This window comes from Rutilus rutilus, assembly GCF_951802725.1.
Source record: "Rutilus rutilus genome assembly, chromosome: 22".
Taxonomy (NCBI): Eukaryota; Metazoa; Chordata; class Actinopteri; order Cypriniformes; family Leuciscidae; genus Rutilus; species Rutilus rutilus.
This window is the reverse complement of record NC_140227.1, coordinates 28557280-28701458: the sequence shown is the minus strand read 5'-3', so window position 1 is coordinate 28701458 and position 144179 is coordinate 28557280. Positions and strand designations below refer to the sequence as shown.

General features: G+C 36.5%; 1 protein-coding gene and 1 long non-coding RNA gene across 3 annotated transcripts in view; both read right to left on the bottom strand.

The window, feature by feature from the left end:
• Positions 1–26504: 26504 nt before the first annotated feature.
• On the bottom strand, positions 26505–108899 carry epha8 (eph receptor A8). 2 transcript variants are annotated; one of them, XM_084395406.1, is made up of 17 exons: positions 108656–108899; positions 82980–83044; positions 59749–60412; positions 41587–41742; positions 40392–40856; positions 38669–38793; positions 37723–37885; positions 36579–36675; positions 35020–35087; positions 34710–34835; positions 33175–33360; positions 32038–32099; positions 31695–31904; positions 30592–30741; positions 29295–29485; positions 28619–28774; positions 26505–27207 (listed from the first exon to the last, which is right to left on the bottom strand). In XM_084395406.1, the coding sequence occupies exons 1-17, from the start codon at positions 108741–108743 to the stop codon at positions 27093–27095; spliced, it is 3087 nt and encodes a 1028-aa protein (XP_084251532.1). In that variant the 5' UTR covers positions 108744–108899; the 3' UTR covers positions 26505–27092. The 2 variants fall into 2 exon arrangements, with proteins under 2 accessions (XP_084251532.1, XP_084251531.1); XM_084395405.1 differs by having other exon boundaries at positions 36558–36675; positions 108656–108867.
• A 34243-nt stretch (positions 108900–143142) lies between these two features.
• LOC311281595 overlaps positions 143143–144179 on the bottom strand; it is a 13121-nt gene continuing 12084 nt past the window's right edge. Inside the window, exon 3 of the long non-coding RNA XR_014625826.1 lies at positions 143143–144179. This exon is cut by the window's right edge and continues 33 nt beyond it. This is a non-coding gene — a long non-coding RNA (uncharacterized lncRNA).

Sequence of the window (144179 nt, the reverse complement as noted above, 5' to 3'; positions counted from 1 at the left end):
ACTTTAACCCAAGTAAATATTGAAGTCTAAATCTATAGTTCAGAATGTCACCGTTTGCATTGTGTCATTACTTTGTCATTACTAAGCACGGTTCCACTCAAAATTTTCGATACTGTAATAGATATTATTTAACAGTATTTCTAGGCCAATATCATGTAAATAATTGTATGCAGATGTATTAACAGTATTCTAATAAGAATTTAATGATAATTGCCATGCAGTGATGGAAATTACAATAAAAAAACTAAATAATAAATGAGAATTTAGGATGAAAAAATTTGCATAATGTAATTAAATGTCACAATGCAAATAAAGGGGTGGGTGGGTCACCCCACCCCAATATAATTTCTTATATTTTTCCTTAAAATTTTGAGGTGAAATATGACTCAGTCAAGTTTTCACAAGATTAACCTATATTTAGAAGAAAAAAAACAAGTGCAAGTTTGTGGCCAGTTCGGCCGTGTGAAACATCTGCCACATTCAGTGCAGTAAAGATGTGACTTTTGGTTAAAATGACTTTCCAATCATTTCTAACAACTGTCAAATAGTCAAATCTTGTCCACAATAGCAAGTGCAATACAAGCAGGGGAAGAAAAACAGAAAAAAAAACGTAATTATACATTGCTCGGAGATGAAAATAAACATTCGCAATTAACATGCAGCGCAGACATCACCCAAATGGGAGAAAGACAATGCGCCACGCGATCCTAGTTAGGCATCTGTGAGTGTGAAAAAGCCCAGCAGCTCGGGCCCAGAACGGCTCCCGGCAGCTGGAGCCAAACCCCACAGCTGACAGCTGGTTTGGGCTGAGGCACATCGACGTGACCCGGCTGACGTACAGACACAGAGACGCTCAGACAATATGGCATTCACACACACCGATCACAGCAGAGAGCGCCGTGCAACCGCCGCGTTTGGGCTGAAAATGCGACTTTTTTGTTAGAGGCGCACAAGGATATTACATTCACCTTTCAATATGAACAATGGTTATTGTTTGATTGTAGAGTTTTCATTGTATCGTATTGTATTGGACCCGTCACAGTGAGCTGCAGACATATCCATATCCCAGCAGTCCCTTCAGACCCGAAACACAGTCTGTCTGAACACTTCAGAAACGAGTTTGCTGTTGTCTGCAGTGACTGACGCATCAAAACAACTGCAAGTACACTACACTACACACTTATTAGTACCTAGTTTTTCTAGATTAATGTTTTGTTGGTAAGCCCCTGTTGGTATATCCTGGAGCTACACCATCTGGACTCGGCATCTTTGTCCATTGTTGTCTATTCAACAGTTAGTCTCAGTTATTTAGAGTGATATTTTATTGATCACTGATTTTTGTTTGAAGGAGAGACTGTTCTAACACTAGGCATGTTTCCATTACAGATTTGCGCAAAACTTTTGCGATTGGGAGGTGTATTTTCTAAATTTAATGAACAATAAAGGGTTAAGAAATTAATTAATCCACAAGGAAAGAAATAATCAGACCTAAATCAGTCAACACCACTGAATATCACATAATTCATAGTGATATGCTGTGGGATGGCTGTAGTTTTGTTCTTTTGCCCTCAATTATCTGGTTATTTTATAACACCACAGGTGGTTTGAATATATTATATCATAATTCATCTTATAAAACATTGCTTTAACAAACAACCTGCTGTGTCTAGAAATGACGAGGTCTTCATAGCAGATGGTTGCTCTGCGAGGTACTTACACTGAAAAAGGACAATTCTGTTCCATACTGAGTATGGAAATATAAATCTTGACCAAAGAAATGTGAAGTTCAGAAAACGTGTGAATGTTTATTCAGTTTAGTTGCTGAGGAAGTGGCTTAGTGGTTAAAGATCTGTTAAAGCTGTGATGTCACTGACCTGGGAAACTTGAAGAGTTCGTCCTCAACAGTGAATATTCCAGGTTCAGTCGTTCCTCCTTTTCTTTAAAAAAGCAAAAATCATTAATTACACAAATTCTTATGTTAAAACATGTTATGTTTCTAATACAAAGCCTGAGAAAGTGACAAAAGCAAATTTGACATTTTTATCTCCTCTGAATGCTGTAATCAATCTCTCTATATGTTTCCCTCTTTTGGAAAGTTGTGGAAACGCCATTGCGTATTTTTTCTTTTGCTATTGGAGCAAACAGGAATACAATAAGTAGGGGGCAAACACTGAAGGTGCGTCGGCACCTATTGCATCCGTTGGCGTTCTTATTTAGCCTGGAAATCCAGACCTAAATCTGAAAGATTAATGGTCTGGCGTTGACTAATGTAAATCGGCCAGCTCGAGGGTTCTTGAACGATTTTCAAGCATGCATTTGAAAATCTCACTGCACGCAATTGGATAACACTACGACCAATCACAACAAGCCCCATACGCTTAGCTACCAGCGGAGCTAACTGGTAGATTAGACTCTTGCCGTATCCGGTTGGCAAAACAGCAAAAACGTCCTTCTTGCAAAGGAACGATTCGAGCGCCGTCTTCTGTTCCTCTTTTAGATAAAAAGCCAAGTCTAACTCGTTCATTGTAGCGGCCAAAGCCGTTTCAAACAACTGGTGTTCATCCATAGCCACCTTGCAATGTTTACTAATGACTTTGACGTCACAGCGCTGTCGTCATCTGTTTAGCTCGCCTCTGGCCCGCCTATATCAGATAACCCGATGTGATTGGTGCAGCTCAGATACAAGGGCATATTTAATGAGCATCATTACTAGACACCAGAGTAAACTCGCTGAGCAATTTCAACTTGTGCTCTCGCGAGAACTCTGGATTACCAGGGTAGTTCTTATTATTCTTCTTCCATTTCTTCTTCTTCTTCCACTCTGGAAGTCTATGGCAGCCCTTAGAACCGCTTGTGGGAAACTTATGAAATTTGGCACACTGATAGAGGACAGTCTGAACTTTAATCACAACAAATTTGGACTCTCTAATTTAATTCTTTCATCTGATTCCTTGGCTCATGACACCCCATTACTAGATTATACATTTAAATAAATGGTAATACTTTATTTTACAGTGTCATTGTTACATATGTTACATGTACTTACCATAGTAATAACAGTAAATGATGCATAATTACATGCAACTAACCCTCAACCAAATCCTAACCCTACCCTAGCCCTATAGTAAGTACATGTAGTTAATTATTATTACTCAGTACTTAAATATATAATTACACTGTAACAATGACACCTTAAAATAAAGTGTAACCAAATAAAAAAATAATAATATTTTTTTTTTTATTGTGATTATCATTGCAATTTAATAGATTTAAACTACGTGAGACAGTGTTAAACTATTAAAAAAAGTATGTTTTGTTAATTGAAATAAAGCTGAAAAAATATAAATATTAGATGATTTTCTTTTTTAAATGTTGTCTTGGCAACTAACTGAAAAAAAGTTAATTAAGTCAAGTAAATTACTGAAATAACTAAACCTGAAATAAAAATTTAAAATTTAAATTAAAGCACATAAAATCACAGTGAAAATTGAAAATATAAAAATAAATGCTAAAAATGACAAAATTACAAAAAATTAAAGTGAGACTGCACTCTTCTCCATTTCCCTTTCCTTCTTTCATTGCCTAATCAGACTGCCGTCCTCTGGCCTGAAGGAGGTCTGGTTTGGCCACGGCCAGTGGAGGCTGCGATGGAAACTGTGATTATCTCAGTGGGACGCCCTCTTAGAGCGAGTCAGACCAGACCTCAGTGCCCCGTCTCGCTCTGTTTAGAGGGCAGCTGAAGTCAATCTCTATTAGAGGACTTGGAAATTACGGATGAAGGAAGACGCGCCTCAAATGTACCCGCGTTCGCTGGGGTTGATGTGTCCCCGCTGCCGACTCTCCTTTCAACTTTCGCGTTTGTTTCTGAGCATCGCAACTTCTTGAGTCTGTTTGAGTGATGATGAGTGGCAGGTCGTGATGAACGGAGGAGAATAAACACTGGTTGAGATGCGGGGCGGTTCTTTCGATGTGTTTGGAGGTGAGAGAAAGTGGTTTGGATAAGTTTAGCGTTGGCAGGCTGCCTTCTGGGCAGAGCTGTGATCAAAGACTAGACCTCGGGTCAGGAGGAAAAACAAAGCTTGGAGCGCTGGAGTCGAAAAAGCAGTTTGGAGAATAGACAGACTGAGATGTTAAAAGGACGGGTTCACACGGAGGCCACGGGCATCACGTGCGGTTTGGCATCGTTGGCATCTGTGAACTAAAATAACATACAAACATAAATAACAGCAAACTCAAACTTGAATGCCTGGCTTTATATAAAGATAATATACAGGTAAAGCTCTAAAATAATTTCAACCAAAATAAATACACGGACATGAAATATTGTTTTATTTGTTTGCCGCTATGTTGCTTGTCAACAATAAATTGCTTGATACAAAAAAAAAAGTCTATTGTGGTTATTTTTAATGTAACTATAAAATGAACATAGATGTATTTTATCGTAATGCTGTTGCTGGTGTTTTATAAAATAACTAAAATAACTTCAATGTATTGTGTCGTTTTACAACAGCTCCGAACATAGCTCAACTAGATTTTAGATACATCTTTATTAGAAGTCTATTTATACGAGTGTACGCTTGAGTGTGTTTTATGTGTGTGTGTGTGTGTGTGTGTGTGTCAAAGTATTGAAGAGAGCAGACACAAGCAGAGAGTCCTGACCCTCACTCCATTAGAGGCGGCTCTGCACTTTGTTAATGGAAGAATGAATGTTTGGACGATTAAACTTTATTGGCCACTTCAGATGTTACAGTGACAGAACTGTGTTAGTTGCTACAAGGTGGGAAAGGTCAGCAATTTTCTGAGGCAGTCAACCCACACTAATCTGTTTTTGAGAAGTCAATTCCAGAGACACGAGCTTCACTGCGCATAAGGAATATTATAAACATCAATGAGAATCTTTGAGTCGGTAACCTTAATTTCAGAGGTTAGACTGTTTTTGCAAGCCATAATATATCCTGACAGTGACTGTTTCTCCAAAACTTTTAACGATGCCATTTTACATCTATAATATTTTTTTTTTCTGAAACGCACTTTTAATGTTAGTCAAGGCTGTACTATGACCATTTTTACACATTCTCTTACCTTTAAGACTTTAAATAACCTCCTGTTGTTTTCTTGAGTAACTATTGTATACAACTGTTAAATGTAGCATTTTTAGTATATTTTCTTTACTCAACTAATATATATATATATATAGCAAATAAAATATACATATATGGTATATTTTCTTTGCTACATATGTATTATCTGGATGGATGGATGGATGGATGGATGGATCCTGGGGATAGATAGATAGATAGATAGATAGATAGATAGATAGATAGATAGATAGATAGATAGATAGATAGATAGATAGATAGATAGATAGATAGATAGATAGATAGATAGATAGATAGATAGATAGATAGATAGATAGATAGATCCTGGGAATGGATGGATGGATGGATGGATGGATGGATGGATGGATGGATGGATGGATCCTGAATGGATGGATGGATGGATGGATGGATGGATGGATGGATGGATAGATAGATCCTGGGGATAGATAGATAGATAGATAGATAGATAGATAGATAGATAGATAGATAGATAGATAGATAGATAGATAGATAGATAGATAGATAGATAGATAGATAGATAGATAGATAGATAGATAGATAGATAGATAGATAGATCGATCCTGGGAATGGATGGATGGATGATTCAGACGGACAGACAGAACCTTATATTTTTTAGGTTATAACTTTTAGGTTACAAAATAACAACAAACAAAACAAAACAAAAATGTCTCATCTATGTCAGAACTATCATTTTAATGTTTTAAAATACATTTTAAGACTTTAAAATTCTCTTTCTCTTGTAAGAAGAACCTATCATGTCATAAAGACCGAGAAAAAGTCGAGCAGGACTTTTTCTTCTCTTCGTTTCAGAAAAACAGGCCGTTCGATTCTCAGATGTCAAGGAGAGACCTTGAACCAGCTCTGTTAAAGAGTGTCAGTCCGCCTTACCCTTCTCAATATAATAGAGATTTTCACACGGCTTTTCACTTCAAACACTTGACCTCTGACTCGGACTCAAACCAAGCAGGGAGCTTGAGCTTCTTTTATTATGACATTGAGAGAACTACACAGCAAAAAACCTCTAGGGTCCAAACCATTTGCATGGCTTTGAAAATATGTTTTTATGAGCATGTTCTTTTATCGACCAACACCTAGGAAAAGCCATTTGTTGAATGCAAAGCTCTGAGACCACTATTTAAACTTTATTTATTTATTTATTTATTATTTTCAAAATCATTGAGTATGTGATTGGAAATATATGCAAGCTTAAATTAATAGCCTACATTCACAATGCATTTGAAGCTACTTGACTTATTCAGCTTAAAATTTAAATTATATATATATATATATATATATATATATATATAATCCTCTCGCATACTCACATACTCTCTTGAGTAGGTACTTATTTTGAATAAGTAATTACTTCATGACCGCTAAAAAAGTACATTCTATGTACTGTATTATGTTGGCCTCCCTTATCAACGTGAACTACCAGCGTCAGTTGCGTCGCGTCACCGCCATTCACAAATCCTCTCCCATGGCCTCATGAGACAGTAAAGTGTCTATTGTAAGCACAACTCAGAATCTCGCCGGAAATAAGTAGGACATCCGGGTACTTCTTGCCTACTCTTTTATGAGTACTGTGAATTCGGACATACTACTTTTGTCACATGCTGTTTTTCGACTACTATATAGTAGGGAAGTATGCTATTTCGGATGCAGCCATGGTATAACAAATCAACACAAACCCTTACAATGTAATATAATGTCAATATATGGATGGATGGATGGATGGATGGATTATCCGCATGAAATACATAACTAAAATCAGAAAACAATATTAGATAATTTAGGATAATCTAAAAGGAGGATGTAAATGTTTCCAACAATTATTAATCAACTAACTTTAAGTAATTTAGGGTATAAGGAACTATAAACCGAGGCAATAAAAGGACAATTATGAGACAAAATTAACACACTTGTTAATTTGCCATATTCATATCCATCAATAAATGTGACCTATTCGTTAAATGATTCTGAAGAGAGCGACGCTTCAGTTTTGATTACCTTATTCATAATGTCCTGCTTGAATGATCTCAGTCTTCATTAGGCAGGGAGACAGCAGTGTACTCAACGATAATGACGCACAGCTCAATCAGGAGTTCACTCCAGTCAGAGGAGGCGTGGAAACGTCTACAGCTGAAGGGGTTTAACAGATGATCTCAGGTGTAACAGCGTCTGCCCACCCACTGGAACACACAGCACTCTGGGAGACAGTCAGACGCCTCTCTTTACATAGCCCAGAGCGTACGGGTAAAACCAGGCACGTGTCACATGCAGTCGGACTGAACTTGAGTGCTGGGAAGTTTAGCATGTTCTTGGGACAGCTGGTTTATAGGTACGGGAAATGCTGTTTGTGGCCCTCTAGAAATAGAGAGAGAGAGAGAGAGATGTTTAATTATATTCCAGATTATAAAAAAAATAATTTTGCCAAAAAGTGTGTGTTGTCTTAGTTGGTGTTGTGAGTGTGACTAGTATTAAAAAATAAGCACCATCTTTTATGGAATATTATATTTTAGAGATCTGTCTGTATACACACACACACACACACACACACACACACACACACACACACATATATATATATATATATATATATATATATAACACAGTCAAACCAGTGTTACTACTTTAGAATTTTTTATGCACTATTTTAGTATTTATTAATATTTTGATTTCGCGTTTATTTTTATATTTTCAATTCAAAGTCATTTTGATATGTTATTTAGCTTTATTTTATTTCAGTTTAGATTTAGTATGATTTAGTTTCAGTTTTTCATCTAATACATATATATTATTTATTTCAATTACCAAAAAATTATGTTTGATAGTTTTTTTAGTTTTAGTTAATAACAACACTAAATCACAAACTTAATTCAAACAGTAAATGAAAAATATTTCGATATATACATATGTTTTTGTCCACATGCATCCAAACATAACCACATAAAATAAGTTTTAAAAAACTGTTAAGTATACACATGCATTTTTATACATTTGGATAGATAATGAAATGTACAAGATGGATGTTTTGACAGCATCTGAAACATAAACCTTTTTTGCAGTATGTACAACTTTAGATCTGTATAATTATGAATCATCAGAAAATTACTTAACTGGAATTACTGGAATCTTTCCATTCAAACCTCAGGTGCAATTTCATTCATTTACATTTAAAAAAAATGTGTGATATTATTACATTTCATAGCCTTAACAAGTACATTTTTCATACAAAATACCTATGAGTACCAATGAGATCACACTGGGATTTCAAACTGCAATCCTCAAGAGAAACAGCTATCAAGAACTCTGTTAATTATTAAGAAGTGAGAGTAAATGTTATCACAGGTTAGCATGTGACACCATTACTACAAACAAAATCATTTTAAACATGGCTAAAAATACTTATTGATTAAAAAACAGGTTTAGTGTCCCTGCAGCATGTCTTAGTGTTTCGTTCTTGTTTATTTCATTTCTTTTTTCTTATTTAGAAATACCAGCCATCTGGCCGCTAGCATTCCTGGCAGAAAGTAATTCTGGCAAATATTCTGTCATTTATTGCTATCATGACATGCAATAAAATATTCTCTCATTAATTAATAACATATTTATGGGCTGAAGAGGAACAAGTGAAAATGTGTATCTTTCACTCAAGTGAAAGAGTGCAGCAGAAGGGAGAGAAAAAGAGACAGAGACAATCTAATTACGGTAAATCCGCCTCAGATATACTCCAAATCATTGTTACTGTGCTAATAAGCTGTCGGATGTGTCAACACAGCTGTTATTAGCTGGACTTTTCAAAATAATGGGTTTCTTAGCGGAACTTTTCTAAAAGAAATATAATTTCTGTAATGTAAAAATAATCTGTTTGCAAATAAGTTTCCCCCGTCTGCTATTGGTCAGGCAAACAGAGAGTCCCGCCCCCAAACTCCTGTCATTGGTTGAGCTGTACTGAAATGCTCAAACGGAGTCTGTTGCTGCGTCTGAATCCGCATACTGTATAGTAGTTACTACATTTGATTTGAAACTTACTTAAAGGGATAGTTCGGCCAAAAATGATATTTAACCCATGATTTACTCACCCTCAAGCCGTTCGAGATGTATATGTCAATCTTTTTTCAGACGAACACATTTTCAGTTATTTTAGAAAATGTCTTAGATCTTTCAGTGGTTATAATGTGAAGCTATGGGGTCCACCTCCTTCAAGTCCCAAAATGTGCATGCATCCTTCACAAAAGTAATCCATCCGGCTCCAGGGGGATAAACGAAGGTTATCGACGCGCGTTCACGGAGATGGATGCTGGCGTAGGACGTAGGACGTAGCGTAGGAAGCGTTGTGACGTAGAACGAACGTGACAGCGCAGCCAGAGAGCAGAGCAAAACAAAACTCTACGTTCGTTCTACGTCACGACGCTTCCTACGCTACGTCCTACGTCATACGCCAGCATCCATCTCCGTGAACGCGCGTCGACCGCTACCGGAAGCCAGTTATTTTCGTTTATAAAGTTTTAAATATGTATATTTTTACGACAAAACCGCACGGATTACCCTCAGAAGGCCTTCGTTTATCCCCCTGGAGCCGGATGGATTACTTTTGTGAAGGATGCATGCACATTTTGGGACTTGAAGGAGGTGGACCCCATCTCGAACGGCTTGAGGGTGAGTAAATCATGGGTTAAATATCATTTTTGGCCGAACTATCCCTTTAACAACTGTTAAAAAAGGAGAAAGTAATTTAATAAAGGTGAAACCCTCAAATATCTGTGATATTCTTGTCTAGAGTCCCTCTTTCAATGAAAATTGTATCATACGATAGCTATATTTTATCATTCCCCTTCATTTCAATGAGATTCTAATTCAGTTAATATGTTAAATTCTAGTGCATTGTAATATTCTTCCATTTTAAATCATTCTGCGTGCTCTTTTTGTGTCGTTTTTGTATAGTTTGAAATTCTGGAACAGTAAAGTCCTTGGTGTGATGATTGCACACAGCCAAGGTTGCTGTGATCTCCTTAAATGTAAGCTGTCAAACACTTCCAGTCCACGCTCACCGCTGCTGTGGTGGTTTCTGTGCAGTGAAGGTCGACTGAAGTCTCAGACAGACCCTTCACGAATAAAACACTGGGGAAAATCCACACTAAACGTTTAAAGCACATTAGTCTGGACTAGGGGTGTCCATGGTTAACCGATTAACCGATTAACCGTTAAAAATTGCGTAACCGAGTGAAACATTTTGCTCGGTTAAGTGGCGTCAATGGCGTGCACTGAATTTAGTTGTAATACATTTTTGCACCACCAGAGACCGCTAGACCAGTTTTCTAATATGAAGCGGGCAAAGAAAGCGCGCGTCCGAGAGTGAAGGCTGTGCGAGAGTGAAGGCTGTGCGCGAGCGAGCCAGAAACAAACATAGTATCCGCGCCACTGATGGCAGCACAATAATATCTGTCTGCAGAGCCGCAGAGCCAAAGCTTTACCTCAGCAGTTTTACCTCGAGCATGCGCAATTTCATCACAACAGTTTTACCCGCAGAGTCCGTTTACCGTTACATTAACCCATACAATTTGTATTATGCATTTCCTAAACATGTACTTGCTAATCAAACACTTTATCTGAACAAACTATTAATCTATAAAACACAATCGGTCTTCCGACCTTTTACTATTGTGTTGATATGCGCGAGGGAGAGAGAGCAATACAGCGCGCTCGTGTTGTTTGAAGGCGGTGAGAGTGCGCGCGCGCGGCCGGTGCTCTCTCACTGTTTGTTCTTATGCTCCCTGTCCACTGATCTAAATAATTAGTTGTTACGACGACTTATTTGTTCCCTCGTTTTAATAAATCGTGGACACGTTGAACAAATTCCCTCCCTCATTTTGATTTAACGAATTACAACGTGGCCAAAAACAGTTTGATAATTAATTAGTGAATGCTAAAGACCTATTTTTTGTGAATTGGTGAATATTCAGGTGAATTATTTCGTGGCCACGAATTAATAATAATTATTAAACTGTTTTTCTTACCTGTGAAGATAGCTCTTCAGTGAAGGCCGACTATTCTCGTACAGCTTTTTATTCCTTTTTTTGGTGTGTGTGTGTGTGAACTGGTGAATATTCAGGTGAATTGTTTCGTGGCCACGAATTAATAATACCTCAGCACGTTTTACAAGACCCTTCTCGATCGCAGCGGCAACGAGCACTTTGATCACTTGATTTAAAAAACAAAACATTTCAGCGCTAGATCGCCTAAAAAAAAAAAACGAACGAAATGAATGCTCTGCTAGTTAACTGGAGATGTTTTGTTTATTTGTATTGGTATTCCTGCCGCGAGATGTTTCAAAAGTGGTGGGGACAATACAATATCGACCTTAGAAAATAGTGGTGGGGATATGTCTCACCCGCAAATTACGCCTATCTCTGGGTTGCGGCGCGCACACTATGGTTAACCGAGTATTAACCGCTAAGGGCCTCGGTTAACGGTTAATGAAAAACTTGAAAACGTGCAGCCCTAGTCTGGACCAGCACTCGAAATAATGCTTATTCAATAAACTACTATATAGTATATTGAACTAACACGAAATCTTTTTTTTTTTTTTTTTTCTGTTCTGTCTACTTGCCTAACAGCCTGTATTTGTTTGCCAAAGGAAACAGAGGTCTGTTTAGTATCACTTCTGGCCTAATTTTGAACTAGATTGCTGGATACGAAAAGGTTTGCGGCATTGAATGTTTGAAACATATTCAAGAATTTCGTGCAAGATGTCTCTGTATGTTTTCTAAAAACACCACTTTTGATGCACACCAGTCCCTAAAAGTAACATAAAAACAAGCAATTAATTGTTTAATATGCCAATTAGGCAGCACTTTCATACATGAATGGATGGTCAAGCTTTTGCCTGCATTCCTATGTTAGTTAATGTGGAATCTTAAACGGTAAGTGTAATGCATGTGCTTTATTTTTTTGCACTTTTCCCAGCTGTCGACGACCCTTTCAGAACAGAGAACAGCTTGTGACCCATCAGTTGAGTATGTTTTGGGCCTATCAGTCTGTGTCTAGTGAGAGCGACAGTTCGTCTTGTCAAGCGGTACTCGAGATACAGAAAAAAACAGTAAACTCACAATTGGTTGTTTTCTCAGTGCAGGAACACCTTTCGTCCTTCCATTGACACCTTCTTCGTCGCATCTGTATAACTATTAATATGACAAAGACGTGAGAGTCGCCCCCGCAAATAAACATGCAGCGCTGCGTGATTTATATCCAGTGCCAACACTCTTTATTAGACTGTCAATGTCAACCTGTTGTCTATTTGCAGTTGTCGAGGCTGAATACACAGACAGGCCGAGAGGAGAATGAATGCGTCTGCGGCGGGTGAGAAAAGCCTCCGGTGAGGAGACCCGTGATGGACAGAGTGGTAATTGTGCGGTGGACCGGATGCGTGAGATGAGCGCTCTTTCCTCGGGACCTCGCAGTGTGTCTACGCCCTGAGCCCATGTTTACCCTGCTCTGAGCTTGCTTTGCCTGTCGATTGGAGAGGGGAAGATAGTGCGTGTCAAGTGCTCTCCTGGGCTAAACTATCATTTCAAAGTGTTTTCACACAATCCCGACTCCCAGGGGCCGCCCGCCTGCCAGCCGTACGGAGGAGCTCCAGACTTTTGCCAAGTTCAGCCAATGACGGGCAGCCAAGGCAATGGCGACCTAGCAAGGGCACTGAGGGTGGCAGGTTGTGCAGGTAACACTCCAATAAACCAAATGATTAACCAGGCAAGGCTCGAAATTGCGACCATTTTGGTCGCATATGCTCCTGAAATTTAATCTGTGCGACCTAAAAATATATTTGGGAGCATTTGTGCGAGTGCAAATAATGGTTGTGCTGCGACCTGTTTTCATTTCTCTAAAAAACGTTTGCAAATTACTTCACAGTGTGTACCTTATGTGCGCTGATACGCGATGGCCGGACCGTCATTCTATCCAACGTTATATAACTAATCCCGGGGTTTTTCCTGCATTGATTTTTTTTGGCGGCCGCCAAAGCCTTTGATCGGTGCGTGAGTGACTGCTGCGCTTGACGAGAGAAAGCCCCGGCCGCGCGCGCGCACTCTCACGTCTTCAAACAACACGAGCGCTGTCTTGCTCTCTCTCCCTTGCGCATATTAATCAAAATCATTTGACACGATAGAAAAAGGGCGGAAGACCGAAGTTCCACGTGGAGCATTCGGAGATTTTTTTTTCTCCTAAATTACTGTGGAGTGTGAATTGTGCTAAAAAATAAACTACCGGGATAATCACACAACGCTTGCCGTATGCTACACTTCCACTAATGACACTCCGATTCGCGAACTAATGACTCATTTGAACCGATTCACTTTAATGAATGGTTAAAACAACTGATCTGTCCAACACACTCACGAGACGTCTGAATCGGTGTATAACAAATCGGTACCACTTTACAATAATGTTCCACTTATTAAATTCTAGTTAACACAGTTGTACTATTAATAAACTGCACTTTGTTAATTTGTTAACCATTGTTAATGTTAATTTCAACATTTGGGCTACTAATAGCCTACATTATTGAATTTTTTTATTTTTATTTGTTAACATAGTTAATGCACTGTGAAGTAACATTAATGAACAATGAACAGCTGCATTTTTATTAACTAAGATTAACAAAGATTAATACAGCATATTAATAGCAAAAGAGTGCCAAGTGCCAAGCAAAAAATGCAGGGACAGGTGTGTGGCAAACAAATCAGGTTCAATTATTAAGGCTTTTAATCGGCAGGATACGTCAAATATAACCATTCTGTCTATGAATATAACACCGCATACACCATCGCCAAAGAAGAGCTTGCCTTCACTAAATGTCAAATGACAAATCATGTGCCAATATCATCGGGGTGAGATGATATAGAGCCAGAAGACCAAATTTCAAATCTTGGCCACAGGATGAAATAAAATTTGTTAATATATAATTTGTAGTTCTGGTGCTCCTTAATTTTTGGTGGGTGATCCTAAATTTTTGCTGGTGCTCCTAACTTTTTGAAGTTGGGAGCACCAGTGCTACCAAGTAAAAAAGTTAATTTCGAGCCCTGCCAGGCCATGTATATTTATGGCAATAGAAAGCACGTTAAATGTGTTGCTTAGATGGAATGTTGCTTTGCATGCACAAAAAATGTATTTGATTGGAAAGCATACATTTTGCAAATGTTTGCAAAATACATTTTAAAGTATATTTTGACATTTAAAGGTTTAAATGAAATATTTGAAAAATATATATTTTTCTAAAGCCATGCTGTTAACTTATATTTACTAAATTTAGCTATTTATATATTTTAAATGTAAATATTTTGCTCAAAATGTATTTTAAAGACTCTTCCCCTGGAACTAGACTCGCATACGGCTGTTACCGGAAGCTAGTGATTATAGTTTATAATTTTTTTTCCAGAAAAAGAAAATGGGAAACACCCACTTTGTACTAAATATCCAAAATGACACATTCTAGAAGTGAAATGGGTTACGAATGCTGACTTTAAATGCACAGGTAGTTTGATTAGATCCCAAAAGTTGACAATTTGTGGCCTATACATTTTAACAATTAGGCTATATACTGTATTGTGACAAATTATGTTTTGAAACAGTGGCAGATAATTATATATTTTATTTGAAAAATAATATAAGCTTAAATTCATATTCTAAAACATTTTTCTATGTGTGGCTAATGACAGCATAAACTCATTGTACCTAATGGATATGCAGGGTTAAAGTGCAAGAGGGCAAAGTTCAGTAAATTGCATTTTAAATAATTTTGTGTTACTAATTGGATCACCCCTGAATAGGGCAAATCTGAGCAAATTAATTTTGTAGTCCCAGTGTCATTTCAAGGACGTCTCCAGCAGTGACATCTGTTGTTCTCAGCAGTCGACCCCAGTCAGTGTGTCTTTCTTTATGGCACGCTAATATTTGTCATGCAAGTGTCTCGCCCTAAACACAGTTCTGCCTTCGACTTTGTAGGCTCTACAACTAACTGCTCAGTTTATGATCATATTACCATGGAAATGACTTCCGATTAAATAATATACTTGTTTATTTCCTTCCATTACTTTGTCATCAGACTTATCAATTATCATACATACGGAGTAGAAAGATTTTGCAGACCATTTTACATTGTTCATTTAACAGACACTAGTGTTGTAATTTCTTCAACCACAAAGCCACATAGTGTCATTTAGCTTAAAAAAATAACATTAAACACAACACGAAAAAGTACGTGCAACACAATTAACCAACTACATGTGAGGTATTTCCAAGTCAGAATACAGAATATGGTAAGGTTATGGTATGGGGTGTGTGACATTTCCCAAACATACTCAAAGCAGTTGAACCAATCAGAACGCATTGCGCTTTTCGGAAGGAGGGGCTTCATAGAGACAGGAACTAAACAGAGCGTTACTGACAGACTGGGAAGAGAGGTGCTGCAACAATGGAGAATATGTGAAAAATTAGGTGTTTTTGAACAGTCAAGCAACTTAAAGGGGTGGTTGATTTTGATTTCACTTTTCTAACTTTAGTTATTGTGTAATGTTGCTGTTTGAGCATAAACAACTTCTGCAAAGTTACGACGCTCAAAGTTCAAAGCAAAGGGAGATATTTGCTTATATAGAAATTGCTTTTTAAGGACTACAACAAACGGCTGATAGGGACTACACAACATTCCTCCCGGGTTAGTGACATCACTAACCCTAAAATGTACATAAACCCCGCCCCCGGAACACGATTTAAAGATTATCAAGACATAATATGCTAACTAGAAGATAACTACACATAAGCTACATAAATTCATCAACTAACCATTCAGAAATGTTGTCTACATGTTTTCACTTCTTCTCGAGTCTCTCCATCTTTCTGACTCCGGTTTGAACATAAAAGGCTAAAAGTTTTAGAAATGTTCAGTGCATGTCTGTGTGAGATAATCAAAGCTGCTAAGGATAAGAGCTCTTGAAGCTCCGCCCTCTGTGCTGGGAGCAGCAGCTCATTTGCATTTAAAGGGACAGACACAAAACAAGGCGTTTTTGCTCACCCTCAAAAAGTGACAACTTTAACATGATATATAAAAATATCTGTGGGGCATTTTGAGCTAACATTTCACATACACGCTCTGGGGACATCAGAGATTTATTTTACATCTTGTGAAAAGGGCATTATACCACCCCTTTAAAAAAAAAAAAATGAAGAAAAAAATTATAATCAGTCCCCTTTAAAACACCCAGGAAAAGTTGAGACTCTCAGAGCCCACCCAACATGGCGGCTGTTTCACTAGCTTCTCTTAAATGAAGGATTAGCACGTCTAATTGCACACCAATAGCCAAACTCTTTTTGCTGATAAGGTGCCGCATGAGTAATGCATTTCCGTCTTCCTCTGAGCGCCGTAGACACAGACAGGATTTACTCCAGCCTCGAATCTGTCTCTCCTCTTGTGTGAACAGGCTCAGAGGGAACGTTCTGCCCTCTCTATCTACATAAGCAATCAAATCAAAAGGTGCATTCACGTAGCCTCTTCAATTTAGCCGTACTGCGCAGACGGGCACTGCACAAATTGTTTCTTCTTTTCTCTCTGGTTGACTTTCTCATCATTTTAACTCTCAGCTTGGCTTGAGGGATGCATCATGCAACTGACAAACAACATCTTTAGTTTGTCGGTAGAAAGTTGACATTTGAGTTAGTGATGAATTCATCCTAATTCACAATCAAACCAGGGTTGCCAGGTCAATGCTTAAATATACCACTACTACAATATTTTGTACAGGGTCACAACATTACAAAATTGGCAAATTTTTAAAATGTAACGTTCATAAACATAAAATTAAATGTGTCATGATTAAAATTTTATTTTTTATTTAAAAGACTGAAAATTGCATTAAAATATTTACAAACTAGCCTAAATACAATACATTTCAGTTGACGCAAGATATGCACGGTATATTGATTTAGCATCAATATCGTGATGTACGGATGTCTAGTATGGGATCGTAGTCTATCCGTACACAGAACAGGCACCAGGGTTTAAAACGCACGTGATTCACAGATTAATTGCAAAGTTTAACCATCATAGAGTGAAAGTTTATCATTGAATAGTATTTTAGTTCCTGTCAGTTTACACATTCAAGCATTTTTAAACCATTTGAGCTCGAGAAATGCGAAAGAGAACTCAATTCTGAAGTTGCATGCTTTTTTTTTTTTTTTACGGAGAAAAAAAAAAATGAAACACACTTTTCTAAAAACACACTTTTTTCATGTGTATGGGTTAGAAATTTTATTTTAAAAATAATATAAATTTTACTTATTTTTTAAAACAACCTCAAATGAATTGCTAATTAATGTTCTAATTTACAGTAGATGAATACAAATTATTTTTAATTAAATATATAGGCTATATAAATGTAGCTTTTTTTCTGTTTCTAAAATAGAACAAGAATGCTGTTCACGTGGTCTGTATAACATTAATATCTGTCTATATGAGCTAATGAGTTAATGAGCATCTAACGCTTTTTGGTCTTTTAAAATATACAAAATAGTTTACAGCAATAATAATACAATGGATAAATGCTCTTCATCATCATATGGTCCATTAGCACTCAAGGAAAAAAGACAGATTGTGCTCCATCTAAAGAAATAGAAAGTTGTCATGGATCGAAGTATTGCGCATCTGATTTCATGCCCGTTTGCATGTGCAGCTCGTTTCGTGACTCTGAGTCTTGCGGTGTGGAGCCTGAGTGAAAAGCTCTCTCATGAATGAAACATCGCGGCTAATGAAACGAACCGCTCCACTTCCACTGGCTCACACGCTCATGCACACGGATACAAACACGCTTCACGTGCAACACAACATGCACGGGCAGACCATTTATATTTGATGCTGAAAATAGTGACAGTTTCTCCATTGTCAGAGGGGTGGAGGGCATAGCTTAGAAAAAGAGAGGTCGGATGGCATCAAGATGGTGATGGAGTGACTGCACTCGGTGGTTTCCGTGCAGAAACGGCACGTCTGAATGTGCGTGCAGCTCTGGCTGGCGGCCCATGAGGCCTTGCTGCCGTGTCTCAGCCTGCGTGACTCAGGGTGAGTGAAGTTTGAAAGAAAAACAGTCCACACATGAAGAACAAACTCCAACTGGAATATTTTTTGACACAAAGACTGAAAGTAATCAAACCTCCATCTGTGTCTCTCGAATTAGAGATCTGCTACCCAACCTGAGCCAAACAAGGCCTACAAACTGGTGGGTGTGAGATGAAAAATTTTCATGTATTTTGCACAGTATTTTGTATTAAAAATATGTGCAAATGTATTTTGTACATTTTGTATTTTGCACAGATAAACACTCATAAGAAATTGTAAAAAACAAATCCATTTAATTATATTTATTTAAAATCTCAGGACAAAAGAGGCTCAGTTGCTAAAAAAGAAAAGAAAAATGGTTTGATTCTAATATAGGCTATAGGACTATAGTGTTCTAATATATGCAGTATGGACTATAATTAAACAGACACTTCAGTACATGCTGCCTAATTAATTTTGCGTCGACTATCTAGAGGACGTTTTCAGGTTTTGAAGGTGAAAAACTTTTAAGGTTAAGTTATTGCACAGCGCGTTGCTAGTTTTACTGAAGAACACGTTCACGTAAAGACAGAAGTGGTTCGCTTTCATCCATAGTGCTGAACTTTTATTTCCCTTCAAAAAGAAGATGCTATCCGACACAAAGCGCTGCTGCTCAAACACCCACGAGGAAACACACGGGACAGTAAGACCGGCGGTGAGAGGTTCAGTCAGCGAACACGGGTGCCCAGAGGACTGACCCGAGGAGGAATCAGGCTAGGGCACCGCTGAGGCTCCAGGGGTTTGGAGATCAATGCACATAAATTCTGTGCTCCATTTCTACACGTGTTTTCCCCCCTCTCTCCCTCATTGGACTTCTTAATGAGAGCCGGATTGAAACGTGCTGATTCCCTCAAATTTATTTTTGGCATGGACATTAGAGTAATTTGCATAGAGTAATCAGACCGGTAATCAGTCTTGCTTAGTTGTTGTCCACACGAACACGCTCAGCGATACAGGTGTGAAATTTTGCCAGCAACTCTCTCTTGCCTTCTTTTCATCCATATGTGGATTTGCATCTATTCGTTTCTATTCGAGGCACTGAATTGCACTGTAATTCAGCTATGGCGGCCATTGGATCGTTTTATGTTAATTCTTATGTTAATTTTTTGTCATCAAAACCAACAGTAAGAAAAGCATCACCACTCTTAATGCTATTTAAGGATTTAAGGAGAGGTGTGGTAATTTTCTATGCAATCAAATGTACATTATGAAATCAAAATCCCAGCAAACGTTTATGGAAGGAGAGACTCAGCATTAGAACACCTTAGAAAGTGCATTGCTGCAATATTTGGATCTACTTTGCTTCTGAAAGTGTTAAAATCTAATTTCTGTTGATAGTGAAACTTTTGGGTCACATCAGTTGATCTGAATTTCATAAATGTTGGAAGAATGAGACAGACAACAGTACCGTACCCATCGCTGCGCCTGCATGCATGCTGCCGCCCCCTTGTACTGCACCAGTGGGGGAGCTGAGGCATGCTGGGAAAACAAACCACAGGGAAGATCAGTGTGTTAACTAGGACAGTTTCAAACTTTTCAAATATTCACTCTGCCTACGAAACATACAGCCTAGAAAGAGAATATCTGTAACTGAATGAATCTGTTCACTTGTTGACCTTTTGGTGTATATAGCCTACATTATGGCGGAAAATGAGTTTTTAGATTTTGTAGAGTTTAGATTTTGAGCTATCTGAAATGTAGGCTAATGGTGAATCACAAACATGTCTGAGTCATATAAAGCAAAATATGAAGTTTTAATAATTTATCTTAAGAAAGTAAGTTAGTTCAATAAACTTATTTACAGAGCTATTCGTCATGACTTTAGTCTTAGTAGCCTATGTCATAATTTTGAGAAATTATGACATACTAAGTATGTAATGACGAATAGCTTTGTTACTTTATTATGCTAAATTCATAAAACAAACATGTCCTAGCCTAGCCTTCGTTACAAATTAGAAAACCGGCCCGTTTCTGAGACGTTAACATTCAGGAGGCAGCACGATTTAGTGGTGTTTTTATACCACAATAAGTTAATAATGAATAACTTACCTTTTAGACCCCAAATCGCTACTTGTCTGTTTTGGTCCGCCAACGAAACTATTTCCCCACAAAACGACAGTTAGCCTAGCTACTGCATCGACACTCTCCCCCTTCCTGAATGAACGAGAGTTATGAACAAATCGGTTGGATGAATGATTCAAATGACTCACTCACAAAGACAGTCACCTGAATGAATAAGCATTTATTAAAGAATCGGTTGAATGAGTCAATAAAAGTAAATGACTCATAAAGACAGACACCTAAGTTACTGGTGTAACTCTGCAGAAAGAGTAGGCTGCTAATTGAAAAATCCTCACCACTCGATAGACTATATTCTAGCCTATAGGCGTACGGTATATAAAAGAAAAAAATAAATAAAAATAAATATATATATATATGCACCGATAAATCGCATCCAAAATAAAAGTTTGTGATTACATAATATATGTGAACTGTGTATAATTATTTTGTGTATATAAATACACTCATATGCATGTATATTTGAAATATTTGCATGTATATAGGCTACGGTATATACGTAATTTATATTATATATAAATATTTTACATATTTATACATTTTACATTTTTCTTAAATACTGTATATACATGCATGTGTGTGTATATAGGCTATATACAAAATAGTTATACACAGTACACACACATATATTATGTAAACAAACTTTTATTTTGGATGCGATTAATCGCGATTATTATAGGCGGCGGCCTATATACAATATAACATGTAATGTGTGTGTGTGTGTGTGTGTGTGTGTGTGTGTGTGAAGGCCTATTCTTTAGATAATGAAAAATGACCTGTTTTCGAAAGATACAGCCATACTGTCTGTGTCTCAGATATATTTTGTGCCGATGCTTAACAATACCATCTGATTCTAAGAAAGTGCCTTGGAGTCAATAAGGATCATTTAGAAGGTTGATGAGGTTTACGTGTTTTTATGGCGTCTGCTGGAATCAGTTATTGAGCCAGTTGTTGTTGAGCCAATGCTCACCCACAAGAACGATAAATAATGGATAATGACATTTTTATTTTAGTGTTCAAAACAGTCTCCTAGGGTAAAGAAAACACCGGAATCCGTTCATTACTGATAGAATTAGCCCTCCACGCTAACGGAAGCACTTCGAGCTCTATTGTGCGAATCTCTTTGCGGTAATAAGCTCCATGAAGTTGAATTGGCGGTCAGGCCTCTCTGTGACTAACAAGGTTTAATCCGGGCCAACAACACACGGAACCGCCTGATTCAGCATTCACCCCGAACCATTCGCGTTTTCTCGGCCCTTGAAATGTCTTATCTTCTGAGTTAGAGCTTAATTTCTCCTCTGTCTGGTTGATATCTCCAGGGGCGTGATAATTTGCACAGCATGGATTGTATCAGGTTCATGCAAATAAGGATCATCGGTGACAGACTTTGCTTATAACATCAAAGAGAAAGTTTGAGTGGTTAGGGTGCACGCCGAGGCCAGAGTAAAGGTTTTGCATCGAAATGATGCCAATTTACATATATGCTAATGAGGGCACTATTACATTTTATTAACAGGCTAAGTTATGAATTTCTGCTCTCAAGGTAGGGAAACCCTTATTCCACTTGGTCAGGTAATTAGGTCACACTGTAGATCTCTTTAATTCTTTATGGATGCAAGTATGAGAGTGTTATGACTCATGGTAGAGATTCATTAGGCTAATTAAGAGCCGCTTACAGTAGAAGTTCACAGAATCATACAGCATATCTTTGTAGCACATAAATGTTTAATTATTTTCTTTCCAACTTATTTTGCCCAGGGTTTAATGTATGACAAATCCAGCCTTTCCATCCTTTCCCACAAGTGGGTCATGTGGACATTATTTTTCTTTACGGATATTGTATGCACTAAATGTAAAAGTGCAAACACTATACATGCATGACAACACTGGAAACTCAAGGTTCTCATGAATGTTTAATCAAAGAGTTTGTATAATTTGCACGTATCGCAAATGTTTGGGCAACAACAAGAGGACTGCTTGTTTGCATTTTCGTCCCTTTGGAAAACTGTGGACACTCACATTGAATATATTTGTCTTAAACACAGTTGGTGACAAGAGTAATTTATGGTGCTGTTTACAGTGTTCAAATTAATATCAAATGTGCTTTGCATCCTGATTTCTGACATCAGGATTTTATTAAGAGTGAAATTCAAAAGCTAAATGTTTTATAGCCTATATTTTCAGTTAAAAAGTGTTCGGGATGATGGGTATTACAATATTAAAAATGTAAATTGATTTAAAGTAAATGTAAGGTAAGTGTGTGTGTGTGTATATATATATATATATATATATATATATATATAAGTATAAGTGCTGTCAAAATGATCAATCACAATTAATCCCATCTAACAAAAGTGTGTAAATATACAGCACATAATGTGTGTGTATGCTTGTATATACTGTATATATACTATATATATACACACACACACATATTTATATATTTTATTACTGTGTTATATATTTACAAACTTTTATGTTAGATGCGAATAATCGATTTGACAGTATATACAGTATATATATATATATATGAAGAGTTCAGATGCAAAAGCCTCTAAGCGCCATCTGAAAGTTGAGTAATTTCACTTAAATGGCAATTAATAGGTAATTTTCATTGGCATTTAAGTGAAATTACTGAACTTAAATATACGAGCTTGATCAAAATGATCATTCTAGAAGAAAATTTCAGATGGCACTTAGAGGCTTTTGCATTCAAAATTCTAATACATTTTAACTAAAATTCTTGATTTTGTCTCAACTATAGATTTTATGAATATAAATGTAATTGATTTAGTTTTTATGTCTCTACTCTCTACACTAACATTTTAATATGTGTGCAATCTTTTATATCACAGCTGTAAAAATGACTACCATCTAGTCAAAAGTCTTCTGTGCCGTAATATGATGATGATCGTGTGGGAGGGCGGCACATTGCTGCACAGCTTGTTGCGTGATGTCCTGGCGTCCTATCTGACTGTGCTCACTCAACGAGAATGAGAGAGTGATGGAGGACAAGTTTCCTACATCGCCACACACATCCACAACACTGAACTCTGTTATCTCCGACGGGCAATTCAAAGACCAGGCTGTCTTTGAATTGAACTCGTCTCATCCGAGAGTTTTGTGGGACAGACTAAATATTTGACATCCAACTGCGGAAGGAAGTCACTTTAGCTGTCTGTGGGAAGTGCAAATCAGTTCAGTGTTGACAATATGCTTCTTTATAGTCAAACAGAAGCCCCAAATGTATTTGGACACTTAAAAAATGTCTAAATCTCATGCGTTACATAAGATATCAAACATGTCACTTAACTAACTTCACTCCCTTCATCACTTTTGTTCAATGATCAGAAAGTCTCCAATTTTTTTTTTTGCAACAGATCTGTTCATTTCTATTACAAGCTCTTTTTAGTTTTTGTGGAAACAGTTTTCAATAAGGTTTCATTTGTTAACATGAACTAACCATGAAAAATACTTATATAGCGCTTTTTACAATACAGATTGTTTCAGCTTTACAGAGATAACAGGAAAATAATGTAACAAAGTTTGTTTCCAGAAGAAAATAGCGTCACAGTCCAGCTTAAGTAAGTTCAGTGATGTTTCATTTTTGTTGTAAAAAAGTTATTCATTTAGTTCATATATATATATATATATTCGCTCTGGAGAAAACCGTGATGTCATCGTCCAGCTCAGTTCAGTTCTCAATGCAAGCAGATCAGTATTATGGCTGAATATTAAATTAAATGTTACATTTAATGTCCCCAACTAAGCAAGCCAAAAGCCAATGGCAACAAAGGCGAAAAAAAGGCAACATTTATTAATGTTCATTAAAATATTTAGTAAAACATTCAAATCCAAAGTATTTTTTTGTTTAATATTTCTTTAAAATGAATAGCACAAAGTTCTTTTTATGCAATGAAATGACATTCAGACCACTGTGCATGCAAAAACTAAATAGTCTGACTGCCTTTGGAGTTCTGATGATGCTGTGTGTGTACAGGTTCTGTATATGTGACCATTCACCTGTAATGAATTCTGAATATAATCCGCTTCAAGGTGACATTTGCGCATGGATGCTTTTAACGCGTCATGCAGAGAACCATCCAAATGGGTAAGTTATATTCTTGGCAAAGGGAAACACAGACAAAACACTTGCTAATATTTTGTTTCCACATAGATGACAACTTTCATAATGTGACAATGGAAGCTGACAGTCTCTTGATATATGCAGTGTAGTCATGAATCAGTTTTAAGACATTAAATTCACAGCTTTACGTTAAAGTAATGAAGAAACCTCTCAGAGGAGAGCGCTAAAGCCCAGCGGACATTAAAAGCAATTGCTCTGCTGTCACTGAAGTGCTGTTGGCTTGTGGTTCACACCGGAGAGATGGGACAGGAGACTCAGGTATGCCTGATAATGCACGATAATGTCTGACAAATATCCGTGTGGGTGAATGTCACCAAAACTGTGAAGAAGGGTCATTCACAAACATGAACAACAGAAAAAGTACATATATTTTGCATAAATACATTTTAATTAAAGTAATGCCATGATGAATACTTACAAAAATCTATTTATTTTTTTGCAATGCAAAAATAAATGATTTTAATTGGTAGCCTATCCTATTTGTTGTTATGAATTTAAATTTAGCAAAAAAATGGTCGGATAGATAGATAGATAGATAGATAGATAGATAGATAGATAGATAGATAGATAGATAGATAGATAGATAGATAGATAGATAGATAGATAGATAGATAGATAGATAGAGACAGACATATAGATAGATATATAGATAGGTAGATAGATACAGATGAATAGATAAAGAGACAGACAGACATGATAGATAGATAGATAGATAGATAGATAGATAGATAGATAGATAGATAGATAGATAGATAGATAGATAGATAGATAGATAGATAGATAGATAGATAGATAAAGAGACAGGCAAGATAGATAAAGAGACAGATATATAGATAAATATATATAGATAGGTAGATAGATAGATACAGATGATAGATAGATGGATAAGAGAAAGAGAGACAGATATATATATATATATATATATATATATATATAAATAGAGACAGACAGAGATAGATAGATAGATAGATAGATAGATAGATAGATAGATAGACAGACAGACAGACAGATAGGGACAGACAGATGATAGACAGATAGATAGATAGATAGATAGATAGATAGATAGATAGATAGATAGATAGATAGATAGATAGATAGATAGATAGATAGATAGATAGATAGAGTGGCAGTGTTGTTTTTATTTGTACTCCAAGATGCATATGGTTATTGCTCATTTCAAAGAATCAGAAAGAGACAGAGCTGAAAAAAACTTTATTTTATTAATATTTACATATATGATTCATGGTAAAGTAACTCCACTAATCTTTGTCTTACAAACAAATGCACAATTAAGTCATTTAATATTTAAAACTGAATAATTATAATTTAATAAATAAAAGGATGAACATACAGATAAAATACCCTGTTTTCAAAAATTAAATGAGGTCCAGTGTTTTTTGTAAAGTCAACATGAAATGGCATTCAATACCCATTTTACTTCCGTGAAAAGGATGTCCAACAAGGGGATTTAATGTGTAGCGGGACCTGATAGGAACGTGAAACGTGGCTGGAGGGGAACGTCCTTTCAGCTGGTGAAAGAGGCAGCGAATATCTTGATGAAAACTACGAAACATTTTCTTCCCTTTGGAATAACATGCACAGATTAATCATTCATAATAAGACCAGGAACATCTAGTAAAGTAAACAGGGTCAGTTATGATTTCATGTTGACTTTAAATTAGTCAGTCCCACCATTAGGCCTACAAGATCCACACAATTATGTGCGATTCCCCTTTTAGCTCATTATTGAATCCGTGGTCAAATGAATGATGTAAAACAGCCCAAACTCGGAGAATACTCGATTTTCCCAGGGTGAGAATAAATATTTTAAAACTGGCCTGAACTCTGAATCCACTTGAATGAGAAAGATAGAGATTCCATTTCAGACAGATTTCAAGCGGAATGTACGTTAAAAGTATTTCTGTTTTCCGCAGACCAACATTTACACATATTCATTCCTCCCATTTCCAGAGGGATCCGGCGCTGTTCAGCTCGCAATAAATAACAGCAGGTTGAGTTTCAGAGTGTTTAATCAAACACATGACATACATAATTGCCTTTTTCCCTTTTTACGACCACAGAGACTAATTCAGCGTTTGTCCGTATTCTTGTGCGCTCCACAGCTTTCGCAGGAGCCCGAACGTTTTCCTCCCGAGGGTCTCGGTTTGTAGCTTAACTCTTACTCTCCCGTGGCGTCGCATTGTTTTCCGTCACGTCCCAGCGCTTGAGGCACTCGTAGTTTCATCCAAGCCGTTGTGGTGCTGTGGTGGGTGTGGCAAAACTATGCATATTCATTTCCACCTTTTTAATATTCATTATTAGGTCCACTTTTCACATATTCATGACTCTATTATTCATAAAATCTTTATCCATGTACAACGATACTTAAATTACGCGTCATTTAAGGCAGTCCAAACATTTACAAAAGGAAGTAAAAGAGATAATTGCAGAATGTCCCGCTGAAGAAGAAAAACTCCATCCTTATCCCAGTAGCAGTCCACGTCAGGTTTTCGCTAAGGAAGGGAGAGTCTTTTGAAGTTCATACACAAGACCCAAACACATATCAGATCAATATGTACTTGCATTCTGATGAGGTCTGTGATTATATGTGCACTGACGGCACGCTCTGGTTCAGTACTTGGGCTCTCATCACCTGGACGCTGGTCATGATCTTCTTCTGATGGCCCATTAATGTGACTCCCAACCGCTGCATGTCACTGGAGAAAGAAATGCGATTAACTGATTATGATCAATTGTTTCCCTCATAATTATGATTATTTTTTTTATTCATATAATGTATTATGAATGTAAACATCCAAAACAAGCTTTAAAACTCACATTAAAACTCATCCATTATTAATGTGATCTCAGACTTAACGCCTGCTATTGCCTACAATGCTCAACTGCTACACAAACATTTACACAGAAATCTTTCTATTGCTGTAATTGACCCTTTTCAAGATTTGTTAATCACGGCAATTGTAACCACAAACATGATTAATCAGACAACTAATTGTGCAGCTCTAATTATGGGCTTATTGTGTTTAAAGTTTCATTAAAAACATCTGAAACAAACAAATGATTTGCAACAAGCACGGTTGTAGTTGGTCGGTTTTTTTCACACATAAATCTTGAAGACATTGTGGCTGATTTCATGATCACATCTAATAAAAGCGACTCTAATAACATGATTTCCAGAAAGGTAATTGCCAATTTTTGGGACTGGGAATTTGGTCCAAAATTGATCAACAGGAAGAGCACTGACTGACCCATTGAGTAGTAAATGGAAATATGGAGAGAAATATGGACAAAATAGCCATAAATGACAACAGAACTGCTTTCAATGTATTCCGATTGAGTAGTAAATGGAAATATGGAGAGAAATATGGACAAAATAGCCATAAAAGACAACATAATTGCTTTCAAGGAATTACTAATCAGTGTTATTTTAGTATTATTTTTATACTAGTAATTTCGCTGTGCTTTCGCTATTGTGATTTTCATCTATTATTTATATTTAATAAAAAAATTAGCTTTATCTCAATTAATGAAACATGTATTTCCGTTTGCTTTATTCCTCCCATAAAGGCGTCAGAAGACTTGGAATACAGTACAAAAGTCGGAAGAAACAAAGTCATGTGGGTTTGGTAAATTTGCATTTTTGGGTGATCTAAACTTTCAAATATCTGAAGCAAATCAATTCAAAAGCAGAGGTTTGAGAATGTGTCACAAGTAAACCCATGAAATCCGCTAAAAACCTGAAATCCACGATAAAGCTGGTCTCTCCACCAAGCTGGTTCACAGTTTGTTTTTTTATCGAATCAATCAAATAGATTGATTTGCTTCAATGTCTACAAATCCACTAAAACTGGACCGATAGTACACCTGAAACACCACAAAACTGCATCTAATGGTCATTGATCATCTCACTTGAGGAGATGACGATCAATCAAAGGCTTAAAGCCATAAGGACACCTCCAATCTGTCCTCCATCAACCTCAGCGCTGAGATTCACGAAGCCAGCTGGAACCCTGCGACGGTGAGATGACGCATCTAAAAGGCTTCATTTCTGCATTAGCAATCTCAAGCACTCCATCGTGTTACGGAGCGAGAACTCAATCAACTCACTGTTGTTTCATGCTCATCACGTGTCCTAGAGTCAGATACCCTCCTGCGGCAAAGTGGTTCTTATAACGGCCCATCTTAATGGTGTCCAACCACTCGTCCACTGATCTGCAGCTGCTGAAATCAGGAATGCTTCTGTTCATCAAAGGACTGTTTAGTCTGAAATGAGAGCAGTTGGAATGAGGCGGCGCGTACGAGATGTACCTTTGAAATGCGGCGAGCAGAAAATCAATATGAGTTAAAATGATAGAGAAGGTAGGAAAGAGGGTGGCTGTAGATCTGGCTGGTTTGGGTAGATTAATACAGGGATGAAATCCCTATTTCTTCCCATCAACGCTCCCTGCGCATCTGGATATGCACCGGCAACTTGACAGGACTTGCGCTCCGAGCTGTGCAATTTATACAAGTCCAATTGTGAAAGCAGAAGCGTTCTTTTTTTGGTTCACGGCAGATCAATGTCAATATAGCACAGAGGTCTTTTATTTAACAGCGAACACATCTATTTGAGATGAGCTTATTGGAAAACGTACACTAAGCCAGCCAGTCGTATTCCCAGCCACTCGTATGAAACTTTCTCGTCAACTTTGCGAGACTTTTAATGCAGATGATATCTGACATCGACAAAGTGCATTTGTCAGGTAAATCCCCCCAAGACGATGTATCGATTGCCGGCGCTCACCTGCACAATGTGTCCATTGACTTGAGGTTCTCGGGGTTCCGGATCAGCTTGTCCAGGACCGTGACGATCTGGCAGAATCTGGGTCTTTCGTTGCGGTCTTTCTGCCAGCAGTCCAGCATTAGGGTGTGGAGGGCCCCGGGGCAGCCCATGGGGGCCGGGAGTCGGTAACCCTCCTCTACGGACTTGATCACCTGCAGAAAACCAATCAAACTCAATTCGTATATGGGACGTGGCACTGCAGGGAATATTCACTCTAGCAGAAATCATTCTGATATGCTGATTTGGTGGTCAAGAAACATTTTATTATTACGATCAATGCTGAAAACAGATGTGCCGCTTCATGTTTTTGTTGGAGGTAAAATCAGGATTTCAGAAGATAGTTTAAAAGAACTTAATCACCTGCAGTAAACCAATCAAACTGAATATGTCAGATTGATTTGTCTAATTGATCAAATGATTTGGCTGATGTTTTGTTATGTTCGGAATGAAATATTAAACTATCACTGCATGCTAAATACGGCCTACTTTTGAAAATAGTATGAGCAACATTCTTCATTGTGAAATGAGAAATAATTAACAAGCAGCTGTACGCTACACTGTTGTCACATTATCTCAATTTACACACTGTGTCATTTTTTTATATACATATTTTTAATCCAATTTTACGTACTCTTGGGAATCTGATCAAATAATGAGTCAAAAAGTAGTAAACTACAGCTGATGTTACTTCTGATGCATCACACTGGAAACATGCTTTTGATTATTATTATTATTTTATTTTACTATATTTTACTCAATTTTAGTTGAAATACCAAAAGAAAAATCTAAAATCCTACAAATCCAAGATAAATGTACTTCTGCACAGGATATGACAAAATGCTTATTAAGAAAATGAAAATTTTTGCAGTGTATGCTAGCATACTATTCCGACCACAGCCAATATGAATATGAAGTGTAGTTTACGGCGAGTCCCAATTTGAGCACTTGCACTATTTAATACTACAAAACGTCATAGAATAGCATGAGTAGTGTGTTCACACTGAAAATTACAAATAGAAAAAGTGAACTTTCCAGATGATGCACTTAATTATCCAAAATTAATTATGACACTTAATTATGCACTCAACTGTCGCAGCTTTAATTATGTGGCGGAGGGGCTGTCGGGTCCCAATGATGAATTACAAAATAAACGTATATGAAATTCATACACTACACGGTTGAGTACATAGCGCATAAGTACATAGTGTATAAGTGCATATTGTATGATGCGTCCTTTGGGACACAACTTTAGACCCACATCTCTGTTGGTCAAGTTCCAGTATGGCCGTTCTCCATATGACATCACTTCCCACATCACCACTGCATAACTCCATACGTCACTGGAGGAGGAGAACTTCCGGTAGGCAATGGCCTCCGGTGCCGTCCAACGGATCGGGATCTTTCCTCCCTAAAGTTCCATATAGACATAGATGGACAAAGATTAGGGAGAAACACCACCAAACATTCAAACGATATGAAACAAACACATCAACAGAACAGAAATTTTATTTATTTTTCTCCAAAAAAAGTGTTTTTTTTTATCAAAAGTATGGAGACGGAAAGATTTTCAGTGCTTTTGAAATAAGTCTCTTATGCTCAAAAATACAGAAAAAAACGCAATATTGTGAAATATTAATACAATTTATTTTTATATTTTTATTCTATTTTAATAGATTTTAAAATAAAATGTATTCCTGTGATGTATTCTCTAGACTTCAAGGTTCAAGTTTCTTTATTATTTGTCACATACATATACATGTGATGCAATGTAGTGAAATAGTTTTCCCGTAGTTTCTCATCCTACAATGCAAAAATACTAACAACAATAAGATAAAGAGAAAAATAAATAATAGAAAAACATGATTATAAATAAAATCAATATATGATCATATCTGTATCTGTATGTAATGTATGTATTTAGTGTCACATGATCCTTCAGAAATCATTCTAATATGCTGATTTGTTGCTATCTATCTATCTATCTATCTATCTATCTATCTATCTATCTATCTATCTATCTATCTATCTATCTATCTATCTATCATCTATCTATCTATCTATCTATCTATCTATCTATCTATCTATCTATCTATCTATCTATCTATCTATCTATCTATCTATCTATCTATCTATCATCTCCACAGAGGGCGCTATAGCAGACATTAGTGCAAATAGACTGTTTGTCCCATTTTATAAAAGTTATTGTTAAATATTTAACATCCAAGTAACAGCCAATACAAGTTAATGGCACTAACATTTGAAGCTAACTCTATTGCCCCTTAAGTACTGCGGTCTCCATCGATTCTGCAGAGTGTGTTTCTGGCTTTATAAACTGGTTTAGAGCCGGTAACGGACACTTACACTGGTGGTATAGGCTGCATCAGGGTCGTCCTCCAGCACGCGCGACAGACCGAAGTCTGAAATCTTGCACACCAGATTACTGTTGACCAGAACATTCCTGGCAGCCAAGTCCCGGTGGACGTACCCCAGATCAGCCAAGTAAGTCATGCCAGCTGCTATGCCACGCAGAATCCCCACCAGCTGAATAATGGTGAACTGACCATCATGTCTCTGTTTCGAGGGAAGAAAAACAAGGCGAGGGAGAGAAATCTGTGAAGTTTAACTTCGGTTCACGGGGAGGTTCAGCGAGGCGAAGCAAAACTACAGCGAAATAACAAGAACAAACAGGAACATGTTTACACACCCTCAGGAAAGAGTCCAAGGAGCCGTTCTCCATGTACTCTGTGATGATCATTACCGGTTTGCCTTGGCAGAGAATGCAAAAACAAAGAGAAAAACAGGGGAAAGAACGAGAAAAAGATGTCAAGAGATTGGAGAGATGATGCAATGTTTGGGTAAAGAAAAACAGAACAAGTTTTCTTCACTTTTAACTTACATTATTAACTTACACCGATATACATTCATCTGATCATTATTGCAAAACATACTGTGATCATTACCCCAATGTGAAGGCAGTGGGCCTTATTTATATAAGGGCTTATATAAATATATATAAAGGGCCTTATTTGATATATTTATTTATATCAACCTCAAGGGCCTTATTTAGCAATAATAGTAAGTCACATCTTACTGCATATTACAAGATTACTCAATAAATAAATACACACTGACAATTTGAGTTTGTGAGAAAAAAAATATTATAACAAATACATGTATTACTTAAAAATGTATACAAAAATTATAATGCGTTTATAAAATAATATAATACGTTTATAAATTAAAATGATAATTAACAATTTAATTTAGATTTGTATCTATCTATCTAGATAGATAGATTAGTAAAAATATTTCAAAAACATAAAAAAACATTTTTATATTTATATATATTTTACACAAAATGTAATTAATATAATATAATATATATATGTAGGTGTGTGTTTGATTTGAATATAATAAAATTTAAATTTATTTAGCAAAAAATAAAATAAAATAAAATTAAAATAACATAACATATATATATATATATATATATATATTATTTTAATATTTTCTTTTCTTTTTTGCTAAATAAATTTAAATTGTATTATATTCAAATCAAACACACACATATATATATATATATATATATATAATTAAATAATAATAATAACAAAAAAATATATATATCTATAATTTAAATATAAGAATTTTTTAAATAATTTAGTAAAACATAATAATATAACAATTTGTATATAATTAATAAATGATATAGTGTATATGGGATATAGGGGAAACATTTTGCTACATAAATGCTTTGGAATGATTTTGAACACAAAACAACGCATTTCAAAAATGTTGCATTCACAAGTGTGTGACACTGATGGACATTTAAAGCTCTTACTGCGGGTAACAACCCCCTCCAGGTGGATGACGTTCGGGTGATCGAACTGTGCCATGATGCTGGCCTCGCCGAGGAAATCCCTCCTCTGTTTCTCAGTGTAGCCGGCTTTAAGAGTCTTCAGAGCCACTGGGATATCACGTTTCCCGGGCAGCTTCATCCGCCCATAACACACTTCCCCAAACTCTCCTGATGTGTGCCAGAAAAAAAGGATTATACAGTGGACAGTGTCCACTCATGTAGGATCTGGATTCAAGTAAGACTTTCAACCTTCACAATGATATTCACATGACATCTGAATGTTTTGCCATTTATACCAAAACGATGTGTACATGTACAGTTGTGCTCATTAGATGTTTAGATAACATAGATTTTTTTTTTAGTAAGATAAAAATAGCAAACATTTTTATTTTATTTTTAGGACTGCCCTGATGAAGCGGCATAACATACTACATCATTATCCTGTTCAAAAGATGTCAAACCCTCACACACAGATTTGTTTGCTGGTTCTTTGGTATCCAGCCTCAGTCACACGCCTAAAAGTGTCTGCATTTCAATGTTTTCGACCATCAATATACTGCATTATATTCATGTCGAGTAACACCGGGAAATATGAAGTCAGTCACTCAAAAGATGCACATGTACACAATTAAAGTGGCAGTTTATTGCAATTAAAATCAGCGTTTAACTATGATTTATGCTATGAATTTATGGCATTTTTATCAAAGTATTGTGCATACATGAGGCAAAGTTTAATCGCAATATTGCCTGAATCTCATTATAACTGCATTATCAGGAAGGATGCATGTAAACATAGTCGATGACCGCTCGCAACCCTTTGTGACAGCTGTCTTTTAGCAAATGAAGAGTCAAATTTGGACCTCAACATCATATAGGCACTGTGATGAAAAGCTTAAAGCAACACCAAAGCACTTTCCCTCTTCGGTCCCCCTACAGGTTGGAAGCGGAATTGTCCATTATCGCTGTCGCACGCTCGCTCGCTATTTATCCAGCACCGGCTTTGGAAATAACGATGTCCACTGACAAGGTAGAGTATGATGCATGATTTTATGAAAGTATGATGTATTGCGACATCAGAAACGAAAAAAAACAAAATAATGACATTGTAACGCAAGTCAAATTTGTAGTTTCTTATGTCTCATTCGAACTACAGATCCGCTATCCGATCTGGCAAACTTGCACAGTGCGGTTATAGCCGATAAAGGGCCGCAAAGCGAATGCAGAAGTGCCACTGAAACGATTTTGGAAACATTATTTTAAGGTGCAAAAGAATCTTTGGTGTTGCTTTAACCAAGAACAGGAACAGGAACACACCATATCAAGCCAAATTAAGTGAACATGATAGATTCGGACATGATCGATATTAAACTATATATTTTTTTTCATCTTGATTTGTAAGATATCATCTTTTTTGATTATTTTCTTCATTTCATATCAATGTTTTTCCAGTTTTTCTCATGTAGTCTCCCGAATCGATGCCCAGGTGTATTTCACACAATCGCAGAGGACAGCTATACCTGAACCGATGATTTTCTCTATTTTGATCCTGGACGCTTCAATTTCTCTGGCAAACTCATGGACAGCTTGGCAGGGGTCCTCATATGTGTGGGGATCAATATAAAATCTGGCTTCTGGAAATGATACTAGAATAAACAGAATTAGCATTTGGTCACATATTGCAGCATGAAAGCAATTTTCAGTCACAGCCACAATCTCTGAAGGGCCCAGGCAGCAGCTACAGCAAGATATTGGACCAAAAAAGCAATAGTTTCCTGCCTAAAATTCATTAAAAGAGAAATCATCAGGGGAAAAGAGTGCGTCTCATACCATGGCCATTTTGGTAGTGCATTTTCTCCTCGTCTGAGTCTTGGAAAGCTTTGCTGTATCCACAACGACTGTAACGCAATCCAGAAGGAGAAACAGAAATAGGTTTATTTTCTTTTTAAAAGGGTCTTGTGATGTACATCCCACATGTTAATAATATTCAAACATAAAACTTAAAGACTGTAAAACTTAATTAACTTTTTTGCATCACATAGGAATAACAAACGTCCTTTGACTTAATCCGCCGCATTATATTTATCAAACAAACTGAAAAAGTGTCCGTTCATTAAAGCGATAATACATTTTCATCAAATTCATTATTCATCCCTAACATGTGGAAATCGTTGGCATCAAAACGCAATAGAGAGCAGTGTTTTTCACATTCATTTTCTCCATAGGGATTTCCGAAATTCTTCAATACAGAGTTCAAGTCATGATCCAAATCAACCAGCTCTGAGATTAATTAAATATACATTTAATACAGAGACAAAAAATATACATTTGACCTTTATAGCAAAATATTCAAACATAATATGCAAACACTACATAATTCACAAAGCTTCATAGGAGTTTTATGATTTTTGCAGCACTTTTGTACCTTATTGCATTATTAAATCAATTTCTGTATGGAGAAAATGAATGAGATTTCTATTTCTGTTGCGCTATATATGACTTAAGAATATTCGCAGTGTTATTTAGTCTAAAATCAATAAAATAACATTTCTATTGTACAGGCCCGTATAATGATAACAATAAAGATATTGTTCTTAATGTAGAAAAATAGCAGATTCCACACCACAACTAATATTTTCGGAATCACTTTCAGAATGAATTTTTCCTGCTGATGAACAATAAAAACATTGACGTCCAATCAGAATTCTGCTTAAAGAGCTCGAGCATTTAAAGCGGCAGACGACAAAACTACAGAGCGCTTACAATAAACGGAGCGATATCATCCACTGGTGTGGACGCTAATATAGTTATCATTATAGATATCTTTATAGTTATCATTCTTAAACTATGTATTTTTAACTAAGATAACTAAGTTATCTTAAACGATGTATTTCAGGGTGTAAATGTACCTAAATATATAGAGTATAGTGCAGTGAAACTCTTTCACAGATAATTACAGCATGACTCATTAAGGTGTTTGAGTGGGATTATTTCAGGATGGGAAGCTGGCATGAATATTCTCTTGATTAATGAGAATCATATCGTTCTAAACCTGTATGACTTATGAAGATGTACAATAGCAAAATCAAAGATATTTCACGGAAAAGCTAAACATCCACCCTATTGTTGGTGCTTTCACTAGAGCAGATGTCTGATTTGTGAATGAATCATTCTTTTGAGTCTAATTTTTTCTATGAATCATTTGCACCAGTTCACAAAACCGGTCTGAATTACTCAAAAATTCTGCTCATTCAGTCTATGATTCAGTCACAGACAGACAGAAGAAAGTCATACAGGTTTGGAACGAACTAGATGAACTATCCCCTTAACATATGTTACAGAGAAAAGCAGGGAAAATGAATGCAGACAATTCAAAGTACTCCTCTTGCCGTTTTCTGCAGATGACAACGGCCAGAAATGTCACCAGTCCCGTTACCGAAGCCAAGCAGATCCAGATAATCGCCATGTTGGTATTTCGCAGCGGAGCTGGTGAAGAAACACAGAAACCAAATATCAACTCTAAGTCTAACGCATCATTAAACACTCTGAATCATCACCAGGGGACGTTCGACCAGAAATGGCATGTTTGTGTACAATCCAAACAATACGCTTCACAAGATATGAATATGAATATTTAAACTGAAGATATAAGATATACATTTGTATTTATATTTTTGGTGCCTGTGAAGAACACGATCATTCAATGACAAATCATTGGAGATATTTTGGACTTTTTTTTAGTAAATTTAGAAAATTTACCAACAAATACATTGTGAACATTTTTAAGATTAATTAAGATAATGATTTTCTCTAAAATGTTCCTAACGCAATCCAAACACAAATTATAACTTTTTATCAAAACTTACTTTTCCTAATATGTTAAGTACGTACATTAATATCTATATCTATATCTATCTATCTATCTATCTATCTATCTATCTATCTATCTATCTATCTATCTATCTATCTATCTATATATATAAAATGTATTTAATTATTTCAATGTATTTATACATATTTACAAAACAAATAAACATTATAACTATGTCCTTGCAGAAGGAAAAGATCAAATTTACCATTTCAATAGATTTTCTCTTTATTTTAGCAAACGTATGACATTACATTAAAACACACTCCTCTTAACTCAATATTCCATGTACATTCATTAAAAAAAGAAACAAAAATAATAAATGATTACTTAAATTAATTACTAACATATAAAAAATATTAAACTAAAAAATAAACTAATAGAAGAACAAATAAGCATTACATTGTTCTTTTAAAAAATAGCTTATTTTAAAAAATAGATCCCTTTCATAGCTGTGTCCCTTGTGTTTTGTCCTCACTGACAGATATTAACAAAAATATTTATAAAATTAATTAACATCAAAGTCTCCTTTCCATATTTCACCTGCTATGAGAACAACAGCCTCTGGTCCAGTCCAATTGCTTGGAAAAATAATGGCCCGTCTTTCCTCAACAAGCCGCATGATTTGACTATCGTTCATGTCAGTAGCACTATTTAACACTCACGTGCTTTCCCGGTCTGAATCTCCACAGACTGGCTGAATCGCCCACAGCCAGCCGAGGTTCTGGCCCGAATCTGGAAGATGTAGCTCGTGCCGGGCTTCAGACCTGACACTTTAGCGCTGGTGTTCTGTGACTTTATTGTAGCATAACTTGTCTGTTCGTGGTCCTGTGGAAAAATCCCAGTCAGACAATGAGACGTTACACTCAAACAAATAGACTATTTAAGGTCATTTATATAATTACAATCCATAAAGACAATAGTGGACAATTCACACCAGGACCCAACAAAATCTTGTTTTGAGACCCAGGATGGAGGATTGGACCGATTAAATTGAAGTGCTCACTAATCTGTTAGCATTCCCCGCTTCACCCCACTGCGTCCGTGAATTCTGTCCCCGCCGAAGCATTTCGCTTTGTTAAAACGTCTTTGATGCTGCCCTGTCCCCCGAGGAGACCGCCGGCACGTATATCCATCAAAAACCACTGCATGGTCTTTTGTTAAGCATCGTTCCCCAGGAGTCAACACACGGGCAGCGGATTGGCAAACAGGGATTGCACGTAAATCATATTTACATAGTGGCATTGTTGACTAGGCACTGTATACTAATTCTCTGTCACAGCTGATTTCTCTTTTGCGCCATTAGGCAGCAAAGCTCCCGGCTCATGCGACAATTAACTTCCCTCCAGTGTTTGGCAGCACTCGCTGTGTTTGCCTTCAATGTCACTTTAACTAATCTCGCTGAATCAGTCTGAGAGCGCTATTGGTTGGTAATTTCCTTTCAATTAGCCCGAGCTGCCAATAAACCGAGTGGTTAAAGTGAGATATTTGATTCCAGGCTAGTCTATAAAATGTGACCCGCCATCAAGCCATTTGACAAGATCTGCTCAGTTAATGAATAAATATCACTCCTTTAGGACTTTAGTGTATTCACTCTGATGAAGAAATTACCTTTTCATAATATTTGATGTCGTATTCTAATATAACTCCATTGGGCTGAGCTGGTTCGTGCCAGAACAGAATGACACTGTTCTGACTGGCATTTTCTTGCCTGACGGCCATCACTTGAGATGGAGCTGTGAAAACAAGGACATGATGGTCCCTTTAGTAAGACAGCAGATTCATTCTACAACAATAATTTTATAGATATGACAAGCAATACAATTTTAAGTATTAGCACTGCTGGAAAATCCAGATAGTACCAGCTTTAGATGGTTTCTAGCTGCTAATTTATATCTAAGCTGGTTTAAGATAGTTTAGTTGATTGATCAGTTGGTCAACTAGCTTATTGGACCTGGTAAGGGCTGGAAGACCACCATTACTAAGCTATTAAAAACTGCTTAGGAGATAAATCAGATAGATTAGCTAGCTGATGAAACAGGGATCAACCTGGTTACGGCTGATAGACCACATTGTCTAAACCAGGGGTGCAAAACTCCATCAACCCTGCAGAGTTTAGCTTCAACCCCAATTAAACACTCCAGTTAATCAAGTCCTTCAGGCTTATTTGAAAACTACAGGTATGTGTGTTGGAGCAGGACTGGAATTAAACTCCAGGAAACGAGTTTTGCACCCCTGGTTTAGACAATGTGGTCTACAAGCCGTAACCAGGTTGACCCATGTTTCATCAACTAGCTAGTTTAGCTAACCATCTAGCTAAGTACATGAACCCATGGTCTAAACTGTTGGAAGGAGGCCATTTACAGTCACTATAGCTATTTCAAACTATTGTAGGTGTTTGAACAGCTGGTGGGACAAAGTTCACCCTGGTTAGGGCTGGAAAACCACCTTGACTAAGCAGTTAAAAATTTAACATTTAGAGTCATTAGCTGGTTCAAACTAGACTAGCTATCTGATGAAGCAGAGCTCAACTTAATTTGGGCTGGCAGACTTGACCAAGCCTATTCAAAACTGGTCATTTATGGTCATTAGTTGGTTCAAACAAATGTAGGTGCTTGATCAGTTAAATTAGTAGCTGGTTTGGTCAAGATCAGCATGGTTAGGGCTGGTAGATCACCTTGACTAAGCCTATTCAAACTGGTCATTCCTGGTTATTAGCTAGTTCAAGCTAATTGAGATGGTTGCTTAGTTAAATTACTAGTTGGCTTGGCTGTGATCAACATGGTTAGGACTAATAGACTATATTGTCTAAACTGTCTACAACTAGTCAATTATGGTCATTAGCTGGTTCAAACTAGTTTAGGTCGTTGATCAGTTGGTGGAGCCACTTTTGCTAAGGTTGACCATGTTTGGTCAACTAGCTATAACCCCTTAGGCTAGTAAGACCTGGATTTTAAGAATTATGTGAATAATGGTAACACTTTACAATACGGTTCATTAGTTAACATTAGTTAACGACCTTAGTTAACATGAACTAAGAATGAACAATACTCAGCATTTATCAATCTTAGTTAATATTAATTTAAGCATTTACTAATACGTTATTAAAATCAAAGGTTGTATTAGTTAATGCACTGTGAACAAACATGAACTAACAATGAACATCTGTATTTTTATTAACTAACATTAACAAAGATTAACACACACTGTAACAAATGTATTGCTCATTGTTAGTTCATGTTACTAATGTTAACTAATGAACCTTATTGTAAAGTGTTACCTGAATAATGAATACAATCATTACAAACATTAATGACCCAACAGTGTCTCCTACCTGCCTGGTTTGTGGTGATATTGACCATCACAGACTGCGGCAGTTCGTTGCTCAGGTGTGTGACTCCATTTAGCGCGACAATACGGAAGGTGTAGTTAGCGTGAGCGGCGAGATTCAGCACGGTCACCCACGGTTCTGTAAGTCCCGTCTGCTGTGGGATAAAGCGCACCGTGGCCGCTCCAGTCCGGGCCACCACGACCCCATTCAAGAGCCCTCCTCCCCCAGCCGTCCCACCAACAGCTCCATTGGTGTCTGCAACACCCCCATTGACGTTCCCCACCCCATTACTTCCACCCGCACCCACCCGACAGTCCTCACACTGCGTCCCGTCTTTGTCACACCTCTGGCAAAGGACATCATAGATGACATCACTGCGGCCCCCCGCGTCCAGAGGTGAACCCCACTCCAGATTGACCGAGGTGCCGTTCACAGATGAGATGATGTTTACTGGAGCAGACGGAGGTCCTGCGGGGAGGGGGAAGTTAGACACTTCTTAATTATAGGTTAATTAGTGAGGTTCAGGGAATTGGTGGTTATCAGGCTAGCCGATCAAAAGAGAATGATTGAATTTGCACTTCAGTAACCACACGACCCTGGTTCAACAAGTAATCTTGTCTTACGATTTTTACACTCATTAAAAGTTTAGAACAAGTTACATTTTTGTTCCCAGAAAGTATTTGGACACTTAGGGCATTAATCTAAAAAAAAATTTAAAAAATAATGATGATGATAATCATCAATCTTTTAAAGAAAGATAGCACAAGCACACTTTTCAAGCAAAACATATGACAGAAATATTTCGTTTTACGATTAAATATAATAAAATAAAAAATAACAAAATTAATTAATGATATAAAATAAGATTAAAAAAAAGTATTAAGCTTGCTACTCAAGCTGATCAAATTATTTATATATTAAAAAATATTTATACAATAACAATATTTATAAATTATAAAATAAAAGGAAATGAGGAGAAAAGACATCATACATCCACTAAAAATTAATCGACTTAAAATAAAATAAAAAGTAATCGACTTGCAGCATTTGAAATTACACTTAATTTGATCATTTATATCTTATGCATTGACATTCATTGACATTTTAATGTGTTTTCAAATACTTTTCTGGGCCATTGTATCTAAAAAAAATGAATTCAAATTTCTTGGTTTGATGATATGTAAGCATGACGACTCACTTGTACAGGGAGAAGCCGGTGGATCCGTAGAGGAACGATAGAAGTTGGCATCACACGGGCAGGATAGAGCCGCTCGTGTCTCGGAGTGACTGTGGAGAGGACATTTCCCACACTGCTGATCTCCCGCCACTGGCTTGTAGAAACCCACCTCACATGCTAACAGAAAACACAAACACAGTCCACAAACTGATTCTTTGCCGCTTAGACGTACATAAATCAAAGTGAACTATTTAGTTTCTTAATACATGCTCATTGTCTTATTTTGTGCATGATTCATTAGTACATTTTCCAACAACACAATTCCCTGATTATAAAATAAAGTCTTACATGCTTTCTCATTGAATATCTTGTTTTACTCAGAGAAACAATTTTTGTAGACTTTGAATATTATTCGAAACAAGTTGTGAACAAGAAGTGCGAAACTGTCACTCTCAAGTGTAGCGGTTCAGAGTTTGCAAAAAAGAATGTTCAAGTAAGGACAACAAGTACATGGGTGAGGAATCTGAGCTTTAGGGGGGGAAAAAGAATTGAGAATTAACATAGAGCGATAGCAAGATCTTTATCTCCACCGACAGAAACCCCAGGGAGTCCAAAAAGTATTCCTTCTTGCAGTATTTATCCTTGTGTGTTTTCTCTTTTGGTTTGATCCGATTAATCCTTCCCTCCCTTGATGTTTTTTTGAAAAGCTCCCGAGTTGAAAAGCAGGTCACGATAAACATACGCTCATCGAGTACGGTGACGTCTGTGCTTTGAAGTTTTTGACAGACTACCCCTGGCAACACAATCAGAAGCGCGCATTCAACATACACACCGACAGATATCAGGTAATCATGATGAACTTTGGTGACCTTTTCTGTTTGGGCAGAAATCTCACTTTTAAGACTCTTTCTACTTAGTAAGTCTCTTTTCAAAGCTGATAAGAGTAAAAAAAAGAAGGGGAAAAAAAAGCAAGAGGGGTGAGGAGATAGAGACTCCAGTGCTCTTTATCCAGTGGTGTTTACACACACTACATTAGGGCTGCGGTGTTCTTCTGGGGGGTTTTTGCACACTGTTTGGTCTGTCAGCACCTGTCAGCGCAGCTCTCATTGCAGCCACATTTGCATTACAATGAATTTTAATGAATATCTACAGCCATTGTTTGCTGACCTTGATTTTTACTCTGAGTGTAGATAGTTAAATAAATATGGTTGAAAAGAAGATCCACCGAGGTGTTTTTCATGACCAGACTGTGCAAGGTGTTGTAATTCAACAAGGTGATTCAAGCATCGGCACAAATGAAATGTTTTTATTTACCATAGTGTAACCTCATACACTCAACTAATTTATCGTGAATGGGCATCTTTTCATGGTAACTTTTCATGGTAACAGAAATTCCACATTTCAGAAATAAAAGTTCAACATGAAATTATCATAAGATTGATAGAGATGTAGAATAGAATATAGAATAGAATAGAATAGAATAGAATAGAATAGAATAGAATAGAATAGAATAGAATAGAATAGAATAGAATAGAATAGAATAGAAAACGTGTTAATAGTTGGAGTGCATTGAAAATTTACCCCCATAAATTAAAATTTCTGGATAAAACACTAAGTAATAAAACGTTATTTTATTATTAAAAAATAAAAAATAAAATAATTTATTATCTTGATTATTTTTTAATAATAACAACAATATCTATTTTAAAATAAGTAAAAAAAATAATACAATATAATATAATACAATACAATATAATATAATATAATATAATATAATATAATATAATATAATATAATATAATATAATATAATATAATATAATATAATATAATATAATAAAATATAATATAATATAATATACATTTTTGGCCAAAATTACATAAAACATTCAAATAACTGTTTACATATTTTCTTAAGTATTTTTAAATAAAAATAAAATGTTTTTTTTTTTTATATATAAAAAAAACCTTTTGACTAAATATTTCAATGTTGTTATCCAAAATATTTTGTCTGATTATGTTTCTGAAGTTTCCAAAAGTAGTGTAAATGGCTCAAATATTTGACCTTATGACTTTAATAGTTCAACTAAAAGGAAGATCCGATCATCACATACAGTCCTCAACCTTAGTGTAAAAAAAAAAAAAAAAAAAAAAAAACCCTGTTATTATAAGAGAGTCATTCTGAGTATACTGCAATGCTCATGAAAATACACACGGAAACACTCTTCACACTCACAAACACCTTCAGAACCCTTATGGGAGCCGAACAACAGCTGCTAATGAGCAGGGAGGATTGTCTGAGTGATGTATGATTCTGTCAGTGAAATCATAGCTGGAAATGGGGCACTTCATCACAGCTCCTCCAAACACACATGCTCTCCACTGAAGGGGTTACTGATAGCTCAGGCTCCGGACACATCCCGCACGCTCACGTTAGTGTGTCATTCGCCCGCTACATGCTGTCCTGCTCTAGATTTGGACCAGCCACACATACAGTACAGCGGCGCACCATTTTGAAGGTGTATGAAGGCCTGTGCTGTTTCCCGTGAGAGTCACGAAAACACAACAGATGTTCCCATTCAGCCTCTAATATACAACGCAAGCATTTCTGATTTGTTGTTTAAACATGACATAATGGCTAAATGCCTAAATGGCCTAACAAAAGTGCACTGTTATAGTGCGTTCAAGTCATGTCGGAAAGATCGGATTTATGATTTGAACGCACATAAATAAACATGTGGGAAGCTCTGGATTTTCTTTAAAGGGTTAGTTCACCCAAAAATGGTTCCAAACCTGTATGAGTTTCTTTCTTCTGTTAAACAAGAAACATGACAAACGCAAAATATGACAGCATTGTAATATAACAATGTAACGATAAAGTAACGATAAGTGGCTTCATAAAACACACCTGATGCATATTCTTTATTCTTAATTTTCTAGAAGTAGAGTTTAAAGACTTGTTGTATTTTTGTGTACTTAATTAAGAGAAGGTACACCGCCATCTAGTCTCAGCCTATATGGCACATACAATTTGAAACACTTCAGGAGTTTCCAAGTCATCATCTGATTGGTTGAATTGTACAGGATTTCCGGGAGACGTGTGTGTCTCGTTCTTAAACGGTCTGCCTGGAAACAAAGATGTCGTGACGTCAAACCCCCTCATGGAAGAAGCAAGCCGTTGTGTTTACGACTGTGACACTGAGCGCGTATCAGGATCAACTAAACACTGGATTTTCATGTGAAGTATGTTAAGTTAAACTCTTTAAAATACATTCAAGAGTTTTACACACCGGTCTGTTATTGTAGGAACATCAACGTTACATTTTCACGCCCCTAAACATGACGTGGAACAAAACGAACTGTGATTGGTTGCTTTACATGTCAGTCAGACGGCCTCTGGGAGGTCCTTGGCCAATCAAAGCTGCTATGGAAAGCTGGCTACGCAAGACTAAACGCCATCTTGCTTCAAATAAAGTGACTTGAATGCACTTGACATCGAAAACACGACTTCCCTACTCAAAATTACAACCTTCACTTGAACACACCATTATAGGTCCAATGATTCCATTATTATGTTAGTCAAAGTTTCTTGCACCAAAAATATAGTTTCTGATCCTATTTTGACTAATTAAACCAACTGTTTCTGCTACTGTACCTTAAGACTTATCTAAAGGACCTCTGTTATGATTGGATAACTAAATACTGAATAGGCATAAACATGTAAAAATGGGCGGTCATACTGTATGTGAATGGGTTAATGACTAATGTCAATAGAGTACAACAGTGACCACCCACTTCTTCAAGTGTTTTTCTCATTCTTTTTCTCCTTGATGACTATGTCTATAAACACTGATTATAATTATAAATGTCTTTTATCTCATTCCTTCCTAAAAAAATTGCACTTTGCTAAGCTGTCAACACCCTTAACATCCATTACAGTAAGTGTTATATGTCCCTATCAGACAGATTTTATAAAATCACAAAATAAAATAAAAGTTTGTTTATAAAACTCTCATGCTCATCTGCATATTTTTGATCAAAAATACAGTAAAAACACAAAAATTGTGAAATATAGATATGCTTTTCTATTTGAATATATTTAAAAACGTAATTTATTCCTGTGATGGCAAAGCTGAATTTTCAGCATCATTACTCCAGTCTTCAGTGTCATGTGATCCTTCGGAAATCATTTTAATATGCAAAGACATTTTGATTATCATTATGATTATCAATGTTGTGCTACATAACAGCATTTATTTAAAATATAAATCTTTTGTAACATTATAAATGTCTTTACTGTCACTTTTGAGCAATTTAATGCATCCTTGCTGAATAAAACTGTTTTAATAAAACTGTAACATCTTACTGACCCCAAACTTTCAAATTCAAATATTCATTGCAAGCACATCATTTAATTTATTTAAAAAACTTCAGCACAAATCTAATTCATTGCATCTCATATCTAAGGCGAGAAATATTCCTCTGAGGCACATCAGCTCATGCTCAGCTCAAGAACTGCCTAAATTTTATCATTAAAAAATAAATTGTACTATGAAGGCGATGTTTGAAATACCTTTTTAGCTTAGTTTCCTTCTGGGTGGACTCAGGGAGGAAGCTTTGCATTGATACACACTCTCTTTTAGCTATCAAAAGGCGAAGATTTTCCACAGGTTGCACCAGTATTGTTTCTTTCAAATCATAAAGAAAAAGCTTCTGCAATTTTTTTTTCACGACAGCACTTTTAGGGGTGACATTAATCAAGGTTAGTGACATTTGGAGTCGGCCAATCCATCCCGGGGCAAAACTCCCAGCAGCAGCAGCGATACCGAGCATGACTGGCACGTCCAGATCCCGAAGCCGCACGGCCACGATAACACCTAATGCTGACTGGCCCTCAAACCACATGGGAATGAGTCTCAAGATCGAACAACCAGAGGGTACAAATAAATAAAGAAATAAATAGGGACGGATAAGGAGAGGAGAAGATGAATTGCTCGCAAGCGTTTGGGCCTTCAAGCTTCGGCTCTGACTATCAAAATGCCAATTCATGCATGAAATTCAAGCTGAACCAAGAGGACAATAACAGCGAACACAGACATGACCTTTTGATAGCCGTTAAATAGACAGGTCTTTGATTTCAAACAGCGTGGATCATATTTTGCATTACAATACAAGGATCTACCTGCATTAGACTTACTCTTCAGTCATAATAACGTCTGCGGCTTTGCTAAATGTTACTCACTGCCTCCTCTGTAGATTTAAAGGAACAGTGCACACAAAAATGAACATTTTCTCATCCATTATCCGACCACATATTAGTTTCTTTCCTCCTTCTGTGAAAAAATACAAATTAGATGTTAGGAAAAATAACAGAGTTGCTTTTTCCCCCCAAACAACAAAAGTAAATAGTGATTTACACTGTAGAAAAAGTACTTTAAAAAGCAGTCCAAATGACTTGAATCAAAAATGGCATCAGGTCGTGCCAGGTTTGATATATGATTGGTTCTCGCATGCCATGTGACCAATCATGACGTTGCAAGTTTGAAAACTACAATAGTTTCTCAATGACACTAAAACAACACTGATTACATTTCATTGTGAACAAGTACTGCTATCTGCTGCACATTAGACATTAAAATATTGACTATCAGTGAATAACGTCCTTGTGATACGTCTTTTTTGAGCTTGACAATAAAAATCACCAGCACTTTTATGGAAAACAGCAGATCGGACATCCTGCATAACATCGCCTTTTGTGTTTCACAGATTAAAAAAAGGAAATAATATGGGGTTGGGACAATATAGGGCTAAATGAGGAAAAAAACTAATCCTTTAATTGCTCCCAAGGCTAAAAGAAGATGAAGCGGATGAGTTATAAAGCCAACAAACTCAACCCCCCTATGCACAAAATAACCATATACCTCTGACACACAAGCATATCTTAATTTGTGAAAATGGCTTGCGTTGGTCTGAAGAAAGCAGCCTAATTTGAAACCGGCCATGTGTAAAAATGTCTGTTTATCCCAGAGGGAGGTTTTTAATGGATATATAAGAGGGCCGTAAGGAGTTAATTGTTTGTGGCTCGCAATCTGATATTAACCACACAGTGTGGCTATAAGAACAGGGCAGGGGAGCCAAGTATCTAGTTTACTCTCAAATACTTGCATTAATATACATATAGATATATGTGTGTGTGGGTCTGTTTGGACGTGCATCCAATTTTGCTTCTGTTTTCTATTTTGGCCCTTAATCTTATTGTCTGTAGTTGTGGTTAGACTGTGTCCTCCAAAGATCTCATCTTAAACTTTCCAAGCGCAGGAGGGTAATTGCTATCAGATCAATTTACTCAAGAAAAGTGGTGCCTGTTTCTAAGTGCTTGATAGATGGAGACCAACTTGTCTAAATTGGGGGCGACCTTGAAGAGTCATTAACAGTAGAAGGAGAAACGCGGCCGGTGACTTTATTGACTTGGAGAATCCCAGTGATTGCGCAGATAGGCTCGGCTGCCCCTTGATATGGATAAAGAAACGGATAAATGATTAAACAGAATTCAAATGATTAGTTATAACTTCCTTTAAAAAGTATTTCTGCAGCTTTAACATTCTGCTAGATGAGCTAAAAGTCTACACTGAAAGTCGAAACTGATTACTGGAGTCTATGTTTTACTAGAAAATTGTTTTTCAGTCTACTTCAGTATTTCATGCTGGTTCTTTGTGATTACTGGCGAAATTATAAAGCAACTTGTGATGGAAAATTGTTTCAAAGTAAATCCTACACCTTTTTTTTTCTCAAGAGTTCACCCAAAAATGAAGATTCTGTCATCATTTACTCACCCTCAAGTTGTTCCAAACCTCTATGAATGTCTTTAAGCTGTTGAACATTAAGGAAGATATCTTGAAGAATGTTGGTATCCAGTATTTTTGTCTTTACTATGGGAGTCAATGGGGACCAGCAACTGTTTGGTCATCAACATTCTTCAAAACATTGTCCAACAGAAGAACTTCATAGAGGTTTAGAACAACTTGAGGGTGAGTAAATGATGACAATTTTCTTTTTTTTGGGAGAACTAACCCTTTTTCAGTTTAGTTAAAGGCATGCTTTGTTGGATACTAGTTTTGACTGGACAAGCTGGGTTATCAGAGGAAAAAAAATCCATCTTATCTACATAGCTTGTGCCAGTAACCCTGCTGAAAACTAAACCAGCCTAAGGTGGTTTGCTGGATTTATCTGATTTTAGCTAGTCTAACTGATCTCCCAGTCTGGCTGGTGTTCAGCTAGTTTCAACTTGTCAACCATCCTGGGGTGCGTTTCCCAAAAGCATCGTTAGCCAACTTTGTTCGCAAGTTCCGAAAACCATAGTTCTAACAAACAATCGCAAACAGCATCGCAAAGTTGTGTGGTTGAAACGACAGCTCTCGACCTGTGGTTAGAAGCAGAGTTTCTAGTTTGCATGACATGTGGACTTAATAAATCCTTATCTTGAGCAAAATAAGCAAGCTGACATTCAGTACAACCTGTGTCTTTTATTTAGAATACACACAAATATCATTTACGTCTTTTAGTTTGTCAAGAGATTTAAAGCACCGTTTTTGAAGAGTGAGCATGTGCGAACGTGCTCTACTATGTAAGAACGAGCCTATGATTGAATCTGTAAATAAAGCAAAATAACTGAGAAAAATGAGAAATAGTGCTCAGATGTCAAGTCTGTAATTTATAGCAAAATATCTAGCGTTAATTCGATCTCAAACAGATTCATTAAATTAAGTTATTACTCCACCACGTGCGTGACGTCATAAACTAACGTGGTTGAACGACCACTTTGCGACACTACGGTTTCGGGAAACAGTCGTGACTAGCTAGTTGATTTCTTTAATGATCCATATGGCGAGTTACGCCGTTGTTCGGGAAACGCACCCCAGACTAGCTCACAAGTGCCCCAAACCCCTTTAAAACCATTAAATCAGACCAATCAGACCGGCAACAGCTTTTTTTTATATTAGTGAACAGACCCGGATTGCCACCTTAAACCAGTTAAACTAGTCCAAACTAAAAAAGTTTTTAAAAAGATAGTCACCAGCCAGTAATATTTAGTCAGGCCGTTGAAACTCTTGCTAACGAGAAGCATCTACACGTTTGACAGTCGACTCCCAGCGGGAAAGCCCTGGATCTCGGACCAGTGCTTCTGTCCAGTGGCTACATCACACACTTGCTGTTGCGTAAAGCTAATGAAGTCGTTTAATCTACCTGAACGCTCCCACAGGGGCGTCCCACTTTAATTATGTTCTTAAACGTCTCTCACATGCACTAATAGGCAGAAATGAAACATGGCACCACGTTAACAAATCCTGGCGGAGGAAGGGACCTGAGAACAGATATTAAAAACTTGGCTGGCATTAATTTTAGCCACTACGGATGTGCGTAAGCTATGTAGCAAAGCGAGTCCATGATTACATGCAGCCCCAGTCGGCACAGAGCGTAAAGACCATTTATCTCCATTTCTGGTGCAATAGGCTTACCAAACCTAGTCACTCAGTTGATTTAAACTGCTTTTATCATATCTTGCCATGATATTAGGCTACTTATCATTTATTTGTTGGACAAAGTTAAAAAGAGTAAGACCACTAATGAAAATACTCCTATTTTGCACAAAAAAAAAAAAAAAAAATCAGATTTTCTATGTTGTCATTTTTCAATCCCAGTCTATATTCAATAGCCTATATGTAAAAAATTGCCAGGGAAATGGACTTGAGGAAACCTGCTAGATATTAGACACAAAAAAAAGATAAACACTAAAAAGAAAGTAAAGCAAAAACAAAGTGCATAAATAATGATGATATATTATAGAAATTTTGAAATATTTATTTATTATTCTTCAAGGCAGTATAATGGTGTTGTACTGTTATATAGATAGATAGATAGATAGATAGATAGATAGATAGATAGATAGATAGATAGATAGATAGATAGATAGATAGATAGATAGATAGATAGATAGATAGATAGATAGATAGATAGATAGATAGATAGATAGATAGATAACCAAACAAATTAAATACCAAAAAATACCAAGAAATGTAATACAAATTTTTTTTTTTTTAAAGGAGTCATAATGTAGAAATTTCACTTTTCCACGAGAATCAATGTATGTTATGATTGCATAATGATTGTACACTGGCCGGGAAGCCGATATTTAAAAGTGAAGCGTTTGTTTACCTCAGGGTTTGTAAAATAGGCCACGTGCACGCGCACGAAAAAACGAGATTTTGATTTCTTCCCCCTCTTGACGTCAAGACGGGGGAGGATATACCAAATATGGACACCGCAAACCTATGCCGCGGGAAGCCCGCCCCTCTCCCCCTCAGATTCAGTTTAGTCGACTCGAGAAAGATGGAGAAACCGAGTGCACACCTGAGATGCTCTGTGGTTGACTGCCACAAACAACATGCAAATGTGTTTTATCTACCAAAAACGGACGAAACTATCAGGGAACAGTGGAGGAAATTCATTTTTAATGACGCTGTCCCAACAACTCTTTCAAGTGGTGTATCGTTAGGTGTGTGCGCTAAACATTTTACACCGGAATCATTTACAAATTTGGGGCAGTATCAGGCGAACTTTGCCTCGAAGCTCCGTTTGGGGAAAGGTGCCATCCCAACCATCAGGGAGTTGCCAGAAATTGAAAAGGTAAGACTGTGTTTTTATTGCTCTACTGTGGTTAACAAATAGCAGCTAACTGCTAATGCGGCTATTGTATGTAACGTTACCTTCGAGGTAAACACGGGGAATGGACTCTACGAATGCTAGCCACATCTTTCCACTTTGTTTTACACTAGCAGCTACAGTAGTGACGGTACAGGAGTCCATGCTCAGTGGCTAAAACTGTTTAAATGCAAGTATGAAAACAATATACCACTAAACATTATTAGCCAAACTCATGCAAAACATGCAGTTTGAAAATAGCTTTCAGTTAGTGGGGCTTCTGTAAGAATGTATCTGGAAATGGTGTATTTTTTCTACGACCAATCAACGCGCCCCTCATTTGCATTATTATAATGACCGTCCACGACAGCCAAAACATCGCATCAGATCTCGCGAGACAATAATGCCTTTAGAAATAAGGGTCTGAGAGGCTCTGTGTTGATTTTTTTTCCACTTTTCTTTTTTAGAAGTGCCTGAAAGACTATAATAGAGCATTGGGTATCCAAGGTAACACAACATTATGACTCCTTTAACAATAGTCAAGTACACAACAGATGTAAAACGTCTATGTTTTCACATTAAGATTCTGGTGGGTAAAAGTTCATTGTTCAATAGGTGTTCATGTTGCTATTGTGCAATAATCTGCGTACGGCAACAATCCAACAGTGCTTTTCTTTGGAAATAGTGTGCAGCCACATCAAATGAGACAAATGCCTCTCTGTTAATGAGCATTAAATGGCTGCTAATTGTTTGATTGAATTGCTGTCACCTATCTAAGCGCGTCTAATTGAAGAGTGCGGAGCGAGGCATTTACAGTGCCGCTGACAAAAAAGAGCCATCTAAATGAAGAAATGTTTTGTGCGCGCCAATTACCAGAGAAAAGTCGAGCGTGCTTTTTTTGTTCTTTAGTCTTACACAGACTTGATCTGGCTTATGAAGTTGCTGTGATGCAGCGGCTTTGTGGATTTTTATCACACAGCCCGTTTGTTGCATGAGAACAATGGCAATGCAAATAGCCTGATAAGACATTCAGTTTTCGGGTGCAAACTGGGAGGCAGCTGTGTATATTCACATCCTCCAAATGAAATTAACTTTGAGAAAGAGCATGCAAGAAAGAAAATCACAATCTAAAAATCAGATTATGTAATGCGTTTAATAATTTCCCCATATTATCAACACCGCACTGTCATTCACGTCCTTCCAGTGTTATTAAATGTGCAAACACATGCGTTAGACCCACATAATTATAATACAAAATATGGATGCCAGTTGCATAAAATAAATGAACGTAGCTTTTGTTTGTCCGCTTGTAATTACACAGCCTGTTTTTCACTATTTCTGATGCAAGTGCCAATATTGATGGTTTGGTGGGAGGGGTGGGGGTGTGTTTTGAGTGACATGGTCCAGCTCCGTCTTGCTGAGATAAAATTCATTTCTTTTCTTGGGACAAAGCCCCTTTCCCCAACACTATTCCTCCGTCCGCCTGCATGGTGGTCTGACAGATTAAACGGCATCACCACAATGGCATCGTTGCGTGCAGGGCTTTAATATTGTCCGCTGGAGCCCCCCGTTTCCTCATTTAATCCCTGTGTAATATGTTGGCCAGAAAACCCTCATGCTGTACACAATGCACGCCCAGCTAAGACACAAAAAAGGCTAATTAGTCGCCCACCCTACCACTCCGCCCCCTCTCGCAAATGCTCATTCTTTCCATTTACAGGCGCAGTATCTGCTTTTGTTATCAGGGCCACCAATGTGCTGTTGGCTGCAATTGTTTCGCTTTATTTGACATGCAATGTGGCTCAAATAAAACAGTAAATTGCTGCTAGAATGAGGGATTTTAACGATGATCCAGCAGACATACAGCACTCATTGGGAGACCGTGAAGGTATGAACGTTCCAGGTTCAGTACAAGTTAAGATCTTCTGTCAACAAAGAAAAAAAACATGTTTAACGTAATGCACTTACAAAGGAAGCACTCAATGTTTATTGACCAGAACCTACTTTTGCATTACACATGCAAGAACAGAAAGAGACTGTTGAGTTGTTATTAGATAAGATGTTCATCCATATAAAACCACAGTCCCCTAAACTTACGTGTCAAAAAATGGGTAACACTTTATTTTGACAGTCCACTTTAGACGTTCTACTGACTATAAGTAACTTTGCAACTACATGTCAACTTATTCTACTAACCCGAACACTAACAGTCTACTAATAATGAGAGTTAGCTGACGCGTAGTGGTTTTCTGGTTTTCTCAGGCTCTGTCATTTCACGTTCATCCTCAGCATAATAAAATATATAGAAATATAAAATGACTGTTCAGCACTGACATGAGTGCTCTTTCCTTATATTAGTGTTGTGACAACAAATCCTCCTGCTAATACATATGGCTTATTATACTGCATACACACAGATGGTGTCCTCAACCAAAAAAAAAAAAAACACCTATAATTCCCTACCTTCAGAAAATGCACAGACAGTCATAAGAAGATATCTTAGATATCTTAGATTTGCATCTAAACAGTTGTGCCACACAGTATGCAATGCAATATTTTAGTGCAAATACCAGCTGGATCATGTATAAAAAAATGTATAATTTATTTCTGGTAAAAAACGAAACAAAAAAAACATCAACGAATAAAAAAGACAAAACATGCATGCTATAGATTCATATTACCTGAGTTATCCACTGGAGGTCAACATGTCAATTCTCACTTTTCATATGGGGGGAATACATGGCAGCATTATTATATTATCTTTTAAGTCTATAAGTGTAATCGGTTATACTTCGAAAGTCCACTTTAGACATTTTACTTTGCAACCACATGTCTACTAACTCTCATTAATTTCCAACTACATGTCAACTAATTCTCATTAGAGTATAAGTAGACTATTAGTGTTCGGGTTAGTAGAATAAATTGCCATGTACTTGGAAAGTTACTTATAGTCAGTAGAATGTCTGTAGGGGAGCATCAAAATAAAGTGTTAGCCGATTTTAAGCAGAAAATCTACTAATACTCTAATGAGAGTTAGTTAACATGCAGTTGCAAACTTACTTATAGTCCCTAGAACGTCTAAAGTGGACCATCGAAATAAAGAGTTACCTTAAAATCTGTTTACTTTAGCAATCCTTGTTGCATTATATGCCAGCGGCCACTTTTTACATGTTTGTCCCCCAAGTTTGCACTAGATAATTTCCCCCCTACTGATATCTGACTCCAAATCTCAGGTAAAACTTGTCATTTTGACCTCCTCTATTAACTAGCATTTACTTACAGTACAGGAAAAATTCATCCATGCCAATTAATATTGTGACTTTCATCACTATTTATGTTTGTCTTTCTTTAAAAAAAAACTTTAGCTGGGGAAGTTTCAGAAGATTTAACACTGCTTCTTATTCGCTAACCACCCGCAATCCATTTTCACCATGCGATATAATAGAGCATAGTGAACAACAAAGTCGTGCAAATAAATGGCATTCTTAACTTGTGTGCAATCCCGGTTCGTCACGTCTCTCAAATCGCATCATATTTCTGTCAGGTGTCTTCAAGTCAGTGAGTAACAAACACACAGCTGGAGGACTTTAAAGTGTCTATGAGACGAGAATGAATCTGTCTGCTTAGCGAATTAAAACATCTGATTGGCTGCTTTCAGGCTTATGATCTAATGTAAGATTATTAAAACTCTACAGCTCATTCTTTCCTTTCCGTTCGATTGTACCCTGTCAGAAAATAAATATCATTATCTAAGAGTGACAGACTAAAGCATTCTGAAATCCCCTTACCGGTCGCCAGCGGGCTGCTGATGTGTCGAGGCTAACAATCACAAGCACACGCTAGATTCTTCGGAGGAGTTTATAATTATAATCTGTGAGAGCATGAAAAGTGGAAATTGATGGCTGGGATTGTGAAAAGATGGCCTCTTCAACAATGTACAGTAGCTTTTGACTGGCTTTGAAATCAGCTAATGTCAGAAAGCGTTACGAAGTCACATTCGTAAGCTTTTTACAGACGAACAAAAGACTTCAATAAACAACTCTGAACTCGGAGCCCCTCAGAATAAAGAATTCTTCGTCTTGGACAATGTACGGCGTTCTTGTAAAGCTTAGCTTTGTGCCCTCGCAATTTTTGCATCGTATTGTTAATGTTAGACAAGGCAGTGTATATCAAAAGACGTTTATGAAGGATGCCCCTTCAGCTGTGAAAAGTGGTCGTCCGTTACATTCATTCTTACTTAGAATCTGCTGAATGAATTTTCATATTGCAACATCCAAAAGACAATTTTAGTGTGAAATGTATAGCTTCGACCAACAATGAATACCCAGTTCCACACACTTTTACACTCACTCTGATTTGACCCCAGACGCAGTGCATGCTGGGTAACTAAAAGAACCACAATATATTACAATGCTTTAGGTAAGTGGCAACAGAGTCTAACTTACCTAAAGTTTTAATACAATTCTTTTGCAAACACTGATTATTCTTTCAGGACATAAAAAAAAAAAAAAATATATATATATATATATATATATATATATACAGTGCAATGCATAAGTGAATACACCCATGCTAAAGTTGACTAAAAAGAGGAATAAAAAATCATATTTTGGAAATTGAACTTAATGCCTTAATTTAAAAAATTAGGAAAAATCCAACCTTTAAGGACACCAATTTTCTTTGTGAATGAATAATGTATCGTAAATAAATAAATGTTCTTCCTTAAAATACATGGTGCATAAGTAAGTACACCCCTATGTTAAATTCCCATAGAGGCAGGCAGATTTGTATTTTTAAGTATTTTTAAGTATTTTTTTTTTAGGATACTATGCATCCTGATAAAGTTCCCTTGGCCTTTGGAATTAAAATAGCCCCACATCATCACATAGCATTCACCATACCTAGAGATTGGCATGGGGTACTTTCCATAAGATCATCTCTCAATGCAAATCAAACTAGCTATTAGGCTAACTGAAATAAAACCATGCCAATCTCTAGGTATGGTGAAGGCTATGTGATGATGTGGGGCTATTTTAATTCCAAAGGCCAAGGGAACTTTATCAGGATGCATAGTATCCTAAAAAAAAAAAAAAAAAAAATACTTAAAAATAAAAATCTGCCTGCCTCTATGGGAATTTAACATAGGGGTGTACTCACTTATGCACCATGTATTTTAAGGAAGAACATTTATTTATTTACGATACATTATTCATTCACAAAAAAAATTGGTGTCCTTAAAGGTTGGGTTTTTCCTCATTTTTTTAATTAAGGCATTACAGTAAGTTCAATTTCCAAAATATGATTTTTTATTCCTCTTTTTAGTCAACTTTAGCATGGGTGTATTCACTTATGCATTGCACTGTATATATATATATATATATATATATATATATATATATATATATATATATATATATGTGTGTGTACATAATGCAAGTTATATGTAATGTACATTTAATTTCAATGTAAGTAAAAAAAAGAAAAAGAAAAATACTTTTCTTCAGCAAGGATGCATTAAATTGATCAAAAGTGACAGTAAAGACATCTATAATGTATTTCTATTTCAAATAAATGCTGTTCTTTTGAACTTTCTATTCATCAAAGAATCCTGATTTTTTTTAATCACCATTTCAACAAAAAATGATTAAGCAGCAAATGTTTTCAACATTATTAATAAGAAATGTTTCTTGAGCAGCAATATTAGAATGATGAAGGATCATGTGACAGTGAAGACTGGAGTAATGATGCTGAAAATTCAGCTTTGATCACAGGAATAAATTACATTTTACAATATATTAAGAAGTTATTTAAAGTGGTAATCATTTTTTCACAATATTACTGTTTTTACTGTACTTTTGATCAAATAAATACAGCCTTGGTGAGTTCTTTCAAAAACAATAAAAACATCTTACCGACCCCAAACCTTTGTACGGTAATATTTCCATTACAAATTATATCATCAGCACAACATTTTGAGAAAAAATTTCAGCTCAAAGCAAGAAAATGTGAAAATCCAAAAATGTGACCAAATCACAATTTTACTGCAAAATCTGAAATATTTCTTGTTTATTTTACACCATTTCATGGTTATACATTTTTCAAAATCCTAAAACTTAGTTTCCTTCCACATTTTAAAATCCCTAATTTACAATATGACCTCAGACCTTTGGAGCGCGCTGTATTTCTGATTGTAAACCCCGGCACAGCGTCATCATGCCCTTCCAAACACAATTGTTTTGCATGGAAGGCTGTTTACAAGCGCTCATGAATAAGTTAGCCCACAGCGGCGGCTGAACATGTGGGGAAGACACTCTCCCTTGAATCTAAGTAGGTTAAATCAAGTTGCCAAATGGAGTGGATTTTGACAAGGCTCCCTGCTATCCCGATAGCATGAACTATCTCATCTCCTCTGAAATAGATATTTTCCCTACATTTTCACGCTGGCCTGGAAGGCCCACTGGAAAACCCAAAACAGAGCTGACGTGAGTGAGACGTGAAGCTAGTGCTCTGTTTTGATCGGCACTTAAAATGCTAGTAGGAGCCCATCTCTTGGATCTCGGTCAAACAAAACGGGAATCCTTTTGACATTTTCTATTGCGACGGCATGCAATCCTTCCACGTGGTCTGCGCCTACGGCTTTAAGAGTGTTTCTTTTGCTTTTGCAGTGTCCAAGCCCAGCCCAGTTTGCCATGCCGGGTTTGTCCCTGAGATGTGCGTGACTAGAGGAGGAGCGCTCACCGAGAGAATTAGCACAGCGACCCAGTTTAGACACCAAAAGCCTGACTCTGCGGCTCAGACACTTAACCTTTACTGACTGGCGGCAGCACTTTAGAGACGAGAGAGGAAAAGGAAATGGATTGCCACGAGTGCTATTAGCCACAGATCGAGCAGAAAATCACCTGACAAAGTATGAGTTTGTGATGGTTTGAGTAATACGTTCAAAACAGAACGCTGTGATTCAGGCAACACGAGGGAAATTGAATTAATAACAATTCCACAGCATTTAGTCACGTGTGTCCAGTGAACTTATACATTCCAGTGCAAAATGAGAAAATGGAAAAACTAGAGAGAAAGTTTTAACTTTTAATTTTGAACTTAAAATTTATTTTTAAATATTTGTTATAAAAGTAGTGTTTTGACGGCTGGAACATTGCTATCATGCAGCATGCTAAAACGGTCTTCAAGAAGTTGTGAAGACCTCTTTATAGAATCGCAAAATAGATTATTGAATTCTTTAATATTAAAAATATGAATATTATTAATATATAAAAAAAATGTGTCTCTGAAACCATCCTCTCCTCAGCACCACTTGTTAAAATATTTACAGCTAAAAATTATATTAATACTTTACGATAAGGTCTCATTTGTTAACATTATTAATGTATTAACTAACATGTATAACAATGAGCAATACATTTGTTACAGTATTTATTAATCTTTGTTAATGTTAGTTAATACACATACAGTTGTTCATTGTTAGCTCATTTTAGTTCACAGTGCATTAACTAATGTTTGAATAATGTATTGGTAAATGTTTAAATTAATATTAACTAAGATTAATAAATGCTGTAGAAGTATTGTTCATTGTTAGTTAATGTTAACTAAAGTAGTTGACTAATGTTAACTAATGAAACCTTATTGTAAAGTGTTACACATATTACTAATGTTAAAAACATTAAATATTAAGCGTTATAAACTATAAACTCACTAGATGATCTCAATTAACTTCCCCGAGAAGTTGTGTCTCTAAAATCATTCTGTTTTCAGCATTACTTCCAAATAACCCCAAAAAAGGGAGCAGTCTATTCAGCTATCGTGAACCATCACTAATTATTATATCAAGCATCCATATTTATTATCTATAGCATTACTGTTAGCATGAAGAAACATTCCCATTAAGTTGCATCACTAAATTCATTCTGTTTTCAGTACTGCTGCTGAATTATGATTAATATCATTATTTTTCTTGCCTAGCGGATGACAAAAGAGGCACAAAAAACACTTTTTTTCATTGCCTTAATCTGAAGATGGCACTATCTAACGACCAGAACGACATATTCTTCATCCAAAATCTTATAATGTAAAGTAGGCACTACATTTGATCACTTCGTGACTGTTAATAATAGTATGTTCTGTATAGTATGGATGTGTGTAGTATGAATGAAATTTGGATGTACTACATTGTCATGTTGTCATAGTCATGTGACCTACTTAACCACCATTCACAGCTCCACTCCTCCTGTGTCCAGTATGTACTCACTTCAGAATCCGGAAGGTCACTTTTCCCCAGCCGTTTTATGACTATTATGAATTCAAACATACTACTTGGCTCACATAGCTTCACCTACTATATAGTATGAAAGTAAGCATATTCGGATGCAGGACTAGACTGGACTCTTCGGGCTTGGAAATGCAAAAATACAGTTCTGAAAATGTGCTTGAAGATGGTGAAACAGCAACTCAAATGTAAGGTATTGTCACTCACCAATGCAGTTGTCTCTGTGCTCCCCAAACCCAGCGCTGCACACACACCGTCCAATAGGAACGAGCCACTCGCCCTCAGCGCTGCAGTACATCTTTGGCGTGTCTCTCTCCTCGGCGTGGTCCACACACTGACCTCTGACCTCCACGAGCGAGGACGAGTCGGCCCCCGTGACCACGTCCCTGAAGACGGCCAGGTTGCGAGCCATTCCCGTGCAGCGTTTGTAGTACACTCGCACGGACACCACGGCGATGCAGGCTCCTATATCCTGAAACGCCAAGTAGAAGCCGCGCTTGCTGAGCGGCCCGACGCCACGGATTTCAGTGTTCAGCTTGAGTCTCCTCACCCCCAGGTCCACGTTGGTGAAACTCTCGTCGGCGGCGATGGTGTCGATCTTGGAAAACTGACTCTCCCAGATGGTCGTGCCAACATCACGGTCGGTCTCGTAGTAGTAGAGGTTAAAGGTCTCCTTGCAGGTACCGAGAACGCCTGGCATGCTGTTGCAGTCTCGCAGAGTGAATTTCACCTCTATGTAGATCCGCCGGGCGCCGTCACGCTGGATCCAGTTGGTCCGGAGCCAGTTGTTCTGGCTCGGGCTCATCACGTTGCACACCTGGTACGTGTGGATGGGGCTGAAGTACTCGTCCATTTCATTGATTGCATCCCACTGTGCGAAGACAGAAGGGGAATCTGGGTTATTATTGAAAATGGTTACATCTGAAAGACTGATTTCGCAAATTAAAACAGTTTTACATAAAAACGAATAAATACTATTACATTTTCCTTAGTTTATTTTTAATATGGAGTCAACATGTTGAGATCACATGACCAGACGTGTCATGCAACTGACCAAATTACTACTGATAATCATAACAACAACATACTTTATATAGTGCTTTCAGGCGATGCTCAAGGCACATAAACATAAGCACATAAAAACACATTTAAGCTAATAAAATAAAGTAAAAGGCAGCGAAAAGCGAAAAAAAGTGCACCTTTAAGGATAGGAGATTACACGCTCAAAATGTGCTGTTACAAACACATCTTTAATGCGATAGAGATCTAACTTGTGGATTTACATATTTACAGTGTGAAGATTCTTATAAATCAGTCCAGTATTACTTCAACAGCATATCACTTTTCACAGCCATATGCATTAGAGCTTCTTTAAAACGTTTACATATGCATTGCAGTGCATAAGATTAATATCATGATGAATGTGGCCTGCCTTTCCTTAATAAAGTTCAGTATCCCTCGTTATTCATGGGTGGTTTTTGTGCGGTTTAAGCAGTTTCTTATGCAATGCAAATAATCAGGCATGAATAAATATTTTATTATGAGTTGCAAATGAACTTAAAGATTCATATCAAGAGCCTGAAGCAAAAAACGGAAATGCTGATCAATGAGAATGAAGACGTCCACAACCAGAGAACACCAAAACTAACGAACAGGTAAAAACTATTGCAAAATAAGAAGTTGCTACAAATTCAAGTACAGGTTTCAGTAGCGTGATAGCAGAGGGATGCAAAATATAGTGGTTATGTCAATGCTTGTAATTATACATGAGCTTGCCACGCATAAAGTAGCAGCCTCCCCAACATTAATATTAAATATTTGAAATATTGGGTTCTTCAAGACTTCTAGAAACACTGATGAAATATGTTATACAACTTTCATCACCATGAGTGTTTCAAACCTGTATGATTTTTTTTTTACTTCTGTTGAATACAAAAGAAGATATTTTAAAGAATTTTGGTATCCAAACTACAGAAGCGTATTGCATTCACTTGAGGAAAAATAATCTACTCTGTTTTTATGAATTAACGAGTTAATTATCTCAGAATTACGAGAGAATTTTTCATGAAAAGTTTTTGCTCTGTTTTTCTGAATTAACGAGTTAATTATCTCAGAATTCTGAGATAATTTTTCATGAATAAAAAGTTTTTGCTCTGTTTTTCTGAATTAATGACTTAATTATCTCAAAATTATGAGATCAATTTTTCTTGAAATAAAATGTATTTGCTCTGTTTTTTCTGAATTATTGAGTTAATTATCTCAGAATTATGAGATAATTTTTCATAAAAAATATTTGCTGTTTTTCTGAATTAATGACTTAATTATCTCATAATTCTGAGATAATTAACTCAATAATTCAGAAAAACAGAGCAAAAACTTTTATTCATTAAAAATTATCTCGTAATTCTGAGATAATTAACTCGTTAATTCAGAAAAACAGAACAAAATATTTTTTTTATGAAAAATGATCTCATAATTCTGAGATAATTAACTAAATAATTCAGAAAAACAGAGCAAATACATTTTATTTCAAGAAAAATTATCTCATAATTTTGAGATCATTAAGTCATTAATTCAGAAAACCAGAGCAAAAACTTTTTATTCATGAAAAATGATCTCGTAATTCTGAGATAATTAACTCGTTAATTCAGAAAAACAGAGTAGATTATTTTTCCTCAAGTGAATGCAATACGCTTCCGTACCAAACAGTTGACGGCAGCCATTGACTTCCATTGTATTTATTTTCCTTATATGGAAATCAATGGCTATTGTCTGGTTACCAACATTCTTTCAAATGTCTTCTTTTGTGTTCAACAGAAAAAAAGAAACTCATACAGGTTTGGAACAACATGAGGATGAGTAAATGATGACAGATTTTCATTTTTGGATTAACTATCCCTTTAACAATAGGCCCTTTTCTCTCTTTACCGCAGAAAAGGAGAGTGTATGGACAGTTCATAAAGGCCTTTTCTGATGGCGCTGTCTATGGGCAATTAGCTGTTCTCTTTCATCCTTCTCATGTAATAGTAAAGCAGGTGAATTGAAGGCTAGCTGCGGAGTGAAAGACCTCCAGCCCGACTGGTTTCCAGCCCCATGAGAAGGGTCCGCTACGTGCCTCCACACACAGCAGGTCTTTCATCTCACGAGCTCACGGCTCACGCCAGGCTTTACTGACGCCACACGCCGTGAGCGAGCAGCGGTTATTCACTGCTAATTAAAAGCGGAGGGCTGCCGGATAAACAGAGTGGACAGATGATGATGCTCGGGAGGGATCTGGAGCGGGAAAACTGTAAATAATGAATGTATTAATCTACTTTATAGTTGGTATTGGTGTAAATTGATGTCTTGGTCAGTTTTCTGATAAGTTCAAAAGGTAAGCTAAATGCTTATAGCTAGCAATTTAAATAAAAATACATCCAGTTTAATGCACATTTCCTGTAGCTCTAACGGTAAAAAATATCGTTATTTTAGCGGTAAATTACTGTAAAAATGCTACAGTGATTAACAATAAGGTCCCTTACTCTATATGGTGAAGAACTGTAATAGATCTAATGGGACTTTTCAGTAAAATACTGTAAAAATCGACAGTTTTTGGAAGTGAAAAAAAGTCATCTAATAATTTACAGTGAAAATACGTATAATAATGTATTTATACATTTATTTATTTTCAGTTGATGATTGTTTTCTTTCTTATCGTGAAGTTCTGGCGATCAGATGTGCTGGTTTTACCATACATTTCACAGATTATTTATTTATTTATTTATTATTATTATCATCATTTTCAGTGTAAAGCATGGCTCTAGCAACACCAATGTCATGGATTTGATTCCCAGGAAATGCATAAATGGATCAAATGTATACCTGGAATGCAACACAGTGTTGTTATCGTTCGGTAAAATTAAGGCAAAAACTAATACACATTTTTTTTTTCATTAACTCATTAGCACATAAAACTACAAATCAATTAAAAAAAAAGTAGGCTACATTAAAATAAAACTCATTAAAAATATTAATAAATACTATAATACTAAAATAACACTGCGATGCAAGTCACTTTAGATAAAAACGTCTGCCAAATGAACAAATGCAAACATTTTAAGCTAATTTCAGGTTTGTTACTGTCACCGTTATGTAAAAATGCACATTAGGTTTGTATGGTTTGCGTCTGCAAATTAGTGGCCAGGATTTGACATCTGCATCTGTGCACTTTGTGGCTAGTGGTAGTAATAGCAGTATAACAGCATCACTTATCATTATGTTGTTATGGAAAAATGATGGTTTGCAGTTTGTGGAGCGCCTAGGGATGTTCTGTTATTAGCTCGCTACTCTTCAAGGCTAATCTCACATCTATTTTCTCCTCTATAGATATTATTATGCACTCTTACATGATATACGGCGAGATAAACAGCAGGCAGATGTGGAAACAAGGCTGGAATGTTTCTGAGAGAACAGATACTACAAATGGTGAAGGCATCACTAAGCAAAAGCACATTTTATGGGTTGTTCCTACTAGCAACACCGCTAGCAATAGGCAGTGATGACGTAATTTTTTAGGCCAACATGTAAGTTCGCACCCCTCGACAAAAACTCAATGGGGTACTTATGATATTTTGTTCATCATGATAATCACAAATAAACATGACTTTTATGAATTTTGAAGTCAGAAAGAATTAGTAAAAAGCTAAATAGGCTGCATCCAAAATCGCATACTTCCCTACTACTGTATATAGTAGCTGAAAAACAGTATGTGACAAAAGAAGTGTGTCCGAATTCACAGTACTCATAAAAGTACCCTGATGACCTACTACTTCCGATGAGATTCTGAAGTGTGCGAACCAATAGAGTCTACAGAGAGCCTGGCCACTCCCTATTAAGTCCTATTGTACCAAATTTAGGTTGTAGTTCCACCAGAGTTCCACTGGGGGCAATCGCCCATGAGTGCAAAATGAATGGGAGTCTATGGGGCTAGACGGCTAAATTTGTCTCTTTCACCCGATTGCCGTTGAGAAATCTCAGATTTGATTGTAGGTTTTGCCAGTTGAACATGGGTTATAGGTCGAAAGTTGAATGAACGAGTACTTATGTCCTTTCGATTTCTTACAGGTCGAGTTGTTGTTGCCCATAACACGCTAGCATTCTGCTAATGAACGCTGATTGGTCACTGAAGGACTGATTATGACCAGAGATACCGCTTGATGGCATCGCGGCATCCGAAGCGGGACCAGAAACAAACAAAGCAAAAACTCTTCTAGCACGTGTGTTTACCTGTGTCAGAAGTGTTGTCGATGCCTCGAGTGAAAAGAAAGTGCAGAGCGCGAAAGCACCAGAGTGACTGAAGGATTGCCGTAAAGCAGTATCTCTGGTCGTACGATGTGTATGACGTCATTGACATTTTAAAAGACTTTTTAAAGCAAATAAGTGACTCTAAAAAATCTAACACCCAGCAATGTGTAATTTCTTTGCATCTCCTTTCGAATACAACATTCAAATTACTAGACAAGAAATGATATCCTGAGAAAAGTGAATTTTGAGGGGTATAGCGCCATAGACCTCCATTCATTCTGCACTCGTCCTGTGAGCGCCCTCATATGGAACCAGAGTGGAACTGCAACCAGTTCAGAAGCCGGAAGTTTACTGAGAGTGGAAGTTCTCCCCTTATTAGACATTCTCTGGTTTTGCCCTATAAATACGCCATGCATGGAGCACACTATATCTCACAAATAGAGGCACTTTCTAAGACAAGCAACACTCGCGTTGTCTGCAGAAAAAGTTCGAACTTCTAAACAGTGATCAGAAAAGTAGAAGTTTATGCCTGTCATAGCAAACACAGTACACTATAGCATTGAGCTCCCGCTGGCCTTGAGCAGATCGCCTCTCCTGAATACATTACGGACACAGCCGGACTAATTGAAAGGGAAAACGCTGACCTCAGAGGAGCCTTGAGCTTGGCCACCGTGAACTTGGCCTCTCCTCACAAGTACATCTTCCAAAGGAGCAGATTTCCTCGCTTCCCTGGCCTCACCCCGGCCCACGCTTCCCATGGGAAAACTACAAAAAGCCCGTTGCGGTAATTAAACTGTTGGATTGGAGCGCACACCGTAGCCAGCCTCCCACTTTGAGTATTTAGCGGTTAAATTTAATTTGTCCTTGCACTAATGATTAGATTAGAGAGTCTGTTAAAATCTAACACTTTTCAGGTTGGCTCGAGGGCTGGAAGTAATTCGCTTAGTTCTTTCATGAGGTTTCCGATAAAAGCCTGCGTTTTGTTTTTAGCCACATCACATATTAGACGATCAGTGGAAGAAAATGATTGAAATTGATCAAAGCGATGGAACAATGAGCCACAATGAAAATCCTTCAGATCAGATATTTTTAATCTTAATTGAGACACTTTTTATGTAAATTAAGCTAATCTCCATAATCTCCACATCGATATAAAAGGTAATATTCTTTGTTAATGCAGATTAATGGTTTCAGATCATTTCCGTACCTTGTACATGGGAAATATTCTTGGGCTAGAAACTTTTATTCAATTTATTGAGACGGCTCACTGACAGATTAACTAAAGATAAGCACATTATTATTTAAGAATTACTAAATAAAATAATAATTAATAAACATATGATAATTATAAGTTAAAGTAATATTCCACATATATTTATTTATATTTTAATAATTTAATTTTAATAAAGCAATTCATGTTTTAGTGATCCAAATTCCCTAAATTCATTTCAGTCCTTGTAGAAATATTCTTGGACTATAAACTTTTATTCATTTAATTAATAAGCCCCGTGACAGCTTTACTGAAGCTTTACACAATTTCAAATTTAAATTAATAAATGATTAAATTATAATAAAATACAATTAATTAATAATAATAATTCAATCCTATGAGGTCCAATTTCCCTCTTTTCACACAAGGAACCTCATTAACTCTATTTAACATCTTTGTTTGGATAAAATATTTAAGTGTCTGTTTTTTAAATTTTTTATCTTGGTTTGTTTTATGGGACACGTCAAACTTCTGTCAGTCACAAGCAGGGGAGATCTTTCTCCTGAATACATTCATAATCCGTCAAATCCTGGAATGAGCTCACCGCCGAACAAACAGCTGCAAACATACAAGCAGTCATTCCAGGGAATAAAAGTGATTCTGAAACACATCCCAAGACTCATTCACGGAAGATCTCACAACAATATGCACAAAAACAGCATTTGTTTCCACTTCTTCTGTACAAATCTAGAATAACACTAACAGAAAAGTACTAAGGCGTCAGGGTTTGGCTGGTTATCTTAAAGGGATAGTTCACATAAAAATTTTAATTCTGTTATTATTTACTTAATGTCATGTCGTTCCTAAAGGAGGATATTTTGAAAAGTGTTTTAGTGAAAATCAAAAGGACGCACGCTTAAGCACGCTTCCGAGATCCTCTTTTCCATTCTATAAGACGTGAAACGAATGATAATGCAATGTTCAGGATAATCCCAAAACAGCTATTCTGTACTGTAATATCAATGTGTCATGCAAAGAAAAGGGATTAATTCAAACTATATTCTGACAGATCTATAAAGTCTCAAATACACTTTATAATCAAACTATCATAACAGTGTAATTTTATTTATCTCATCTGTCAACATGATGCCGGTGAATTGCTTTCTTCACTGCTGTTGTCAACACTTGTTGTGTTTATTTTCTTATTGAGAGGAAAGTGCACAGCACGTTTATATTCAACGTCTCTCTCAGCAATGTGGGTTGGGAATATCGAAAAGGTATATATATATATAAAAAATATATATATTTTCCGTAATTTTTATTTTTTTATTTTAGTTAACATTTTAGTAATTTAGTTGTCATATATATATATATATATATATATATACACACACACACACATATATATATATATATATATATATATATATATATACACACACACACATATATATATATATATATATATATATATATATATATATATATATACATATACATATATATATATACATACATATATATATATATATATATATACATATATATATATATATATACACATATATAATTTTTTTATATTTTTATTTCAGTTTTAAATAATTATTTCAGTTTTAAATATATATATATACAGCTATTCTGTAATGCATACATATATACACATATACACATATATATATAATTTTTTTATATTTTTCATTATTTTTCATATATCATATATATTTAAATGCCTATATACACTCACCTAAAGGATTATTAGGAACACCATACTAATACTGTGTTTGACCCCCTTTCGCCTTCAGAACTGCCTTAATTCTACGTGGCATTGATTCAACAAGGTGCTGAAAGCATTCTTTAGAAATGTTGGCCCATACTGATAGGATAGCATCTTGCAGTTGATGGAGATTTGTGGGATGCACATCCAGGGCACGAAGCTCCCGTTCCACCACATCCCAAAGATGCTCTATTGGGTTGAGATCTGGTGACTGTGGGGGCCATTTTAGTACAGTGAACTCATTGTCATGTTCAAGAAACCAATTTGAAATGATTCAAGCTTTGTGACATGGTGCATTATCCTGCTGGAAGTAGCCATCAGAGGATGGGTACATGGTGGTCATAAAGGGATGGACATGGTCAGAAACAATGCTCAGGTAGGCCGTGGCATTTAAACGATGCCCAATTGGCACTAAGGGGCATAAAGTGTGCCAAGAAAACATCCCCCACACCATTACACCACCACCACCAGCCTGCACAGTGGGAACAAGGCATGATGGATCCATGTTCTCATTCTGTTTACGCCAAATTCTGACTCTACCATCTGAATGTCTCAACAGAAATCGAGACTCATCAGACCAGGCAACATTTTTCCAGTCTTCAACTGTCCAATTTTGGTGAGCTCGTGCAAATTGTAGCCTCTTTTTCCTATTTGTAGTGGAGATGAGTGGTACCCGGTGGGGTCTTCTGCTGTTGTAGCCCATCCGCCTCAAGGTTGTGCGTGTTGTGGCTTCACAAATGCTTTGCTGCATACCTCGGTTGTAACGAGTGGTTATTTCAGTCAAAGTTGCTCTTCTATCAGCTTGAATCAGTCGGCCCATTCTCCTCTGACCTCTAGCATCAACAAGGCATTTTCGCCCACAGGACTGCCGCATTCTGGATGTTTTTCCCTTTTCACACCATTCTTTGTAAATCCTAGAAATGGTTGTGTGTGAAAATCCCAGTAACTGAGCAGATTGTGAAATACTCAGACCGGCCCGTCTGGCACCAACAACCATGCCACGCTCAAAATTGCTTAAATCACCTTTCTTTCCCATTCTGACATTCAATTTGGAGTTCAGGAGATTGTCTTGACCAGGACCACACCCCTAAATGCATTGAAGCAACTGCCATGTGATTGGTTGATTAGATAATTGCGTTAATGAGAAATTGAACAGGTGTTCCTAATAATCCTTTAGGTGAGTGTAGTTTTTATTCATTTTTATTTCATATTTAATAGTTATTTATTGGTAACACTTTATTTTAAGGTGACGTAGTTACACGTTACTACATGTACTTACTATAGTAATAACAGTAAATTATGTTAGTACAGTATAGTACATTATTAATATTACTCAGTACTTATTTGAGTAAGTACAATGTAACTGCATCACCTTAAAACAAAGTATTTAATTTAAGTATTTCAACTAAATGAAAATGAGAAATGTTGCTTTGACAAGTAGCTCAAAGAATATTTTTGTTATGGTTCTGGTTTCAGTTCTGGTTTTAGTTTTATTATAATAACCCTGGTGCTGACCCCCTTCAAAATTACCCCTTCGAAACTTAACCCAGGGTTAAAAGTGGCATGACAGGGATAAGAATAGTGTGAAAAGCCATACATGCAACTGGTGAGAAAGGAAAAAAAAAGAAACAGACAGAGAATAGTCTTGTCTAAGTTCTCGGTGATCCAATTTCAGATTAGCAGCTAGGATGAGAAAATCCTTTGAATCTTGTTTGACAAAAGCAACAGAACGACTGGCCATCCTGGGGTGGTATTTGCAGTGACACAATCATGTAGCATCAAGGCAGACGCTTAATCTTGGAAACGTCCCCCTCCCGCTTCGCTCAAGTGTGAGAAATCTTGATTTGAACTGAATTCTGCGCCTGCTAATTGGAATACAGTCTTTGACAGTGATAACCTTTGTGGAACGGGCCTGTTAATTGTGTGTCGGCCTCACGCTAGCACACAGAGTTATGCTCCATCCAGAGCCTTTACGGGGTTCACAACATCTCCCTCTGTAAACATCATTCATTGTTAACATATGTGTCCGGCACTTCAGAGCAAAGCCCAATAAACTGAGCCAAAGCAAGAGCACAGGATACAGACATTTTCAACGGCTTTAAATGTCTGAAGAATGACTGAACTATGTAATATTCTACTGAAATGTCAACATACAAATAGGCAAATCAAAATAAGGCTCTGTTTACACCTGCTATTAAGATGCGTTTTGGTCGATCGGATCACAAATAGACAATGTTAAATACAGGTGTGAACGGGGTCTAAAGCGTTTTGAGCTTGTCCACTTTTGACCACTTCAGAGACTGTCAGAGCAGAAACGAAAGCTCCTGCTCACTATGGCAAGCCGTTTTAGCTTAAATTGTCCCCAGCGTTACTCGTTGTAATTGCATTTTTACTAGTAAGAATTAAATTTGAGAGCTCTACAATTCAATTCTTACTAGTAGCAATTACAATTAGAGAGCTCTCTTATTCAATTATTACTAGTAAGAATTACATTTACAAAGCTCTCAAATTCAATTCTTACTAGTAACAATTACAATTAGAGAGCTCTCTTATTCAATTATTACTAGTAACAATTACAATTACAGAGCTCTCTAATTCAATTATTACTAGTAAAAATTACATTTACAAAGCTCTCAAATTCAGTTCTTACTAGTAGCAATTACAATTAGAGAGCTCTCTTATTCAATTATTACTAGTAAGAATTACATTTACAAAGCTCTCAAATTCAATTCTTACTAGTAGCAATTACAATTAGAGAGCTCTCTTATTCAATTATTACTAGTAACAATTACATTTACAAAGCTCTCTAATTCAATTATTACTAGTAGCAATTACAATTAGAGAGCTCTCTTATTCAATTATTACTAGTAAGAATTACATTTACAAAGCTCTCAAATTCAATTCTTACTAGTAACAATTACAATTACAGAGCTCTCTAATTCAATTATTACTAGTAAAAATTACATTTACAAAGCTCTCAAATTCAGTTCTTACTAGTAGCAATTACAATTAGAGAGCTCTCTTATTCAATTATTACTAGTAAGAATTACATTTACAAAGCTCTCAAATTCAATTCTTACTAGTAGCAATTACAATTAGAGAGCTCTCTTATTCAATTATTACTAGTAACAATTACATTTACAAAGCTCTCAAATTCAGTTCTTACTAGTAGCAATTACAATTAGAGAGCTCTCTTATTCAATTATTACTAGTAAGAATTACATTTACAAAGCTCTCAAATTCAATTATTACTAGTAGCAATTACAATTAGAGAGCTCTCTTATTCAATTATTACTAGTAAGAATTACATTTACAAAGCTCTCAAATTCAATTCTTACTAGTAACAATAACAATTACAGAGCTCTCTTATTCAATTATTACTAGTAAGAATTACATTTACAAAGCTCTCAAATTCAATTATTACTAGTAACAATTACAATTAGAGAGCTCTCTTATTCAATTATTACTAGTAGCAATTACAATTAGAGAGCTCTCTTATTCAATTATTACTAGTAACAATTACATTTACAAAGCTCTCTAATTCAATTCTTACTAGTAACAATAACAATTACAGAGCTCTCTTATTCAATTATTACTAGTAAGAATTACATTTACAAAGCTCTCAAATTCAATTATTACTAGTAACAATTACAATTAGAGAGCTCTCTTATTCAATTATTACTAGTAGCAATTACATTTACAAAGCTCTCTAATTCAATTATTACTAGTAGCAATTACAATTAGAGAGCTCTCTTATTCAATTATTACTAGTAGCAATTACATTTACAAAGCTCTCTAATTCAATTATTACTAGTAGCAATTACATTTACAAAGCTCTCAAATTCAGTTCTTACTAGTAGCAATTACAATTAGAGAGCTCTCTTATTCAATTATTACTAGTAACAATTACATTTACAAAGCTCTCTAATTCAATTATTACTAGTAGCAATTACAATTAGAGAGCTCTCTTATTCAATTATTACTAGTAGCAATTACAATTAGAGAGCTCTCTTATTCAATTATTACTAGTAACAATTACATTTACAAAGCTCTCTAATTCAATTATTACTAGTAAGAATTACATTTACAAAGCTCTCAAATTCAATTCTTACTAGTAACAATAACAATTACAGAGCTCTCTAATTGAATTTTTACTAGTAAAAAAACGAATTAAAGATATGTATAATTGCAGAGCTCTGTAATTGAATTAAAGAGCTCTGCAATTGCATTCTTACTAGTAACAATTCAATTGTAGAGCTCCGTAATTAAAAATGAATGGAAGTCAATTGAGACATATGACTAGTAAAAATTCATTTGTAGAGCTCTCTAATTGGAATTGTTACTAGTAAGAATTGAATTAGAGAGCTTTGTAATTGTAATTCTTACTAGTAAAAATGCAATTACGACGAGTAACGCTGGGTACAATTTAAGCTAAAACGGCTTGCCATAGCTCTCCGTGTTTTTCAGTCGTCTCCGGGCATGTTCATTTGTAAATTGCGTGAGTTTGTCCATTAAATCGAAAGATCTGAAAAAAAAAAAACCATACATTTACCAGCCCATAGACCCTCCCCTCGAAGAAATCAGGACAGAATTGGTTGAAAGTGGACAAAAGAGACGGATTAAAACACAGGTGTAAACAGGAATGTGTCTCCCTCATCTACTTTTTGATCTTATCGTTTAAAACGCATCTTAATACCAGATGTAAACAAAGGCATAAGCTTCTCAGATTTGCCAAATTTATAATAAATTCTGCAAGCAAAAGCCTCATTTTGAACAAATTCTTAGAAAAATCAAATGGTTTAAGCTGCTTTCCACATTCAGTTTATAGCTTTATATTCATATTGTATGTCAACTATTGACCCATTTTGATTTTATTTCTCCTAATGATTTTTAGGAGAGACATCTGAGACAAACTTGTTACTTAAACTGAGATCTCCAATAACAGTCTCTTGAGCTGTGAAAGAGCAATGCAATGTTCCTGTGAGCAGACGTCTTCACTGGCCGCTCATGTAATGCTCTTGTACAAACACATTTTCTTGACACCAAATATCCACCAACATTTTGGACTCGGCGAAGTATTTGCTCAAGACCTTTGCTTTTCCTTCACTACTTCAGAGGTGATGAAATCTCAGTATTTGTTCAAGCGCCTGCGGTCCTGAGGAGAGCGTAGACATCCTGCTCTTCTTAATCAGATGAAGCTGTTCCAGGAACGTCATTAGATGGGTTGTGAATGTAATTACTCCAAAACTATGCTGAGAAGCACCATTAAACTATCAAAACTGTCAGAACCCCACAGATGTGTGTTTAGAATATGATACAATATGTGTAGAAAAATCGAAAACGCATATAAACACCCTAGCAACCACCTAGAATACCCTAGCAACCATCCAGAATATCAATCTGTTTTTTTTCTGATAGACGGTAAGGCCTTCAAATCAAAATGGTATTTTTTACCTAGTTTAAATTTTGTTTTTACATACCATTTATTTACTTTTAATTCAATAAAATCATATGTTTACCAACCTTTGGGAATTATGAAATATTTATAAAACATTTTTAAAAACAAGTAAAAAATGTGGGTAAAATATTAATTCAAAACTGAATAAAAAACGTCTCCCCACGTCTCTCCACGTCTCCAGACGGGTAACGTGGGAGTGGGCGGACATCTGGATGCATCCATATCATCTCCCTCTCAAAGTCCATTTGTCATCGTCTCTGTCTGTCTTATCACTGCTATCGATTGTGGTGGGTGGGCGAAAAAAAATGAGGTGGGTGTCAATAGATGTGTCATGGCAAACATGAGGCAGATAGGAACATAATGAAGCCATCGGACAGCAGCTGTCAAGGCCTGAGTGATTCGGCTCGGTGACAGCCGATGGCGACAGGAGCCCTGCAGGAATGTTCAGACAGCAGAGATATCTGCCAGGGGTCGGCCTGGGGTCACCCGTCTCACTGCCAGCTTCAATTGGACTGTAAAAAAGACATCTCACTATGAGTTCATGAAGGGGCATAAATGATTCAGGGCTGACTGACTGCAGTGAGGATCCATAACAATGCATTCAGACACAAACCCTGCATCAGCCTTCTATCATTAGTGACACACTTATGTGTGTAAGCCTGGATTAAATATTTAAGAATCTTTCTGTCTGTATATCATCGGTGTATCTGTCTATCTGTCTATCGATCTGTAGATCATCGGTCTGTCTGTCTGTCTGTCTAGCTATCTATCTATCTGTATATCATCGGTCTATCTGTCTATCTGTCTGTCTGCCTGCCTATCTATCTATCTATCTATCTATCTATCTATCTATCTATCTATCTATCTATCTATCTATCTATCTATCTATCTATCTATCTATCTATCTATCTATCTATCTATCTATCTATCTATCTATCTATCTATCTGTATATCATCGGTCTATCTGTCTATCTGTCTGTCTGTCTGCCTGCCTGCCTGCCTGCCTATCTATCTATCTATCTATCTATCTATCTATCTATCTATCTATCTATCTATCTATCTATCTATCTATCTATCTATCTATCTATCTATCTATCTATCTATCTATCTATCTATCTATCTATCTATCTATCTGCCTGCCTATCTATCTATCTATCTATCTATCTATCTATCTATCTATCTATCTATCTATCTATCTATCTATCTATCTATCTATCTATCTATCTATCTGTATATCATCGGTCTATCTGTCTGTCTGTCTGCCTGCCTGCCTGCCTGCCTATCTATCTATCTATCTATCTATCTATCTATCTATCTATCTATCTATCTATCTATCTATCTATCTATCTATCTATCTATCTATCTATCTATCTATCTATCTATCTATCTATCTATCTATCTATCTATCTATCTATCTATCTATCTATCTATCTATCATTGGTCTGTCCGTGTATGAATATAGAATAATCTATTGAGAAAATCAATTGCATTAATCCATATTCATATCATAGTGCTTAAATAGTGTTGGATGTCAGGATGTTGCTGTGTGGTTGCTAGGGTGTTTTCTGTTCTTGTTGTCGTGTGCCATTCAGAATAAAATTAAGAAGTCTTTTTAGTTATGATTCAATTCCTGCATTTGAATTAAGGCAGCAAACAGGATGCAGAATTACAAAACGAATTTGAATAGTTTCCATCGATTCTGCGTGCAGAAATGTCCTTAGAGCTTCAACCTGACGTCTCACAGTACACTATAGTCTGAAACTGTCCGAATCTGTCCTGCACTTTCGCAGTAACCCCTGTCAGAGCACAGGTTATGGACACTTGTGGCCCTGCTGTCCTGCTCTCTGAGAACTGGTAAATCACATTCCTCCGAAGCTGGAGCGAAAGAGTGGCAGTGCATCCTGTCCTTCATGACAGATCTTCAGGCTTTCTGTTTGTTCCGGCCGGCACAAGGTGAACACTAGGTGTTCACAGCCAGTCAACACTTTTCTGAAGAACCACAGCAACATGTGCAGCTGTTAGCTGGATGCTCGAATCTCAAGCACATTCGGGATATGTAGAGCGCTTAAGCGATAGCTGTAATTGCTCGTTACAGTTCAGCAGTTTGTCATAGTTTCAGAAGATGCAACAATGAGCAAATCTAAAACTTGTCTTTTCCAGTTATGATACATTTCTCATCAAGACAAGCCAATTAACCTCTTATTTAATCAGCTTTGACATCCAGAGGCCACTGGCAAGGGTATCAAATGCTTAACTGTATATTTACATTTTCTGAAGTAAATGTGAGTGATGCCTGCCACAATAGTGGGGTGTTCTGAGGGGTCGCCAAGTTGTTGCTAGGTGGTTGTTTGGGGGGGTTGCTAGGGTGTTCTGTGTGTTGGATGGATGGATGATTTGTGTTTGCGTGTTTCACTACAGCTATAAGCAGATACATTGCATGTGGAGCGAACTATGCAGAGGAAACTTTTACTAATAAAAGAACAGTTTTACTCACATGTGACTTGCATTAACAAATTTTGGTACGCTTTGAAATGTTGCCGTGTGAAAGCGAACCGAACCAAGAGTCAAAGTCCCTAGCTTTCCTGTAGCTCAAACAGTAGAGCGTTGGCGCTTGCAATGCTAAGGTCATGGGTTCGATTCCCAGGGAAAGCAAGAACTGATAAGAATGTAAAATGTATACCTTGAAATGCAATGTAAGTCGCTTTGGATAAAAGCATCTGCCAAATGCATAAATGTAAATGTGAGTCCCTGTTTAAGAACAAAGCAAAAGATCTACAGGTCTGAAAATGCCCTAAGTGTTGTGTTAAACTGTACAAATTATAACGGTATTATATTATGCACCATAGTGAGGGGACATGATTCTCTCTTGACTGGCTGATCTTTGCTCCTCCTACATTCATGTCACTGAATTGGCCAAATCCAATGAGTGTCACTTCTATTTTACCTGGCCTGATCCACGTGTATAACCCTGGGTTATACGCATACAATAGGAGTGAACTGCACACACAAGAGTAGGTTAAAAAGCGCAGCATTTCTTCATTTTTCAGTCCATGTCAGCTCCTCATCACTCCTTTCTGCTTTATGCTTGCACAACTTCCATAAGCCTCCTACTTGCATGAGGGAACGTGATGGATTTCATAGTCAAGGTGCTGGTTTAATCCAATTTTAATCCATCTCCCCGGGCCGGAGTTTGAGATGGCTTTTATTCCTTTTGTCAGGTTACTGCTGAGAATGCAGCCCATTCTCATTTCCCATTCATACTTATGAGTACAAAAGAGTCATGTGCACACAAAAACCTATCAAAATATACGCAATCATTTGTTCAAGATGTGATAGTGCAAGCTATCAAAAGCATATATGTAAATAAATAAATAATTAAATAAATAAATAAATAAATATAATAAATAAAATAAATAAATAAATATATATATAAACAAACAAATATATATATATATATATATATATATATATATATATATATTAGTGCTGTCAATAAAAAATATAAAAAGATTAATTAATTTTTCACACATTGTTCTGCACCTAACATTAAAGTTTTAATATTTTTATATTGTAATAATTTCATATTGTAATAATTTCACATTTAATCGCCACATTAATGTAGAAACAATATAAATATAGTAGCCTATATTTTAAATATTTGTTTAATGGCATCTTTTTATGAAAGGTCAGGTTCACCGATACCAATACTTATACTGATGTCTCTATGAAATAGATTATTTTTCTCAATTTTAGCCATTCAGCATTACAGTAAAATTAAAAGCTATCCATAAAAAATATACCAACTTTTAATTTAAGTGAACTTAAAACAAACTTCACATAAATCCATTGCACTTTATTCGGTCTCTCTGTATTGTTATCATTATAGATGTGAAGCGGACTCTGCTATTATTTTATATTTAGAACTATATCTTTATTGTTATCATCCTTGGTGTGAAGGGACCTTAAGTCTACAGTGTAATTCATGAAATCCCAGAGAGTAACGCACAGACAGCTTTACATATTGCATGTCTATCAGGAGCAATCACTTTAGAGGTATTCGTGTAGTCAAATGCAATCGCTGTTAAAATCATTCCGATAACAACACATTCCTGCTATAAAATAAGGCCGATAAAGTGAGATGTGACAAGCTTCCAGACCTCCCAGAAGCCACGACGGAGATATAAATGAAATGTGTCGAGCGGCTGTCAGAGAGAGCACAATTTAGTATTTGTTACTATCATGAGTGAGATAAAGCTTCCAGTACGTGATAGTACAAACTCCTGCTTCTAAATATGATACGATTAGTAGGCTAGTCCGAGACATCATTTATAGAATAAGTCAGAGAAAGTGAACTTCAATCTGGTCTAAAGTATCTCCAGTCTATAGCATTAACTCCAACATATATATGATAAGGCACATGACAGATTTGCTGTAACCATATGCTACATTTTCTTATAGCTGTGCTCAGTGAGTGTGTAAGGCGACCTGGAGTTGCAGAATTCCTCCTCGCGTGACACAATCTGCCACGGAAAACGTTTTATCATCAAACCCACGAGACACTCGCTGCGCGCCGGCCCCTCCGCTGTGACAGGGAACACGTCACGAGCATTAAAACGTCAAATGTGAAGTCTAATCTCTTTGTGCTCTGCTCTTTTCTGCCCCAGACGGTAACATGCATTGTGTCGTGCCGCACATCGCCCAAGTCACGTAGCATTCACTGGAAGACTGAATTTTAAGGAAATGGAAGTGCAGAATCCTCGAAAAAGACGAATGGATATAGAGGAAAGTGTCCATGCAGCAAATCCTTTTGTAAATGGGAATCGGGGGCAGAAAGCGGGCTGAAGTATTTAATCCATCAATAGCGATTCTAGCAGACAGCGGCGTACGCTTTAACATGAGGGTCAGGCCTGTGACTACCAAACAAACTGTATTTACCATCTACGTGATCCGCATGTTCCAGCGACGACAGGAACTGTGTGTGGAATCATTTATCGCTCAGATGGTGGAGACTCTGTGGACGTCTCAACATGGTCTCAGATGTTTCACCGAAAATTCTTTTTGAGAGATTGAAGTAGAAACAAATGAGACATTTGTTGGCATATACTGTAAGATTATAGACGTGTAAAATGAACGCATGTCCCAGATCATTTAGTCTTTTTGAATTTGATGAGAAATATTTGAGATCAATTAAAAGTCAAAGATCTCAATACAATCCCTTTATTTTTATATTTACGAATATTTCTCAACAAATTCATTCAAGACTGATCTGAACTATTATAACTTGAAAATGACTGATCTCAATTGTTTTTTGTAAAAAAAAATCCATCCATCCGTCCATTTATCCATGCATTTATCCATCCATTTATCCATTTATCCATGCATCCATCCATTTATCCATCTATCTATCCATCCATCCATCCATCCATCCATCCATCCATCTATCTATCTATCTATCTATCTGTCTGTCCATCATCCATCCATCCATCCATTCATCCGTCCATCTGTCTATCCATCCATCCATCCATCCATCCATCCATCCATCCATCCATCTATCTATCTATCTATCTATCTATCTATCTATCTATCTATCTATCTATCTATCTATCTATCTATCTATCTGTCTATCTGTCTGTCCATCATCCATCCATCCATCCATCCGTCCATCTGTCTATCCATCCATCCATCCATCCATCCATCCATTTATCCATGCATCCATCCGTCCATCTATCTATCTATCTATCTATCTATCTATCTATCTATCTATCTATCTATCTATCTATCTATCTATCTATCTATCTGTCCGTCCGTCCATCATCCATCCATCCATCTATCCGTCCGTCCATCATCCATCCATCCATCCATCCATCCATCCGTCCATCTGTCTATCCATCCATCCATCCATCCGTCTGTCTATCTATCTATCTATCTATCTATCTATCTATCTATCTATCTATCTATCTATCTATCTATCTATCCATCCATCTGTCTGTCTATCCATCCATCGATTGGTCTATCCATCCATCCATCTATCCGTCCATCTGTGAATCTGTCTATCCATCCATCTATCTATCTATCTATCTATCTATCTATCTATCTATCTATCTATCTATCTATCTATCTATCTATCTATCTATCTATATCCATCCATCTATCCGTCCATCTGTGAATCTGTCCATCCATCCATCCATCCATCCATCCATCCATCCATCCATCCATCCATCCATCTATCCATCTAATGGTCTATCTGTCTGTCTATTTATCTGTCATCCATCCATCCATCCATCCATCCAGAGCAATTGGTTTAAATGGAGAACAAATGGAGAATTCTCCTGTTTCCCATTAGCCAATAAATCAAAATCTTCAATCAAAAGTCTGAGATCCTAATATGAAGACTTTGGTATCTTGACAAATCTGAGCACACTTTTCTATCGGAGGTGCATATGAATTTAGTGAGGTCTTTTTCTAAGCCAAACAAAAAAAGCTTTAAAAATAATAATAATCAGGCTTCATTTGCTCTACATTTAATCTCATTGCTGTTCAGCATTATGAGACATGAGATATTAAAACCATTTAATTTGTTATTTTACTTTCCTATTGGCTGAATTAGTTTTTGGAGTCAACAGATCTGAAGTTGAATGCACATTAAAAAAATAAAAGTACAGCTATTAGAGAAGCAAACAGGAGTTTATGCATCTAAGATAGCGTTGCGGCGTGTAAATGAGATGCATTTGTCGTGGCTCATTTCAGTGGGGACCGACGCAGTCACATCAGACAGGTACACTAACTAATGCAGAGCTGTTAAAGCACGCCGCTAATTTTAGCTGGCTGTCAAGTAATAATTGGGGAGGAAATGTTTGCTGTGCCAGTGTGAATATGCACACTAACATAATGTATTTGTGGAAATTATTTTTACAGTTGAGAGAAGAAGAAATAACTGCTTCCCACAGGAGGCGGTTTAATCGCTGTTCCAGGTCTTCTGTGTTTATGTGACTGAGTGGATGCAAACGAAAAACGGTGCCAAAGTTCAAGTAAATAGTTTGCATTATTCGCTGAGAATACATCTAACAAACAGTAATTAGAGGGCAAACGCAAACGGGGACGCTCGTTATCTGGCAGTTTTACTGCGTTACTGCTTGTTGACTTGCATTGAAAGCGCACTTCAGTGAATTATGTATGTCCCATTTTCTACCTTTCAGGTCGTAGTAAATGCGCTCTCTGTAAGAGAGGAAATCCATTTCATTTGTGCACCTTTATGACTTCAGTCTTTCAGAAACTCTCTCTCTCTCTCTCTCTCTCTCTCTCGCGCTTTCTCTCTCACCCACAAACTGAACACCTACTAAGCGACAAATGGGAGTAAAAATAGGCTTTGGTGAGTAACTTTATTAGCAGCTGCAACATAATAGATGGTTTAAATTGAACTGTAAAAATGACATTGAGCCATACTGATGTTTATATAACGAATATACACACTAACATATAAAAGTTTGGGGTCAGTAAGATTTATTAATGTTTTTTAAAACTGTCTCTTCTGTTCACCAAGGCTACATTTATTTGATCATAAATACAGAAATATTGTGAAATATTATTACAATTTAAAATAACTTTTCTATTTTAATACATTTTAAAATGTAATTTATTCCTCTGATGCAAAGCTGAATTTTCAGCATCATTACTCCAGTCTTCAGTGTCACATGATCCTTCAGAAATCATGAAACATTTCTTATTATTATCAATGTTAAAAACAGTTGTGCTGCTTTTGTGCAAACCATGATTTCACAATTCTTTGATTAATAAAAAGTTCAAAAGCACAGCCTTTATTTGAAATAGAAATCGTTTGAAATATTTCAATGTCTTTATTACTGCCAATTTAATGCATCTTTTAATAAAAAAAAAACGTATTGACCCCAAACTTTTGACAGTATTTCTGACCTCAAACTATTACGGTTATATAATATAATGGAATGGAATGGAATGGAATAGAATATAATATAATATAATAGAATAGAATAGAATAGAATAGAATAGAATAGAATAGAATAGAATAGAATAGAATAGAATAGAATAGAACATTACAAATTTACAACTAATTTATGAAAATATAAATGATAAAATAAAGCAGTCACAACATGGTGTCTGGTCAACCAAAGTTAGATTGAAGTGCAGGTCATTTTCTGATCAATAACTCGAAGTATTAAAGTCATGCAATGTTTTTTTCTACACTAATTCTATCTCAAACTTGTGCGACTTGTTGAAAAGAGATGTGATTTTACTTTTCCAAGCAAACAAACTTACAATTTTGGTCTTGTGTACGCTATTCCCATCACCCAATAGAGTTACTGAAGGAGGGACATGACATGAGCCATACCAGACTAGAATATCACAGAAACCACCCAGAACAAAACAACCCCCAGATATCCATCCACAACACACTACCGTCATGGAGGAGACTTTTGCACAGGCAAGCACTAAAGACAGTAAAATGTACAACATAATGTACAAATAACCCTTTTCATATTCTGCTGAAAGACTCTCCATCTTTGATTTGAGGAGTTTCCTTGCACTCCTCCACAGTTAAACACGCGAGCCCATAACGGAGGGATTGTTCCAGTACATCAGTGGTGGTTTGGTAATTGTCGGCACGTCACAGTAAGGGACATCACTCCACCATCAGACTCTGACAGAAACCCTCGCTAATTGTGACAGTTCAACGCTTAGATCACTTTGTGCGCCGTTAATTCAATACCCCATGCATCATTTTCCCCATTAGAATATGCAAATGCAGCCAAATCTGAACATCGCCTTCCCTTTTTCTTCTCCTGCTCTGTCCTCTCCTCACCCACACACACACACACACACACGCACACATACTCTCTCTCTCTCTCTCTCTCTCTCTCTCTCTCTCTCTCTCTTATATGGTCCAGATGAGAGTGGTTGAATAATGTGTCAAATGGGACAAGTGGGACAGAGGAGTTTTGAATTAGAGAATATGATATAAACATATACATACACACATTTCCTTTAAATATTTGTGGCTTATTTTTGAGTCATTCTGGCCCAATTTAACCTCTGTGTAAAAAGTTGTTTTATAGGTGAGGCAAATTGTAACATTTTGATGAAAAATTACAAAGACCTTTGGAATTATTTATTTATATGCACCAGCTGTTCACAATAAGACCAGTAATGTGAATTAATAAAGTACAGTAAATAGGTCATTTTTGATTTCATGCTGACTTTAAAGCTGCTTTATGTATTTTCTGTGCCACCGGCTCTAACACTGCTAACAGGACAGTTTTGATAACATAACCTACTCATCATAAAATTAGAAACAGCTACAGTGATCGTGCAAAAGAACGCAGTTTTACAGTCATTGAATACGACTAAACGAGCCAATCAGAAATCAAATTGGTTTGAGCTGGAGGAGCAAGCTCATAGTGGCATTCAATGGAACTGCATGAATAATCATTGATTTTAAAATGCATTCTTCAGACAAACAGGTAGTCCCACCCTAAACTCACACCACTAGTTGAAGCCAAAGTTGACATGTTGGATAGTTAAAAAAAAAACAAAAAACAAACGCGCCATAAACCGCATTGTTCACTCACTTCAGGATGTCAAAGTATAATCGATTTCCTCTCAGCATAAATAATGATGCATTTCACTGAAGTAAAAATTCAAAACACACAAATAATAATGAAGAAACTGAATTTTCTTACCCCATGTGAAGGATATGTGAGCCAGCCCCAGTCTCCTGAGATTTTGGTTGTGTCCAGGAGATTCACTGTAAATTCAAAATAAAACATTTTACAAAGACATTCAAAATATACCTATATATATATATACACACACATTCTTTTAAGTGCTTATTTTGTTTGGCAAATCTACCTGGGCTAAGAAAAGTAAAATAAATTCAAGATTATCTGAAAACAAGAGTTTGTTTATAGTTTCTCACAAATAAGTTTATCTTGTTTTAGAGATTATTTACTTTAGAAACAAAATATTTTTTACTTTTAGCAGTGATTAATCATGATTAATCGCATCTAACATAACATTTTGAAAATATATAATTATACAGTCAAACCAAAATATATTCAGACACCTTCAACATTTCTCACATTATCACAGTTTATTCGCTATAGTTTAGAAAATGGTAATAAAATATGACAAGAAAGTTGATATTTCACTGGTTTTGTTCATCCTTCTGTTAGACTGTCTCACAGATGAATTATGTTGAATATCTGTCAGCTGTTAAATTTGACTACACTATTAGATAATACCAATTTAGCTCAACCAATTACCAAGCAATGCTTCATTTTGTTCAGTCTCTGTGTGTAAAAAGTTCGCATTAGCAATTAAAGAAAAAACACTCCAGCAAAACATGGTCAGGTCAAAGTGTCGGAATAATTGTTGGTCCCAAATTTTATACATGTTACTGGTAGTCACTGTATGAAGATTTTTGGGGGATAATATGTCACGGTTTACTTTATTTTGCTCTCCTCACTTACATAAATGAACCATAGTGTCCTGCACTGATGATATCTGAATAATTTTTTAAATGATATCTGAATAATTTTTGGTTTGACTGTTTATATATATATATACACAAGCTTTTATGTTAGATTAATCAGGATTAATCGATTTGACAGCACTAATTTATAGATATTTTTACAGAAAAACAACAAAAACAACATTTATTTATAGAGCACATTTAAACTCTATATAAATTGATCCTGTACAGTGCTGTACAGTGTACAAAGCAGGTCTACAATACAATAAAAACAACAATTACAGGTTTCCAAAAGGTAAAGAATAAAAAATACGATTTAAAAGTAGATTTAAAAATGCCCAATGAAGACAAATGAAGAAACATATACAAACAAGACAAAAGTACCGATTAAGACAATCATTTGTTGTCGTGTAGTTTATACAGAGGCACAAATGTAGCATGATGAAGCATGTACAGCCATAGCATTGACATAATGACATATGCAGTGGGCCTCCCCTAGGGCTTTATTGATGACCAGACACCTAGCCTGTTTTCGGTACGAATCAAGGTCACCATGGAACAAGTTTTTTTTTTTCTCTCTGTGAATGTATCCGAAGGCCAAATCATGCTAGATTTCTTTCACAGATAAACACAGTAAACTGTATCTTCCTGCTCCCATCCATCTGGGAAACACGAGAGGTGGTGCGCGACTGGCCCTGAGCTGCCGGCGGGACACTTGGCGCGGGAAGCTGTGACAGATGTGCACATCTGTGTGGAGAAGGAGTCGGCGTGAGACGTGCACCTGACCCAGTTTTACCCCCAATAAGCCCAGAGCCCTGAATCCTGCTTTACATTCAATGCACCCTACTAGTTGGAAATGGGTAAACAAGGAGTCACCTTCAATTTGAAAAAATGCCAGCTGCCACATGGACGAGTGTCGGGTCCGCCGCTAACAGATAACACAAACCGGTTTCAGCGTCCCATAGGTACCACAAAACAACAAATTAAGCTTGCCGTTGCCTTGCATTTGACTTGTTACGTCTATCTGCGGCTGCAATGGTGTTTCCTACAATGTTATTAAGGTCACATATGAGCAGTGTTGGGTAAGTTACTCTAAGGGGAGGTTTACACGACACCGTTTTCAACTAAAAACGTAAAACTTTTTATGCGGTTTGGCCGTTTGTTTACACGACAACGGCGTTTTGGGGGGGAACGCAAACCAAAGTGGCGTTGCGTTATCACTTTTTATTCTGCGTTTAGACGAGCGTTATGGGGGGGAAATCTGTGTGCATATGGTGACGCAAAAGTGTGTGAAATTCGATGTAGTATGCACTCCAGGCGGCTAGGTGGCAATGTGAAGCACTGCCACACAACAACACCAAGCCTGCGTACAACCTTCCTTCTACTTCTCTCCCTAGTAAACTTTTGCGTTTTTACCCTTTAGACGGGAACGCGACGGTGGAGCGTTTTTAAGATTTCCACTCTGGAGGGTGGTTTCACTTTTTTGCATTTTTAAGCCCCAAAAACGCCGTCGCCGTCTAAACGAAAGGCACATCGGATAAAATATTTTTACGTTTTCACCCGCGAGCGTTCTCGTGTAAACAGGGCCTAAAGACGTTTTTGAAAACTGTCTCCGTCTAAACAACAAAAACGCAAATCTCTGAAGACGATGATGTCATGTACACGCGTATTACGTGTTCAGTCTATAGTGTTTCATCGCCATCTACTGGCCTGGCAGCAGAATACAGCGGGTTTTTTTGTCGTTTTTGCGGAATGGGGATTGTTTTGACCATGGTGTCGTCTGTACGTCTGTTGTGTAATCGTACCCTAAAAAAGTAATTAATTTCTAGCTACTAATTACATCTTCAACAGTGTAATTAGATTACTGTACTCATTACTCTCTCTAAAAAGTATTGCATTACTTGTTATTAAAGGGATGGTAGTTAGTGTGTAATGTTGCTGTTTGAGCATAAACAACATCTGCAAAGTTACGATGCTCAAAGATCAAAGCAAAGGGAGATTTTTGCTTTTAAAGAAATCGTTTTTTATGGACTACAACAAACGGCTGGAAGGGACTACACAAGCTTCCTATCGGGTTAGTGACATCACGAACCCTAGAATTTACATAAACCCCGCCTCTGGGAACACGCAACAAAGGGGGTGAGTCCATGTTGAGACGAGGTAATAGGATTTGCTAACAGACGAGCTCCTGAAGCTCCGCCCCCTGTGCTAGGAGCAGCAGCTCATTTGCATTTAAAGGGACACACACAAAACAACACGTTTTTGCTCACCCTCAAAAAGGGACAAATTTTAACATGCTATATAAAAATATCTGTGGGGTATTTTGAGCTAAAACTTCACATACACACTCTGGGGACATCAAATACTTATTTTACATCTTGCAAAAAGGGGCATTATACCACCCTTTTAATAATTGTAACTTTCTAAATCCCATATCAACATTGACCAGTTGAACAATACAGGGCATGAAACTGCTCTTTCAAATAAATAATATAAATTTGCATAAATTAATCTTGACCTGAACAAAGTATTTAAAGGAAGAAGGTTACATTAAAAACATACATTTGAACAGTAGACATTACATTTTTATATTAAATCCACTATAGTCTATAATGCAATTACATCAGAAGTAACTGTAATTAAATTACAGAGTAATCTCTTACTTAATTTTTTAAGGGAAAAGCAAATAAATTAAAGTGATTAATTAGTTAGTAATGCATTACACCCAACACTACATGGGTTTTCACTGCGGTCTGGATCAGGGTTAAGTGAGACCTCGATTTTGATGTTAAATGCTAAAGTACCCCTATTATGTGGATTTTACCTTTCATGTAATGTAGCCGTTTGTGAACATAAAAGGTGAGCAAAGTTTCAGAGATTAAAGTGCAGATAAATACAGGTATTGTCTCACATACAGCAGACCTGCCTGAGGTAGAACAGCACTACTGTCATCAAATCTATCCAGACAGCCGTCAGAGACATTTACACAGACCAATGATTTGTTTGACTACTGCAGTGTCTGTCATTATAGTGTATCTTGCCATCTGAAACGCACATAACAGATTGATCTTTATTTGAGTGAAAAAGTTAACTCGGAACACTTTAGAACACAATTGAAAGCACTTTAGATATTGAAAATGTGAGTCCTCTCGTTCAGCAAAAACATAATTCTACTGTCAAATGGCATTGGAAAAGTTTTTATTCATTACTTTGGAAGAGTGACCAAACAAACAAAAAAAGCGATATTTTTGTAATTCTCAAATGCTGGCTAGTTGGGTAATAACACCTAATAAAACTACTCTCAGATAAAAACCTTTTAATGATCTTTTATACTATCAATCTACTCCCAAAACTAAGTTATTTGGTAAACATAGTATTTCAAAAAACAAAAAACAAAAAAAAAGGTAGAATAAGTAGAATTTGTCTATAGCAAAATTGGTATCTATGTTCTCGGCATGATCCAAGGCATCAATTAAGAACAGTTTCAGTACAATAGCCAAAATGCAACAAAAGCTATTAGCAGTTTTGGTAACTTCAATATAACTTCAGGGCATGGCACCGAAGACACATACAGAATTTTGTTTCTAGCCCTTACAGTTCAAACCTTATTAGCATAAAAGTGACTGCAAATTTGGACAATTGGTGGCGCTATATTGATTGAGTTAGAGACTCCAAAATTGCTGTGGTTAAAGTTCAGACTGTCCTCTATCAGTGTGCCAAATTTCATAACTTTCCCACAAGCGGTTCTATTACAATAGGTGCCTACGCACCCGCGGTACTTGGCCCCTAATGTAAAATACATATAAATATAAAATGCAGTGACGTCTCTTCTCTTCTCTGATGACATTTAACTGGAGCGAGGGCGGGACAACCTGTCACTCATTTGAGATCCACCAATAGCAAACAACCATCCAATCAATTCCCCATGTCCCGCCCAATTCTTTTTCTTGATCGATAAGCCGGTTCACTCGGATGTTCGTCACAATAGAGAACAAAAGACAATCACAATTCAGTTTCATGCCAACTTTAACACGTGAAACCTTATTGTAAAGTATAACCAGAGATATAGAATCTATTGTTTTTGTGCAAGTACGCAGAGTAATGATTGCTGCTATACAGTACATTTATGCTGCTAAACTTAATCAAACAAAGGGCATTTATTTCGTTTTCTGTCCTTAAAAATGAATTAAATGCATTGACGTGAATTGACCGCACTAACTAAAGTACCACGCTGTACATCAGATGAGCTCTTCTTTCTCTTCTTGTATTTTACATGTCAAAGCAGTACAGTACTCCAGGGAACCTCTCTCATTCTGTTCATTACCAGGTTGTCTGTGCAGTTTTTTTTGCATTTCTTTTAAATGTCATCACTTTGGTTAATTTTCTACTTAGAGAACTTTTCCAGCTCTCTCTGATCTGTCTTTCCCCATCCCTCGCTCGCAGGGAGCACGTGTTGTAATCAGCAGTATTAGTGCACTCAGTGATTGGACTTCTAATTTAGAAAGGCTGTTCCTGATGAGAGCACTGGGTCAGAAAGTAGGAACAGATGGCCTCTATCTCTCTCTCTCTCGCTCTCTCTTTCGCTGTTTCTTTCCCTCTCGCTCTTTGGCTCCTTCCTACAAACCGGTGTTGAGGAGTAACTAACTAAAAGTAGCGGCAGCGCTGCTACTAACTTAACATTTATCTGTAGTGTGACAGTAGAACAGCTGCTTTCAAAACAGAGACGCCAAGAACACACTACAGGACAGAAGCGCTAGCATCTGTGTGTCAACATGTTTCATACACTAGAAGAGCACTGGCAGTGACACTGTGCGAGTTAAACACATTCCGAGGCCATTTTAAAACTAAGGGTGCCAAGCTTCAGTGTGTGTGTGAGTGAGTGAGTGAGTGAGTGAGTGAGTGAGTGAGTGAGTGAGTGAGTGAGTGAGTGAGTGAGTGAGTGAGTGAGTGAGTGAGTGAGTGTGTGAGTGAGTGAGTGAGTGAGTGAGTGTGTGAGTGTGTGTGTGAGTGAGTGAGTGAGTGTGTGAGTGAGTGAGTGAGTGTGTTAGTGTGTGTGTGTGTGTGAGTGAGTGAGTGAGTGAGTGAGTGAGTGAGTGAGTGAGTGTGTTAGTGAGTGAGTGTGTTAGTGTGTGAGTGAGTGAGTGAGTGTGTGAGTGTGTGTGTGTGTGAGTGAGTGAGTGAGTGAGTGAGTGAGTGAGTGAGTGAGTGAGTGTGTGTGTGAGTGAGTGAGTGAGTGAGTGAGTGAGTGAGTGAGTGAGTGAGTGAGTGTGTTAGTGAGTGAGTGTGTGTGTGAGTGTGTGTGAGTGAGTGAGTGAGTGAGTGAGTGAGTGAGTGAGTGAGTGAGTGAGTGAGTGAGTGTGTGAGTGAGTGAGTGAGTGAGTGAGTGAGTGAGTGTGTGTGTGTGAGTGAGTGAGTGAGTGAGTGAGTGAGTGTGTGTGTGAGTGAGTGAGTGAGTGAGTGAGTGAGTGAGTGTGTGTGTGAGTGAGTGAGTGAGTGAGTGAGTGAGTGAGTGTGTTAGTGTGTGTGTGAGTGAGTGAGTGAGTGAGTGAGTGAGTGAGTGAGTGAGTGAGTGAGTGTGTGTGTGTGTGTGTGTGTGTGTGTGAGTGAGTGAGTGAGTGAGTGAGTGAGTGAGTGAGTGAGTGAGTGAAGTAGTGTAGCATATCAAAACCTCACATTTGTGTCACTGCATTGTGCAAATGCAGCTTTATAGCTGAGAAACCTAACAACAACAAACAATCAAAGTTGAGAAATCTGATTCATTTTAGCTAATTTGTTTGCTATACATATATACATATTGTATAATATAAATATAGTCTCCTTCAAAAGTTTAAAAATACCCTAGGTCAATACCAGCATAAATACTTGTCATTCTCACACACACACAATATATATAACAAATACAACACCTTTCTAACCCATCTCTAAACAGTGCTCTAGTTGGTTTGTCTAAACTGATTTGTATGTATCAGTTAAACTAGAAAGGTGTGAGGAACCAATAATCTTCAAAAAATAAATCTGTTCTGACTGTGACGTGTATAATGTATTTTACCAATCATTATGTTATCAAAGGAGAACACCATTATTACTGGTCTTCAAAGATAACTGCCAGTTACTTTATTGAATTTATGCCAAAATGATAAGAGTTTATGCTGATTTTGTCAAGAATGTTGTTCATTTACAAGCTTTATATATAAGTAAGTATGAATGAATGAATGAATGAATGAGTCTATCTATCTATCTATCTATCTATCTATCTATCTATCTATCTATCTATCTATCTATCTATCTATGTACCCTATATGTATATATGTATGTATATATATGTATATATATATATATATATATATACACACAGTATATACACGTTATAAAAGAAATATAAATTCAGAAAAATAATTGCTGCCGATAAATAAATAAACAAACAAACATACATTAGTAACATTACTGTTTATAGTGTCAAAAAAAAGTTTTATATAAATGCTGCAAAAAGTATATATTATTTCCACATTTAAGCTTTAGAATTACAGGAATAAATCACATTTTAATGTTCAAATAGAAAACTTTAAAGTTACTTTAAATTATAATATAATATTATTTTACAAAATTATTTTTACTGCATTTTTATCTAATAAATGTAGCCTTGATGAGCATAAGATACTTATTTTATAAACATACAAAGATCTCACCAACCCCAAACTTCTCAGATGATATAAAAACATAAAATGTCATCTGATAGTTATGCCAAAAGATATTGCCCATGAAAAGTAATACTAAATACTAATCTGCCAATGCTAATGTCATCGTCCAGCCTCTTACAACAGCCCATTTCAGAAGCCCATGTCACAATTACACATGGAAATGGCTGTCAGCCGTGACGAATGCCTTTCCTCAACAAAAGCATCTCTCCAGGGAATCAGGTGTACACTTTCTAAAATCATTTTTAATCTTTTGCCCCCTCAGAAAATGTAATTTTAAAGTGTCTATCCATCAAAAACAGAAAAGTCACCGACCTGCTCTGAAATAAGTTTACAGTTGTGCTCATTCACAAACTGAGACGTCCCGCGGGCAGTGGTTAACTTTTCCATCTTTTCCTTTTACACCCTGAAAACTGTTCTCCACTTTGGGTTCTGAGCGTCTCTCAGACCTGAGGATTGATGGAGGGCTTCTCTGGCCTGAACACTCTGGGTCTCTGATGGACAAATTACAGTGTCTAAAACAGCACTGGTCTCAGCGAGGACAGAAAACGTCCCACCAACAGTCTCAGAGCGATTAAGCACAATGCATTTTCAGCTAGAAATGTAAAGCTTTTTCTAATGAGACAGGAATATTTATTTATATAAATATAAGCGTGTGTATAGACCTTATGTAGGCCCGCCCCTTTTCAGCGCTGCGCTCGTTGTCTTTTGACTTCCGGTCTGTATTTTCACAGCGATTCTGCGTGTATATTAATGAACGGCTCGGTTTAAAATCTTCCCGGTCTACTGACATTTGTTAAGTCATCTGCTTTAAACATTACAATCCTCATGATAACTTTCGTTAACTTTACAATTAAGTAAATCCACTTCAAAAGCTAATTACTCCTGGACAGCAGCGCCATAGAGATATACAGAGCGACCGCAAAAACGGAAGTTAAAAGACAATATTCTAAAGATGGCGGCGCCCTCGTATCTCTGGTGCATAAGGTCTATAGTATGTATGAAGAAGTGTGTATATCATTTAGAAAGTTAAATACTATTTAAATTAAATTAGTAAGGTTTAATTATTGAAAACACTTTGAAGAATGCGTCATTGAAAGAAAAAATAAATAAAAAAAACATTATAAAAATAAATAAAAATAATAAAATAAAATAAAATAAAATAAAATAAAATAAAATAAAATAAAATAAAATAAAAAAGCACTGGTCTTAGCAAGTGCAGAAAGTGTACCATCAACAGTCGATTAAGCACAATGAATTTTGGGCTAGAAATGTAAAGCTTTTCCTAATAAGATGGGAATATTTATAATATTTATCTATACTAAAACCAGCAAAATTTCACTTTTCTCAATATAGCATCATAGCAAAATCCTGAATAATTATTAAAACATTTTTTTAAATAAAATGATATAAAATGGCATAGCACTGATCTCAGAAAATTCCCCACCAGAGCGATTAACAATTCATTCTGGGCTAAAAATGTAAAGCTTTCACTAATGAGGATGCCATCCTGATGGGAATAGGAACATAATGTTTATCATTAGCATGGAATGTATTTTTAATGAATAGATGTGTGAATAATGCAAACGGGGGAGGAATCAACCAGAGAATTAAATATATATATCCATGTTTGTTTGTTTTGCTTTGAATTTTAATTATCCAAAGCATATTTTCAAATGCTCAAAACAAGGTTGTAACAATAGTGGTGTTTTATTAAAAGCGCTAATAACTACTATTGCTTGCGTTAAGGTTAGGGATTTGAACAAAGTTTAACAATAAGTGTTAAACTTCAGCATGCAACTCATCTTGTGTGCTGTTACTTTACTTTAACAAGTGATCAGAATTATCATTTTATTCAAAAGTATTTAGTACGTATCTTTCTCTTTTTTGCAACTACAATGCTAAGAGCTCAACATATCTTAATAGGATGAGCAAAATTCTTTTCAATTTGATTTCAAACCAGCTATCTGTTCCAGATGGAGCGACATCAACAGATGCAGTTTTTCAAAGGATACTGATGAAGGTTTTAAGATGAATTTTGATAGGCAGGACATCCATATGGCTGTAATTCAACAGTAATTCAAAGTAATTCAAATCACTAATCTCTCTCTTCCTCCTTTGCTCTTCTACTCTATGAAAGGAAAACACACACATAACAGCAAACTCCTCAAAAACAAAGACGTTTTTTAACTTCCTGGAAAATATCATTATTTCTTCCTTTCTAATTGGCCATGTTCACACACTGTGGTCACACCAGTTCCACTGTCCAAAGAACGGCCCTGGTAGTGACAACCACAACCCACAACCAAACCAAACTAGCTGTTGTTTGTCATGATACGGAAATTTCAGACGTCTAAAGGCCTACTTCTAATACCACTGAAATTTCAACATTCTCAAACAAATTTGGGTGACAGAGCAAGTATTGAATACACTTTTTTTTGTTTAGAAAATGTTATATTATGTAAATTAAATTAGCAATGTTTAATTAATTGAGAAACACTTTGAATAATAAAAAAAAAAAAAAAAAAAAAATTAAACAGCATTTTTTTTTTTTTTTTTTTCCCTCAAAATAGAACACAGATAATAACATAAACAGAGCTTTAAAAATCCGGAATCTAACAGCATTACCAAGTATTGAAAAAAAGAAAGAAAAAAAAGAAAAAATTTAATTAAATAAAAAAAAATGTTTTAATTAAATTAAATAAATTAAAATTAAATAAAAAAAATTAAATAAAAAATACATTTTCTCAATTAATAAAACCTTGCTGTAGGATTTTTTTTTATTAATAAATAAATAAATAAATTATATATATATAATCTATTGTTTTGTTCAATTCTACGCAAACGTAGAATTGTTCATATATATATATATATATATATATATATACACAGTATATATGAACAGAAAGACAAACAGATATAAAAATATCTAAAATATATAAACAGAGTTTGTCCGCTATCTAACAGCATTATCAAGTATTTGAAGTAGCCTAAACATTCTGAAACTGAAGAAAAGAACCTGACTGTTTTCAGCTGCCTGGTTCTCTATCCTCTCAGTATACTGCAACTGATTAAGGCAAATTTCACGTTAGGACTCCTAACCGGGGAGCTGATCTGACAAATATTGTTTTCTCCATTATAATTAAGTTGACTTCGGATTTCACACAGCGACTATGTGCCAGTGCTTTTGTTTCTCAGGCGGAAAACCGGCCATCTCTCTCTGTTTGAAATGACACATCCTTTCAACACTTCACAAGGAAAACAACAAAGGCGTCCTGACTAAACACCCTCGCGCTCGACAGAGAGCTTCTGCGGGGAGTCTTCGAGCGACACGACGTTTAAAACAACATTCTGTTTATCATTATCATGAAGCGGAGAAATCCTTGAGGACTCATTTCATGATCTCTCCCCTCAAGGCTCCGGAGAGGCCCTCCACTGAAAACACATCACGCTTGTAGGAAACGGTCATTAGATCGCGACTATTTCCGCGTCCAATATCCGGCCGCTTTTAGACGAGGACGACTTCAGTGAACTGTAATGAATTGTTGATGGCGTTCAGAAATGGAGATGAATTCCCCCGCTGTACGGCACACGTCTGTCTGTTCTCCTCCACGGCTCACACTTCAATTATTTCAGTCGACTGTCTGTCTGACGGATCGGTTTACGCCAAAGCTTCGTGTTCTTCTCAGTCTGAAGACCTGAAGATACATGAACACAAGCCTCCGTCTGTCCCTGGAGGACACAGTGGACACGTCAAAGCCGGACGGCCCTCGGGGAGAGTTCGCTCACTTGTTTGCTGGAGGAACGAAAAGACCTGCAAAGCTATTTTTGGATGAGGGAAAGCACAGCAAGACCACTATATGTGGAACATACAGTATTGCTTTAGTTAGTCAGTAGCAGTAATGAGCGGGGATTTAATGTTCACTAGTTTTCAAAAGGATTTAAACGGTTCTGACCTTTGACAGTCTCAATGTACAATTCGAGAAAAATCTGTTAAATTCTAGTACTTTTCATGATCCAATCAATTCACAATGGATAAAATCAAGTCATTAAACATTAAAACCTACATTAAAACAAGCCCTGCCCGTTCCCTTAGATCAGCTGAACTTGGTTTATTGTCCATCCCTCGTTTCCGGTTGTCTAGGTGGAAGGTCATTTAGTGTTAATGCTCCTAAATTATGGAATTCACTACCCTTTACATGTCGTAATATCTCATCTGTGGTTCAAGACTCAGCTAAAAACATATCCATTTAATTATAATGTATTTTGGATAATGTGAGTATATGGGCCCTATCTTGCACACAGCGCAATTGACTTTGTACACCGACGCATGCATCATTCCTATTTTGCACCAGACACACAGCGGACTTTTCCCTCCACAGACGCACGTCGGTAAATTAAGGAATGAATGCTCCCGGGGGCGGTTCAGCGAAAAGAGGAGGCGTGTTCTGGCGCAAACGTTCCCTGGTGCTATTTTGCAGTTGCAGAAAACAATTCCGCCACAGACCAGGAGAAACCTAGTCTAAAGTCAGTGGCGCGTTTTCAGTGGCGCGTTCATGCTATTTTAAGAGCGCATGCTTAGCCATAATGTAGCGTGTGCACAACGCGCATACACTTTGCTTCTCTCATCTACACAGACGCAGCAGTTGCCATTTTTGCAAATCATACATAATTACAAAGGAAAAATATTCCACACGAGGGAAATCATTGTGGTGTCCATGAAGATGTGAAAAAATAGGCATAAATCTAGCTTAAAGGGATAGTTCACTTTGAAATTAAATTTTGGTATGTTTTAGCTTACCTCAAGGGCATCCAAGATGTAGGTGTCTTTGTTTCCGCAGTAGTTTCAATTGTGATATTTTTAGGTCAAACCGTTCTTGTCTGTCAGTCATATAATGCAGGTCTATGGTCACCACCTCAAAGAGCACGCACAGAGAAGTCCAAATTAAACAATTCCCCATCGTAAGTACACATTGATGGCCTAAGACACGAAACGAGCGGTTTGTGTGAGAAAACGAACAGTATTTATATCGTTTTTACCTCTTGTATTATTATACGCCTGGCAAATCCGCCGTTATAATAGCAATCCGCCATGGAACAAGCACGCCTGCTCTTAAAGGGAATGTGAGATGATGCTCTGATTGGTTTATTTCACGTTACGCCCAAACCACACCTATGAATAATGAAGCTACTTCAGACCAACCCATTTTAGATTGGCGCAAGAGTCATTTATCCCGCCAGGTATAATAGCAACAGCGCCCAAGACCCGCCCACAAAGTTACTTGCGTCTCGCGTTTAGGGTTGCAAAGTTTCCAGAATTTTTGGAAACTTTTCAGGATTATTTGGAAACTTTTGGAAACTTTTCAGGATTATTTGGAAATTTTCTGGAACTTTTAGAAAGTTTCTGGAAATTTACCAGAAATATTCAGCCCCTTTGCAACCCTACTCGCGTTTGATACTTGCGTTTCAGATCGTTAAAATAGGGCCCTATGTGTCCTTATGTGATTGTAATGTGTGTGTGGGTGTGTAAATGTATTGTAATCTACAATGTAAAGCGACCATGAGCTATGGAAAGGCGCTATAAATAAAACGAATACATTATTCTGAACCACACAACTGGTGATAATTTATTTACGAAAAATTTCATAAGTCTATATACCAATGAAATTTCATTACAGTGATACCTCAGAAAAAAACTAATACACTATTGAACACATTGAGAGGCAGTGTAGAGAAAAACTCTGGTAACCGAGGCACTCCTTAATTAAAATGTCTTTATTGTAAGAATGACATGTCCTAAATGGACAACTTTAAAATGCCCACGCGTAGCGGCATGGGGCCTTCTTCAGGGCATAGTGAAGCAGATAAAAAACTGATCTTATAATGACAAAGACACACAGGTAGAAGCAAACACACAGGTGCTGACAATCAGTATTGAAGATCTGCAGGTGATTGCTAGGACACGCCTCTCACATGGTTCTCAGCACTAAAGCTATTAGTCACAATAATAAACAGAAACACAGGTAACAGATAACATGTATATACATTCATGCATACCTCTCACATGGTTCTCAACACTGAAGCTGTTGGTCACAATAATAAACAAAGAAGCAACAGATAGCATGCATATACATTCATGCATATATTACTAGGGCACGCCTCTCACATGATTCTCCGCACTAAAGCTGTTGGTCACAATGTAAGCAAAAAACAGCATGCATATATTCATGTGTACACATTCATGCATACATATGCACACACATATACATATACAATACATATGAAAAGTGAGTAGTCACAGGAAAAAAACAATATTCCGAAATCACAGAAAAGGTCTATAATCTATCTCCTCATTTAATCCTGGATAGTCCATTGCTTTGAAACTCCATATCCAAAAGGTTTCACGTTGCAATAACTGTTTTAAAATATCACCTACACGTATTGATTTTTTAATAATTTCAATGCCCTGAATTCTCAAAGATGAAGGGTCACTATGGTGTATTTCTTTATAGTGTTTGGCCATAGGGTAATCTTCGTTATTGAACACTATTGAACACACTCCTTTATTTAGAAAGTAGCATTATTTAATTAAATGTTAAATTAAAAGCTGTGTTAATTGAGAAACACTTTAATGTAGACATTAAGTATACTTATAAAGTATATAAGGTCAAAATAAAAAATTAAATAAAATATGATAAAATTGATCAATGAGATGATAATTACACTTGCATTACACATCATTTTGGTTAATGCGTACTTTAAACCAAAATGAACATAATATCAGAAGGTCACTCCTCAAGTAATTCGAGCATTTGTCTGTCTTAAGGCCTGTTCACAGCAAGAATGATAACTATAACGATAACTATATTAACGCACGATAACGTTCTGTTAATTATAAGCGCTGCTGTTTTGTCGCCTGCCGCTTTAAATGCTGTTTTCATCATTCATTTATCAAAAAAATTGTTCTGAAAGTGATTTCAACAATATAGTTTCTCAGTGCCGTTATCGTTACAGTTGTGATGTGGACTCTTGCTTTTCTTTTAAGTTTGGAACGATTTTTAGAAATACATTATTATGGTCCTGTGTGTGAACGGGCCTTTACACTCTTCTGGAACTGATTCCGGCCCATCAAACTCTCTGATAGTGTCCGTCTGTTTCTAAAAGATACTCTTCAAAGTCACAGAAAGATCATCTTTGTGCTCTTCGGGAGGCCTTCGCCGTCTCTGAAGGAGACTGAAATCTACATTGCTTACAAATTCACTTTATTAAAATCCTTCAGTTTCCTTGGCTTGACAAACATAAGCCCGATTTGTGTTCGCATTCAGCACGTCAGACAAAATCATTTGACTAAATCAGTAAATCCCTTAAAGCAATGCACGATTTCTCATATAACAGTCAGGATAAGTCTTTCTCAGATGAACAACGATAAGTCTTTTTTGACAGTCATAGATAGACATATTTTAATCCATATAAAAGGCTTTAGTGTTGCGCTGCCATTCAATGGAAGCACTGAGGTGAATCTATACACTCTGATAGCATTTAATGGAAATAAGTCCAGTACAATATAGATACTAAACGATCTCTCGCTGATAGAACGGCAGCAATTTCAGCCGTACCCCGTGAAATGACAAGACACGCTCGACTGAAAATGGCCAATTCATTTCAAAGCCACGTCGCCGCTGATACGACACTGGCATGGTTACGTTTCTCAATAAAAAGTCTAAAAATAAATGACACACACACACACACAAAACTCAATGCTTGGAAAAAGAGATTATTTCTTTCATCACCAAACTATAACTTGATTTTCCACAGGTTTAAAGGCCTCGGGAAAGAGTTGTAAACAAGTTTTTTCTGGTAATTATTTAACGTATGAGAAATATCAAGCCTCGCTCACACCTCTATTAAACCTTTAGTTCACAAGCTAGATCTTTTCTCCAATAATCTGGGCCGCAGACTAAAAAAACTTGTTGTGTGGTGATGCAACGGGGTGAAAGAGATATTAAATAAATCTTTTTTCCTCAGAATGAGCTCCGTTTGCTGCTCTTCTCTCTTTCAAATAATCTTTATTAATTTTCTACCTTCTATAGCATCCGCGCTGGCTTTAAATGATGAATTTATTCGTCACATTTTAATGTGATGAATGTGCGAGCGCGAAGCATCAATATTGCGGCGAGCGTGTTGGTTGTGGAGATCTCACTGTAGACTTCCACCACGTTCACCCCATCGCCGAATTAGGTTAAACCTTTGATTTATGTGCAGATTATGAGGTTTAAAATACATTTCCACCATGAAAAGAGAGGGAGAAATCCATCACTGAGGATCAGACAGAGTTTCAAGAGCGCTGTATCACATTGTTTTGCGTCGTGACGCAGAGCGAGCTGAAACGCTGAAGAATCTTCTAGACTCAAAATATTCCCAAATTCAATCTCAGACACAAGAAAGCACTTGAAGAGCCCCCCCCACAAAAGACTGAATATGACTTGATGTCGCAATAAATCTGTATATAAACTCAAATTTTAGTTTATGAATCTGAAATTTTTTATCAACAGGCCAGTGACAAAAAAAAGGACATCGAAAATCATGAAAAAAGAAGACATGTTTCTTTTAAAAATGTGTTCTTAGAGGTAAACTAGTTGTATTTATACTGATTTTATATAATTATGAAACTAAGGTTTATACGATTAAGGACTATAATGTGTAGCAAACAAGTAAAAAGTAACTTAATATTCTCTGTACACCATTATTTCAGAATAGTTCGATGATGTTTTCCTTTTGAGTGTGTGTGTGTGTTTATGTAGACCCTTATAATAGTTAACTTATATATATATGATACTTTTATAAGTTAACTATTATAAGGGTATATATATATATATATATATATATATATATATATATATATATATGTATATATATATATATATATATATATATATATATATACACACACACACACACACACACACACACACACACACACACACACACAAACTATAAAACTAACCTAACTACTTCTGTTTTTTTTGTGGGTTTTTTCAAGAATTTCTTCTTTTTTAGACTATTTTTGCAAGAATGAATTTCTTACAATTATTATAATTCATTAATTAAAAATAAATATCCATAAATAGATCAATATCCATAATATAAATACAATATATACACTACACTGTAAAAAAATCCTAACCTCCCCAACTCAACATTTTCTAGTGACTAAATTTTTATTTAAAGTGAAATTCTGTAAATTATCAAATTAAATTTACAGAATTTCACTTGAGCCAATTGAAAAATTTAGATGCGATCAGTCACTAGAAAATTTTGAGTTGGGAAGGTTAGACATTTTTTACAGTGTACTGTTTTTATTGTATGTCACTGTATGTATAAAATACATTCTTAATTTTTGAACAATTAAGAAAAGTCGTAAAAAGCATGAATTAATCGAGATTCTGAATAATTCTGGCAAAAACAAAACTTTAAAAGGTGTCTGTTTAGATAAATCTTAAAGGGACAGTTCACCTGAAATGAAAATTCTGTCATCATTTACTCACCCTCAAGTTTCTTTCTTCTGTTACACACAAAAGAAGATATTTTAAAGAACGTTGGTTACCTGACAGTTGACGGTCATTTCCATAGTCCATATATATATAGGCAATGGCTAAAGTCACCTGTCTGGTTACAAACATTCTATAAAATATCTTCTAACAATCCCTTTAATCCTGGTCTAGCACGATTAATGGTGACTATTGGTTTAAAAATATTTATTGGACTAAATCTAATCCAATTATCTTAAACCAGATTAGTTCCTTCACCTGATCGGTGGTGTTCGTAAGCGTCTGCGCTGGTGAGGAATGAGTGGCACAAGCACACACACACAGGAGCTTCGGCTGAGGTGCGTCGGCTCAAACCCCTCAAGCACTGCTATAGACTTCAACACAGGCATTCGTTTATGTCTGCTGTGGGCCACTCCATTTCCACCATGCCCGAATGCCATCTATCTCCTTTCGTCCTCACTCTCTCCCTCTCTCTCTCTCTCTCTCCTTCCCTTCGTCCTGAAAAACAGCATAAAGTGGCTCTTTTTTAAGCGTCATGCATCAGGTCTGTTGGTCTCGTTCAGGCTGGCACTAGAGCAAATTGAATGGACTGACACATCATTTCATCATAGAGTCAGGAACAGAAATGTAGAATGCATTTAACAAGACCAAATAACATATACTATTTCTGTGAGTCGAGTTCCAAACCCAAGTGAGTCGCCTCGACAGGCATCGGTCTGAAGCCCTAGCCGCTACTAAACACGAGCACAAACTGCCTGTATTGATTTGGATATCCTCGTAACACACGTTCACTACTGCAAACACAGACAGGCAACTGTGTAGTCTGATAAAGATCATGTACTGGTATAAATGTATCGTCTGATGCCGCACGGGCAACATTGTGGTTACATCACTGTATATGATGAACAGACTGACTTTAGGCTTTAATTCACATGTAAACATTCATCAACACACACATCAGTTGTGGTAAACAGAAGCTCAAGCATGTTCCCTTGACCTGTGTGAACCAATGAGGTTCAATCTCGTGTTACGCATCACATTTGAGCTTCAGCAAGAACCAATGAGGTTAATTCTCGTGTTACGCATCACGTTTGAGCTTCAGCAAGAACCAATGAGGTTCAGTCTCGTGTTACGCATCACGTTTGAGCTTCAGCAAGAACCAATGAGGTTCAATCTCGTGTTACGCATCACGTTTGAGCTTCAGCAAGAACCAATGAGGTTCAATCTCGTGTTACGCATCACATTTGAGCTTCAGCAAGAACCAATGAGGTTCAATCTCGTGTTACGCATCACGTTTGAGCTTCAGCAAGAACCAATGAGGTTCATTCTCGTGTTACGCATCACGTTTGAGCTTCAGCAAGAACCAATGAGGTTCAATCTCGTGTTACGCATCACGTTTGAGCTTCAGCAAGAACCAATGAGGTTCAATCTCGTGTTACGCATCACGTTTGAGCTTCAGCAAGAACCAATGAGGTTCAATCTCGTGTTACGCATCACGTTTGAGCTTCAGCAAGAACCAATGAGGTTCAATCTCGTGTTACGCATCACATTTGAGCTTCAGCAAGAACCAATGAGGTTCAATCTCGTGTTACGCATCACGTTTGAGCTTCAGCAAGAACCAATGAGGTTCATTCTCGTGTTACGCATCACGTTTGAGCTTCAGCAAGAACCAATGAGGTTCAATCTCGTGTTACGCATCACGTTTGAGCTTCAGCAAGAACCAATGAGGTTCAATCTCGTGTTACGCATCACGTTTGAGCTTCAGCAAGAACCAGTGAGGTTCATTCTCGTGTTACGCATCACGTTTGAGCTTCAGCAAGAACCAATGAGGTTCAATCTCGTGTTACGCATCACGTTTGAGCTTCAGCAAGAACCAATGAGGTTCAGTCTCGTGTTACGCATCACGTTTGAGCTTCAGCAAGAACCAATGAGGTTCATTCTCGTGTTACGCATCACGTTTGAGCTTCAGCAAGAACCAATGAGGTTCAGTCTCGTGTTACGCAGCACGTTTGAGCTTCAGCAAGAACCAATGAGGTTCATTCTCGTGTTACGCATCACGTTCGAGCTTCAGCAAGAACCAATGAGGTTCAATCTCGTGTTACGCAGCACGTTTGAGCTTTAGTAAGAACCAATGAGGTTCATTCTCGTGTTACGCATCACGTTTGAGCTTCAGCAAGAACCAATGAGGTTCATTCTCGTGTTACGCATCACGTTCGAGCTTCAGCAAGAACCAATGAGGTTCAATCTCGTGTTACGCAGCACGTTTGAGCTTTAGTAAGAACCAATGAGGTTCATTCTCGTGTTACGCATCACGTTTGAGCTTCAGCAAGAACCAATGAGGTTCATTCTCGTGTTACGCATCACGTTTGAGCTTCAGCAATAATATCTGTCTTTTTGCTTCAAGGATATTTACTGTACACTACTGTTAAAAAGTTCGGGGTCAGTATGATTTTAAAAATATTTTAATTTTATTTAAAAATGTATTTAAATTTTAAAATGTTATAAAATATCTGTTTTCTATTTGAATATATTTGAAAATGTAATTTATTCTTGTGATCAAAGCTGAATTTTCAGCATCATTACTCCAGTCTTCAGTGTCACATGATCCTTCAGAAATCATTTTAATATGCTGATTTGCTGCTCAAGAAAACATTTCTGATTATTATTGATGTTGAAAACAGTTGTGCTGCTTAATATTTCTGTGGAAAATCAGGATTATTTGATTAATAGAAAGTTCAAATGAATAAAATAGAAATCTTCTGCAACATTATAAATGTCTTTACTGTCACTTTTGATCAATTTATTGTGTCCTTGCAGAATAAAATAAATAAATAAAAAGGACTGACCCTTAAACTTTTGAATGCTAGTGCATATATTTGAGTAGATAGCACTAAACCCAAGACCGTCCTACTGAGTAAGACGACTGAATGCAGTGTAAAGCTATGGGATCTCAGTGTCCCTCCTTTTCTCCTCTGGGATCTGAACCCACAACCTTATGTGTTATCATCCCAGATGCTAAAGCACTACAGCCTAGTGTCTCTCCCCATCGCCGAATCCACACTTATCAAAGTCACAAACAGATCGCAATCAATATCAGAGAGGTTTCCTCATGCAGGTTTCAGCTCTGCTTTTCCTCCACAGCGACGACGGACACGTAAGAAATCGTAATGCATCTCACACACTGCATTCCTGTCATTTTATCAACACGAGACGCCGAGTAAAATAGTGTGAAACAGATCAGAGCAAATGTGTCCTGCAGGAGGAAGGCGGCGCGAGGCCTTAAAACAGCAGGACAAGTCGGGGACATTGTGGGTAACCCTCCTGAAATTGTGCATGAACCCTGTGATGCTGAGACCCCAATTACAGAGCAGGACCGCCATCTCTTTCCTCGGCCTCCCGCGCGGATATAAACAGAGGAAAGGGATTTGACAGTCCTGTTCGGGAATCATTGTTTTCTCCCTGGGAAGATAAGGCTTTGCTTTGGGATTTTTTTTCCCCCCACTGTCACACTTCAGCAGTCACTTTTCTTCCCGCTTTTAAAGCCATTGAAGCTTTGATGTAACCTACATGCAGAAGCGCAAGCGTCTAGAATCTTGATCGCGAACTGCACACGTACACAGAAAAGAATCAAGAAGAATGTTCTGCTGAATGCTGAAAAGCATTCAGTTCGTTGCACTTTAAGTTAACTAAATCTATCATGCTAAAATCAAGTACTACACAGCAGGGCTGTTTTATTAAAACTGAAACTAAATTAATAATAATAAAAAGCATTTTTGATACTTGAGATGAGAAAAAAACGTTAAGTTATTTTATTTCAGCTACTTGCGAAGGCAACTTTTCTCATACCTTGATGTTACTAAAATAACTAAAACTGAAATAAAAGTTAATAAAAACTATATAGACACATATAAGATAAACTATTAAAAAAAATTGAAATGGGAAAAAAAATAACTTTAACTAAAAATTAAAAAATGCTTCAAAATATTAATAAAAAAATATAACAGTTACTTGATTGTATTAAAATAACATTGCGGTTTTTGCTGTTTGTAAAAGCACAAATTATTGCATTTCTTACAAACTTATAAAACACATTTAATTCATCGACTCATTAATTCATAAAAAACTAAATGTATAAATGTAAAATACACAATAAATAAACATGACTTCATTTAACTCAGAACCTCACTGAACTATGATTTTGACTTAATTACGTTAATAAATATACATAAGATCGGAAAATATGAACTTCTGCTGTCGAATACTCACTTTATAGAGCATTAAGATGACTACATCATGGATCAATGAAATACTAATGTGATTTTATAAGAGTAAGAGCTTGTCTATGAGGAACGCCTTCTACTAAAGAGGTTCAGATACGGAGCTTGAGGTTCCCTCACAGAAAGCCCAAAAGATTCATGCTCAAACCTTGAGTGTGCTGTAAAATCACCAGAGCAGAACATTAATATCTCATAAAAAACAACATTCATGCTAATCTTTTCTCATCAGAAAGGTGCCAATCACGTACAGGGAAAAAAAATCACTCTTCAAAACAAGATCTCATTCATTTCACCATGCAAAGGGTCTTTGAGAAACGGTCAGACTAAAATTCATTTAATTTCTCAAATAAATTCCACACATCCACTGATAAATATTCCAATGATGTTCTGGATTAAGGGCCAATCTAAAAAAATTATAAAAAATAAAAAAATAAAAAAGTCACACAGTGAATCTGTGACTAAAAAATAATAGTCATTTATTAACATGAATTAATGCATTAGCTAATGAGCAATATATTTGACAGCATTTGTTAACCTTAGTGTATGTTCATGTTAGTTTACAGTGCTTAATGTTAACAGATACTGCACAACATTTGTTCTCAATAATGTAGTAAATGTAGACATGAACACGAAATGCTGTACGAAAAGTTCACTAATGTTAACAAATGAAACGTTATTGTAAAGTGTTATCAAAACTTTTTTGTCTCTTAATAATTTCTTGTCCTTACACTTGTCTTCTAGCCATAAGCAATTTGGGTTTGAAATTAACTGGATATCTCTCGATAAATAAATAAATAATAAAATAAAATAAAATAAATTAAAACAAAATAACATTACATTAATAAAGAAAAGCAAAGAAACTCGTTTGGTCACACTTCACAATGCGTTCACAAAATTATCCATTATATCTTAATACAGTATGTCTGACTGCATGGCTGATGATAACGTACAATGTTTCTTACAATTACTATAGTGCTCTTTCTGACTTCATAAACACTTCTCTCTCTCTCTGTAAGTGCACTTGATGTCAACATTTTCCAATGCCTTTTTAATCACGACCAAAAAAAAACATTGAGTTTTAGCGTCTCTGGCACCACGATTCATATTTTACACGAGAATATGCACAACACAATCATAGAGGAAAATCTCTTGGATGTTTTATGCAATGCAATACAAACCCGAGCTTAATCACGCTCACACTGAAGTACTTTAAAGGGCAGGTAGAAATTCTTTTCAACAAGGATTTTCAAAAGACTTTTGTGCAGGTTAATGGAACAATTCAACAAAATAGCAAATGCATCAGCAGTAATGCACCGAACAGCGTAGCGCTAAAGAACAGAGTTATTTTGAATTTCAAACATGCGTCTCGTCGATTGAAAGCTCAAAAATAGGTGCCTTGTTTTCTTTTGTCACTGCAACTCGTTCAGAACAAATTTCTACTGAGATGTTTTTGAAAGCGTCTGCCGTTAAATTAAAGGCGAAATTGAAAGCCAAAGGTGCATTTGTTTATATATACTGCAGACCGGGGCTAGTTGTCACACTTTTTACTCCAGTGAATATTTTTCTGAAAGTCAGTTTCTGTAACAAAACAAATCTTAAAGTCTTAACTATATATATATATAAAAATTTAAAAAAGCTATTAAATATTTGGAACTTGTTCACCAAACAGATTTGGCAGGAATATGATGCTGCATTGGTAAGCAAAAACAAGCATTTATGCATTGGACTTCTGACTGAAAACGTCTGAGGTTGAGCTATTGTCACAACTTATGCGTGACAACTAGCCCCGGTCTCCTTGTTTGACAGCACAACTGTCTTCTAGAGTGTTTTTCTCTCGCTCTCTCTCTCTCTCTCACCTCAGCGGGCTTCATGCTGTATTGAACCGTTTGTGACAGTGACTAGAGAGGCAGAAATATCACGCAAACCGTGTGTTCACTTAGTGTGTCTGCGCAGAACATGCGTGCCGAGCTTCAGCCTCGGTCACACGCAAACCCTGAGCCTGAGATGACGTACACACACACACACACACACACACACACACACACACACACAGTGAGGTCATGAGGTCACAACCGCTTCACGTCCACACAGCATCAAAACAGAGATCAGTATTCTACAGCACGGGTTTTTATATGTAGACATTTCTTTAAAAATGATCATTAATGCTCATAATGCACAATATCTGACACTTTATATATTCATCTAACTAATTTAGAGATGTGCAAGTGTTTATGAATTAGAACCTTTGAGGTTTATAGAAAATCAACAGATTAGAATAGAATAGTGTAGAACAGAATAGAATTAATAGGATGGATTTATAATATATCTGTAATATATTTTTATTTGTGACATTATATTTGATACGAAATTAGATTAATTTAATATGTAAATGTATGATTGTAAAGAAAATCTATTGAGTAAAATTCATAAAATTAATTTATAATATATTTGTTATATATTTTAATTCTACAACATATTTTAGAATAAATTTGATTAATTTGATTAGTAAATACGTAAAGACAATCAATAGAATAGAATAGAATTCGTGACTTTATAATATATTTGTAATATATTTTAATTTACTACATATTAAATTTATCTAATTTTTATAAAATATATGCAAATGTACAGAAAATCAATAGACTAAAATAGAATAGAATTCATAGGATGAATTATAATATATTTGTAATAAATTGTAATTTATAACATTATATTTTATATTAAATTAAATATGTAAACGTAAAGAAAATCAATAGAATTTAAAAAAATAGAATAGTATAAAATTCATAAGATAAATGTATCATATATTTGTCATATATTTTAATTTTTAATATGTAGTATGTATATTTATGTACATAATATTTAGTATGTAGTTATAGGCTATAAAGAAATTAAATAAAGATGCTGTCAGTACATTGATAGTGGATGTTTCGGTGTCTATCCAAACGTACTAAAATGTATGTATTATTGTTTTTATTAGTATTACTGAAAGTTAATAACAGAGAAGCAAAAGTCTGGTGAGGGCCTATGAGTTAGAAAAGATTGATAACCTCTGATCTAGACAAATAACACAAATGCATGATTTTTCATTTTGAAGAGCGAGTTATGCGAGGGAATAACCACATATCCTGACAGAGCACACAGGACTCTGCATCGCACAGTGTGTGTGTGTGCGTGTGTGTAAGAGAACGACTCAGTGACGATCTGATGTTAGATATGATGAGAAAAGACCCTTATCACCCCAACAGTGCTCTTTTGCCAATCTGATGCTCTGAAATATAGGATTTACAGTATGATATAGTCATGCAGTCCGTGATATAATGGCAGATCTGTATCAGAAACACTCAAAAGATTCAGAAATGCTCTCGCTGTGTGTTATCGCACCGATGAGCCCGGCAGAACTCCGGAAGAGTGACGGGATCAGTCCAATCACAATGACAGATCCGAACAGGCAGTGTGTGTTCCCTCTTTCACAGTAACCGATCAGCCCACACACACACACAAAACACACACACTTACTCTGTGATATACGTGCACTTTCCAAAAGCATAATCATTTTTATCACACACACACACACACACACACACGTCACTCTCAGTAAAAGTTTTCCTGTCATTTGTACTGATGCATTTAACGGCCAAGTATCATCAAGGGGAGACCGGGGCTAGTTGTCACACTTTTAACTCCAGGGCTTTTAACTCCAGATAAGGTTTATTTTTGAAAGTCAATATTTTTTGCCAACACCATTATTGGCCAGGGGGAAGAAAAAAAAATACACACACTGACTTTTGGTGATAGTGGGGCATGTTGTCACAATGAAAACCTGCCTTTAAACAGCCTATTATATGCTTTCCAGGCAGAATCAAATTATGCACAACTAGAAAAGGTAACATTCAAACATTTCTGGCAATCATAAATTGCACTGTATAAAATTACCACATTTAAACAACTTATAGAGACCAGGTATTTATGAAAAACACTGACTCGAATTTGAATTATGTCAGATTTTTCTCTTAATGTTCATCACTCTTGTTTTATTGTGGTCATCTAACAAGCTGTAACAAAAAAAAAAAAAAAAAAAAAAATTCTTTCTACCAAGTCAAGGACACTTTATTATAGAGCAGTGGAAATGTACAATAAAGTAGGAAAAACAGAGAAAAGTCCAATGTTATGATATAGGAATTGATAAAACACATTAGATTAACTTTAAAGTCTAATTCCTATAGTTACTGATACAGACGCTGTGACAACTAGCCCCGGTCTCCCTATTTGCATCACCCTGACATCTGAAAGCAAGACAGCATAAGTCTCCATCAGTATGACACACACACACACACACACACACACACACACACACACACTTACCTTCATTATTAGACGTTCCTCTGGAGCCCAGAACCTGCATTGATATAGTCCACACTAAGAGGGGCAGCAGCCCTGGATCTGATGCCATCGTGCAAATGTGGACCCGGCGCACGGGGAGAAATCTCTCTCTCTCTCCCTCTCTCTCGCTCGCTCTCCCCTCTCCCTCGCTCACTCCCTCTCTCGTTCTCTGCCAGTGTAGAATCGGAGCAGTGGCTTCTATCAGGAACTGCTTTCAGAACTGCCTGCACTCGGGCACATGCAACATCACCAGGCGCAGCGCGGGGGCGTGTCCAGCGCTGCCTGTCACACACAGCAGCCAATCAGAATGCAGGGTTTGGAATATGCACAGCCCTATCTTTACATCCAGCACACCTCCCATTTATCATCTGCGGCTACAATCCTATGCATATATTTATTGATTTTTTTTACAGATTTAAATACAGAAAAAGATTTTTGTTTACAGAAAATAAGGAAAATTGGTTATGTTTAAGGTAATTAAATTAAACATAATGACCCTCAAATTTCCTGGAATTTGTGTGTGTGTGTGTGTGTGTGTGTGTTCATGTAGCCTTATTAAGACGAGTTTATTCAGTCATATGTCAAATTAGATTATATTTATGACTTGAATAAAAACAGTTTACTTAAATGAAGTGTTACCACACGAAACATTGTTTCAAACAACAAAACATTTTATAGTCGATAAAAGTATCCATAAATAAATGCAAATTAAAAAAAAAAAAAAAATCTATATAATTGAATTGTGAATAAACATATTCTAGCCCTATCATTTCTGGAACATGTGAAATTTAGTTTTTCATTTTTGGAAATGTAAGGCTTCAAAATGAAAATTGTTTTTAAGTGATGATGTGACTTTAATACTGAGACAGCATAAACTGTTATAATTAAATGTATAAGCTATTTCTTTCTTAAAGGTAAACATAATGTCAAATAATTAAATTACGCCCACTACAAGAATACAGCATTCAATCTAATCTTATTAAATATATCAAATGTTAGAATCAGATTCAACTATGGGGATTTTTTTTAAACCGTATTTTTAATATCTGGATCTTTCATAATGTTGACTCTATACTAATATTCCTGAAATGCTGCACTTTTTATAACTTTAATTCTCAACAATACTGAATTACTGAATGATAGTACTGTAAATCTCAAATTTTCCCGAGTAGAAGATGCTGCGCATCAAATATGTTTATCAAATATCCTTTCTTCCTCATTTTAGCAGATTAAAAAGCAGGGCATTCAATTTCAGATCAGTGTGTTATTATTTATGGACAAGAGGCCACCTCAGTCGCCATCGTCTGATGGATTTTCTGATTAAGTGCTTCAGGCGCAGATAAAACGATGTCTGCATATCGGCTCTTCTCAGAGCGTTTCTCATGGCAATATCTGATTCAGTTATAGACTTCCAACCTCCAAACTGGAGTCTTTACTTGCTTTCCTGACATTGATTCAACATAACCATAAAAAAAATCTGCTTTTCTGCTTGTGTCACTCGCTTAAACAGCATCAACACATTTTGCATAACCAATTTCAGATTTCTGCTGTAATACACACAATTTTTAGCCATTTAAAATATATTTTTCTACATTATGCCAAATTTGCTGTATATTTAAACATATAGCCAATTTTCTCGAATGTAAACACTCCGTCAAAAGTTTGATTGTTTTTCAATGTGAATGGCTTTTATATTAATTTGGTAACAGTCGAGTAATTAACAACTCATGGTTTCATGACATTTATAAGTGTTGAAATATAGCCTACATATATAATCTGCATTATAATTTGGTCATCAAGACTGAACTGAAATGTGCTGAATAATGAAACTAACTTTGCAACATCGACACTTTTAATAAACTGAATTGCATCAATATTGAACTGACTTGAGCTGATTAGAAACACAATTGCATTGCAAAAAAAAAGTATTTTTGGCTTGTTTTCTATCAACAATATCTTAAAATTCTTTAATCAATATATATTTACTTTAGAAGCAAAATGACTTATGATATTAAGTTTTGTGTTCATCAAAATTAAGTGAGTTTTTGCTCAAAACAAGAAAAAATATTTTTCAGTGGGGCAAGAAAAATAATCTTAAACAAGATTTATGACAGATTTTTTTTTTTTGCTTTCTTGTTTACTTTGATAAATTGTAAGTAAATGTTGCTTCTCAAGTAAATGTATCTTGAATTAAAAATGTTTATATATTTGAAAATGTTTCGCAGAGTTGCTTCCAGCTAAACTGAACTTGTTTCATAATTGATTATTATAATAGTGTGTGATAATTTATTATTATTAACTTTGCAACATTTTCTGTTTATTAATATGAAGCTGCTTTGAAACAATCTGCATTGTATATGCCATATATAAATAAATGTGACTTGCTGCCCATTTGTGCAGCTTTTTTAGATAAAGTTGACTGTACTTTAACTCAATTATAACACAACTACAAATAATTGAAAAAATATGAACAAATACTGAGTTCAAATTTTTTAGCACGCAAAAAAAAAAAGGGAGTCGTTTGAGAGACATGAAACTTGGAAATCTAGTGCCTGGGACAATAGTCATTATGCAAAAATATTTGACCACAGAATGCTGCGATTGACGAATCAGAATCAAGTATTCCATAGAGTCATGTAATAGAGTGCAACAGTCGGGTTCCGGAAGTAAAAACTCCATTCATTTTCTCCATAGGGAAATAGATTTTTAACGATAACGTATAAACCTTTAAAGACAGACCAAATGTCCACAATGTTGTTAAGCTTGTTTTTTTTTTAAATGATCGTGTTTAACAGTGGAATTCCTGGTGAAAAACTACATTACCCATGATGCTGTATAGAAAACTACACCAATCAGTCGAAAAAGCAACATGCGCCAAAATATCTCTTTAGCTCCGCCCACTCCCATGAAGCACTGCGAATGACGTAATCGTCTCTACGCCCTCAAAATACTTAAAATGTTTCTATATATTTCTTAAAATATGTTGTTTTTATATAAATACAACCAACATTTGTAAATGAGTAGATTTTTCCACTTTTTTCAATTTGATTATGCTGTTCGCAATGCTTCATGGGATTGTAGTTCTTTCCCGTTAAGTACATTTTCCAAAGCTTTTCCGTTTCAAATTGAAGTTTATAATGTTATGATTCAGCTCATAGCTGGTTGGATTGGTGCATATATATCTTATAACTCTTCAATTAACTAAAAAAAAAAAAAAAAAAAAAAATCCCAATGGGAAAAATGAATGGAAAAATACAACAAGGAGATTTACATCACAGTTCTTCTAATCAGAATTATAACTATTTGTTTAATAATACACATTATAATATGTACAAATGTTTGTAGAACATAAAGTAGTGTTACCATAAAGCAGTCTTGCTCCATCTCTGGCTCTGCAGCTGGGCGGGAGAAACAGACAGAAGATGAGAGGAAGAAGAGACACTTGGGGGATTGGGAGCCAAAGCGAGGGTCTGCGTCTTGCCTGCCAATGTCTTTCCTGCTCAGGCTGAGAATACAGGGAAGATGTTGTGCTGGGTCACAGCTAGTGCTGTTCAGTCCCCCTGTGAGCAACATGCCTATACGTGCAAGAGGGCCAAGACATTTGGATGAGTCTATGAGCCTCTGTTTATAACTTCAGGCCAAATGAGATCTCATACAGTATGTTGCTAGAATGCTAATGAAATCATTATTATTGCTCATACTTATGACTATAGTTATTTAGCAGCATCTGCCTTTCTACAAATCTAGTATGACTGTTGGATGTACGCCTCGTCATGTTATAATTAATATTCATGAGTCAAGATGGTGATTGATATAATATGTATGCAGAAAGCATGTTTCTCCATATCTACTGTTCAAAAGTTTGGGGTCAAAAATAAATTAATCATTTTATTTAGCAAGGATGCATTAAATTCATCAAAAGTGACAGTAAAGACTTTTACGTTGTTAGAAATTATTTCTATTTCAAATAAATGCTGTTCTTTAAAGCTTTCTCAAAGAATCCTGAAAAAAAAGTATCACTGTTTCCAAAAAGATATTAAGCAGCACAATTGTTTTCAACGTTGATAATAATAGGTTAAGATAATAGTTAAGATAAAAGATAATAATAAGGTTCTTGAGCAGCAAATCATCATGATTTCTGAAGGATCATGTGACACTGAAGGCTGGAGTAATGATGCTGAAAATTCAGCTTTGATCACACAAATAAATTACATTTTAAAATATATTTGAATAGGAAACAGTTATTTTAAAATGCTAATAATATTTCACAATATTTCTGTTTTTACTGTATTTTTGATCAAATAAATGCAGGCTTATGAGCAGAAGAGACTTCTTTCAAAAACATTAAAAAAAAATCTTACAGAACGTGTCAAGAGAAATGGAGTGTTCTCTTCTAAACTATTAGATAAAGATCTAAATTATAAGAAAATATATATTAAAAAGCAGAAAATTACAGATCTTGGAAAATCTCTAGAGGCCATGAAGTTTTCAGAAGGTGACAAAAACGTATACTGTGCACACATCCTGTAAAGATGACGTATGTTGCATTATGTGTGTGGGTGAACAGGAGCATTGTTGTGTGTAACTGCTAAAAATTAAGACAGTTAGGAGTTACATGTCTAGAAAGGTAGAAAACTGATAAAAAAATGTGTGTATTGCTAATGCCATTGGCGCGAACAGGAAAAGCATTGCAGGTAAAACCAAGCATTGTCTCAAGTGATGTAACAATTAACGCACGCAGGAATAATATTGAGTAGAAGCAGCATGTGCGCAAATGTAGAGGTATTGTGTGTCTTTAGTGATTATAAAATGGGGCCTTTTTGAGCTACTAGCAGAGTTGTAGATGTATGTGTGTAAGATCTTCTGGAGAGAGAAAGCAGCAAGCGGAAGCCTTTACAAAGTCAGTCAAGGTTGCCAACCATCGGAGCGGGCCGTGGGAGTGCGTGAGCAGGTATAGCTCACTGTAAACCCTAACGCTCAAAATAATGAATTGGTTTGAGTAGGGCCAACTCAAATTATACAAATTAGTTCCATAAAAATAACTTTTATGAGTATTTAGAACTTTCTTTTTCTTTTGAGTTCACAAAACTGACACATTTTAAGTAAGTTGAATTGTTTCATTGTTTTGAGTTCTATGAACTTGTTTCTTTTAATTTAGACAAATTTAAATGTAATTGAAACTGGGCTGGGATTTCTATTTCCCAGCATGCTTTGCCATGACACTGAAAAGGGAGAGTAAATGCTAAAATGAAATGTGAAACAAACAAATACATTTTCAAAAAAATGAAACAAATACCAGATTAATGTTAAGTGGGAGATTTAGTAGTGTTTAATGTTTTGTTATGCTAGTTTAGAAGAGTTTCTGTTATGTCGGGTTTGTGGGGGGGTTACCATCATGGTGACGAGTGGAGCGTGAGCTTGGTTTGAGAACAGTGTATATTAAATGTTTAAATTGCTGTACACATTCAGCAAGAGCTATGCTAATGCTATCAAAGCATTGTCACCAATTAACAAGGTAGCATTTATTGAATTAGCTGGTTAAAGCTAGCAAGTTTCCACTACTCAAAATATTTAAAGGGTTAGTTCGCCCAAAAATGAAAATTCTGTCAGTAATTACTCACCCTCATGTTGTTCCAACCCCGTAAGACCTTCGTTCATCTTCGGAACACAAATTAAGATATTTTTGATGAAATCTGAGAGCTGGATCACTCCTCCATAGACTTCTAGGTGACTGAAACTTGCTGGCCCAGAAAAGTTATTAAAGAGATCGTTAATATAGTCCAAGTGACTCCAGTGGCTCAATCTTAAGTATATTAAGCGACGAGAATACTTTTTGTGCGCAAAAAAACAGCAAAAATAACGACTTTATTCCACTATTCATTTCCTTCTCTCTGGGCCTCGAGTTAGTTCACGTAGTGTTTTTGCGCAGCGCGTCTGTGTTACACGTCACCACGTAGGCTCACTATTGTCCGACGCTGGTCATGTGTGTGATGCGTGTGACGAACAACACAGACGCGCTGCGCAAAAACACTACGTGAACTAACTCGAGGAAGGAAGGAAATGAATAGTGGAATAAAGTCGTTATTTTTGCTGTTTTTTGCGCACAAAAAGTATTCTCGTCGCTTAATATACTTAAGATTGAGCCACTGGAGTCACTTGGACTATATTAACGATCTCTTTAATAACTTTTCTGGGCCAGCAAGTTTCGGTCACCTAGAAGTCTATGGAGGAGTGATCCAGCTCTCAGATTTCATCAAAAATATCTTAATTTGTGTTCCGAAGATGAACGAAGGTCTTACGGGGTTGGAACAACATGAGGGTGAGTAATTACTGACAGAATTTTCATTTTTGGGTGACCTAACCCTTTAAGTTGAGATTACATGATAATTTTAAGTTGTGTATGAATTAGCCAACTGAAATATTTCAAGTTTAAAGCAATTAAAATGTATGATTAAAAAATAAAAATCTTCAAGCTTTGCTTACTTAAATGTTACATTTCTTAACTTACTAAAATCATATGTAACTGATTACCTCAAATTTTTTGAGTTTTGCCAACTTATTTGGGTTTACAGTCTCTGAGGGCGAAGAGCCAGCTGTGGTGCACTGAACGGCAGACTAACCCATACCACTCAGGTAGGAGGGGGTACGGTAAAGATCAGAGTAGACCCTGAGAATATAATCAAGGAAGAGTATATAATATACGCCTACCTGACTTCCTGAATCTATAAAGGTAGACCTTTTACGGGAGTTGAATATAAATAGAGGAAGTGGCTTGTGACCAAGATAAGAGTTATGTGGTCGCGGTAAAAACCACCCATTGGGTGACGCGGCTCAACCGCAATCTTTTGAACGGAAGTGTACATTCATTCAAACATAGCTGACAAATAAAAATAACATATTTGCAAACAACATTATAACATGCCAGGCTACAGCCCTGACGAGGAACAATCATTTTTGCAGTGCTAAAATGTACGGCTCCTTCCTCTATACATGACTATTTTAAGGCCAAGAACATTCTATTGTGCCTCTGCAGTGTGGAAAAGAGACTAGAACATTTTAAGGATGGGTGACTAAATCATACGGATTGATTTCATGCTTGCGAACGCATTCTTTTATGTGTTCAGTCCTAGAATATCCAGATAGTGTTCAGATTAACAGAGACGCACAAAATGATTTCATTTCTTCAGCAGTGTGCTTTTAGACGCACTAGCGTTCCCATCTTACGAGAGGCTTCTTTAGCTGTTTAGTTACTAATCCTCAGGAGGAGACGAAAGCAGCCCGGCATCTGAGCTTTACAGCTGTTCGCCTTTCAGCAGACGTGGAGAAACCCAGACAGAGATGATGCTACCTTAAAACATGCCACAAGACCAATCAAATGACTGAAGCTTAAACTATATTTTAACATCAAAGCTGCTTTAGAGTTTACTGCATTCAAATATAAATGCATATATTCTGCACTATTAATGCTTTGATTGACTTTAAACATCGAGTTCTCCAACAGCGATTCTGCATGAAACAAAATTAACTAAAAAAACCTAATCTGCACATATGCTGCCGTATCTTTATTTCAGGTTGTGCCTGATTTTAGTTCAACAAAGGAAAAAATAAAAAAGCTATTTTGTTCTGTTTCAATGCCAGAACATAAACAACGCATATATGACAGGTATTCTCAGAGATGGAACTTGTAATCAGTGCAAACCATATGTCTCGCAGCTCATAACCAAAACCCCTCATTAAAATCAAGAATATTTCATGTCTCAATGAGCGTAGCTTTATTTCCTAAGAAATTGTCAATGGGACATCATTAAGGCACAATCAAAATTACATGCGACAAGTCGTTCCGGAGAAGAAACGGTGTGTGCTTTTGTGAAAAGGAGCCGAGCAGAACTGAGAAAGAAGAAGTGATCACACGTCGACGGATCCCGCGGAACTGAAACGTCTCCCGTCAACACCACCGCCACAACATGGAGACGCCCCAAGCTGTGTCTCCTCTTCCTCACAAAGCTATTGAAGTTTCCTTAGCAGAACATAAGGTTTAATCTCCAAAAAAACATGCCCTGGTAATATTTCATACCAAAACCAAAAGAATATATATACACACACATATATATAGTATATGTATAGCATCTAGTTGCTTATTAGCATACATATTAATATTATAGGATATTGGGTGTTTATTAGTACTTATAAAGCACAACTTAATGCCTTATTCTGCATGACCTTATTTTACATCCCTTAATCCTACCCAATACCTAACCTTAACAACAACCTTACTAACTATTAATAAGCAGTGATTGGTTTATTGAGGCAATAGTCGTAGTTAATAGTTAATTAATAGTGAGAATTGGACCCTAATCTAAAGTCTGACCATATATACTGTGAGTGTGTGTGTGTGTGTGTGTGTTATATATTTATTTTAGAAAATATATATGAAAAAAAAATATGCAGTGCAATGCATAAGTTAATACACCCATGCTAAAGTTGACTAAAAAGAGGAATAAAAAATCATCTTTTGGAAATTGAACTTAATGCCTTAATTTAAAAAATTAGGAAAAATCCAACCTTTAAGGACACCAATTTTCTTTGTGAATGAATAATGTATCGTAAATAAATAAATGTTCTTCCTTAAAATACATGGTGCATAAGTTAGTACACCCCTATGTTAAATTCCCATAGAGGCAGGCAGATTTTTATTTTTAAAGGCCAGTTACTTCATGGATCCAGGATACTATGCATCCTGATAAAGTTCCCTTGGCCTTTGGAATTAAAATAGCCCCACATCATCACATAGCCTTCACCACACCTAGAGATTGGCATGGTTTTATTTCAGTTAGCCTAATAGCTAGTTTGATTTGCATTGAGAGATGATCTTATGGAAAGTACTCCATGCCAATCTCTAGGTATGGTGAAGGCTATGTGATGATGTGGGGCTATTTTAATTCCAAAGGCCAAGGGAACTTTATCAGGATGCATAGTATCCTGGATCCATTTACATTTCCATATTTATTTACGATACATTATTCATTCACAAAGAAAATTGGTGTCCTTAAAGGTTGGATTTTTCCTAATTTTTTTAATTAAGGCATTAAGTTCAATTTCCAAAATATGATTTTTTATTCCTCTTTTTAGTCAACTTTAGCATGGGTGTATTAACTTATGCATTGCACTGTATATATTATTATTTTTTTTTTTTTTGCATAGGTGAATTTGGGTGTAAATGTAAATTCATAAGCTTTTGAAGCTTCCTCTGCTAAACTAAACGTGTGTATGTGAAATTACAGCTATATATATATATATATATATATATATATATACACATACATATACATATATTATATACAGTATTATATATAAAATAAAATCTTAAATAAAATTTTATTAATATTCATATTTGCATTTAATGTGCTTGATTGTCATGGGAAAAATGACATCCCAATGCGAAAATATCTTAAAGTCTTGATGTAACAAAAGTAGCGAAAGATCTTTTCTTCCATATTGTGATGCACGTATTATTCAAGAGAGAAAAAAAAATGTAGGGCGGGTTGTTGATTGGATGGAGGAAGTCTGATGATCATTAAAAATGTGTTCAACATAACATGCATTTAGAAAACAGACACGGTGAATTTCCATTTCACGCTGACTTTAGTGCTCTTAAAAATAAACGTTATTTTCTTTAATGATATTTTTTGACGGTGGCATGAAAGTGTCGTTACATTCACCGACTAAATTGAACTTTTCTTCAGCCATATCCCTCAAGCAACAAACATCCTGATGTGCTGTCGTGTGCTTCGGCCCGCACTAACTCGAAGTGTTTAATAAACTCCAACATACTGCTGCACGAGAAGCACTGCTGGGGACCTGACGTTCCTGTGCGCTTGACGGACGCTCGGGCAGTGCGCTTGGCACGCGCCAGCCTTGAATTACCTGCCTGGCTACCCTGCGGCCTGCCATTTTGTGGCACTGTGTGGCAGCAGATGGTGCGGGTCACTACACGGGTCTTGGACACTGAGTGGCTGCTATATATAAACCTGCAGCAGCACGCTTGTGTGGTCTAATGGATTCACCTATTTATGGAGAAAACATAATAAATGCAATTAGTATTGCAATGAATCACGCTCATGCCAAGAAAACAGATGAGATTAATGTATTTTAAGCAAAAAATTCTGTATGAACACAATGTTTTTCTTATTAACGCATCACGGCATGCATTGTTGTCTTGCGTCATCTGTTATTGGCAGGACTTGTTGTTCTCTTGTTGCCGTTACATCATCGCTTAGCTATTTTTCCCTGACAAAATTGCAGACAAATGCTTTTCAAAGACTTTTCTGGGTGTTTGGAAACTTTAAAGGGATAGTTCACCCCAAAAATGTCACATTAAATACTATAGCATTTACTCACCCTTTTGTGTCATATTCAGAAGACTTATAATTTCATACTCAAGTAATATGGACTGCTTTTATGGTACTTTTGTGCCTTTTTTGAAACTTAAAAAGCTCCAGTCAGCAGATAAGAGCAGAATAAACTTCAAAGAAAAGAATATAAATTATAAATTACACAAAAAAAAAAAAAGGTTCAGGTCCAATTTCACATCAAATACAACAGAAATGTGTGTAGGCCTATATATATATATATATATATATATATATATATATATAGCCTCTAAGTACCATCTGAAATTTCCTTCTAGAATGATCATTTTTATCAAGCTTGTATGTTTATGTTCAGTTATTTCACTTAAATGGCAATGAAAATAATCTATTAATTAATTTAATTGTAAATAAATACATGAGTATTGTGAACTTATATATATTGATGACTCAATATATATATAAGTTCACAATACTCATATGTATTTATTTTTAAACTTAAATGGTTTGCCGCAATCAGTTTCCTCAATCGGTTTGAGTTGAGTTAACTTGTTGGGTTTTACAGTGTACTTAGAGGCTTTTGCATTAATACATTAATAATGTATTATTAATAAAAGAGCAGCCACATTCTTCAATATTTCTTTCTTGAAACGAAAAAGACGACGTGGATTTGGAACGAGGGTGAGTAAATGGCAACAGAATTGATATTTTTGGCCGAACTGTCCCTTTATCAGTGGCTGGAGGGCATGTGGGCATGTCACAATGAAGATGCCAACCTTATGGTGGCCGGCTCTCCAGATGGAGCGTGCGCTACAAAGGAGAAGCCTGTTCTCATCAAAGGCTAATGTGAAGTTTTAATCAAACGCCATCCGAATGCCAGACCAAACACTGAAAGGATGGAACATACGGGTCAAATTCAGTTCAAAAAGCCACTCAAAGGCTTCCTAAAATCGCCGCCAACTTCAAACGCACAAGCAAATCACGTTCTCCATGGCGGGATTCAGAGCCAATTTTAAGCTAATCACATTGGGAAGCCCTGCAGCTCTGCTAACCATGACGAAGGTACAAAAAAATAACCAGAAATCGCTATGACACAAAAAACAAGCTAGTGCTAGACATGCACAACAAAGAAGGTTAATGGAAAAAATAACACACACAAATTTGTCAAATGGCATTAACAAAGCTTATGTTTTTGCTCGTTTCAGTGCTAAATGAAGCCTAAATTCCTAGTATGAGAAAACCACACATTTAAAAGCAGCAGTTCTTATAGAAATCATTTTAATTTTAATGAAAAATGCTGTATGATGAACATCCTAAGCTGGTTTGCTGGTCTTAGTGGGTCACCTGGCACTGGTCAGGCTGGGAGACCAGATTAAACCAGCTAAGACTAGCAGACCATCTTAGGCTGGTTTAAAAAGTTTAAAATAAGAGTAATTTTGACTATATAAAAATATACTTTAAAATACAGCAATGTTAAAATATTTAACCGATTAAGTCACAATATTGTTTAATTGTATTCTATATTTTATTTTAAAAAAATGATGAATTTGATTTATAAATTGTTATATATTCCTTAATAAAAATACGTTTTTAAAATTCCCTACATTTTTCTATATTTTTTTTAACAATTTGCTGTACATAAGCAATATCTCAAAGACATTAGTAAACTTTTGAATGTGTTTTTAAATATGTAACTGATCAGAAGTAGCTATGTTTCATTTTATTCTATATTTTTAATATACATTTTATACTTTTTCATTTATTGTTGTTCAATCAAATGTTGTTGTTTTTTTAAATGCCGGTAATTAAAAAAAAAAAGTAAATAATTTGATGTACATAACCTGTTACGTAACGTGGTAGTGGAAATAGCACGAAGACGTGAAGAGGAGGATGTTGATGATGATGATGATGATGATGATGATGATGATGATGATGATGATGATGATGATGATGATGATGATGATAATGGTCTTTAATGACAAAACTCAGGAACCAGGAGAAAACCACACTTAACATCTAAATACACAGAGCAAACAAAAGGAACTTAATTAGATAACTAACAGGACACAGGTGAAGGAGATGATGACCAATTAGACAGACTAGGGAAAACAGGACTAACCCAAAAACGCGATGAACCATGCGAGACAGACCATAAATGTAACATAACCTTTATCAAAAAGACATTCATATTACTGATTTTTAATTTGCACTTCCACGAAGCCTCCATTTTCCGCTTCTCATAACTCATAATTGGTAATCAAGTAATCAATGTGCATAAAGTAATATGCTAATATGACTGTCAACTGCCCATTAAAAATAAAAATGCCAACGTGAGTGTGGTAAAAATACACCGCGTGTCACAGATGCAATGCAGAACATCTGTAGCTCTTATCACGATGACAGTTTGAGAACATCTAAAACGACATTAATTACATTCCTGACAGCCGAATCAGCAAGTGTGATCAATGTGACATTCAAAGTTAAGCCCTCTGCAAAAATCACACACCTCCAGCATCTCACATTATAGGCCAAGCGTGAAGTGTGTAGACGACCATGACAGGTTACCACCCGCTGATCTTATTACGTTGTCTTCAGCTCTTTAACCATAGCGAGAGGACTTTGCTTATTCAGTCAGAAATGAATCATAATCACAAAAGCACAGTCTAGACTCCAGACAGTCTTTGTTTCTCATTAATGGGCGATTCTTTCATTTCTGACTTCTTGAGGTCTTGAAAAACAAAACTTCTTCAAAGTATGTTTCATCTGTGTTTAAACATTCATCAGAAGTTATGAATTCTAATCAGCCTTGACTTTGTCTTATTATTTGTGACAGTAAATCTTTATAGATATTTTCTATACAAAACTGTACATAAAGTTCTTAGAAAAAGTGCAGGATTAAAGGCCATTGATTATGTCTGGCAATGAATACAGCAGTATATATATATATATAATGGCTTTTGTTATCCGCAGACCAAGAAGAACCAAGAGAAGTCAACTTTTAAATCAAGATCATGACAAAACAATGGCTGGTTTAACACTTTTCTGAGTAATTCTGACATTCAAGTTTTTGGCACTTCCCAAATTTAGGAAAAGGTATTAAAGAGACACAAAACAAAACATTATAATCTAGCTTTCAAAACCAAAAAGATTGTTTTAAACAAAAATGTTGCAAAGATGTTGCTTCAATCCCATCTAAATTGTTTGCTGAAGGCCTGTTCATATGATCCTAATAAGATGAAGTCTGTGCCTTTATTACGTTTTCTCTTTGATGCATATTAATGAGTGTTTTCACTGTACGTTTCAGTTATAAAGAGAATCTTTTGTTGTTGAATTGTGAAAACACATCACAGCAAATGAGTCTCTCTTTCCGCCTAAGCCGTCGGTGGGAAAGTCATAAAGTGCTTATCTCTCTGAGTTCAGAGATTTTCTATTATTTCACTTATTTTTATCTCATTGTTTTGCACATTTGCATAGAGTTTTTTACTCTGCGAGTCCATCCAAGCACTTAAGGTTGCTTTTATGAGTAATACACATTGTTAGCCATTTTGTAAATTAATGGTCCACTAGCCTGATTGGATCAAATCAAGGGTGGACAAACTCCTCATCCACCCTCATCCTCATTTTCGATCTGCTTCATCCTATCTCTTTTTTCATTCTATTAGAGATGGTGAAAGATTGCCTTATCTCCCTCAAAGGCATGGAAAGCCGCCTTGCGTGAAAGTGCCAGGATTCAAAATTCAAAGTAGTGATTAATGTAGCCGTCCTCCTCATAGACTGTGAAAATTAGCTCCCGGCTCTATTGAACGTGACACTGCACTCGGGAAGAATCCTTACAAACTGTAAATACGGTGTAGTCATGTGTGCTCGTCTGCTAGCACCGTTGCCCTCGTGGATTTAACTCACACAACTGGGAACTTAATATTCAGTGCATCTGAAGACTTTCAGGCAAGGTGCAAAATTTAAACCCACTAAAAGTCAAAAAGGAGTCAAAAATTACTTTAGGAAATGTTAGTAGTAGCAACAGCAACTTAATAGCATTTTATAGAATGACCGCAACTCAAAAACAGTAGCTTTTTACAGTAACAAGAACGAAGGAAATAATCAAACACACGCTGTATATAGCACTGCAAACTCTGATTATTTTTAGTGAGTCATAAATCTTTTTAGTGAATCAGTTCGTTCAGACAAAGATTCATTTAAATCCCTTGTGTGTGTGTGCGTGTGTTTAATAAAGTTTAATACTGTTACCCTAGAAATATTTTTAAATTAAAAAAGAAAAAAAAAGGTTCAAAGTACATTTTCTTCATTCAGTTGATATATATTGGAAACTGCTTTCAGGGTACTGGCGCTTCTCTTACCTTCAGTTGTTTGATTTGTTTTGGATGCAATTCCAAATTGTCCAGTTTCCATATTCGTCATCATAAAGGTGATGCACCTCGAGAAAGAAGATGATTAGGGGTTAATTATCACTTTATCAGAGGCAGAGACATGACATCTTGCTATGAAGTATGACCACTAAATGGCTTCCTAATTATGATTAATCACTCTGAGATGACAGTCGGGTTTCATATCCATTCATCCAGGTTAAGAAAGACAGTTTCAATTAGCTTTTTTAGGACAGAATCACACTTTTACTTTAACTAGTTATACTGATTCAATCAACTGGGAAACTTTTAGATGGAGCACCATGTGCTGCTCTCGCTGAATTAGTGACACATGTTAAGGAGTGTTAAAGGTAGGTCATTTTCAGAGAGGCTAGCAATAGCAAGCTAGCTTTGAAAGCATAAGATCCCACCCTCCATTCAGAGCGTCTCCAAAGCCACGCCTCCTTCAAAATACATGAACGCATACAGCAAGGGAGCAAACAAAAGCGTCATTAGGGTTGTCAACTTTCTGAAAATATTGTGAAAACTAATGGATACATTTAGATAAATATATTTCATACATTATAGCATATTATAATACAATATTTATAGAATATAGGCCTAATCAGTATACAAGACTGAACCACATAGATGTGACATATAAAGGCTATCATGATCATTTTGCCAACAATAAACCATGGATTTGTTTAGTTTATAATACGTTTTATTTTTAACTTAAACAAATACAACTTATAACATTCAAAACGCATCGGCTTTAGACTGCATTTGAAGAAAAATAAACACAAAAGTTTTCTGTAGCCTTGTGCGAACTTATTCAATAGAATTAGACTTCTAGAATGTTCTTTTCAGTGCAAAAATTTTTTTTTTAAATTTAATTAGACAACATTTTAAGGAAGTGTAGTGCAAATATCTTTATATAATTATACTTCCATTATACTTAAATATACTTAATTATAATTATACTTACATTTCCCGCTGTTGTCACTTGTCGTCATCGTTGCTACGATACGTGACTCACAATGACTGAAACGACCAATTAAAAGGGCGTTCTCTGATGATGTTCCAAGATGTTAAAAACGCTACGCTGACAAACGGGGAGAAATTAGTAGGTAGAGTGGGGGAAAACGCCCCCCTTAAGGAAAATGTGACATTACAGTGAAACAAAACATAAATGTGACTAGAATTGCCATCCCGGTTTTGAGTGACTATGGCAGGAGTTATTCACCAACTATTAAAATTGCTCAGCCTTCATAATTAATTAGTATTTTCACTGAAAATATTTTTGTACAAAGGGGGCGTTTTGCCCCAGTGGTGGGGTAAAACGCCCCCCAAGGTGGGGTAAAATGCCCCCTTTCTTACCATCCAGTTTGCTTCATAGATCAACAGCAAAATTAACAGACAATAGTTTTTAATCTCTAAAGGTAAAAGGCAAGTAATGTATCTACATGTATATATATTAATATTTATTTCAGCAATGTTCAAAATAGGCAAAATTAACTACCTTCCAACAGTGAGCTAACTGTGCTAGCAAGCTAGCTAGTTAATGCTCACTTGAGGTAATTTTTTCATGTTTTGTTCAAATATTTTGATTTTACCACCTAGTTATACTGCATTAAGTGTAAAACAAAGGATTTGATAGACAGAAATATTGTATTATAGTAATTATGATAGAGAGAAACTATGCCCCCAGGGGGGGGCGTTTTACCCCACAAGCTATGAGTTTTAAAAAAAATTTTTAATTTTTAAAATATAATTATATTCCTTATAAATAATATATGATCTCAAACTACAGACTTCACTATTCATCTATCATACATCACTGCGATATCCTGCAGAACAATATTCTCTTAAACACTTATTTACTAATATCTGAAAATTATAGCATTTACCATGTAATCCTCTTCTCTTCAAATGTGTCGCTGGTGTCAGCTTCTCCATAGAGATTTGTATATCCCCGTTATCAACGTAGTGCATAGCAACAGTAAAAATGTATCTTGACTACTTTTAGTGGTTATTTTGGGAAAAACAGGTGGGGGGCGGTTTACCCCAGGGGGGCGTTTTCCCCCACTCTACCCTATCTACCGCACCGTCGGTTTTTTTTTTTTTTTTCTTATCATAGCCTACAAATGTCTTCGTTCATAGTCTGACATATATTAGAAGCTATGTGTCTGTCATGGATTTGCACTGAATTGATTCTCAAAAATACGGAACAAAGTGCGTTCCGTATCAGTTAAATACGGAACAAGACTTTTATGTGTCAAATACGGGACGATTCCGTATTATACGGAACGGTTGGCAACGTCTCAAAGCACATAACATTACTATAATAATGAACATAAACAACTTAAAGAGCACTGACCTGTACCACCTGACTGCTGAAGATTCATTTTGGCGTTGTAACGATCACGAACGATCCGTTCATTGCGTGTGTCACATGACAAATGAACCAAAGACTCATTTAAATTCAATATTTATGTTCCCTGTAAATTATCTTTGGCTGCATTATAATGATTTCTTCATTCAAAATATGATCGAGATTGTGTAGGTGGATGTTTTCGGGGAATTTGGCTGTTAAAAGTATAACATTTAAAGCCACAAATGAACAAAATGACTCAAATAAAGATTCGTTCATTTTGATGAACAAGATCGAACGAGAGAGTTAGTAAAATGATCCGAACTTCCCATCATTAAAACGCATAAATTCGAGTCACGAACCATTCAGAGTAAAACGTCACAGGTTTCCATCTCCAAATTACTCTTCTAAATTACGGTAGTTAAGGCGTGAAGGCTGAGGCAGTTATGGTAAGTTTGTTGTTTTGGTTCAGGAGGAACTGTTTCTGTTGCGGTGCTCAGTGACTGACGTCTGTCTAACTCAAACATCTAAATATCCTGTACATATAAACACACTGTCTATATAAACACATTTAGACCACTTAACAGTGATTGCTATCAGGATGTTGAGAGACAAAATAAAATTCTGATATTGCTAATATTACTAAATATTACTGACCAAACCTGAACAACCCTTTAACCCTTAGGTCAGATATTTACTTTACCCAAGTAAGCAAACTCAAACGAGAATGCTTGACCAATGCACTGCAAGCTCATATTCTCCTTGAAGTGTTGTGCTGCTGTTGTGATAAGAAACCTCAGCAAGGGGGCGATAGAGTTACCTCGGCTGCCAAGTAAATTGGATGTGTTATTGTTCATTTAGCTACATTTCATTGAAGGACACAAGCCATATCTAGTGGCCAGACTGTCGGAGAGATTTGGGGATGGGGTTTCAAAACCACCTGGCAACCCGCCAAAAACCCCAGCAACAGCATACCAATTTGCAACATTCCCAAAAGGGTTCAAATTCAAAACACCATAGAAATTCCTTAGCAATGCTTTGAAAACCACCCACAACACCCTAGCATTGTGGTAGCGCATTTCTATCGCTAAACACCATTCACATTTTACCGAAAATGTACTTTCATTTTGGCCTCAGACACTTTGAACCTACTCCCTGGATCAGAGATATCAGAAGCATCAACATGTTAGCTCAGCTCATGTTTCAGACATTTGAGGGTGTATTGGAGGTTATCCGACTTGTTTCCTATTGATTGCGGCTCTCTAAAGACCCTGAGAGGATCTTAAAACATGTGGACTCTTCAATAATGAGTAAAGCTATTTAAGCAGAAAGGGAGGCAGGATGTTTTTTGTTGTCTGAAGTAATTAGTCACTTGTTGTTGCCCATGTAGTTAGCAGCTGTAGCTTTCACAACTACATTTTCACACAGTAAATGTCAGTGGCTTGCCCGAGCAAAAGCTGCCAACAAGAAATGCTAAAGCGCTGTGGTCAGTTGCCAGATGTTGTTGCCTATGGTGTTCTAAATGGTTTTCATTGCAGTTGCTAGAGTGTTCTAGTGGGTTTCTAAGCCATTCAAGTCAAAGAGCCTCTATGACATTTCGATCTGGGATATGACTAGGATCCCTTCTTCAAAGAAAGGTGTCATTCATGCCCATAGCCACCAGGGGCAACCACAGGATTACCTCCTTGGGTACAGACACTGGACCAAGCACCAATCTAAAAATTCACAAAACTTTCTTAAAGAGATTGATCACAAAAAAATGTTGTCATTATTTAATTACCATTATGTTGTTCCAAACCTGTATGCGTTTCTTTCTTCTGTTGAACACAAAAGAAGATATTTTGAAGAATGTTGGTAACCAGACAGTTGATGGTAACCATTGACTTCCATTGTATTTCTCGTCCTACTATGGAAGTCAATGGCTACCGTAAACTGTTTGATTACCAACATTCTTTAAAATATCTTCTTTTATGTTTAACAGAAGAAATAAACTCATACAGGTTTGAAACAACTTTACGGTGAGTCAATAATGACAAAATTTTCATTCTTGGGTGAACTATCCCTTCACTAGAATGCGATATTCAGGAAGCCAAACACTTAAACACACAGCCTATATGTAATGAACTTAGCATGGCTCCAAAAATATGTTTACGGCAGCATCATTAATTTGAGGAACTTGTTATCTCAGTCACATATGGCTGGAGCTGAGTCTGAGACTCAAAGACGCACGCTCAAACAAGCCTATATGCACATATATTATGCAAAATAATGGAAGAACAAAGTAAACAGACGCTATAGGTGACAGGAAGGACTTCATTAGGGAGGGATTTCTGCTGAGCTGACAGAGACACCCTGCTCTCTCTCATTCTCTCTCGCTGTCTTAAACTCACACACACATTTATGCTTCCCATTCTTGTGAGAAAAACAGTGGGAATGGGAAATGGGGGTGGACAAGGAGAGAGACGGAACAAGGCCCGTCACCACACAGCAGAGGCTTTTTGTCACTTTCAGAGGAGGCCTGTAAGCGAGCTAGTGGCAGTCACAGCGGTTGTGGGAGGCAGGGTGAGGGAAAGTTCATCTGGAGGCGCCCGGATCCGAACGCAGCTCCAGAGACACGGATTGACTCCAGGCTTTTGGCAGTGCGACAGCAGTTAGCGCGTAGCAGGCTAATACCGCACGGTGCTTTTCACAGACCCTAATCTACACAACAACAGTGGTTAGGACAAAAACAACTCCAATATGAGTCATGTTTATACATATCTGTGCTGGGTTTGTTGCTTTGTTGCGCATTATGGGTAATTTTTCATGTCTGTTTGAAGGTGGATAGAGAGGAAACCTGGAGCGCTTAACCGCATGTCACGGCCAATTAAAGTGCAGCACTTTTGAGTGGTGAAAAACTCGGCGGTCAATTTGAGTTCACTGTCTGCAACTATAGCTAGAATTTGCTTTTGCTTTTTTAAAACACTGTAAGGTGATCGTCTATAACCTACCCCGCCAATGACAGGTGAATGGAGAAAAATTACAATTCAAAAATATTCCAATCATGAAATTACCATATTCTTGAATCCATAAAGTCATTCCTTTACTTCACAAAAGTTACAAAAAACAACAATAATTATTTATTCACCCTCTTGTCATATCAAATATGTATTGATTTTTTTTCTTTTTTCTAAGAATGTTCAAGTTTCTCCTTTCCAAACAATGAAAGTGAATGCTTATTTTTACAACCAGGCAGCAAAAGTGACAAAAGCACCATAAAAGTTCTGATGTTTTTAAAATATGCAAAAAAAAAAAAAAAAAAAAAAAAATATATATATATATATATATATATATATATATATATATATATATAATACTGTTAGTTCACTGTTTAAAAGTTGTCAGATTTTTTTATGTTTATTATGCTCATCAAGGCTGCTTTTATTTGATCATAAACACAGTAAAAACAGTAATATTGTGAAATATTATTTCAATTTAAATTAACAGTAATTTATTACTGTGATGCAAAGCTAAATTTTCAGCATCATTACTCCAGTCTTCAGTGTCACATGATCCTTCAGAAATGATTCGAATATGCTGTTTTGTTGTAAAAAATAAAAAATAAAAAATCGCATTATTGTCAATGTTGAAAACATTTTTTTTTTTTTTTGGAAACCGTAATACTTTTTTTCAGGATTTTATGATGAATAGAAAGTTCAAAAGAAATGGGAATATTTTGAAACATTACAAAAGTCTTTACTGTCACTTTTGATCATTTTAATGCATCCTTGCTGAATAAAAGTATTGATAATTTTAAAAGAAAAATTGTACTGACCCCAAATTTTTGAACAGTAATGTATAATATAAATATAATTTAGGACATAAAACCCACTTTCATACCTTCTTTTTTTCCTCATATGTATTTTTGATGGTTTAATACAAAGGGATATCCCACAAATGTGTCACTACATGGAATTCTGGAAGGAGGAAAAACAGATACAACAATTGACAATTAAAAATTGAAATGTTTGCAACCTCAAATATTATGTTACCAGCCAACAGGCGAGTAAATAAAACAGCAGTTTCACATGCCAATGTTTCCGAGTGCCTACAGCTATAACTATCGCTGTGAATAGGTTCGCGCTAGCATATCTAAACAGCCCCAGAGCTAAAAATGAAGTTGAGATGTTGACATGCAGGGAATTCTCAGAGGGCCGGTCATTTAAAATACTGTAGCACGCAACTCAAAGTTTGCCATCATCCTTCATCAAAAACAAATTATTAACCTTTAGAAACTAGCGCGGCTGGCAGACATTCCAGAGTTCACTCCAGGCTGCAATATCTGCCAAAACTCGGCTGAAAATACACACAGGGACCATTTTCTTAACAGCTGGGAGTTCAATTAGCAGCTGATAAGCGAGCAGGGGTTGGACCCTCCAGTTTCCGATTCCTCATGAAAAGAGGAGCAGAGCGGGCCGACTCGGCACCGCAGGCCAGAATAGAAGAGTAATGTTCCTCCGCGCACAGCTGCTAACTGACAACAAAGGACTTGTCATCATGATTAATGGCTTGAGGAAGCCTCTCTTTGTTACCAGGGCAGCACTGTACTATGTTAAAGGCTATTAACGTGGGGAAAAGATGGGGAAATATAAAAAGGGAGGGGAAATTTATATATAAAAGTCAGTACAGTGCGTGATTAAAGAGTAAAGGCGTCTGAAATGGGGGAATCCGTGATGTAGTTTGCTGGAATTTTACCACACTGGCAATGTGGGATGTCATGTATGACAAAGACCTATTTGTTGAAATCACTGCATATCGGTATTTGGGGTGATAAATACTTAAGGCTGGGGATCTGTCATCTGCAGCACTGGATATAGGAGTTCCAGACGTTCTTTCTGTTCCCCTTCATTCCACCAGCTCTAAATGAAAATAACTATTTATGGAGGCCATGGTATGATGCACTGTCAGGTAAGTAAGAGTGAAACAAGCAACTTTTCACATTGATTTTTATGTCAGCTGAAAACAGAAAAGGTTTTGGCTCTGATGTTGCCATGGTAACTAGAGGCAAAAATGCTTTCAGATTCACTTTCAATGATTGAGATCCTCCTGCCACAAAAGTTGGGTTAGATCTTTCGGTGGCAAAGAAAGCTGATTTGTGCTCTGACAGCGTGCAGGTCACACTGGATTCTGAGCATGCAGACCCCATGATTAATTAATTATTTCAGACCCCATATTGAATAAGGGCAACATAATGGCCACATACACACTACAGCTAAATTCAGTTGTCAATGAACCTTTTAGTGCTTAATTCTGTTCTGGACACACACAGTTCAGTAATTTACGGGAGTGACAACCACATTTTTCAAACAGAATTAACGCCTGAAAAATGCAGGTAGTGACAACAAAGAATTCTAAGCAGTGTGTTCAGAACCGAACTAAACTACCAGTTGTTAAAGGGATAGTTCAACCAAAAATGAAAATTCTGTCATTATTTAATCACCCTGATGTCGTTCCAGACTTTCGTTAATCTTCGAAACACAAATGAAATCTGAGAGCTTTCTGTCCCACCATTGACAGCTACGCAACTACCACTTTGACGCTTCAAAAAGTTCATAAAGAGATCGTAAAACGAATCCATAAGAATTGAGCGGTTTAGAGACTCGATCGCTTTATATGATGAACAGAACAAAAGAGACGGATTAAACCACCAGGTGTTAACGGGTATGTGTCTGCCTCGTCTGATCGGATCGACCAAAGCGCATCTTAACACCAGGTGTAAACAAGGCCTAAGAGTCTATACTTCAGTGAACTCCTGAGCAACATATGAGCAATGACATTTCTCTCTGGGTTCTTACTTTTCCTCACAACTTCAGACATACGTCATGCTCTCTCTTGAGAGCTGCGCTTTTCAATCTTGTCAGGACTAAGCGTTAATTCCACTTTCCTTACGCAAATGACTAAAGGGATTTTTTGGTCTTAAGTAAATCTCGTCACGTCCAGTCGACTAAAACACTGGCGTAATCAGTCAAATTCAGATGGCTTGTTTTTAACATCATGAAATATCTGACATATATGTCTTTCTCACAGCTATCTTCATTGCGTATTCAGTCCGGCACGCGTCTGGCTTGCCATTTCCCTACAGCGCTCTGGCAGTCGTGGTCTGAAGGAGCGTCGACCCTGCCCTCGGAGCAGACAGCTTTCCCCTGACTGAGCCCACAAGGGACATCACTGCTGCGGTGTTTTAAGTGAGAGGAAAATGAGAACCTTAGACACAGTGTCACACGGCCCATGAACTATGGAATAGCCTCTGCACCGATAAGACAACCCTTTCCGACAAGGGAATATTTGAGGAGTCTTTCATATGACAGGTCTAGTGGAACACGGCCTTGAAGGGTCAAATGGAAAGATTTCACGCATGTTTATGCTGGACAGGTTGGAGCGCCATGCTAGGGGAACTCCGGTTATATTTCTGTTCTGCAAATCAAAGTGTTTGACAGCATGCAAGTTCAAACTTTAGCATGCGGACTGGTCTAAAACAATTAGTTGGATCAGAAACATTGTTTGCGCCTCGGCTGCTCCTCCTCGGTGGCACACGCGTGTCAGGATGGAGCTGAGCTGTCAGGGTTATTCTGAGAAACGTGGCTTGCGTCAGCTGGCACAGCTGAGACAGATGCGAGACTCATCCGTGTGATATCCATCTCCAACGCCCAGAGCGCCATCCTCCAAATCTCTCACGAAAGCCTTTGAAGCAAGTCTTTGATGTCTCATCATTCTCTAATTACTTGCATTGTCATGGTTATCACTCATTAGACTCAACTGGGGTTGTTGAAGTGTTGAGTCTTTAATGGATACTTGCAAATATGTGGCTTAATGGTTCAATCTTGGGTCCTGTAACATAAAAGTTGTAGGTTCGAATCACAGAAGGAACATTTCAGGCAGTGTTAAGGGCTGTTCACACAGAACGCATTTTTCCATTTCACTGTGCTTCCATTGTTTTCAATGTCAACCATTGCACTCGCGTCTTCTGCACCATCTCGCGCACGACACGACATTCTAAAAAATCAGCGCTCAAGTTCAACTTTTAAAAAACACGTCTCTAGACCTTGCACTTTTTTCCCTTCCGCTGCCCTGTATCTCACATTTTTAACAGCAAAAACGCATTCTGTATAAACTGGCCCTTAATCTCTTCAATTAATCTTTTTTTCATTCCATCAATCATGAAGACAAGACTAAAAACATACATAATAAGGATAATTTATCATTTTCATTCAAACTGTACTGTTGGCAAAAAATATGATAACACACTAAAAAATGGATAGTAACTATAGCAAAAAGTTTTCACATATTATTTTAGTTAAACATAAACGTTTAAATTATTGCAAAAAAAAAAATCTCTAAAATGTTATTTTCTTCAACTAAAATTAGATGAGTAAAACTTATTTAAATGAATGAATATAATATGGCTAAATTAAGAAAATTTAATAGATGTTTATGATGTCTTGGAGTAAAGCATGACTGTCCCTGTACCAATATCTCATATATTATAAGTAATATAATACATGTCAAATTGCAACAAAACCAATGCTAACCATGTATTTAAAATGTAAAAAAAAAAAAGAAAAAAAAAAGAGAGAAGACTATTCTCTTAGACTTAGAATTGTGTGTTTGCACTGCAAATAGTGCCATAAAAGTATAGCCCATATGACCCGTGCACTCTTTTCCTTGTCTTCTGAAGTCATGCAATAGGTTTGCAATAGGAAACGACTGAAATTTGTTGTTCAAATTCACTAAAAACATTTTGAAATAGTGATCAAGTTTGCTCATATTCAAGCTTACAGCTCAGCTTCAAGCAACAAGCACGAATGACGTGTGAACTATTCCTTTAAGTCTGCTAGACGAATAATAATAAAACCTTAAACTGGTTCCAGCAAGAACACCTGTAACGTTCAGGGGCTAAACGAATTTGAGAGTTATATTCAAGAAGGACGGTAGCCGACAAACATCTTTGCTAAATGTATTTTGTTGGGGAGGCAGACAAAACTGTTGATCTCAGACGGCGCCAAGTTCTCGTTAATACCATTATGTACGTAAACAGAGGAAGACAGAATGATGCTCAAGGTCTTGTGGGCAGGGATGGCGATAGCCAACATCATTTGGCAGATGGAGCGAGGTGATCTCACCAGCTGTTGCTGGCCCTTAAGCTGGTGTGGAGACCAAACATTAGATTATGGTCTGTTGGGGAGAATAAAGCTCAGATCCAGCACTCATGTTGAGTAATTGTGGAGTACCAGGTGTGAAAGATGAGAAAGCTTCGATATCGTCATCTCGTGATTTCTACTGCAGCGTGAGATGATTATGCAGGTCGTATTATTATTCAAGGTTAAAAAGCATCAAATTGACCTGAATTTCAGTTCTCTATCTTCAGGTTAAAATTGCATTTTGCGCTGTATGTGTGGATATAAGGAATGAGGATCGCTATTGAATATGCTTTCTCACTCGGGTCGCGCAGGAAAACAATTAAACCGTAATCGTCGTTTTCATTGTTTGCAGAGCGTTTAGCGCCAAAACCCTGAAAAGGCAAAGACCCAGGCATGTTATGAATTCTCTGCCAAACGTTCTGCCATAATTAAAGCTGTCGAGTTGCAATTATTAGGACCTTTCTTCCCACCCTTCCCACGCTGCAAAAACAAAAAGATAAAGAAAAACCCCGGGCAGCTATAATCAGAACTTTTCTCAAATGTTGAAATTGCAAGTGGGAGAAAGGGGCCTAGTCGAGCACAGCGGACAAATGAAAGCTTTGCCCAGCTCTGAGAATGGGTGTTCCTAATCTTTCACAACAACGACCAGCTCTGACGATCTCTCTCTCCGTTTTAGAGCAGCTTATCTCTGTTCCCAGCACTAATGCAGAAGATAGGAGTCCGCCGGCTTCGACTACTGTAAGAGAAGGAACACAAAACCTCAGAGAGTGTATAAACATGCCGTGCACGGACTAGAAATTTGAATACGAGACTTATTATTGGACACACTGCAAATATATGCCCAACTGTGTTTCTGTGTTTGAGATGCAGGAGGTCAAAAACCCAACAACAACCCCAATAAACCAAAGTAGGCCAATGTGAAATCAAAATGAACCCGGTTTACAGTCTTAAAGCTGCACTATGTAATATTGACAGCTAGCGGTTGAACTGGGTCTCCCCTCCCCTCTGACACGCAACAGATATCGACAAGGCTCACAGTATATGTTGATCAGCTATTGTATACATTTGCAATGTTTTTATTACCGAGGCTTTTTAGATCGGGTAGAATTTACGATCTCTGTCCCAGTTCATTTGCTGGCTTCCATCCCTGTGATTTCCGCCAACTGGCAACCCGGGGTGTCAAAACACTATTGGATAAATTGGCAGTGGACGGGATCGCAGAGACCAAAACAATAACAGACATTCGGTCACGGAACACACATTTCAAAGTAGAATAATTGGGTGTATTGTCTTTCAGAGAAACAAGTACATGATCTTAGCACGTTTCCTACATCTCTGCAAGCATATTATGGTGTTTTTATGCTTTAGTACAGTACAAAAATTACACGGAGATCCTTTAATATGTGTTCCTGTTCTTATTGTGCATGATTCAGCTGTGTATGTTATTCCAAAGTGAACAAATTTTACCAACTTTTTTATATTCTGTTTCCCTTAAATACAAAACAATATTTAGACCATCTCCAAACCAAGTGACATTCTGTACATTTAAAAATTACTATCAGGATTTAATAAAGAAACGCAGCGGCTGACCTTTTTGCATATGCATTTGTAGGAGTTTTTCTGACGCAAAATTCATGGGAGGAGAGTATTTACATGAAACCATGGAAGCTGATTTACTAAGGTTTGTGCTAGTCATTTTACTGGTATTTACACCATTATTTACCACCCCAAAAAAGCATGTCTTAAACCAGATGCTAATTTGCGCTCTTGGTAGATTGCATTGGTCATTATGGAAATTATATGGCTGCGTCTATGTTCATTAATTTGCTTCGTCGTCAGTATCACGCGCAGAACGTTCCAATCCCATCTGTGCTTTTATGGGATTGCGCTCCCACGCTAATTTGCCCTGTATAATAGGAGAAACATAATACATTTATCATTAAAATCATGTTTCGTTCATTCTGAAAAAAGCTCAAGCATTTCTTTGCAGATGCTACATTTTGACATCTAATTAAATTTCTTGCGTATATTATTAAGCATCCAAATACCTTTTGGGGCCACTGGGCATCAGATTACGGAAGTGACATGGTTTATGTTGACCCTCCCCTCCTTTTACCTATCTACAGATAAAGCGTTGTCGGGATAATTCCGGTTCGCGTGGCGACATGGAAGCGATAAAAATTCTGTCCAGACAAGTAGTATGTTGAGGGTTGATTTGTAGGGAAGGACTACACGCCTGCGCACATATATTCAAACGCGCGTACCTATAGACTGAACTCGTAATACGCATGTGCACGCCATCGGCGTTCTCACTGGTTCGCGTTTTTGAAGTTTGCAAGAAAGAACTTAAGAGTTTTCTGTTAAAACGGTGTCGTGATAGCGGCCCCTAAGTTAATAACTAATGATCGTTACGACGGAAGTGAATCAATCAAACTAACTTTAGCTGGACAATAACTTTATTCTAGAGCTGCTGTAAAGCCAAAACACTTTACTTTAATTTCCTATTATCAATGTAAAGCTGCTTTGGAACAATCTACATTGTTAAAAGCGCTATATAAATGAAGATGACTTGACTTGACTATTGTCAACAAAAACTATTGTTCATCCTTCACCTCATTGGCCTCAATCCGTTGCACAACTTGTGTCCTGTGTTTAAAGCTGCTTGGAAAACTCATCATGATAGTGTCTGGGATCTCATGGATAGTGTTGGTTTCTTGATCATGTGTTCTTATCCCCAGTGCCAGATCACTGACAAGACCTGACACCCAGCTGATCACGGTGCCAGACAGTGACACACCAATGCTGTGAGTGCCACGGGTCTTTATTCTAGACGGGGATTGTCCATTTGAGTGTTAAGGACTGTCAAAAGCACAGCACGACAATTACAGACCACTGCTTTCCTCCACGCCTGTATCAACCAGACTCTGACGTGCCCAGAGAGAGGCTTGCAATGATGGAAACGCGTTTCTGCTGCGGGACGTAGAACGAAATGACAGGGGATATTCACAGCGTGGAATCCTTTGGAGTCGTGTTGAACGATTCCCGTGGAGCTGAGATTGGAGATGGATTGCGGTAAATGAGCACAGGAGGTCTCTGGAAGTTAAGACAAACACAGATTCACCATATTCATGCATGCAAATTTTCTGCACATGAAATAACTATTCATTGGAAACCCCCAGCACTGCAGGAATATTCAGCAGTATCAACATTTCTATATGTATCTCTGAATATCCTCAGCATTTGGTCAGATGAAAAAGAAAAAAAAGAGAACTTTATGGAAGCATTAGATGATGGCAAAAGTAATCTATATGTAAAACTATATGAAATGTGCCAATTTGGCTGATATATATATCTTAGATTGATCATAAAACAAACCCTCAAATATCAGTGAATGACCAATACTAATATCTCATGCATCTCTAGTTTAAATATTGCTCGGAAGACATGATCACTACAACCTGTAAATCATGAGAACATTTTCATTGGCGAGTGAACTGTTTCTTTAACACAGATATACCTGCTAATAATTGAGCCTGTTTCTGCAGGAATACGTGAGCGTCTATGATGTCTTACAAAACTAGAAGCACGCAGCAGTCATCTGAAGTGCATACACTCTCACTTTCAATGTGATTCCAGCACAGTTCATTAGTTCAGATTACATAACTATGCTAATGAGTAAATGGTTTTACCGCTGTAATTACACTACAGGGATTTGCGAGATAAAAAAGAATTATATAAAACCCAGAGCACGAAAGTGTAACATCTGCTCGATGAAATAATTAACCCACAAGCTCTGTTTCACTGTCGATGTGTCGTCTGAACCTTGGGGGAAAGGTTCTGTGTCAAACTCAGAGGATTCAAAGCAAGATTTTGTAATACTGGCTCCTTTTTGTAATCTTGTTTGTATTGCCTTTTCGTAGCCAGAAGCCAAAAGTTTGTCGAAGAGGAGAACTGAGGCGATGTGCTAAAGCAGACGACATTCAATTTGCAGGGAAACTGTGTTCCTTGGTCTATGTCCTTTGTTATCCCGGGGGCAATGTTTTTTCCACTTCATGAATTAAAAGGCAAGTCTTTAAATCAAATCTGTTCTTCCACAGCATATTGAGAATCGGAGGAATCGACCCTCAGGCGGGAAAATAAGTCTGGGTATAGCATGCCTGCTAACATATGCAACATTCAGCTTACGCACAACTGACAAGATCCAACACGCGACATAAACTCGGCAGCGTACGTTAAACACCTCAATGAAGATTGGACACCGGCAAGACTGATTACCTCCGGTTCGGTTTTGACAGGGGCAGCGTAAAGTTTCCAAATCCATGCATTAGTGCTTTAATGCTACCTCGCTGTACGGACCAGCTCAGCTTAGCCGTGTAAGACGGTACATCTTTCCTGTCCCGGGTTGACACACACTACTTTATTTTCTCTGGTTTTAGCTCATTTAGAAGTAACCCAAGGGCTATGAAAGTAATTATAAGCAATGATGAAGTCATCCTGGTCCATAAATTCTCAGAGAGATTCCGTATGAATTAATTGGTTTGTACAGCATTGATACTGCAGTACTCTCGGGAGCCAGCATGCACAAAGCAAAGCGTTCACTGTTGCCCTCTTGTTATAAAGCCTATAAGCATTTGCTTAATTTTAGATGCTGTATCAGTAATGAATCGGGTTCACATTTCGGTCATTTGGCACCTGACGGACTGCTGGATTTGTTTCAGAATAATAATTGGCCAGGAAAAGATTAGAAAAAAAAGGGAAAAATGGCAGTAGGGAAAATATCAAGTCAAACATCATTAGCGATTTCCATCGAAGAGGTTTGATTTTTATATTTTTTTCATTATGCGCCGTGACAAAATTGCTTGATGAAAACAACTCTTCATATTCCTTTAAACCCTGGAAAATGTTACGTGCACTGATTAATCATTCAAGACCTGGAATGTGCACTACAAAATGTAAATAGGGTCTAGAATGTTGACAGCAAAAGAGGCATGCGAGGCAGTTTTTGTGTCATGCATCTCTTTTCATAATGATCCAGAATTGCTCTCTGCCTTTGCTTGATCTTTTATCTTTTATTATTTATCAAAACTCACTTATATGGGCCACAAATTAAACGCACAGACCTTAAATGATTTAGGATGACCAAGAACAAATATATGCCATGGAAGAACTGACATGGAGTTCAACCACACGTTTTTACCCCTTTACAACAAAGACTTTAGATATACAAAGACGGTGCACTAAGGTGTGTTCACATTTGTAGTTTGGTTAGTTTTTAGTCCTGGCCCGCTTAGCATTCACATTGGCATTTATAACACCGAACCTAAAGACGATATGTTTACAAGCTGATTGGTCGGTTTTTATTATGTATATTTTGCGACCGAACTTACCGAACATCCAAAACAATGCTCTGTTCTGGGCGAAATGCGCTCGTTGTATGTGCGTAGCCTACATATGATGATATTCTGACCAGCTGAGAACTCGTGAAGAGCTTATAAAATGTGTTAAGGAGTCAAAACAGCAGCAGGAATCCCTCTGTCACACACACAAACGAAGATCTGCTGCGAGGAGACGCGGTTCTGATGCCTGTACTGAACTGTGATGGGCAACGTTAACTATAATGTGAAAAAACAGGTATGCTTGAGCATTCTGTCATTTTTAGGGTCTCATCTTGTGATATCACGTCCCGTTTTTGGTTCGTTTACATGTCTTTGGTCCGTGTTGAGTTCATATTTCATTCAAACCGCACCAAAATTCGCTTGGAAATGGACCGAGACCGGACGGTTTATTGCACACCAGGGTTCAGATATCAGCATTCACACTTATTCGAATGAACCGCGCTAATAGAGCAATCGCACCAGGGTTCGTTTTAATCCAACCAAACATAACAAGAGTGAACACACCCGAATATTACTTATGAATGGGAGAAAGTGCAACGCTGCGCACAATATAGAGGATTAAGTTCCGCCTTCTAAATAAAAGAGCCAATTGATAAAGTTGTGGTGCAGAAATAGTCAGTGTTTTGAGACGTGCGTATGACTGCACATGCACATTAGCTGAAAAGTGCAGTTTTTTTTTGTCATTATTTGAGCGTTTAGGAAGAAAAATTATGAGACAGTTGTGGTCATTGGTGATTTCAAATATGAAAATTAATCATAAGCTTGGTGAACATATTTGAAGAATTTGATGTTTCCCCATTTAAAGAGATAGAAGCTGCACTTGCATGACTGAAACAGCGACCCAAGAGGCGTTTCAAAGATGGCCGCCGAGTGAAATGACTTGCCTCAAAGGGACTTTGGCTATAGCCTACATTCACACTGTCAGTTTTGGGGATTGACAATTTACTTAAAGGTGTACAGTAAGTCTTGAAATGTCACGTTCACACAACTTACAGTAGCATCTTGATTACAGTCTGTATGAACGTGCAACAGAAGTCAAGCCTATCTCTTACCAGTAATCAAAGCGACAATGACCAAAGTAATATCAAAGATGGCGACGTCTAAAAAGTCTTATCACATTTGACACATCAAGAGTCCAATTGAGCATTTACCATGATCATTAATTATGAATCATAATAATTCATTCATAATTCATTCATTTAACCAACCCCAAACTATACAACATTCTTTTACCTGATTTTAAATCTGGTGATAATGAAAGTAAAGACCTATTCAAATGAATATTTGGTTTCACTTACCAGAAGTTTCCTTCCAAACCTCACCAGCTCATCATTCTCTTCTGGAGCGACTTGTTTTGACAGCTTCATAGAACTGTGTCCAACTTGCATAAGAAAAACAATAAATAACAGTAAATATCCACAGCAGTTATTATTCATATTAAAATGAGTATATGAATTAGATCATTGTAATTATGTACATAGGGAACCTCTGTATCAATGAGCAAAACACAAACATAAAAAAAAACTGATATCTTTATGTTTTGTTAATTGACTGGAATTCATTGGAACTCATTCAATAATTCATTTTAAAGAATCACTTGCAGATTTATTTGTATATCCGAGTATACCAGGGACATGTTCAAAATATAAAATATAAACATTTTAGTAGCAATTTAGCCGTTTGGATTCGATGCTCAAACTTTGCACTTACATAAGTCTGATTGCTTAAAAAAATAAAAACAGACTTAACAAGTTAGGAGCTTCTACTTATGTTTTGAACAGTGTTATTTTAGTATCATTCAATTATGAAACTATTATAGTTTTTATTAATATTTTGAATTACTTTATTTATATATTTTCTGTTTTCATTTAAATTTTAGTGTTTAGTGTTTTTGTAGTGTTTACTTTTTTTATTGCCAATATAGTTTTTATACATTTTTATTTTAAGTTATTTTATACATCAAGTTCAACTAAATCAAATTGGAAATATTCCGCATTTTTATATATATATATATATATATTTTATATATATTTATTTATATATATATATTATATATATATTTTTTTTCATAAATGTAAGTGAATTTATCAACCAATTACAAGCAGGCACAAATGTGTGGCAGGTTCAAGTGCGTCTCCTATGAACAGTGGTGCACACAGACACCTTTAACACAAGTCAAAAGGACCAGCTCTTTTTTTCTCCCTCCTTCTCTGTGACTCAGTTTCATTTGCTGCGCTCTGCTCCCATCCATTGCTCAGGCCTGGCAGAGCTGGCGTGAGCCGGGCCTTGATGGACAGCCCGCAGCTCAGGACCCAACATTACCTGCTCTCTTTCTCCTGGAGCCTGGTGGAGGGAAGATAATTGACAGCAAGCCCTTTTTTTATTTTTTCCCTGCTTTCTTTCCCTTCACACTTCTTGCAGCCCGGAAAGACATCCTCTGGTGAAATAAAAGTGAGCCTATCGAAATCCCAGCAGAGACCGCTTGTTATCTACTAACAAGATATCTTAACTGTGGATTGAGTGGTGTGTGGAGGGGGAAACTCTACGGGGGAACTGGAAGCTCTCGGAAACATTAAGATGTCTATGCGCTCAGTCTGGGCTCCGACTGTCTGCTATGGAGATGGAGTTATGCCCTAATGCATTACGGACGTGCCTGACAGATGGGTGAAAGGCAGCGAGTGAGATTTGAGCTTTATATTGGGTCGTAGTTAGCTGGTTTTTCATGTGTGAACTGTAATTAAAAGTCATAGCAGAGTGTCATTCAGACTCATTATTACTCTATAATTCAGCATCTTGTTACAGCATTCAAGCAATGCTATATAATATAATACATAAATAAATGATAATATATAGCACCGTGTGATGACTGAAAATGTCAGGCTGGAAAAAGGTCCATGTGGTCATCAGTGGACATGTGAGATCTACAAAGAAATGTGGAAAAAACACAATGTGAAACTTAATGTAGTTGTATCAGTTCCAATTAGAATTTAGAGTTGTATCAAATTAATTTGAATGTTTAGCATTTTTGTTTTAAATTCATGGGCTGCATAATGTAAAGATGTTTTTAATTTCTTCATTTTTTTTATGGGTTAATATGATTTTTGGATATCTATCAAGCTAAAAAATAAAATAAAATAATAATAATAACAATGTAAAAAGTACCTTTTATTTGTAAATTTACTGAATTATCCAAGAATAGGCACTGCCACACACACACACACATATATAATCAGTAAAGATATACACAATTATTTATGTATAAATACTTTCCATTGAATTATAAGCAAAAAAAAACTATATTTGAATATACAGTGATAATATAAATTTTTATGTTTTGCATTTTTGCTTTTGAATTCAAGTGTCATATAATGTAAAGGTATTTTCCTTCTTTAATGAATTAATATAAATAATAAAAGAAAATTATTCAAATGAAAATGTACCATTCATGTGAAATTCACTAAATTGTCCAAAAATAGACATTTACACTTATCTATAAAATTATCAATTATACATACATTATATAAATTAACAACTGAATAAATATATTAAACATATACAATTATTTATATACACATAATTGTTCGTTGGACTATATTTTGATATACTGTGGTGATTTTTTCATATCACTCACCTTTAATTCAAGGATGTTCTGTTACTAATGATGTTGTTAAATTAGGTTTCATGTATTTCTTCCTGTATAAGTGTCCTGCACTGGAATTAAGCATCAGTGAAGCTCCTCTAATGACTGTCTCGTCCAGGTCAGCCAACTGGTTTTTTTTTTTTTTTTCTAGTTTCAACTCTACTCTTTCTCTGATCTGATAAAGCTTTGGCATATTAACCAGAGAAACCTTGAGGTTACGGTGGATGTGAAATCTATTTTTAAAGATGTGTGGGCAGAGATAGCTCCCTCTTAATTAAACCTGAGAGCACTCTTGTCCTGTTATTAACTTTGTTATGTATGAAACAGCTCTGTGAAGCCAGAGAGGAGCAAAATTCACTAAACAGTTTGTGCCAATTTAGCACATTGCATTTCAGTACAGTCACAGTACTGCTGATCTATGTGTATTTATCTATGTGTATAAATCATTATCGTTGTGTTAAATAAGGCTCCACACATAAATGGGTTTCTATTTCAAATTACACATCATACATTAAACAATAACACACAGAACATCACATGGGATCATACTGTGAAACTTTTGTCTTTAGTTGCCACTAAATGTCTTTGCCACTATATGGATGAGTGCGAGAGGGACATTTTACTTTATTTTTTTATCCCCTTTTGTGGTCCATAAAAGAAAGAAGGGCATACAGCATAATAACAACCCCAGGGTGATTAAATGATGACTTGAAGTGAAATGAAATGAAGAGTGTGTGTTATCGGCAAAGTTAGTTAGTTGAAGTTTATATTTGTAGGTTCTGGTTCATGCCTAGTTTTGAAGGAGACATTTGAGCAAAATTTAGTTTTGCGTCATTTTCGCTTCCGTAATCATGTTATGTGAACCTTAACCGAAGCTGTTTACCAATCGAGCATGCTAGCTATTCTTGAGCCCAGCCTGGAGACAGTAGTGACGGTTTCTTTTTATAGTTTACTCCTTCCCAGGCCTTCCTCGACCCCACACATTTTTCTTGCACTTGTTTTAACAAGGTGTAGCACAAATAGCCGTGCTGAGAGAATGGAGGAAAATCCCAGCGGGATCTAGCGTGTCCCAGCGGAGCCGCGCAGTAGCTGTGGAAGACGAACGTGCGCGTGCTCCACGGAAGATGCACGTCGTCATCATTATATCAGAGTCAGCACCTAATCATCATGAGCCAGACATGAAAAATA

Coding starts and splice junctions, on each gene's coding strand:
- epha8 (XM_084395405.1), bottom strand. CDS start 108,743: ATGGCATCAGATCCAGGGCTGCTGCCCCTCTTAGTGTGGACTATATCA. Junction 38,794..40,391: donor TATCACCACAAACCAGGCAG/GTAGGAGACACT, acceptor TTGTTTTCACAG/CTCCATCTCAAGTGATGGCC. Junction 32,100..33,174: donor GGAGGGGGTTGTTACCCGCA/GTAAGAGCTTTA, acceptor TTCTCTGCCAAG/GCAAACCGGTAATGATCATC.